Source organism: Pristis pectinata, chromosome 28 (assembly GCF_009764475.1).
Source record: "Pristis pectinata isolate sPriPec2 chromosome 28, sPriPec2.1.pri, whole genome shotgun sequence".
In the NCBI taxonomy this organism is placed as follows: domain Eukaryota; kingdom Metazoa; phylum Chordata; class Chondrichthyes; order Rhinopristiformes; family Pristidae; genus Pristis; species Pristis pectinata.
Window position 1 is genome coordinate 12,696,917 of NC_067432.1, and position 141,648 is coordinate 12,838,564.

At 40.2% G+C, this 141,648-nt stretch overlaps 1 protein-coding gene across 1 annotated transcript; it reads right to left on the bottom strand.

Moving 5' to 3' along the window:
• Positions 1-4,920: 4,920 nt before the first annotated feature.
• On the bottom strand, positions 4,921-100,395 carry igdcc4 (immunoglobulin superfamily, DCC subclass, member 4). Its single transcript, XM_052040277.1, has 19 exons — positions 100,050-100,395; positions 84,059-84,200; positions 72,410-72,543; positions 62,346-62,480; positions 55,682-55,837; positions 54,856-55,266; positions 51,471-51,635; positions 47,435-47,572; positions 46,370-46,540; positions 45,193-45,423; positions 39,712-39,819; positions 39,247-39,421; positions 35,129-35,256; positions 26,738-26,908; positions 22,552-22,689; positions 16,513-16,627; positions 14,904-15,135; positions 14,344-14,508; positions 4,921-10,294 (listed from the first exon to the last, which is right to left on the bottom strand). Exons 1-19 carry the CDS (start codon positions 100,393-100,395, stop codon positions 9,602-9,604), a joined length of 3,954 nt encoding a protein of 1,317 aa, XP_051896237.1. The 3' UTR covers positions 4,921-9,601.
• Between the last annotated feature and the right edge of the window lie 41,253 nt (positions 100,396-141,648).

Here is a 141,648-nt window from a genome sequence, read left to right on the forward strand (position 1 = left end):
AACCTGGAAGTCATTGTGCAGGATAACTGAGCGGGCCATTCAGACACAGGACAAAAAGAATCAACCCAACTCTTCATCTCATTTCTTTGATATATCATCTTTGATTTTACTAACATCAGAAAACTGCTTCTTAAAAAGAGTAATTTTTGGAAAATTCTCCTTACGTCCTGTTAGGAGCTGGAAAAATGCTCCTTGTGTACCCCATTCCCCCATAAGGTGAAATAGGAGCATAACTACAACTAAAAATCTGGTTAGACCACACTTAGAGTACTGTGTCCAGTTCTGGTCACATCATTATGGGAAGGATGTGGAGGCATTGGAAAGGATGCAGAGGATATTTACCAGGATGCTGCCTGGATTAGAGAGTATGGATTATGAGGAGAGACTAAAGGAGCTAGGGCTGTTCTCATTGGAGAGGAGGAGGATGAGGGGAGACATGATAGAGGTATACAAGATATTGAGAGGAATAGATAAAGTGGACAGCCAGCACCTCTTTCCCAGGGCACCAATGCTCAAAACAAGAGGACATGGCTTTAAGGTAATGGGTGGGAAGTTCAAGGGAGATGTCAGAGGGAGGTTTTTCCACCCAGAGAGTGGTTGGTGCATGGAATGCACTGCCTGGGGTGGTGGTGGAGGCTGATACGTTGGACAAGTTCAAGAGATTGTTAGATTAGCATATGGAGGAGTTTAAGATAGAGGGATATGTGGGAGGAAGGGGTTAGATCGGCTTAGGTGTGGTTTGAAGGGCGGCACAACATGGTGGGCCAAAGGGCCTGTAGTGTGCTGTATTGTTCTATGGTTCTAAAACTAAGTCTCATCACTTTTAGACATTGGCTCACTTCTGGTTAATCATTACATCATGGAATAACAATACAAGTTTCCAGGATCATTGTGTGGACAGTTGTAGAAAACACATAAAGAATCCAGTTTTAATTATTTGATTCATTCGGGGAATGTAGGCAATGTTGTCAAAAACAGTATCTATTCCCTATTTCTAATTGTCCTTGAGGTGATGTTCAGTCACCTTCTACCCTCAGTCTTGTAGTCTGTGTGGTGAAGCAACCCACTGTTGTTAGGTAAATTCTAGTATTTTGATGCAATAATAACAGAATGGTGATGTGTTTCCAAGCCATAAATGGTGTGACACTTGGAGGGGGTCTTCAGGTGGTAGTGTTCCCATGTGCCTGCTTCTTTTCCTAAGTGTAGAGATGGATTGAGACTTTTCAAATAGAACTTCCTAACCAGTGGAGATAAAAATTCTTCCCTTTTACAAGGGTCAATAAAGTGATGCTCCTTGCATCAGACCCCAATGGATAAGCAATGCATTAGTTTAATGTGGAAATATCCTTGAATTTGATAACTCTGCCCTTCCAAATTGATCTGGTACAGATGATCAGAAGTGCAATCTTGAGGAGAGCTTTGTGCCCTAGCCTAATAAATAACATCCCCCATAGTAACTCTGGAAATAAAGACAGTTTTGTAACATGCTTATTGATGGAAAGTCCAATCAAGAGATGTTTGTATATATAATGCCTTGAACATTTCAATTTTCAGTATTCATGAATCAAAATGTGAATTGACAGATCCTTGTCAAACACAACTTTTACCTATTCTCAAGATGCATTACTTAAATCATCTACAGGACATTCACAAACTTATGTTTTCATTTGAGGGTGAAGAAATTCAAGACCCAGTGAGTTCAGAGTACATTAAAAAATATTATGGAGGAGAACTCTGAATTTGCTGCTTGAGGGATTCTCACTATTGTCGAATACTTCCCATTTAGATTATTGTACATGAGAATATCCATGGAAATTAACAACAGCTGCCTCTGTAATCAAAAGGCAGCAGAAATTTGCCCTACCCCTTGAGGTGCAAATTCTTGATTATATACAAAAAAAAATCCTCCCAGGAATTTTGGGATCTTTTGTTCATCCCAAGGAAATTGTTTCTTCATTTATGGCTTCTGATTCTATGCACTGAGGGAAATCTAGAAATTGTTGAGCAGAACATTTTTACCCTTACAGAAATTAATGTGTTCCATCCAGGATTTAATCATCTTTCTGCACATTCAAATTCACATACCAAAAGTATTAGATGGAGACACAAGTGACTGCAGATGCTGGAATCTGAAGCAAAAAAAAACTGCTGGAGGAACTCAGTGGGCCAGGCAGCACCTGTAGAGGGAAACGGACAGCCAATGTTTCAGGTTGAGTCCCTTTATCTGGACCCATCAGTCCAGGTGAAGGGTCTCGACCCGAATCGTCAACTGTCCATTTCCCTCCACCAAAGTATTAGATGATTGAAGATCCACAGGAGCTACAGTCTTAACTAATCAAAACAAGCTTTATCCTATATACCATTTTATTTGTCTATCCACTGAGCCATCCACAAATTTTATCTTACTCTCAGTTCCATGGCAGGAGATTGTGCAAACAGAAAAAACAGATGAGAAGAAAAATAACGATCACATTCAAGATTTCCTCTGTACTGAAGCTTTTATTATTAATGCATATCTTATTGTACATTTTCTAATTTAAGATCAGTCATTAGGTTCAGCTTCCTCTTCTCCAAATTGGCATTCTATTCACTCATATACAGCTTCTACCCATAGAACTGTTAAAGGAATTGCTCTAACAACAAAAAAAATAATCATTTTCCCACACCAGGGAGATGAATAGGGAATCATGACATATCATACTGCAGGTGCAAGGTATGGAATTGTTTCCAACTAATAAAGAGCTGGTGTAATAAACTGGCACCCATAGCTAAAATTTTTATGCGTGAAAAAGATAAACAGCTTCTCTCCACAGCTATTAGAACCCGTAAATAGACAATACTCGTGCATTTGCTTTTGTGCAAGTAGTGAATCATAATAAACAGGTTGGAGACACCACAGTCAAAACCAGAGTTAAAAATTAATGGAGTATGAACTACAAAACAGTAGTTTGCTCATTCTACGAGGAAACTTGAAAACACAGTAGTGCATGATTTAACACTGTATAAGTACTTTGAAGATGCTGACAATTAACTCAAATGTTCCAACCTTGAAAAATAGTTTACATACAGCTGTAAGTGTTGCAACATACAATGTATTACATTAATTTGCAACAGCACTGGAAGATAATACAGTTTTCTTAACCTTGAAGAAATGAAATTACCAAAAATGAAACACAGTTCCCACCTAAAATTAATTGAATTAATTTTACAAAATCCTTTCCACACTAAATTTGTAAAACTTAAAATTGCCAAATATTATAATTATTTCATTAGTGGTTCTCACTATTAGTCCTAATATGTGTTAAATAATTTGCAAATTAAGTTTGAAACATAGAAAGTTTGGAGACCTTGATCACAACAGCAGCAATAAATAGTATAGAACTGCATAACAACCATTTTACAATACACTAATCTTAAAAGAAAAAGAAAAATACTTCCATTATCATTACAATGCAACAATACTCTTAGATAACATGTCAGTAACAGATTTTCTACAAATCACAAAACTGATAGACAAAGGAGGGGAGGCAAAGAACCCAAAATACATGAGGCACAATTGTACAATCTGGTGTTATTCACAATTCTAAGTCTATCTGAGTGTTTATATTTATGGTACAGTGAAAGGCAAATACTGCATTTTAGAAATGGAAAATGATGAACAATTTTCAGTCACCTTGCCTCACTATACACTTAAACATTTGCACAACTTAACACTTTTGCACAACTCGCAAGATGGATAAGTGTTAAATTATAACAGGGAACAGATTAGTTTGTGGGGCCTCAGCTAAGTGCGCAATCAACTCAGAATTCCCAGAAAGCACTGCAATAAATGTTTAGTTGGTAAAATAAAAACTATGAAACAGGATCATAGTTTTTCTTTGTTACCACAATTACAGATTTATTGTCTGTCATTTAAAATTTCACATTATTTAATTTTCTAGTTTTAATGTACTAAAGATTGGGGAAAGGACTGGCCTTGAGTGAAAATCTCAAGTAACTTTACACTTATTTCTCCACATCTACCATCATAAAATCGGGAAATTAAGAGTTAAAATGTTTATAGTTTAAAAACTTGCATGTTTTGTTTTTATAACTCAAATGTTATTCTATGCTGATATCCATAAGGCAAATTTAATTTTAACATGTGAACATGAAATATTTTATTGTATCAATATACTGTATTGATCTGAGACTGTATGTGTTTGAGCTGCAGTGATTGGATATACTGGGAATAAATTACCCATTGAGTTTGGTTTAGCTTGGCATGCTCATAATACAGACACTAATGTTATGGCATTTACACATCTAAACATGCACATGTGCTATCTGTGATACAAAGTGGAAAAATTCAAAAAGCGTTATAGTTGAAGTGGAGCTCATTTGTACAATACAAACACCCTTATTCAGCACTGCACTGTCAGAAAAAAATATATGCTTCCAATGTTGGCATTAAGTTTGGAGCTATCTATTGGACAATGAGGGAACCCGGTGAGCTGGGTTGCATCTGGACTCAATCCAGCTAAATCTGTACTAAATGTGAAGAAAGATGAAGATGACACAAAGAGGGTGTTTCATTCTTCTGGTTTTTACTGCTCTGGAAGAAATAGATATCACCACTCCTTAACTATGCATGTTAGAAATAATGGTATGCTAGTACAAAAACAGCAACCACAAGCAAAGCCTACTTTTTTTTTTAAGTTCTGCTTTTTTCTTTATCCTAACCCTATTAATGTAAGTACATACTTCTGTTAAACAGCAAAACCTGATGTCATCAGTTGGGGATTTTTCTTGAAGCACAATAGAATCTTGTATTATGAGGGAACTGAACCAATACTCACAACACTCTGAAGTACCCCTTGGATTAACAATGGCCTATACTAATATTAATGCAATCTATCTCATGCTGTCAGGGTCATTGACTAATCCAAGCCCATGGTTTAATCAGGCCATCAACTCATCATTAAAACAGAAATTCTCTTGATCTTCCTCTTAATGTTGAGAACACACACTAAAAGGACATTAGAAGATATCCGCAACTGACTAATTTGCAAGAATTAAAGATTTTCATTAAAGATTGAACTATTTATATAATTGGTATAAGGGCAAACTTAGCACAAGTAGGACATACTGTACATCAGCAGATTCAGCATGATCTTCTCTACACATTGGTGAGTGAGTGAAACGTGCAACACAAGGCTGCCATCATGAGTATAACTGTTTGAAACTTGGTTATGGCACAGACATAACCAAGTTTCAAACTTAATATGTAACTTGTATAATGTGCAATATACAACATGCACATTTTTTGAAAATGTCCTAAAATCTGTCTATAACATATTGGTCTGAACAAAATCGCTTTCAGGTTTGTAGCCTCAAGTGGAAAAAAGAAACAATAGTCCATATGCATGAAATACAGAAGTTGGCTTCTGAAAGAACAGTGTATTCATCACCTCTTCTAATTTTCGATAGAGCATTGGTGTTCAATTTGCAGTTTCTACGTAAAATCACTATTGCATTTGTAACTTCTAGATGCAGCCTTGAAAGTACTGCCTACATCTGCAACAGTTCATAACTTTCCACCTGCAACTTAATACCAAATGTTTGAACCCAGCATTGTGTGGATGGATATGGGATAACCCCTAATAACTTGCTGCAACTGTCACTAGAGTGGCTGCAAAAGGATTTGTTGTTTTCCAGAGAACAAATCTGTCTGATTTGATAAGGAAGGACGCAGTTCTCCAGGTCAAAAGTGAAGGTTATTTTAATTGGATTATTCATAGGATTTACCTTGTTTTGTTTTCCTTTTGGACTATTTTGAGGTACTTATGCATGGAATGATCTGTCTGGATGGCATGCAAACAAAAGCTTTTCACTGTATCTCGGTATGTGACAATAATAAATCAATTACCATTGTATTAGAGACCAGTATCAATAAATAACTTTTGTATGATAAGACAGGAATCAGCACTCATCTGAAGAGACACAAATTCCATGTTCTAAGTGAGAAATAGACTAAAATAGCATCAGCCAATTTATCCCCTCTACCCAGCTTCCTGGAAGCAACCCATTCATGAGTCATTTGCCAGCTGAATAAGTACTTTTAAGAAGGATTCTAGTCCAAGTTACCTTCCACCAAATGAAAATAGTCAATACACAAAACTCATTTAAGTGCAAGGCAGATTTTCTTGAGACTTCCGTCAGCCCCTCGAAGTAAACATATTATCTGCAATTAAGTTGGGCTATATCTGAGCTTGGGTATAATTTTTGGTTTGCAATCCGAATATCCACGTACAGCACTGCAATTTGGTTTTGAATATCCCAACAGTTATTTCTTCTATGAAATAAAACATCTCTGTAATATTGACCAAAAATAAATGTCTCGGTCATGATCACAGCACTTACACAAGACAAGATGCAAGAAGAGGGGAAATCATAAAATGTAGACACACAGAATACCAAAAAATGTATGAATTTTGACTATACTTTTAAGATAGGACACTATACTACAGTACCAACATTTTAGCCGACACACATGGAAGCATCTATCAGCGCTCAGAGATAGAAATGTGAAATTATGCATCTATCAGGGTTCTAGAAGAATGCTAGAAAATGACTACTTACCTTTGGAGTTCTCATTAATTACTGGTAATGTTCAAAGGTAGTAGCCATCTCAGGAGGACACAATACAGGAGGTGGTCACTAAGTGCACCATAGCTCTTTGGTGGAGTTTTGTATTAATCCCACTTCAGTGCACTTGCCCCCAGCAAATATTTCCCCTTCAGCTGTAACATGTATATAAAGAAAGTTTCTTCTTGTCACCTCTTTTGTTTGCCAGTTACCTTTAATTTGTGACATCTACTCATCAATCCTCCCATCAAGGGAAAGACACTTATTCTATCAAAACCATTCTTGATTTTGTACACCTGTAACTTCTCTTAATTCTGTCCCAAGAACAATCCCAGCTTTTCTAGCCTCTCAGTCCCTCATCTCTGGTACCAGCTCTGTTTAATTATTTCTGCACCACCTCCAAGACCTTAATATTCTTCCTAAACTGTCACCTTGAAGCACCAAAACCCAAAGTTAGGAGGCACAGGAGGCAACAGATGCTGGAATCCGGAGCAAAAACAGTTTTTAGAAGAACTCAGTAGGTCGAAATTCAGCTCAGCCCAATGAGTTCGGTTAGCCTTCCAAAATGGTGACATCAGACTCTTTGGGTGCAATGTGGCCATTACCAATCTTTGGTAGGTCCACTGTGAATGGAACTATTAATGGCTCCTTAATGTATGTAGGAGTTTAAGAGCAAATAAATGTCAGTTAAGTTACAGGATTTTCAGTAATTAATATCTAATGCTATTTCTTTACTTGACCAAATAACCTGCAGTATTACTAGAATCCAAGTTCAAAAGAGATTGGAATTGTCAGCCTTTGATTTCAGCATTGTCAAGATAGAGGGATGCCACATACATCAAGCTGCACCAGCTTTTACTCCACAACAATATATACAGGCACTGGTTCATGTGTCTTGTTCAAAAAGAAACAATAGTTGCAAAGGAGCTAATTGACCAGGGAGCTGTAAAAGAGTTAAGCTGTAAGTAAATCTAAAGCCAAATTCTACCACAAGGGTGGCTATGCCTGTGGCTATAAAAGTCACAGAAGAAGCAGAGTTTAAACACCACAATAATTTCAAGATGGCACTGGCAACATCACAAACATAAGTCCATTGGGAGTGCACAATGTTTGAATTATCACAGATGTATTGTTTATTTGAAATGTTTAGTTAATAGCCATCACCTAGAAGGGGACATGTAATTGTACAGAGTGGCAAACACCATGAAAGATGTGGCGTAACAGATTGCACCATATGACGCCACAAGATCATTTGCAAAATGGAATATCTTGTAAGACTTCAACAATAGGTGATCAGATTATTTGCAAACATGAACACCATTATGCAAGTCAATAAAGCTGCTGGTATCAGTATTCAATGCAGAGAGTCTGGTCTGTCAGTCCTGGGCAATCAATCTATCTCTTGTGCCAAGGCTCATAACATCTCTGTAGTATCCAAGACAGATCCCAAACAGAGGTAAAATAAGATGTATTCCACAATAGAGTAATCATCAAACACACTAGACTATTGATACTTTTTAAATAGGCAGTTGTGCAAGATGCCACATTGCTGGCAATTTCAAGACAAGAGGGAGACAATAATTGAGCTAGAAGTGTCATGTGCCATAATCTACTTTAAAATAATGTATATTAAGCTATGTAGATAAATTTTAATTAAATCAGATGTTCTACAATGCTGCTCTAGTCAAAAATATACTGCTATATGCAATGAATGGAAGTGTGTGCTATACACAAGAAATTTGCTATATAGATGACAACAGAGAATATGTACACAGTAAAACTGTTAATTATGTACAATGTTCCTAAAATTGAGTAACAGTAGTTGATGCACTTTTGAAAGTCATTAAATATGCATTATTTTATCAGTCTTCAACCTCAAAATTGTAAACACAAATGAAGGCTATGTATTTTTATGTAACAAAATATCACTTTGAAGTGGTGATGAATTCTTTTCAATTGCACACAAGGATGTGGCATTGGGTCCTGATAAGGCTTAACCTTCATTTTATAGTTAAGGGATGGTGGTGGGTTCAAAGTAAGGCTTGAGTTTCAAATTTAAATAGGTATCATCCAAAGTACTTTTCTCCCCACATTGTGTTTCCTGCAAATAATTTTTTTCCATTATAAGTTAAAGATCAGCATCATGAATTTCTTCAGTGGCTTCTCCTCATCAACCACCAGCTCTGGTGAAAACCCCATTTACATGTCTTCTCTGTATTTTCTGACAAACTTGTGGAAGACAGGGAGAAACCCAGAAGAAATTTCTCATTTATGTGTCACATATTCTTAAGTTACAAACACACCTTCAAGCCAAATCACTGATCTGTCAGAATAATAAAATACAAACATAACTTGCAATTTGGCACACTTTCCATAGGAAAAAAACTTATTTCCCATCCGTCATGTATATATCCAAAACCTCTCTCAAAGCTACCTGACATCTGTGACATCTGATTTATCTTGAGTATGACAGATGCAGTGGGGTATGGTTGAAAAGGTGCATGTGCATCTGTTTCTTAAAAGTTATTTTTGTTTTAATATTTTATCAGCATGGTTGCTTAAGTACTTTCCAGTTGGAACAAACCCTGTGCAAAGATAATGAAAATAAAACATCTATAAAAACAAGCTACAAAACTAATGGAGTACAATACCACTCAATATTTTAAACAGACTTGAGGTAGTTCTGTTGTATTGAAGGAAGGTGAAAGTATTATAAAGGCTACACTAAAACATACAATTTCACTTTATAATATTAAATAAGAGAAAGTCCTCTCAGAAAATAAAATTAGATCATTCCATCACAGAGGAGCATGTATCTAAAATACTGGGTACAGGAACCTGGTAACTGATCTCAGGTTCTTTACTGACCCAGTGCTGTGCAAGGATCCTTGGTGGATGTGGTAATAGGCACTCGCAGAGTGTGTAATTGCAGAATTCACTCCAGTTTTTGGGAAAGTTGGTAGTGTGTTAACAATTATGGACACAAGTCTTTCTCAGATGCTGAGGTAGTAGTGATACTAGAGGCAATGAAATGACGAGCAGAGACATCCTCGTCTGTAGCCAAAGGCTGCCATCTACCAGGGGGACTATCTATATTTTTTGGGCATGATGATTCAGAGTTTCTGTTTATTAATGTGAAGCCATTAACTGAGCTTTGCCAACCCTCACTGCTCTGAAAACCATTGCTGAGCCCAAGACATTCAACAGTCTTCATTTTGCTTTTAGCTTTAGAATGTAGCGATGAATTGTCTTGTGGCTCTGTGACATCCTTGTGATTTTCTGCATTGACACAGTTCATTACTTCATTTGCAACAGGAGCCAAAGAATTCTTGCAAACCTCAACAGGTTGACTCACTGTAGCAGGCAAAGCAAGGGTAAACTTGGTCTGATAATCTTCTTTCTGGGCATCAGCTGGTGTTCCAGCAGTGCATTCAACCTCGAGGTTTTCCGTACTCTTCCAGTTCTCACTGGGTAATGTAATATCGTCATTGGGAAGGTCTTCTATGGATTCAGCAGTGATGGACTTACTCTGAAGACCTTCCTGACCCTGCCAATCTTGGTCCTCAAGAACAGAATTTCTTTCTGATGCCGATAATTCAGAATGAACAATAACTTCAGCTTCAACTTGATTCAAACCCGAATGAGGATTTTCTTTATTTGTTGAACCCTATATGGGAATTTTAAAAAATACTTTACTATTTGTTTCTTGCAATCCAATCAAAAATGTTTAGATATCATGGTTTTATAATTAGATAAGTGATTTGACAATACAACCTGCGAAAAAAAATTGCCAGAATAGTGCATTATAGTATCCTTGCTACTAAAGTCCCACAGGCAAGGAAAATAGCAGCTCTGTACAATAAATTACTCGCTCTAGATGACCGATAAGTTAAATTGAGCTTAACTTCAAAGGAACATATGAAAATACTGGAGATTTTGTTCACTCACAACCATCTTTGTAATCACAAGATGCTACAATAATGGCATTGTTGACTAATCAGAGCAATCAATCTCAATTAATAAGCTATAACAGTTCCAGATATGAGAAAAACTCCACTACTGGAAACCTTTGAGAGCTACATATCCAAAGTCACCTGTTGTTAATCAAGCATGTTATCTGCTACTTCATCCTTTCACCAAAATATCAAGGCATCTATAATAAATATATGAACATTATGTAACTGGAAGTTTGCCACTGAAATTATGCCAAATCTCCCATGAAAATGCAAGATAAATGTTACGATACTGGCGCAAATCTGAAGGATTGCAAAACAAAAGCACACACAGAATTCATCTGACAGGTTGTAATTTCCAGATTTTCAATGCAACTTGTAATTAGGTATATCCTAAGATATCAGTAATGGACCATGAAAAAAAAATTTAATGGCTAATATCTGATATGTCTTTCAAAGAGTGAAGGATACATACTACTTCTGTGCACTACAGTCTATTCATTTTAATTTAAAGTTGATTAATTCAAACTATTTAGATTTCTTTAAGCACTAAGTTCCCATGTTATTTTAACTCCATTATAGTCATAGAGTCACACAGCATGAAAACTTGAAACTTCAGCCTACCGAATCCACACCAACCATCAAGTCCCCATTTATACTACTCCTACATTAATCCTGTTGTTCTCCCCACATATGTTATTCAAATAACTACATAATTCAAATGAAGTTTAATGTAAAAGTAATTTGGATTGGTAGTTGTAATACAGCTAGTTGACCAGTTCTGCAGTAACCATCTGCTGATCTCATGTGAAAGTGTGACCTTGTTATGTGGCAATCCCACCCTTCTGGTCTCTCTCTGTATAAAGCCTTACAGGCCCACTGCACTGTAGGTGATGTGTGTCCTAAGTGTACAAATTCAAGAGGAAACCTCTAATTGTGACCAACTCCTGGAACCTGGACCAATTGTCTTACAACAGAGTTAAATTACACAGGAGCTTTTAAGTCATTGCATAAAGGTTGCTTCACATGGTGGCTTTGTGTGCTATCTAATGAGACACATGGAATGAAACCGAAAATGTGTCATTTGTCTCTGACGCTACCTCTGGGATTCAGGTAAGATAGACATTGGATGTCATCAGCTGACTATTTTTATGAGACATAGAAAACAAATAGCCGTTCAGACTGGATTGAAGGAGTGATACAATAAATTTAGACTTTACAAATTTAAGTACTGAGGATAATGCTCTAATTTCTATGTGCAATAGGATCAATATCCAAATGAGTTTACAAGCATGGTTGGTTAGAATGTTAAATCATATGCCTGAGTTAGAGAAAGGGCTTGCAGTTCATTAACTCAAATCAAAGATTAATAGCACATTTTTTACATACAGGAAATTCAAGCACATTAGTATGAACTATAATGTTTCTCATTGAATTTGGTGTCTTTGGAAAATATTGATACAATCATACTGATGAATTAAGTGAACCTTGATATTAATATATTGCTGGCAAGTGCCAAAGAAAATAGTATCATGTTTATAGCCCAGTTAAGTACAAAAGATTAACAGTATGTGATTGTACATAGTCTCTTCCATATTATATCTTTTTCCTATGTGATGATATACAGGTACACTATTAATCAGTGGCGTAACTGTACAATCCAAAAAGGCTTTATTGTGTTTTCTTTTTGTTTGCGGCTAAAACAATAGTTAAGTATGTTTTTTAATAAGACTTCCTCTCATCTATACTGATCATATTGATACTTCTGCTTCCAGTAACCTCAAATGCAAACATCTTGGATATGCCAGTCTAAATAACAACAGTTTCCCAATATTATTCAGGAACTTCAGCAAACCAGAGAAATAGCATGGAACATTTCAATAATATTTCTGTGGATTTTCCAAAGATACAGCAGGTGATTACCAAAACGCTTGTGTAAATTGGAAGTTTAACTTTTGTGCTCCTGTTACATTCAATGTTTATTTCAGGGGTTTCTGCTTTAACTGGAACACTATACAACCCAGTATATTTTTATATGATTGGAATGCAATCAGCTAAATCTGCCACTACTTTATTACAGCAATTCTGTTAATGATAGCACAGCCCATATAAAATAGAGGAAAATAATTACTGGAACATTGTATTCATTAAGTGAAGTAAAGCAGTCCAAGCTCGATCTGTATGCAGTTTGAAAAGCAATGTAGAGCAAGAAAAAAAATTTAGACAAGGATGTTCCCTCTTGTGAGGAAGTCTGGACTAGGGGGTCACCACTTAAAAATATGGGGTTGTCCATTTAAAACAGAAATGAGACATAATTTCTTCTTTCAGAGGGGCACGAGTTCTTGTAACTCTCTTCTTCAAAGGACAATGGAAATAGAGTTTTGAATACTTTTAAGACAAAGGTAACTAGATTCTTGAGAAGCACAAGATGAAAGGTTACCGGGACTATATGGAAATGAGTTGAAATTACAATAATATCAAACATGATCTTACTGAATGGCAGATCAGGCACAAGGAGCTGAGTTGCTTACTCCTGCTCTTAATTCATTTGTTGTCCTCGACCCCAATGTATTGCAGAGGAGAAAACCGATGTTCAGGATGGAGCTGAACATGAACGTTGTTGGAGCTGCACTCACCCAGGCAAGTAGGGTGTTTACCGCCAGATTCCTAAATTGCACTTTATAGATGCTGGAGAAACTTTAAGAATTCATGAAGTGAATCACCTACAACTGGATTCCCATCCTCTGACCTGCTCCTGTCGCTACAGTATTTACATGGCGGGTTCAGTTAAGTTTTCAAGACATTAATACAAAGGGGACTCCGTATTAATAATGCCATTGAATGTCAGGGTGGGTGGATAGACTCTCTCATGCTGAAGGTAGTCACTGGCAGGCACTTGTGTGGGAAGAATGTTACTTGCCACTTTTCAGTCCATACCTAAATATTGCTGCATGCAAGTATGGTCAGGTTCATTTTCCTTTGAAATTATTAACAAATATTTCCATTTACTACCTTATAACAGAGAGAAGGACTGTAATACTTTCTTATTTTTAGTCCTTTTGATTTAGGAGCCACCTGTGCAAGATTCAGTTATTAACTAGTCGAGCCATTTCTACAACACAATAGAAACATTTTCCATTTTGGTTGGTTGGAAGGAGTGGTAAATGGGATGAAGGGAACGGTACATGCGTACATGTTCTCAACTATTTCTGCAAGTAGTGTTTATTTTTGGTCATAGCAGCCCAGGGACAATGGAGGGGAGAAATGAATGCTACATACCCCCAACACAACAAATTCTGCAGATGCTGGAATCTGGAGCAATACACAAAAAGTGCTGGAGGAACTCAGCAGGTCAGGCAGCATCTATGGAGGGAAATAAACAGTCGATGCTTCAGGCCAAGACCCTTCATCAGGAATGGAGAGGAAGAGGGCAGAAACCAGAATAAGGTGGTGGGGGGAGGGGGAGGGGGAGAAGCACATGCAGGCAGGTGATAGGTGAGTTCAGGTGATAGGCGAGTCCTGGTGAGAGGGGGAAGGGAGGTGGGTGGGGGAGGGGAAGTAATACACTTTTTGCGTATTACTACATATCTCTCTAGTGTATTTCAATTAATTCAAATGTAAAACTACATACACTTATGCCTGCTCTATTTCCCATACTAATTTTTTTTTGTATATTCACAATGACAACCTTGATTTCAAATGATTAATTTAACTTGTCTAAAGAAACAATAAGGAGTTGACCAAGGAATAATTGATGACATACCATAATACCATCAAAAACAACATTTCCATGTAAATCATCTTCATTGGAACCAGGGTCAAAGCGCAGTGCTTCATTTGTCTTACGGGTAGAATCTGGAAGGATTGCACTGCTGAAGCAAATTGGATCATTCGCCCACTTATGATGAACAGAACCATTCCAGGCAGGCTTATTGAAAAAAAACAGAAAAATCATTCATCAAAAATTAACTAAAGGGAAAAATATATGAAAATATTCCCAAATTAGAAGTGCAAACAAAAACTTCTGGAAGAGAGACCATTTAAACACCTGTGGGAAGGGAAGATTACATCAACAATATTATGGTGACATAAGCATCTAAAAAGGTTTTATTCCCTTGATTCCACATGTTAACCTCTCAAATCAACTCTTCATATGAAATGGGAGATAAGTGAAGCAAGAAAAATGAAAATAATTAATTTCCCCACAATACCTTTCCTCCTTTAGTTGAAAATGAAATGCCATCTCGTAGAGTGCCAAAACGTAAATTGACCCTTGATCTCCAAATCCCACTATATAAGATGATTTAAAGTGACAGAAAATACCTTTAATTTAATCTGAATGTCATCATCTGGAAGACTGGAATCCATGAAGATTTGCACTTCAGTGAGTTCAGTTTTCTCAGTAAGTGGCAGAGATAGATCTTCACCCAGAGTAGACATTAGTGTTTCAAGCTCATGTGCATGGGGAAGGGCAATATTGTGAGTTGAAGAAGCTTTCCTTGCCCTGCGATAGTGTGAATGTTCAGTTGTTGGGTGGGAATCAGGACCTGACTCTCTGCCAATAAAAGGATATCCAACATTATTCATTTATATTTTTCTTCCAGCATCAATCAAACAAGAAAACTAATTGCTGGAAAATTACTTATTAATATTATGCTCAGACAGGTCCTTTTTTCTCCAATGGGACACCAGTTACAATGAAACAAACCCATAAAAAATAGGTTTAACTTTTAAACTTCATACATATAAAAGGTGGCACACTGCAGTCAAATCCTTGTGTGCTATCCTAGAGTAGTACACTTAGGTCAGTTGAGAAAAACAGAAAGGAATCTTAGGGATGCAAAACACTAAGCAAGGGAGGAACAGAAATTCATCTCAGGCCACTCTTATAATTTTCTCATGCTTATTCCATATCAGCCAGGGAACCAGGTTTAAGAACATGTTGCCTACCACATTTCTCAGTCATTTCTAACACACTAGCTGGTAGACTTGGATTGAAAGTGGTGGAGAAAAAGTAATCACATTCAGAATAATCTTCATGGACAAAGTTTATTAGAGCAGAAGAAATAAAATTCTACCAGCATTTAAAAGATTTGCTCAAAGATTTAGCAATGCAATGTTTTACAGCAATGGTCTTTCACCTTTAGAATTCAAATCAGATTAGTGGATTAAAATTCTCTAGCACCTCAGTTCCCAAGTGAAATGTGTCTCAACAGTGTGTCTAATCTCAGCTGCACAGTGCAATACTATTCAGAACTAAAGTGATGCTTTCACTCAGAATCCACAAGAGTGAGCGAGGGAAGAGGCTTGCAGTTTTGTGACTGGAATTGCCACTGGATTCAAGTAGGGGAGTTGGGCTGGATGGGTGTGGGGTGGAGTTTGAAAATGGAAAGATTTTTTTTTCTCCGCTATTTGTAGCAAAATCATAAACTTGGTTTTATACTCACGTTTATAATGTGCTATAAATAGAGAACAAAAGGAAACCTTCTGCAATAATGGAATAGTTGGTCAACTGCATTATATCTGACCTGCATGCTTGATACTGATCTGCAAGCAAAACGCAGGAAACTGTTCATTTACATTCCCCAGGACTGAGATCATGCATCTTAATGAGCATTTACATTGATTTCAAATAAAAATTGGGAAACTATAATCTCACATTTTACACATTTTTTTTCAACATTTTAAATGTAGTCACACAATAACATCAGAATTGTGAAAGCTGTCAGTTGTACAGATCTTCCTTTTTTGTAGAAGGTCTGTGCAATAAATAATCTTTCAAGTTAATTACCTCATTCACACTATCACACTACAAACCTGTCAGAGGAATTGTTAACCAATGCATATTTAACACAATCTGAACGTGTTACTATAGATTGGTTATCCAAAATGAATAAAGTACAAATAAATTAGGCTTGATTAAGCTCTTTACCTTCGCTTATTATTCCAGAAACTGGCACAGATGCAGAAAAGAATGCAAAGCAGTCCAAGACAGACACCCACAATGATGCCCGTTACAGAATGTACATCAAGGAGATCATGCAGTCCTGAAAAGAAAACAGTCAGTAGCCTGTGATTTCTGTAACATGCATTCACAATTATAGAAATCAAGGTGCTTGTTATTAAGAACATATGAACATAAGAAATAGGAGCAGGAGGAGGCCACCTGGCCCATCAAGCCTGCTCCGCCACTCAATAAGATCATGGCTGATCTGGCCGTGAACTCAGATTCACCTACCTGCCTTTTCCCCATAACCCTTAACTGTGTCTTAAACATATTTAATGAGGTAGCCTCCACTGCTTTCCTGGACAGAGAATTCCACAGATTCACTACTCTCTGGGAAAAGCAGTTTCTCCTCATCTCCATCCTAAATCTATTCCCCTGAATCTTGAGGCTATGTCCCCTCGTTCTAGTCTTACCTACCAGTGGAAACAACCTTCCTGCCTCTACCTTATCTATCCCTTTCATAAGCTCATGTTCCTATAATATCCCCTCTCATTCTTCTGAATTCCAGCAAGTATAGTCCCAGGCAACTCAATCTCTCCTCATAGGCTAACCTCTTCATCTCCAGAATCAATCTGGTGAACCTCCTCTGCACCACCTTCAAAGCTAGTATATTCTTCCTCTAGAAATGAGACCAGAACTGCACACAGTACTCCAGGTGCAAACTCACCAGTACGCTGTACAGTTGCAGCATAACCTCCCTGCTCTTAAATTCAATCCCTCCAGTAATGAAGGTCAACATTCCATTTGCCTTCTTGATAACCTGTTGCATCTGCAAACCAACCTTTTGCAATTCATGCACAAGCACTCCCAAGTCCTTCTGCACAAGAGCATGCTGCAATCTTTCACCATTTAAATAATAATCTGATCTATTTTTCCTTCCAAAGTGGATGACCTCACATTTACCAACATTGTACTCATCTGCCAGACCCTTGCCCACTCACTTAACCTATCTACTTCTCTCTGCAGACTCTCCACATCCTCTGCACAATTTGCTTTTCCACTCAATTTAGTGTTATCAGCAAACTTAGATATGCTATACTCGGTCCCTTCTTCCAAATCGTTAATGTATATCGTGAACAGTTGCTGGCCCAGCACTGGCCCCTGCAGCACCTCGCTCACCACTGATTGCCAACCAGAGAAACACCCATTTATCCCAACTGTCTTCTATTGGTTTACCAATTCTCTATCCTTGCTAAATACCTTACCCCCAACTCCATGCATCCTTATTTTATAGGTAAGTCTTTTACGTGGCACCTTATCAAACACCTTCTAGAAATCCAAGTATACAACATCCATCTGCTCCCCTCTATCCATTGCGCTCATTATATCCTCAAAAGAACCCCAGTAAATTTGTCAAACAGGACCTGCTCTTCCTGAATCCATGCTATGTCTGCCTGATGGAACCACTTCTATCCAGATGTCTCGCTATTTCTTCCTTAATGATAGCTTCAAGCATTTTCCCGACTACAGACATTAAGCTAACGGGCCTATAGTTACTGTACCTACCTTTTGCCTACATCCTTTTTTAAACAGTGGCGTGAAATTTGCTATCTTCCAATCTGCCAGGACCTGCCCAGAGTCCAGAGAATTTTGGTAAATTATTACAAACACCTCTACAATAACTTCTGCCATTTCTTTCAGTACCCTGGGATGCATCTCATCAGGACCAGGGGACTTGTCTACCTTTAGGCCCACTAGTTTGCTCATCACTACCTCTTTAGTGACAGCAAATGTGTTGAGGTCCTCACCTCCCATCACATCCATAACATCTCTCTTTGGCATGTTAGACGTGTCCTCCACTGTGAAGACTAACACAAAATAATCATTCAAGGCCTCGGCCATTTCCATATTTCCCAATATTAATTCCCCCTTCTCATCTTCCAAGGGACCTACGTTCACTTTAGCCACCCTTTTCTGCTTTATATAATTATATAACCTTTTACTATCTATTTTTATATTTTGTGCTAGTTTACTTTCATAATCTATCTTCTCTCCCCTTATTGCTTGCTTAGTGGTTCTTCGTTGCTTTTTAAAGTTTTCCCAATCTTACAGTTTCCCACTACCCTTGGCAACTTTGTATGCATGAGCTTTTAGCTTGATGCCTTCTTTTATTTCCTCAGTTATCCAAGACTGGCTCTCCTCACCCTTACTGTCCTTGCTTTTAACTGGAATATACTTTTGTTGAGCACCGTGAAAAATCTCTTTGAAAGTCTTCCACTGTTCCTTAACTGTCCCACCACATAGCCTGTGTTTCCAGGCTATGGTAGCCAATTCCTCCCTCATCCTGTTGTAGTGTCCCTTGTTTAAGCATAGTACACTAGTTTTAAATCGAACTGTTGCACCCTCCATTTGTATGAGAAATTCAGTCATACTACGATCACTCTTTCCAAGAGGATCCCTAACTAAACAGGTAATTTTACCTGTTTCATTACACAGGACCAGTTCTAAGATAGTATTTTCCCTTGTTGGTTCACTAACATGCTGTTCAAGAAAGCTATCACAGATCCATTCTATGAAGTTCTCCCCAAGACTGCCTCGACCAACTTGATTCACCCAATCTACGTGCAAGTTAAAGTCCCCCATGACAACTGCCATTCCATTCTTACGTGCATCAAATATTTCTTGGTTTACTGCCTGTGCCACTGTAATGTTACTATTCGGTGGCATGTAGCCAACTCCCACCAGTGATTTTTTTTCCCTTTACTGTTCCTAATCTCTACCCAGATGGACTCAACATTCTGCTCCTTGGATCTTATATCATCTCTCACTATCCCCGTGATCTCAATCTTAACTAAGAGTGCTACATCGCCTTCCTGCCTATCCTTCCGTATTACCTGATATCCTTGGATATTTAATTCCCACTTATCTCCACCCTGCAACCTCATTTTTGTAATTGCCACTAAATCATACCCCTTTGTACTGATTTGTGCCACAAGTTCACTGACCTTGTTTCGAATACTACGGGCATTCAGATAAAATGCCCTTACACTCATTGTCCCTTTAGAATCTAGTAACCTTTGTGTCCTTTGCATTTGACTTTTCTGTATTCCACTCTTACTTTTCCCTTTTATAAATTTTGCTCTGGTCTCCACTTTGCTTCCCTCTGTCTTTCTGCATGGATTCCCATCCCCCTGCCATATTAGTTTAAACCCTCCCCAAACAGCACAAGCAAACAATCCCCCTAGGACATTGATCCCAGTCCTGCCCAGGTATAGACCTTCCGGTTTGTATTGGTCCCACCTCCCCCAGAACCGGTTCCAATGCCCCAGGAATCTGAAACCCTCCCTCCTGAAGCCACACATTCATCCTAACTGTGCTGCTATTCCTACTCTGACTAGCACGTGGCACAGGTAGTAATCCTGAGATTATTACCTTTGAAGTTCTACTTTTTAATCTATCTCCTAGCTCCCCAAATTCAGCTTGTAGGACTCATCCTGCTTTTTTCCTGTATCGTTGGTGTCTACATGCACCATGACAACTGGCTGTTCACCCTCCCCTTCCCCCTTCCAGAATGCCTTGCAGATGATCCAAGACATCCCTGACCCTTGCACCAGGGAGGCAACACACAACCAGGAGTCCCATTTGTGGCCACAGGAGCTCCTGTCTATTCCCCTTACCATGGAATCCCCTACCTCTACAGCTCTGCCACTTTTTTTTCTTCCCTCCTGTGCAGCAGAGCCATGATCCTGGCTACTGCTGCCTTCTCCTGATGAGCCATCTCCCCCAACAGTATCCAAAACAGTATCTGATTTGGAGGGAGATGACCACAGGGGACTTCTGCACTACCTTCCTAACATGGATCTGTCTGTTGGTCACCCGTTCCCTATCTTTCCCTAGGCCTTTAAACTGTGGTGTGACCAACTCACTAAACGTGCTATCCACAACATTCTTAGCATTGTAGATGCTCCAAAGTGAATCCATGCGCAGCTCCAGCACTGTCATGCAGTCTGTCAGGAGCTGCAGCTGGACACACGTCCTGCACACGTAGTCACTGGGGACACTGGCAGCTTCCTTTGAGTTCCCACATTGCGCAGGAGGAGCATGACACAGGTCTGAGCTCAACTGCCATGACTAAAAAGCTTTGAGGGAAAAATAAAGAGACAGAAAAAATGAATAAGAACCCACCCTCACCTTACCTTAGTGTTGCTCACCCTCTTCACTAAAGCCTGGTATTCACAGATTGGTATCCACTCTCAAAATGGCTGCTCCAAAACGACCACTCCGCTTGACTCTAACTTTTTATTAGTTGCTGATAATTAGCTAATTAGCCAATCACCTATTAAGTAAAAATTAGCTGACTTAGCTCTTAAATTCCTGCAAGTGAAACTCACAAGCAAGCAAGGAGTCTCACTTTTTTAATCTTCCGCTCTTGCTCCAAGTCACCAACTCCTCAGCCTTTGCCTCTTCTCGCCAAAGCCTCAGCTCCCCACTCTAACACTGGCTCACTGTCACAATGGCCGCTCCAAAATTATTACCCCAAGAATGTAATTAACACATAACTGACTCAAGTACTTACTACAGTTTTAAAGCATACTTATCTCCATTAAATTCCATGAAAGGAGCTTTGTTAGGTTTAAAATTCTTCCTCATTTTATTGCAGTGTAATACTTAGTGGAAACACAAACACTTCATCACTTTAGTTAGCAGATTAATGACCTCCACTTTTAATTTGCTGAATGTTCCATCATTCACTCTGCATTGTCAGGTCAGTTTAACGCATAAATAATAAAAGGAGCCCTGAGCAATCATTCAGCAGTGTTTCACCAGGTGAATGGCCATGTGAAATGATTAATATTCATCAACCTAGTTCTCATTTCATTAAAATACTCCCTGGCATTTCTTGTAAGGATTTTTCATTTATAACAACAATTTAAGGTGAAATAATGGCACAGGATTTCCTCTTCGTGCCTCATGAGGATTGAGCTAAACTGAAGCTTTCTTAATCCAGCATTTTCATGGGTAAATAGTCTTTATAGAGCAATTGGCATCATACTGCTCTAACATCAACAGTAAATTCAGTGAATCAAAGCCAAGTAGTTGCTTAAAATGGCTTAAAAAAATCTAATACTTTTTCCAATCAAGTGCCTCAGCTGAGCAGGGAGTTAATGAATGGTAAGACAGATATGAAATAGACTTTGGAACCTTTCAATTGCCACCAAACGGATTAATGCTGGAATGATGGTGAAGAGGTTTTGACTGACACCCTGGTTAACATATTGAAATGTGATGAATGTTCACGGAATGCATCTTAACAAAGAGTCAATGCCTTTGGGAGTTTAGCTGAAGGGGAATATTACTAAAAAATAGAAATATCAAAACCTTAATTTAAATTTGGGGATTAATCATGGTGAATCACAGACATCTCTGGTTGATGTACTGAAGGGTAATTTATGAGTTTGTTTTCTCCCCTTTACAGTTACAGGAATTAACACCTAATGAATGAAAATATTGCACATTATAATGCTTCATAGAGAAATTGTGCTGCATCTCAAAAAGGTCTATTTGATTGACTTTTTCCTTAATTTACATGCACAGAATGCTTGATAGTATACAGGCAACCCCTGCATTACGGGTGGGGCGGGGGGGGGGTGTGGTGGGGGGTAGGTGCATTCTAATGAAACGGTGTGTATCATGATTATCCATAATACAAAGCAGCAGCATCTGCGCATGTCTCAAGAAACACGGTTTGGAAAAAAATAAATTTTGTGTTTATTTATTTACTTTCTTTTCCACATAAATTCCCTGAGAGTGAATTTATTCTCTCTCCAATTTTTGGGTAGTGATTTGTGAATTCTGCAAGGGAAAATTTCCGTTACCTGAACAGCCATAATGCAGGGGTCCCCTGTATATCATGTTTCACACTTGTGATTTAATATTCAATATCTGGCTTATTAATCAGATAACATGTTAGCTGTATTTTAACATATATCAGTAATACCAAATAAATAAGCTCTCAAAATTTACCTAATATTCGTTTAGCTAGAGTTTGCACATCTTTTGTCGTGGAGAATGGTCCCACTCCTACAACTGTCTTTGCACCCATCTTGAAGAAGTACCGAGTGTCACTTTCTAGTCCCTGCACATCAGTGCTGAAAATGTGGCCTAAATATAACAAAAATGATCATTGAAGATACCTGTTGCCAACATCCTAAACCCAATTAACATCTTATTATTTCTGATTTACTGGCAGAAAATCATGATCCCTCTTCAATGAGGCAAAACATGATTTGGTAACATATGAAACGATCTCACTTTGAACTTAAACAATAATATCCCATCCTATGTTAGCAGCTCTTATTGTTTACTCTTTCAGCCTGAATTTTTCAGTCTCCAAGTACAATTATACAAAGATATTGATGCAAATTAATTTCAATGTGCTACTGCAGCTATTGTGTATCTGCATGGCCTAACATGACACCGGATGTGGAATTGACTCCATGGAAAAGGGAGTCTTGATGTGCTGCCGAATTATTTCAGGGTTGTGCATCCAATTAGCAATTAAAGTTCATTACTGAATAATTGCAGTTTTGCCGACACCAAAACTAACCTTGTGCAAAGTGAGTGCAAAATCTATTGATTTGTCCCACATGAGGCCAAGGCAAACAGCAGATACTGTTTTATTTTATCAATGATACAAAAACAAGTCATTTTGTTTCATAACAGATTATGTATCACAATCTTGTTTTGTGAATGTGTCATAAAGTTTTTTATGATTATAAGAGATGATTGCTGTTCACCTGTAGATTTAAAACAAGGCTTTTTTTTTCTTTTACTACTCTTCATAAACAACCTTTAGCACTTGTATCACATTTGTTTCTCTTTCCATTCAGATTTGGCTGCAAACCACCTACCATTTTCTTTATCGACAATTGATTTGTGCTCATATACTTCCCTTCTGATCCATTAAAATCTTTCTACTTTGCTGGTATAATTAAATTTGAATTAGCTACTGTATTGCAATTTTCTTTTCTTTAACTTCCTTTCATTGAACACTGGAAATTGCAATGCAAAGGGGAGAGATTAAAAACACAAAAAAGGGGCTTGGGAATGCAACATTAATTTTGTTATCCACATTTAAAGAAATTTACCGGGCAAGGACATAATAATTCTCAAATCACACAATAACTGAACCAACTGAAATGGAGAGTTTTCATAATTTTTGCTCCATTAAATTCCAGGGATGAGGGATTTCAGTAACAAGAACAGATTAGAGGATCTGTGCTTTTCTCTTTCACAAAAAGCTTGAGAAGAGATTTGATCGAGGTGTTAAAGATAATGACGGAATTAAGGTAAATGTGGAGAAGCTATTCCAATGAAAGCTTGCTCAAGACCAAGACAACAAAGTTTCTAATTGATGGACAAAAAATAAAATGGAAATGTAAGAAAAAACTCCTTATCCTGCAGTGAGTAGTTATTATCTTGAACTCACTGTAATGATGATTGAAACAAAGTCATTCAGGGATTTCAATAGGAAATGTCACTTAAGGGAAAAACATTTCACGGCCTCCAGGAAAATTCAGAGCAAGTGTGGGACTGTGGGCAATTACTCCAGAGAATGTTGGTATGGACTTCATAGGCTGAATGGCTTTCTTCTATGCTAAAATGTCCTAAACTAATTAACAAATGTTACATCAAATGCTATTCACATTTGGAGCACCTTAATAAAGTTAGTTACAGAGATATCATTGGATGACAAGAAATGTTCTACAGCACAATATTAACTGAACAAACCACCAAACTTTGGAGGTAGGAATGGTTTGAAGAAACTTCACTGAATACCAATCATTTCTGCAGTAGGGTTTGATGATAACTTAGTTCACTCCTGAGGGCTGTGGGGTTAAGCTCTAATCCTAGATATCAACATATTACAGTATCTAAATTGAAGCTTTATTAAAGTTGAACTACCAAACCAATGTTCTATTTTTCTGGTTAGGATCCTACAGCATCATTTGAAGGAAAGGTAAGGAGTTCCACTAGTCTCCTGACCAAAAATTATCTTCAGCGAACAACAACAGAGCTGGTCACCTGGGTTTGAAAGTTTTGGTTTTAACCAAAAGAAACAGAAAAATTATCCCTGAAGGCCCACTTGGAAAAATCATTCTTTTTTTAAAAACCAAAATATGTGGTTTAAATGAAAACTGTGCAGGCAAGTATGAAGTGATGCATTTTAGAAAATTAGACCATAGCAGAACATATTCAGCGCATGACAGGGCCCTGGGGAGCGTTGTAGAACAGCGAGACCTAGGGGTACAAGTACATTGTTCCCTGAAAGTGGTGACACAGGTAGACAGGGTAGTGAAGATGGCCTCTGGCATGCTTGCCTTCATCGGACAGGGCAAAGCGTACAAGAGTTGGGACATCACATCACAGCTGTACAAGACGTTAGTGAGACTGCACCTGGAAGATTGTGTGCAGTTCCAGTCACCATACTATAGGAAATATGTAACTAAGATAGTGAGGGTACAGAAAAATTCAAAAAAGTGTTGCCAGGACTGGAGGGCTTAAATTATAAAGCGAGACTGGATAGGCTAGGACTGTTTTCCCAGAGCAAAGGAGGCTGAGGGATAACCTTAGATATTTATAAAATCTTTGGAGGTGGATTGTCACAGTATTTTTTCCAGGATAGGGGAGTCTAAAATTAGAGGGCTTAGGTTTAAAGTGAGGAGGAAAAGATTTTAAAGGGACATGAGGAACAAGTTTTTTCACACAGAAGGAGGTGAGCATATGGAACGAGCTGCCAGTGTAAGTGGCAGAGGAGGATACAATTATGTTTAAAAGATATCTGGACTGGTACATGGATAGGAAAGGTTCAGAGAGGTATGGGCCAAATGGGACCAGCTCAGGAATGGCACACTGGTTGGCATGGATGAATTGGGCTGAAGGGCCTATTTCCATGCTTTATAACTCAATGACTCCAATTACTTTTAAACTGCTGCATGTGGCTAATTCAATTTTCAGTGGGATGTGCAAGTCCCTGATGTAACAGCGAATAAAAAGAATGAAGAGTACAAGGGAAGGTTGAAAAGGGGCAAAAGAAACAAAGTGTGTGCAATTATGAGAAAGAAAATTGAATTTTTGATGAAGTTGTTTAGTCTTATCAACTTCATTCCAGAGACCACCTAACAGATATTTTGTGTACAATCTCCAGTATTCAAGCAAGCAGCTAACAAAAATCATCAATAAGACATTGTGCTAATTTTCAGTGCTATATCCATTTCCTGACAAATTGCAAAGTAGGCTAGTGTCAACTGCCATGCATGTTTGAATAATGCACCAGCATTAATGACGATATCTATTACCTGCTTAAAAACAGAATAAGCCTGTATTTTAAACTGTGACCAATAAGATCAGGCAGATATATTTGTTTAAAATTAGGGTAAGTAGATTTCAAGTTAGCAGCAGTTTCATAATGTTGCTTGCAGAAGTAGGTGTAGATAGATGAGCACTGACATATCACATCACCTCACCACTTTGTTATTTCTATTTAGTTTTTTCTTTATAGCATTCAAAAGAGACAATGTTGATGCATTTTAGTGATTAAAATTATTTTATAACCAAAATTAGCTGATTTTACTGACAACTAGCAAAAAAAAGTCCCAAACTGAATCAAAAGTAAAAACTGAAAACTTTAGGCCCTACTTATCTCACTTGGTACCTGCAATATGAATGTCACATTTCCATCTCAACACCAAGGCATATTTACTTTTGAAGAAACTCTTTTAGAATTTTTAAGCCCTTGTTATCAGGAATGATTTTGATCTTAGTCAACAGGGGAGGTTTATTTGCAACAACAAAGGTTTCTTAGGATACTACTTTTGCCAAAGCATTAAAATAATTTTGCACTTCAATAATAAATGTGAACGCTCTGATATTATCTGATTGACCAAGCTAAGATATTTTCCCTGCAGAGAATGAAAATGTGAGTGCAGCAAAAGATGATAAGCACAAATGTGATGTCAAATGCTCCTGTGTGTTCAGTCAAATAAGATCTTAATACTATCCATAAATTCTTCATGGGTGTAAGCATCACATTTCTTTACCACTCCTAAACCAAAATACTGGATTTAGCATACACCTTATGTGACGGAAGATTAATTAGTAATGGAGAACCAAATCTACAATCATTTTGACCATTTTCCTCAATACCCACCTTCCTTGGACAATGAATTCCAGAGGTCATCTGGTTGTGTGTAGTTGGCATTGTACAAAATAATGTATTCAATTATAATGCCATTTGGTTCAGTTGGAGGTTGCCATCGAACTCTGACCGAGTAGGAATTAATTGGATTTAATTTCAAATCAGATGGAGGGGTGGAAGGTTCTGAAAAAAAAATGATTAGGAAATTAATGCTCTCACTAATGTTTCCATGTTACTTAAAACAATTCATGATTTTTTTTACTCATCTTGCTTGTGCATGCTATAGTGATCTGATACTAAGTAGTGACTGAGAAAGTAAAAAGCACAACCATTGTACAAACAAGGTGCTTCAACATGTCTCACAGACCAGAGACACATTTCAACTGGGTCATTAGAAACTGACAGTAAATACCAAGGAAATCAAGGAGTAAACTAACCTTGTTAGGTAGAATTCCAGGATCTTGAACCAGTGACAATGAAAAAAGTAGAGATAGTTCCAAGTCAGAATATGTCCCTATGCACCTGCCACCATTGTACTTCTAGGTGATAGAGGTTGCAGATTTGGGAGGTACTATTAAAGAAGCTGTGGCAGTTTGCTGCAATGTAGATGGTAGTACTTAGCCATAGAGTACCAGAGCAGAAACAAGCTTTTAAGGTGGTGGATGTAGGACCAAACAAGCAAGCTGCTTTGCCCTGGACAATATGGAGCTTATTGAATGTTCTTGAACTGGCATTTACTAGTTTCTCACCATTTAAAATACCATTGTGAATAACAACAAATTTTCCCACACTTTTCTGTTATCTACAACTTTCTTTATCATCAATTGTACTCCCAACTTTTGACTGACAATTACCAATTATCTCCAAAATTCTTAATTATGCGTCCTACATTTCTAAGTCTAAACCATTGATATCCATCATGATAAGCGTGGAATGTAGCACTGAGCCCTGCAGATTTCCATTGCAGTCAGCCTCATAGGTACTGAAGAATTGTTGATCTTTAAATTTTTACTTCCTGACACAATTGTTAGATGTCTAAACACTTAATGCAGACCAACATTGACCAGTACCTTAAATGGGCCAGTTCGACAATTGCTCTGGGTGCTAGAGCAGTTCAAAGGCCAAATACTGTTTGGCAAGCACTTTGTATTCGCTCTCTCCTTTTGTCATCTCATTTACAGAGCAAAAGTCTGGTGTGTGATAGAGTGATTTTGGAATTCAACACCTCACAGATTAAGTATATACAAGACCGAGATTGAAATTTTTTTGGACACTAAGAGAATGAGGTGGGATAAATTTTGGGGCCTTATTCAGGGGAGAAACAGGATAAAGGGTCAGCCTACTCCTGATTTTTGTTTTACGTCAATGATTGGTTAACTGGGCAGAAAAGTGACTAAAAACAAAATGAAGGCTATGTATATGTCCACAGTTCCCTAAAGAAAGCAGGGCAGGTGCATAAGTAAAGATGACATATAGAATACTTATATTGACTAAAGCACAGAATACAAGACCAGGCTCATACAAAACATTTGCCGTCTCTCAGAGTACCATGTACAGCTTTGGTCACTTCATTACAGGAAGGTTGTAACAGCAGTAAGGAAGGTACAGAAGGGAGATTAATGAGGGTCTTGCCAGGGCTGGAGAGTTTTAGTTATGAAGAATGATTTGTTAGATGAAAATTGTTTTCTTTGAAGCAGAGGTAACTGAAAGCAGTTTTAATGAGAGATATTTTTTAAATGAGATATTGTATAGGTGGAATAGGTATGACCTATTTCCCAAAACTGAGAGATTAATAACCAGAAGGATTAAAGGGAAACTAAGGAAAGTTTTCATTCAGAAGATGGAGAGTTTGGAATTCGCTGCCTTAAGGGGTGATTGATCCAGCAGCTTTTAAGTACTAAGAATAGTACCATAGAACCATAGAACAATACAACACAATACAGGCCCTTCGGCCCTCCACGTTGTGCCGACCTTCAAACCATTCCTAAGACTATCTAACCCCTTCCTCCCACATATCCCTCTATCTTAAATTCCTCCATATGCTTATCTAACAATCTCTTGAACAAGCACTTAATATGCGGTAACCTACAAGGTTTTGAAAGCTGGGATTTGAGGTAATGCTTGAGGCACACTTGCATATTGTTGGTAATAATTGGCTAATTAGCAGCAGCCAATAAATAGAAGTTAGGGTTAAGCAGAATGGCCATTTTGGAGTGGGCCAGTGCTAGAATGGGGGGTGGGTATGACGACGACGATGATGATGATGATGGCGGCTTTGGCTCAAGAGGCTTCAGCAAATACAGGTGGAAGCCTAGGTGAAGTTCTGTTTAAGATGAGGGGCTTAAACTGGTGGGGAGGGGTTTAAACTGGGGGGGTGAGTGGAGTGGGGGGGGTGCGTGGGGAGGAGGGGTTTAAACTGGGGGGAGGGGTTTAAACTAAGGGTGGGGGAGGGGTTTAAACTGGGGGTGCATGGGGAGCAGGGGTTTAAATTGGGGGGAGGGGTTGAAATGGTGGGGGGGAGGGGTTGAAACAGGGTGGGGGGAGGGGTTGAAACAGGGTGGGGGGAGTGGTCTAGGTGGGGGGGGTGGGTTGGGGGAGGGGTCTAAACGGGGGGGTGGGGTTTAAATGGTGGGGGGGTGGGTGGGGGTGAGGGGTTTAAATGGGAGGGGTTTAAACTAGGGGGTGGGGGGCAGGGGTTTAAACAGGGGGTGGGTAGGGGGCAGGGGTTTAAACTTGGGGGGTGGGTGGTGGGAGGGGTTTAAATGGGGTGGTGGGTGGGGTGAGGGGTTTAAACTGAGGGGGTGGGGTTTAAACTGCAGGGGGTGGATGGAGTTTAAATGGGGGGTGGGTGGGGGAGGAGTTTAAATGGGGGGTGGGTGGGGGAGGAGTTTAAATGGGGGGTGGGTGGGGGAGGAGTTTAAATGGGGGGTGGGTGGGGGGAGGAGTTTAAATGGGGGGTGGGTGGGGGGAGGAGTTTAAATGGGGGGTGGGTGGGGGGAGGAGTTTAAATGGGGAGGTGGGGGAGGAGCAGTTTAAACTGGAGGGGTGGGTGGTGGGGAGGGGTTTAAACTGGGGGGGTGGGTGGTGGGGAGGGGTTTAAACTGGGGGGGTGGGTGGTGGGGAGGGGTTTAAACTGGGGGGGTGGGTGGTGGGGAGGGGTTTAAACTGGGGGGGTGGGTGGTGGGGAGGGGTTTAAACTGGGGGGGTGGGTGGTGGGGAGGGGTTTAAACTGGGGGGGTGGGTGGTGGGGAGGGGTTTAAACTGGGGGGGTGGGTGGTGGGGAGGGGTTTAAACTGGGGGGGTGGGTGGTGGGGAGGGGTTTAAACTGGGGGGGTGGGTGGTGGGGAGGGGTTTAAACTGGGGGGGTGGTGGGGAGGGGTTTAAACTGCAGGGGGTTGGGGGGATGGGTTTAAACTGGGGCGTGTGGGTGGGGGGGGAGGGTTTTACACTGGGGTGGGGGGGGGGGGAACCAGAGTGGCAGGGCAGCAAGTGGAGAGGCTGTGGATAACAGTAGATGTTGAGACTACAAGCAAAGATGGAAACTGAAAGAATGAACATGGTGGGACAAATGTTCTGAGTTGCGTCTATTTCAATGCAAGGAATATTGTAGGTAAGGCAGACTAACTTGGAGTATGGATCTGTATGTGAAAATATGATGTTGCAGCCATTAGAGAAACTTGGTTGCAGGAGGGGCAGGTCTGGCAGCTCAGTGTTCTGGGGTTCTGTTGTTTTGGACATGATAGAGGGTGAGGTATTAAAGGGCGAGGGGTGGCATTACTCATCAAGGAAAATGTCACGGCAGTGCTCAGAGAGGATATGCTGGAGGGCTCGACTGCTGAGGCAATTTGGGTGGAACTGAGAAATAAAAAAGGATGATCAAATTAATGGGACTATGTGGCAGACCAATAGTCAGCAGGATTTAGAGGAGCAAATTTGCAGACAGTTAACAGACAGTTGTAGGAAATATAAAGTTGTGATAGTAGGTGATTTTGACTTTCCACATATTGACTGGGACTCCCATACTGTAAAAGGATTGGATGGGATAGAGTTTGTCAAATGTATTCAGGTAAGTTTCCTTGATCAATTTGTAAGAGGTCCCAACTAGAGAGAGCGCGATACTGGATCTCCTCTTAGGGAATGTGACAGGGCAGGTGACAAGTGAGTGTCGGGGAACATGTTGGATCTCGTGATCATAATTCCATTAGATTCAAGATCCTTATGGAGAAGGATAGGACTGGTTCTAGGGTTAAGATTCTAAACTGGAAGAAGGCCAATTTTGAGGGCATCTGAAGGGATCTGGCAGACGTGCATTTGGATAGGTTGTTTTCCAGCAAAGAGATGCTTGGTCTGTGGAAGGTCTTCAAAAGTGAAATATTGAGAGTACAGAATCGGTATGTTCCCATTAGAATAAAAGGCAAGGCTAACAGTTTAAAGAACCTTGGTTATCAAGGGATATTGAGGCCCTGGTAAAGAAAACTGAGGCGGCACATGTCAGGTATAGGCAGTTAGGATCAAATAAGGTGCTTGAGGAGTATAAGAAATGCAAGAGAACACTTAAGAGAGAAATCAAGAGGGCTAAAAGAAGACATGAGGTTGCTCTGGCAGACAAGGTGTAAGAGAATCCCAAGGGTTTCTATAGCTATATTAAGAGCAAAAGGATAGTAAGGGACAAAATTGGTCCTCTTAAAGATTAGCATGGTTATCTATGCATGGAGCTGAAAGATGGGGGAGGTCTTAAATGAATTTTTTCTGTATTTTATGTCTATAGAACTGAGGAAAAAGTAGTGAGGTCATGGACTGTATCCTGATTACAGAAGAGGAGGTGCTTACTGTCTTGAGGTGAATTAGGATGGATAAATCCCCAGGATTTCTCCCTGACGAAGTGTCCCCTTGGACTTTGTGGGAGGCTAGTGCAGAAATTGCAGGGGCCCTGGCAGAGGTATTTAAAACGTCCTTAGCCATGGGTGAGATGCCAGAGGTCTGGAGGATAGGCTAATGTTGTTCCATTGATTAAGAAAGGCTCTAAGAATAAGCCGGGAAATTATAGGCCAGCGAGCCTGACGTCAGTCATGGGTACATTATTGGAAGGTATTCTGAGGGACAGGATGTATAAGTATTTGGATAGACAGGGCCTGATTAGGGAGAGTCAACATGACTTTGTGTGTGGCAGGCCATGTCTAACCAATCTTTTTAGAGGAGGTTACCAGGAAGATTGATCAAGGGAAGGCGGTGTATGTTGTCTACATGGACTTTAGCAAGGCCTTTGACAAAGTCTCACATGGGAGACTGGTCCAGAAGGTTAAGTCACTTGACATTCAGGATGAAGTAGTCAATTGGATTCAATGTTGGCTTAGCAGGAGAAGCCAGAGAGATAGTAGATGATTCTCTCTGATTGGAGGCCTGTGACTAGCAGTGTACTGCAGGGATCAGTGCTGGGTTCATTGTTGTTCATCTATATTAATAATTTAGATGATAATGTGGTAAACTGGATCATCAAATTTGCAGATGACACCAAGATTGGGGGTGTAGTGGACAGCAAGGAAGGCTATCAAAGCTTGCAAAGTGATCTGGACCATCTAGGAAAATGGGCTGAAACATGGCAGGTGGAATTTAATGCAGATAAGAGTGAAGTGATGCATTTTGGGAGTACAAACCAGGGTAAGACTTGCACAGTGACTGGTAGGGCTCTGAGGTGTGCAGTAGAACAAAGGAACCTGGGAATACAGACCCATAATTCCTGGAAAGTAGCAATCACAGGTAGATAGGGTCATAAAGAGCTTTTGGCACATTGGCCTTCATAAATCAGGACATTGAGTACAAGTGTTGGGATGTTATGTTGAAGTTGTATAAGATGTTGGTAAGGCCAACCTGTGTGCAGTTCTGGTCACCTACCTACAGGAAAGAAGATCAATAAGCTTGAAAGAGTGCGGAGGAAATCTGCATGGATGTTGCTGGGACTTGAGTTACAGGGAAAGGTTGACTAGGTTATGACTTTATTCCCTGGAGCAGAAGAGGATGAGGGGAGATGTTATAGAGGTATACAAAATTATGAGGGGTATAGATAGGGTGAAAGCATGCAGGCTTTTTCCCCTCTGGTTCGGTGAGACTAGAACTAGAGGTCATAGGTTTAGGGTAAAAGGTGAAATATTTAAGGAGAATCTGAGGGTGGTGTGAGTATGGAAGGAGTTGCCAGCAGAAGTGGTGGATGCAGGTTCAATTGTAACATTTGAGAAGTTTGCATAGGTTAGGGTTATGCTCAGAATAAGGCTGCACTGTGATCCGGAGGTAAGTGGGCCTAATGAAACCCAATTTTTATCAGTTTCCAAATAACTGACAGTAGACCTGGATGGTCAAGTTGGAATTTTCCTGCGATCATAGTGACAGAATATATTGTGGCAATTTGCCCATTTATCGGGTATATGTCTATGTTGCAATTATACTGGAACAGCTGAGCTAGATGCACAGCTGGTTCTGGAGCACACATCTTCTGCAATACAGATGGGATTTAGGGTTTGGTACCCAAAGTACTCAATTATTTCTTGATATCCCATGATGGTGGGGACCTCTGGAGTAGCAGAGATGGATCACCTACTCATTATTTCTGACTGAGATGGTTGTATGTACTTCAGTCTCAACTTTTGTATTCACATAAAACTTCAGTTAGGGCACACTTGGAGTACTGTGTGCAATTCTGGTCACCCCATTACAGGAAGGATGTGGAGGTTTTGGAAAGGGTGCAGAAGAGGTTTACCGGAATGCTGCCTGGATGAGAGGGTATGAACTATAAGGAGAGGTTGGACAAACTTGGGTTGTTTACTCTGGAGCGTTGTTGGCTGAGAGGAGCCTGCAAGAAGTTTATAAAATTATGAGAGGCATAGATACGGTAGACAATCAGAATCTTTTTCCAAAAGTAGAAATGCCAAATAGTAGAGGACATACACTTAAGGTGAGAGGGAGAAAGTTTAAAGGAGATGTGCAGGGCAAGTTTTTTTTACATGGAGAGTGGTGTGTGGATAGAACAGTCTGCCAGGGGTAGTGGTGGAAGCTGATATGATAGTGGTGTTTAAGAGGCTGTTAGATAGACGCAGACATATGCAGGAAATGGAGGGATATGGATTATGCACAGGTAGAAGAGAGAGAGTTTAATTTGGCATTGTGTTCAGCTTGGACATCATGAACCAAAGGTACTGTTCCTGCTGTATTGTTCTATGTGTATGCTGGTTTCCACCATTGTCAAGGAGCAGGATGGTAATCAAGTCTCCTCCTCCAATTAGCAGTTTTCTAGCACTATTCTCAACTAAATTTGACAGGACCTCAACTTTTATCTGATTTGATGGGTGTTGGTTGGTCACTTCACTCTATCTACAACATTTAGCTTCCTCTGTTCAGCAAGCATATGGTCCTAATTTACACTTATCATGTTGGCATCTCACTTTTTGATATACCTAAGTGTGGCCCTGACAGTTTTCTATACCCCTCGTCAAATCACAGTTGTTCTCCTGGTTTGAAGACAATTATAGAACAAAGAAATACTAGGCCATAAGGTTCCAGTTGTGGTGAAATACAATTCTGTTGCTGCTGCTGTTCACCACAGCATCTCAATGATGCCTAGCTTTGAGATCAACAACCTGTCCTCAATCTATCCCATTCAACATAATGGTACTGCAAAGGGTCTCCCCAGTGTGAAGATTGAACATCTCCACAGACTGCGGAAAAGTTGTTCCTATTAATATTGTCGTGGTCAGTGTGGACAAGGATAAGGCCAAGAAGGTCCTTCTCTCACTTTCATTGAACGATGCAAGTCTAGTCTAGCAGATATGCCTTTGTGGACTCAGCCAGCACTATTAGAAAAGTTGTTATCAATTCACTCTTGGCAGAAGACATTACTGTCTTCATTACCCTCTGCTTTGCCCAAAATGTTTAACATGGAGCAATACATAGTCACATCAGGGAGAACAGTGGGTGATAAGTGGGCCAAAGGGCCTGTTTTGTGCTGTACGGTTCTATAATCAACAGGTTGTTTCCTTAGCACATCTGACCTGATGTCTTGAGATTTCATGGAGTCCCAAAGAAATCTCCTCTTTTAAGACTCTCCAAACATTTTAAGTTGTCTCCAATGGTAACACCCCACTTTAATTGTTCCAATTACTTTAAATTTGACTCTGATACTTATCAGAGAACTGCATGTTATTAGCATGTTATCTTATGATTATGTTCAACAGCTCTTAACTGATTAGAAATGGAGCATCTGAAGATCAAAGTTTGTCCAAAAATCTCCACTGATGTTGGACCAGTAAATCCTAAAGGGTCGTCAAAGGAAATGCAGAAGTACCTATTAATTGACCACTAATCACGATCATGAAACAATTTTTGATACACAATATAACAATAAAATGTACTCACTGTCAGACAGTGTTGATCCCTCTACAATGCCACTGAAAGGACCATCAACACCAAATCCATTGGATTGGACTGCAAATTCATACCTAGTGTATGGCTTCAGGCTAGTAATAGTAATCTCTTCTACAGTGCTGGAAACAGCCCAAAAATTTACATGTAACGTATTCACACTGATTACAACATGTGAAGTATGACTTAAACATAAACACAAAGAATGTTAGATTTAGTGTCAATGCATTGCTTTTACATTCACTTGAGCTTTTATTTATACACAAAATGCTTGCTTTTACAGGTGCAGTTGTATGTAGATGCTGTTCATATTATCAAAATTACATTGACAAGCAACCAATAATTTACTTACTTGACAAGAAATCTGCTTAACTAAAAAAGCTCCATAAACCTTGTACATCTAAAGACATGCCTGAAGTGTACAAACTAGTACTGATAAACTAATTGGCTCCTGGTCTACTACAGAAGACTAGTAAGGTATCTCCAACACTAGCAGCGTAAACTACTCATCTCATCCAATCTTTTAATATTTTTGTCTAAAAGCAAATCATCAATTTACCTACAGGTAACAACAGCTTGAATACTACTGAAAATGTACACAGTGATTCACAACCTTTGTGAATGAAAACCCCATTCATTCATTCTCAATACATGCATCCCCCATAAATAATATCATAGGGCCCCGCTTTTAAAGAATTGTGGCAATCCTACCACCAAAGCAGCTAGAGTATTGCCAGTACTTTTAATGTTTTATTTTGTGAACTTTCTAACCAAATTCTCTCATTATTATTATTAAAGCCTCATAGACCCTTCAGGATATTTGCCATACTTCTTCAGTTTTTGACCTGCACTTCCACAGGGCTCACAGACTCTAAGATGAGAATCTCTAATTTAGATGAATTGACTGCAACATTAGACATGTTGCCATCTACTAAAACCACTGAACCTTTTTCATATTAACAAGCTCCACTTGTTTCTTGGATCATATTGCTGTACACATGGTAAAATAGCAAAGTTAGACATCCAGGATTTTCTAATCTGTTTTTTCTCTTTCTAGATCCTGACTGACCTGAAGTATCTTTCCAATAGAATGTGTTTATTCTAGATTTAGAATATGTTTTACTTTTTATACTTGTGTAGACTTTTATCTTGAAGAAAACAATTTCAGACTGGCTTGCACTTTCTTGCCTGAATGGAAAAAATACATACTCTTTGATAAATCCTGGTAATCATACTCAGGTAATCAAAATCTGTTTTCATCTTCATAGTAATGCACATTAACATAGATCAACCAGCCATTTACACTCAGCACAAGGGTAAGCTTAAATAGTAGCAACAAAAGTCTTAAATGTCTTAATTTACCACTGCTTAAATTCAGGAGACTGTTGAAATGTGAAACAATTTTAGTTAAGATGAATGTGGGGACTTAATAATACCACAATTATCTAAATTGCTTTGATGCCTCATTTTCAAAAGGCATCTTTGTTACGGCAATAAGTAAGAAATAGCACTAAAGATCTCATCATACAGTTGCTGTGAGCTATTCAAAAATGTAAATGGATATAGTGAATTTTAAAAATGTTGAGCACTGGTGAACATCACACTCCTTAGTAAAATGACAGATATTTAAACATATGGCAATGAATAAACTCTTTCAGAAAACTACTCATGCATAATAATGGAAAGCACATCTCATTCCCCACCTGCGATATACTTTGTCATATAAATGAACCAATTTCACCAACATGCAGAAAAATAGCCTGTCTTTAATTTTGTGAGCTCCAGTTTCAGCCCAGTTGGTTAAAGTGGCTATCAAAAGGACAGTCTTCCACAAAAGGATCTCAAAATTTGAGGGAAACAGACTGATCTGCTAGATTGAGATCCCAATTGGGACCAGGAGTGATGATTTTAAAGATTCCATTTCCGGATGATCTTCATGGACCGTGGTGGTGAGCAATCATAATGCAAGAAGATCAATACTGACCAAAACCTCAGCAACATGTAAACAAATGAAGTAGGGTTTCAATATTGAATGTTAAAAATACATAAAGCGGCAGAAGAGTTGAACAAAGAGACATGGCTGAACACCACTAAACAAACTTCTCATTCTATTCATTAGCACTAAATATTGCAGAGATTGCACTATGTCTACTAATAATCTTTTTTTGAAGTGATAAAAGTGGAAGAAATTATTTAACAAAAATTATAGTGGCTAGCAAAATCCATTAATTGAAAACTACAAAGTAAGCATTCTACATGGAATAAACAGGATGTACTCAGGATTATAGGGTAACGTTCCACGCTGAACAACTTATTGCCTTATACCAAATTTTTCCTTCTCCTCAAGAGCATGGGAAGGGACCATCTTGTAGGTACAGTATGCATCAATGACAACTATGAAGTGGCACCAACTACATATTTATCCCAGAGCTGTAGATAAGCAGTCCTTAGATGACAGAAGCTAAATGAAGAAAAGCTAGTCAAGACAAGGTCCTGCATGGTAGGCTGGTCCAGAATGTCAGGGGATCCAAGGCAATATTGGCAAACTGATTTAAAATTGGCTGGATGATAGGGGGCAGAGGGCAGTAGCGGTTGGATTTTGTTTTTTGACTGGAAATCTGTAACAAGTGGTTTACAAGCTGGAACCGTTGTTGCTTGTAATATATGTGAATGACTTGGGGGTATGATTAGTAAGTTTGCAAGCAACATGAAAATTTGTGGAGTCGTAGATCACAAAGAAGGTTGTCTAAGGATATAGCGGGACATATATCAGAAAGAAAGTTGGGTGGAGCGGTGGCAGATGGAATTTAATACAGACAAGTGTGAGGTAATGTACTCTGGGAGATCAAACTCTGGTAGGACATACAGAGTAAATAGCACCATCGATATACAGAAGGACCTTGGAGTGCAAGTCCATATATCCGTGAAAGTATTCACACAGGTGTAAAAGGTAGTGAAAAAGGCATTTGATATGCTTGTCTTCATAGACTGAAGCACTGAATGTAAGATTTGGGATGTCAGGTTGTAGTCGTACAAAACATTGGTTAGACCGCATTTGGAGTGTTATGTATAGTTCTGGTCACCACACTACAGGAGGAATGTGGTAACAACAGAGAGTGCAGAAGAGATTCACCAGGATGTTGCCTGAAATGGAAGGCTGTAGTTATAAGGAGAGATTAGATAGGCTGGGCTTATTCTCACCGGAATGTAGGAGGCTGAGGGGTGACCTTATAGAGGTTAATAAAATTATCAAGGGCATAGATGGTCTTTTTAGCAGAACAGGCAAGTCTGGAACTAGAGGCCACAGGACTAAGGCAAGAGGGAAGAACTTTAAAGGAGATCTGAGGGGTACATTTTTCACAGAGGGTGGTGACTCTCTGGAATGAGCTGCAAGAGGAGGTGGTGACAGGGGCAGATGCAATTACTACATTGAAAAGAAGTTTGAACAGGCAGATAGGAAAGGCATAAGAGGGATATGGGCCTAATGTGGACAAATGGTCATTAGCAAAGATAGGCATCATGATTGGCATGGATGAGGTGGGCTGAAAAGGGCCTTTTCAGTGCTAAACGTTTCTATAAATTTCATCTGATATATACATACAGAATTCACATACATCAAAATCAATACATTATTCAGCTTATATCACAAATAAACAAGTGTAAATTTTCCCAGATTAGCCACCTATCCCATTCTTCAATATAATTGTCAACTGGAACATCAGCTTCTCCAATGCACAAGACTGCCAAGCCACATGGAACTGGTTATATTCTGCAATCACCTTCAGGTGCCACAGGCTCCAAATCACTAAAGGAATCTACAATAACAATGAAAATTAAGTGCACAATACCCTGTCCAATATACCTGATAAAGTTAAATACAAAATGGATTTTTCTTATTTTTACAAGGATCATATTGAAATTCTCAAGCAATGTAAAAAGTCACTAGTATTTTAAAATCATATATCCTAGAATTTTAATTCATAACCAATTTTTCATGGATTTGATCTGGGTGTGTATATTGCTCAAATGAATATTACATATACTCACATAATATGCATATCATTTTACTGAAATTAATTACAGTCAATGAAAAGCTTTATTCTCAAACATACCTGGTAAAGTAAGTCACAAGAGAAGCATTCTTGAGCCCCCAAGGACTGCAGCGCACAGTATAATTTGTGATCTGGACTGTAGTGAATGGTGGTCTGGTCCAATGTAACCAGATTGCTCTGGAGCCATTGGGTTCTGCCCGAAGTTGGGTTGGAGGTGGCAGAATCACAGGAGAATCTAAAGAAATATTCTGAGATGTACTTTATTCTTTTACATCTTGCCTTCAGTTCGAATATTGTTAAAAATTGTTGAATAGAAGCTAATAATTGCACAACTTGCCCAAAATATAAAAAAAACACTTTATCATATAAAAGCTGTCCATTGAAAAATGCCCTTTACCAAGCATGCCTTTCATGCAATGAGAAAATTAAAAGTTTTTGTGTTATTGTTAGGCTGTGCACACTACGATACTTCGGCTTATTTTATATTTTAAATGATTACCATTGCACCCTTTGTATGGTTCTCACCTAATGTTAGGACAGGTGCCTTCTCTGTTTTTCCTTTCCATACAGCTGCATATCCATCATCTTGTTTGTTAAATGCAATCAATTTGATTTCATAAAGTCTGTCTGACACTGAATGAAAAAAAAGTCTATTAAATATTTTTGGAAGAGTACTTTGCCACTGTAACAACTGATATTATTGCCCAGTTCTTTTCAATGAGGACATCATTTAATATTAGTATAGTAGTAATTATGTAGGAATACATGAGGAATACAAGAGCACACTTTAGGTCAGTCTTTAATATTGAAGACAGGCACTTGATCTTTCATGCTACAGAATGGCATACAGAAAGATAATATCTTCATTTCTTACTGAGCTGATAATACTTGTGTTATATCTCCCTCCCATTCTCATCCAAGATCACATGCTTCCATTACCTTTGTTTGCAGCAATGGCTGTGAAAGAGGTGTTGAATACATATTAAAATTAATGTTGCCACTTTATAGCTGTGTTGGGGACTGATAATAGGACAGTGGGTCTTATAATCATAAGAAAAAGATGATGCAAGTCACACAGCCCATTCAACCTACATCAATCTTACTTTCCCACTCTGTAGCCATATCTCTCAGTTCCCTAACTGTTTAAGAATTTATTGACTGCAGCCTTAAATACACTCATCTATTGCCCATTCAGGTGGAGAATTTCAAAGATTTACAACTATGTGTGAATAAATTTCTTATTTTGGTTCAAGATGGGGCCATTTCCTTAACCAGAAATTATGGCTTCTCGCACAAGCCCCAGCCAGGGAAAAGAGTCTAGAGGCATCTACCTTGTCATCGATTCTCCAATTTTATACATTTCTCCCAAAAAGAATACAATCTCTTTGCATTCAAGATCCCTTCCTAAAACAGACCCCATTCCAAGAAGTAATCACAGGCACCTTCATTCTGTTTTTAGATGTATACTTTCTTGAGTAAGGCAACCAAAACTGAACCCAGTACTCCTGTGTGGTATGACCAAAGCCATATATAATCTGTGGCTCCAACACTAGCCTTGTAGCCATCACAGAGCCCACAAAACTAGAGTGGAAGAAAATCATCCTTCATCCTGAGGGACTGCCTAAAAAGATATAATTGCAGCAAGACTTTCTTCCTCTTATACTCCAACAGCCTTGCGCAGAGGCTTCCTGACTGCTTGCCAAATCAACATGCTGACTATATGATTAATATCAAAGAACAACAAAATCCTCTGAATACCAATATTGGTCTCATTGGTAAATTTTTTGGTGTCCATTTTTAAATATCCTGGATGAACTTGTTGAACAAGTATGAAGGCAATATGTATTAGTGTTTGAAAACTGATGATCAGGAAAGGATTCTTCCTGTAGCCTCCAACAAAAGACAATTGTTTGAACTTACTATTCTACAAAACAGCTTCTCATGGACATAGCTTGGTGAGAATGCGGAGAAAGCTTAGCAATCAATGAATTGCTTACTTTAGGGGCTTGTTCTCTCTACTAATTTCATGGAAGAGCAGGACTGCAATCAGCACTCTCTTCTGCTCCAACTATCCCTGGTCCCAGGTCTCATGCAAGGGTCCCTGCTGATGAGGTACATGGCCCAAGCCTGATTTTGTCCATGAAGTGAACCGCCAGTGGACACATTTTGGTGAATACACAAATGAGGACTGAGATTTAATTTCTGTCAATCATTAGGTCTCTTTTCTTTTGGCAGAGTGAGGAGGTGGAAAGGTGGTATGCTGCTTTTATGTTGCCAAGACTAATTTCTATCCATTTACCTCTATTCCATTCATGCTGCTGTTAGTTATAGTTGTATCAGTGTAGTTTTTTTCGCACCATTCTGTTAATGATTCCAGCTTGCTAACTGAAAACTTCCTCTCCAATTTTAACAAGTGGGCTGCAATTTGCACCTCACTGTTAAGTATAACTGACGAAGTATAAAGTACAATTCCTTTTCTAATTCAAGCTCATGTATCCCAGATACTACAGGCTGATGTGAGTTTTGAATAACGTTCATTTGTGCTCTCAGGGAAAATAAAAATCCATTCAAGTGTACTGAAGCAGGGGAAGATGCATAGTTGGAACACTTAGCAACAATTGATGCAATTATTGCTCGGAATTAAAATTCAACAACAGATCGCATTCTTTTGCATAGTTGACTCTGCTGAAAGCATGAAAAACTTCAAATTCAGAAAGACAATCAAGCACTTTGGTTACAGTAGCATGGTATTGCTTATGTATGCTAAATTGGACATCAAATACAATAGTAGCCACACTATCAAAGTCAGGTGTTTCATAAATTTGAACTTGGTGTGTGTTAAAGCATGGAAACTCAAAACAATTTCAAGCACTTCCCTTATGTGATGCACAACTCTGATTCAATAAGCAGTTTTGGGGAAAAACAATGTGTGAAATGAAAATCTGCAAGGAGGAACCATGTCCTCCAAGTGCAGGGGAAACAGACAATTCAAAATGTACTACAGACTGTCCCCGGGTTATGAACGCCTCACTTATGGATATGCCTACATACGAATGAGCTCCTATAATATTATTAATGTTCAAATAAATGTTGTACGTACATGTTTATTTCTAAGAATGGCAGACCTAGTTTCCTCATTCCACTTTTAATTAGCATTTTTTCTTATCAGTCATATGATTTTGATGCCATTCATTACAATACTGTGAAGGTATGGTTACCTTATCAAGTGATTTTTGTGTATTTTCCAATTCATGGACAAAATTGACATATGGCCATCTGCAAAAGACAGAATCCGTTCATTACCCACGGAGGCCTGTACTGCCATTTGATGCCGATGTTTTGGATTAATACAAAATAGAGCAACAGCTGCCTCAGAATTTGTACTCCTAGCATAAACATAAAATTCCAGCTTGCAAATCTTGGGATGATGGTCATAATCTCATAGAAGACCATAGCATGATCATATTTTTCTATGTCAAATATGCTGTTACTGACCACATAATCAACTACCTTGAAGAATTTTAAACTTCACCGATTCCAGGAGGGAAAGAAATCTAACTACTTTATTTTAAATAGAACTAAATAAGTTTATAACAGATTGAGCACAGCTCCAAATTCTAGGTTAAATTTGCCAACAACACTGGTTAGGTTTGAAAGTAGTAGATCATTTACAGGAATATGTTCCCTCTATACAGATTAAAGACAAGATGGCCAGTGTCCAAAACAGATCAAGAAACTTTATGGAGAAGATAACTTATAAATTATAAGCTGAGGAGACAGGCATAGTAAAGCATGTTATGCCATGGAAAAGAACATTTTTTAAAAGAATAAGTTACTTGCAATAGTGGGCTTTTCATGAAGTGTGCAATCTTGTACAAGATTTCTTCTTAAGAAATCAGATCCTCAATATATCAGCATGAAAGACAAGGTAAATGTGTAGAATTCTACGATTTAGACAAAGAAGTGTCAAGTTTAGTTAGCATTATTGATTTACTGCAACAGAACCTGTGAAGATATCAACCCTATTTTCCAATACAACACATGAAACAGAGTAAAGTTCTGAAGTGCTTTGGAACAACTTTTAGTTTCATTAGATGAGCAGAATTCTCTGATTTCAGAGATAAAGGCTCCACAAGGAAATTCTTAAATTGCTAGGAAAAAAAAATCATGCTTCACTCCATCACCCATGTTACCACAAAGTTTCTGTGGGTGTTATTTCCTTCATTGGAAATATATTCACTTGCAAGTTTAATAGGCCAAAATATAGCCAATAAGATTTCTATATCCCCCTCCATAATTTAATAGTGATTCAAAACCAGTAAAATTCCAGAGTTGATCTGCCAAAAAAATTTCATCTTCAGCACTGAGCAACCGTAATATCGGAGGAAGTTTGAGATCCTTTTATTAAAAGCATTGTCACAGGTCCACCAAAGTACAAGAAACCTTGTTTCTTTCACCTTACCATTGACAAAATGGAAAATATTAAAGAGGAAATTGGGCTCATTAATTCAAGGCTGTTTAGGCTTGGATGCGACAGATAATATGTACATGGGGATATCGTCACATTTCTAATTAATATACAAGATCTCTGCAGTATATAGTTAAGGTAAATTTAGGGAAATGTTCAGGCACCATCTGGTGGCACAATGGTTTATGTGCAATAACACCCTCTGACCTTGGAGGGTGCTTTCTCTCTAGAATGTACTTCAATGCTCTTCATGAATGGCGTAGGATTTCTGTAAATACAGGGTTTCTATAAATACAGGGTAAATTTCTATGGAATGCATTTCGTTTGTACCTTTACGTATTCAATATTTTTATATTTTCTGGTATTTTATCAAAGTACATGAAGAATAAATGTTAGTACTAACGATATGTTTTCAAAACAAAGTTTTTTTTATTTACTAAAATTAAGTGCTAAGATGGTTTAAGTTTTTGGGTAAACTGACAAATCCCTTAACACAAAGCAATTGAAAATGCTAAAATTGTTTTTTTCTACCTTCCCCTGTCAACACCAAAATACTAAAATGCTGCACATTATATCCAATAATTGATAAATCCCTACCTCAATTTTTAATTCTAGATGAAAGACTGGAATAAAAGCTGAATTCAGACTCAATTCCAACTCTCTGCTCCATCATCTTATTGCTTTAAGACTAGTTACCACATGCAGCATACAGGGATTAATAATTAGTACGTTGTGCTTTCACTCAAAATTTTTGACACACTATTTTTAATATCAAGAGAAGAGTGATAAGTTATAGTGTAAAACATGAAAACTAGAGATGCAAACTTATCACTGCATTTACCATAAAGTGATTTATGAGGGCTGATGATAGTACGATGTATTGCATTCCATGTGCTGCATTACTTTTTTGGTTTGCTTCATTGAGCTTAAAGTCTAAAACAGGACGTACAACTGACAGCTCTGAGGATCTCGAAGTAGATTAGATCTAGCCCCTCATAAATTCTCTAAATTGGGATTTGTAAAAATAATTTAGCTGAAACAGAAGCACAACTCGTATTTATGACATTTGAATGACCTCGCAAGTGGAAATTTAATTTGGAAAATAAGTGAAAATCAAAGATACAAAATGGATTTATAGAGCTACAAAATTATGAGCCATTGGAAGCATTCAACAAGAATTTATCTTAATGTGCAGTTCCTCTCAAAGTTTTGGCTGAGTGCATCCAGGCTGATAAATTAAATAATTGGGGATAGCCAAAAAAACAACAATAATGTTATGGTACTGTGGAACAGATATTGAATGGGTACAAAATTTTAAGCATCAAGGTTGAAGTACATTGGTGATTGAAGCAATGAAGTCAAACAAATGCAAAGGTTACGTAATTAACTTCACTGATGAAGAATCGTAACCAATGCTTCAATCTCCAGTTTTATTTATTTCCTTTTGGAATCAGCACACCTCTCCAAAGGTTACAGTTCAATTAAAAAAAAACTCCCATAACTTGCTATAAAATTCTGGTTAGTTCAGCTTCACTAACCTAATCCAGTAATCTCATATTGCCTAATTTTTCTTCTAAGTCGGATTGGTCCTTTCGTCCAGTGCTCGTCTCCATTAGCTTCACTTAATTCTTTGCTCGAATCGTCTGCATCTGCCTCTCTGTAATAGAGCTTGTAACCCTGGATCTGGACTTGATTTGAGGGTGGTTGCCATGTGACCAGCAGAGAATCTACTTTAGTCTTGACCTTCATTTCTGTAGGAGCAAATGGAACTGGAGCAAAGCAGAGCAGGTCATTATTAGATGAACCATTTGAACCTGATAACAGTAATTAGCTGTAACTGGATACATATGACTTTTTGTGCTCAAGCCAAATAAAGTACTGGAGACTTTTGTTATTGTTATTTTTAATCCCATATATCAGATATTTATGTTTTCAATGCATTGGTCTCAATTTTGTAATCAAACATCTTGGGTTTGTGGTGGCAGCCTTGCTTGTTCCAAATCCACTACTACCTAATAACGAGAAACTTAAAAATGTATTTGTGAGTTTACCTACAATTACTGCAAGTTAATTAAAAAAAATAAAATTAGTTGTCTCTTGTACCAATTGCCAACCTGTGCACATGGGATCAGAACTGGATTCAAAAGAAAGCCGATTATATTCGAGAGAAGGTTGTGGCTCCCCAGAATTAGTGTAGAGCAACTTTAATTAAAACTAATCCCAATAGTTTAAAACTGCTCTCCCAGCAAACACTGGTTGCACAAGTATTCCAAAACCACTGTTTTCTATGATTTGTGATCATTGTAGCTGTCTAAAAATTAGCAGATAAAAATTGCAGTCTTGGCACTGATGCCATAGCTTGAACGTAGTGAAATTTTAAGCAGCAGTAAACCCACTGACAAAAATATATGCAGATGAATCTCAGGGATCACTAACTGAATGAGTTTTCAATCCACACTTCTCTGAAAGTCTAGTTTTTCCATGAAGGTGATAATATTAAAGCCAAAACATTTCCAATGAGATAGTTACTCGATATGCCTGGGAGACAGTATATCATAAATTATCATCACGGACAATAATTCATCTGGAGTGAACTTGAAACAGGAATATTACAATACTGAATATTACAAATTTCCTACCACAATGTTCCATACATGTTTTGTGCTAAACAATGGAGAAAATAATACAGTCATTCTGGAAAGAGAATATTCCTACCCATTATTTGTTTATTTCTGTCAGGTATTAGGTGCTGGGTCCAATCTGATGGTGTGCCATATCCCACACTGGTGCTTGCTGCAATCCGAACTTTGTAAATTTTCTTTGATTGTACTGTAGGAAGTATGACCTGTGTCTCATTTCCATCAACTTCAATTGAATAAATTTGATCTATTGCATAAACAGAAGTAGTACTTATTAACAGTAGTTGAATAAAAGTGGAAGTCTGCAACAGTATGTATGCACCCCAAAAATGTCAGAACTCTTTGCCTATATAATGTCTGTTGTGATCCACTCTCATGTTGAGGGAGAGTCTCAGTATAAGATTTCATTCAGCATTTGATTCATGCTGTGTATTTTAGGTTTATTCCTTCTCCCAGATCAAGATGATAAAGATTTGTGACAATCTCCCATTCAACACTTAGCAATTAAGTATCCATTTTGGATCCTTTGATCAATTGACTTTAAACTCATGGAGTAAATAGCCACATGCCATTACCCCATTGGAAAAGTCTGATGAAGTTATTGCTCCCTGGACAGGCAACATGACAATCATATGTAAACTTCAATGGTACAAATGGAAAAGTAATTAACGCACAAATGTAGCAGAAGAGAACTGAAGAGAAGATACTGAATGATTCAAAGTCCAGTCAACACCCACTATTGCTATATAGTATTCTCAGCATTTTGCCTGCAGTATAAAAGGATGAGAGTAACAGTTCTGGTCCCCAGCAGGGACTGAAGAAGCATGAGGAAATTACCAACACAACAGTCATCAAGCCAGGGTACCAGGATATTGGCTTTTGTAGCAACTAAGAATAATGAGCAATAATGTTACTAAGGGAGACTGCTATTACACACAACTGATAAAATAGACTGCCATTTTCAAAATGGAAGATTACTGCTCCAAAAATAGGTATAATATCAAAGTTCTAAGTCATTGTATTGTGCTTACGTGCCAAAGTTACAAGGAAAATGAAAATCTATACAGTATATTCAAAATAAGTACATTTCCAAAAAGCTCAAGTGACAGAATTCTGACAGACTAGCAGGCTTGATACATACCTTCTTTCAACATGCAGTAATCAATTCGATATTTTGTTACTTTACCATGGCTAAGCTCTGGAGAGAGTGGAAGCCAAGTTACCCGAATATCAGTGAGGGTGGTAATCGACAAGGATGGCTGAGGGCCAGTACTTGGTACTGTTCAGAATGGGAAAAGAGCATTAGAACAATTTCAATGTTGAGGATAAGGATAAATCCACAAAGTAAATTCAGACTAACTTAATGAAACAGAATCCAAATGTAACATTAAGTTAAAGCCAAGGCCTTTTATTGCAAAAAAATTTGCAGAGTTTTCCTTTAATAAGCCAAATTGTGACTAGTGATATAGAAGGGAAGTAATGCTTTCATATAAAACTCAGAATTATGCAGACCCTCTAAGTCTGGGACTTGCCAAAGTACAACTGAGTTTTATTTTGTTAGAATGCACCTGCATAATTTTCTTTTGATAGGGTACAATTAAGAGGAAAAGTTAAGCTGGGAAAAAGGCTCTGCATAATATGTGCATGAACAATTGAGGAAAGTAACTAGATAGAAAGGTATAATAGGGAAAAGAAATTACATTGATATGTCATTGTTACAGCTACATATTAGAGGATGTGCACAGCATGTTATGAAGGTACAGTTATTTCCCACCTGTAATATGGTACAGAAGAATACCACTGAGTCACATTAGGAAATAGATGCATGTGACAGACGTTTGGCACCACAAAACTTGGCAGCAGCAAGTCAAAACATGGCTCATTGAGCATTAACTGTTTAATGTGTCTTTCTTAACATAGAAGAATTTCTAGGCACTCACCTCAAACCTGGATCAAAAGAAATTTAAAACTAGAAAAACAATCTTTGGTTGGGTTTGATCTGGATCTAAATACAGATTGGAGTAGACCAGATGATATACATGCAACATCATGACAATATTTTCATGTATGTGCACAGTGGAATCTTTCAAGTTGGATTAGATTGTGTTCACAGAGCACAAGGAATGAAAAAGAGTAAAGTTTACCACCAGCTGGATAATTTTTAATCTAAAATTTATGCAGTTTTTTTTGCCTTTCACTTCAAAAAGTTTAAATACAATTGCATGAGCTTGGTAGGTAACGGAGACCTTGAGCTTGGTAGGTAACGGAGACCTTCTGTTCTGAAAAATTTCAGAAAATGCTTTACTGAAGTAATAGTGCTTAGTATTTCCTAAATCTCATATTTAGAATACACATAGGCATTATGATCACCAGTTTAAATTGTCAAATTGTAACTTGATAAATGAATTATAGTGTGATTGAAGAAAGTAGACTGATTAACAAGACACAAATCTATTAAATAGATTGATCTTGGCAGTGCTGTGAACTACAGAGGAAGTGTCAAGAATGAAAAATAATTGTCCACAGATTGCCAAAGATGGGGGAAAAGGCAAAAATAGTGAGATTGGTTTCCTAAGTTTTTAATGATAAACTCCTAAATGTTGAAATAATGAACTCTTGCTAAAGATGATTCATGCCAGTTTGATAGGCATAGCCACTTCCATCAAAATACAATTGTGAAGAAATCAAACTTTAAAAATATACTGAGGGCTCAGAAGCAGTAAAGGAAAGACAGTGAGCAAGACTGAAAGAAAGTCGTCTCTGAACATTTTGTTGGCTGTTTCCTAAAAGCATATTATTGTTCTGAGACCTAAATGAGGACTTAGCCACCAATAAGATGAAAGTGCTAAGGGAATTCTTTCAAAATTCTTAAACACATAAAATCCAGACAGGACAATGTAAGCTGTGAATTATGTATGTTTTAATGACAGGGAGTTTGGCTACGTATGTCAGGAAATTAGAACTAAGCTGCCCATGAATTTCTATTCAATAAAATTGCTTTGTTTTGGTTTTAGTAGACTTCCTAGGCTCAATGGACAACCATGTGGTTTGGACAACTCACTAACTTCAAGGAGGCACCAAGAATCCTCTACTAAATTTTCCAATTCATGTATTGGAAAATTTAGTACAGCTTTATGTAGGGAATCGTAGATTTTGATCACCTATAATCCAGATTTTCTCTTTGTACCCAGCTCCCTAAAACACATGGTCATACATTTTTGGATTTATGCTCATTCTACATAGCCAGACTTGCATTCAACCATGATTTCAAATATTTATTCCAGTCTCACCTCAGAGTTACTTTTACTCACAAAGAAAACAAAATATCATGTTAAGTTACGTTTTTTCCTGCAGGCTTCCCTCATGATATTCAGCATGAGAGCCTTAGATCACAATGTAAAAAAGTGTCTTAGTCCCAGTTCTTCAGTTCTATACCCATCTCATCAATTCCATCAATAATTGTCCTGACATCTAGAAAAGCTTTCAGTAATTTTCCAAGCAGTAATGAAATAAAATAACTGTTCCATTAAATATTTTAAATACTAGAGATATCATGTTCATTCAAATCTTTAACAAGTTGTGATATACTTTTTATTTAGAATCAGAGAGATACAGCAAAGAAACAGGCCCTTTGTCCTATACAGATTTATTTTACAAAAAAACAAATAATTAATGATTTAATGAAGATCTTAACAACAGAACTCATATTTAACTCCTCCAAACAAAGTCAGAATCACTGATACATACAGCTATTTGCTTTTATCATAGTGCATCTTGAACTCTTGCTCTCTTCCAAGCAACCCAAACGTTCAAATAGCTACAACCTCTTAAACAGCACTGGAAACATTCACTGGGACTCACCGGATTTGAGTAAGTATCCACTGCATTAAGATATAGTACTCAAATCAATTGTAGCCTGCATTTGTCAGTATCAGCAAACTTCCTCCCTCAGGAAGTGCAGATATCAAACAAACAGAGCATTTATGTCAAATTAAGCTTGGCTGAAGATTCTGGATGCAGATGACTTTCAAACTGCAATGCATAGGATTTGAAGGGACAGCCACCAAACCAAAAGTTTCAAAAATTTTTTTGCACACACCTGCACTTCCATGCCCTTAGTTTGCTAGTTTCATATCCTTATCATGTTGTCCTTAACATTAACATTTTTATTAATATCCTGATTCTATATATACTGTATCTCTTTACAAGATCTCCCAGTATAATGATGCTTTCCCTTCCCATATGTAGTCCAAAAGAATGCATCCATGTGATCATCACCTGTGAGCGATTTTGACAACTGTTAAAATATATCCACAACAATAGCAATTCTCCACTTCCTTTCCACACTCCTTCGCTGCCTTGATCAGTAGTCATTCTAATTGAATATGTGAATTCCCCCATTATCCTTAATTATTTATTTACTGGTTCATTACAGCCCTCACATCATTTCCAAGCAGGTTAATTTTTCTTCCACTGTGTTAGTATTAATCGTCACTTGAGTCCTAGACTGAAGTCCATGAAATACAAGAAACTGGATCAGCAACAAATAATATTGACAATCATTAGTTTTACTCTTTTGATTTATATTACTACAAAAACATTAAATGCAAACATTTTCAAAAATGTTAACTATTTAAAGTATTCTAAATATGCTTTAAGGATACACTATACTACAACATATATGTAAGCCTGGTTGAGGTGTAACAGCTTGACCGAGGAGTCAGAAAATTAGGAGTTTAATTCCCATTCTAGTGACTTGAGAAGAACGGACCTGGATTTAGCAGATAGCAGCAAATAAACTGTGCCAGTCATTCACTACACTTATGTTGTCTACATACTCCAACTGGGCTTATTTCACTAGAACCGGCAGTGATCACAGAGGTTTAAAAAAAAGCTCACTGTCTTCTACATAGTAAGCAATAGTGTACCACTTTAACTAATTTGTATGAATCCATACTTATTTAATTGTGGTGCATTTTAGAATTCTCAGGAAGTGATGTTGATTTGAACATGAGAGCATACATATTCAGACAGTATTTCATTATGAATCAGTCACAGATAATATTTACTCAGCTAATGGACAATGCATATTTTAACACCCTGACAACCAGACTGTTGGATTTCCATAGACATTAATAGTTCTTAAAGAATATTTTAAAAAATTACCCAGTCCTTACCATCTTCCATGGTTTCTACAACAACAGAATGTGAGGTCCTACTGGCACCAAGTTGAGAGTAAGCAACAACATAAAAGGTATAGTTAGTGTCTGGTTGCAAGTCTTTCACTTGAAGCTCTGAAGTGTCATTATTCACTGCAAACTGGTATTCAACATTGTTTGTACCTGCAGAAGAGTATTAGTTAACTAAGAGAAAATCAATGAGGAAAAACGGATATTGTAACACAAATAAGCTGTACTATTGATTTACATTTGAGCCACGCGACAAGGTCAGATTATGACTAAATTTAGCATAAACGTGAACCATACAAAGCCTATATGAAGGATTAAGCACACTCAGCCACAATGGGAGGATTCCTTGAAAGGGAATCTGTGAAATTTTTCACAATTGTTCAGTATATGAACCCTACTGATGACTGGTTCCATCATAACACCTCTAGCCTTCTTAACTTTCCAAAAGCATACACTGGGCTAGAAGATGTAATCAGCAGAGAGCTGCCTACATGCATACTAAGCGGTATCATATCCACCAACATTGATTTGGTGCTAGAGGCTGTCCCAAACCAAAATGGCAAAGCTCTGTTTGAGTACAGGCAAAGCATAATGAAATTCCTGTCCATAAAACAATGGCAAAAATTGATAGCCTGCTAAACCTTGAAAGCCCATGACATTCAAACATACTATAACTATTAAAGATCAATTAATCAAAAACACATTAAAAAAAATAAATCATTTAAAAACACTTAAATAAATTAACATTAAAGCAAAATCAAGTAGTTCAAAAGAAAATGTAATCTCTCCCATACACATTATTCTTTCACATAGCCATTCCTTTCCATTTACAGTGTTCTTATGCCAGGTCTAATCTTTTATTGGTTCACGGAGCAGATTTTCCACTCTAATTGTTGGGAATTGCAGCAAGTTTGTCTTCCACCTCTGGACTTTGCTTGGAGTCCAAAACTGGAGCAAAACCAGGAAATTGCCACAGAAAACCGGAGGAGTTTAATCCTCATAAATGTGAGTGATGCATTTTGGGGAGTACTAATGAGATCTAGGACATGTACCATGAATGGTTGGGTTCTATGGTGTATGAGGAACAGATGGACCTTGGCATGCAAGTCCAAAGATCCTTGAAGATGGCAGTGCAGGTAAATAACATGGGTTAAGGAGGCATATGGGATACTGGCCTTCATTAGTTGGGGTACGGAATACAAGGGAAGGGAGGTTAACTTTATTAAACATTGGCCAGACCTCATCTGGAGTACTGTGTACTGTTCTGGTCACCATATTGTGGGAAAGATGTGATAGAATTAGAGAAGATGCAGATGAGACTCACCAGAATGTTGCCTGGGATGGGGCATTTCAGTTATGACGAGAGACCGGAGAGGGTAGGTCTGGGTTCCCTGGAGCGGAGGACGTTAAGAGGGGACATGATTGAAGTAAAATTATGAGGGGTATAGATGGGGTAGACTGCTACAAACTTTTCCACTTATCAGAGGTGAGTAAAACTAGAGGACATAGGGTTAAGGGGCAAGAGATTTACAGAGGATCTGAGGTGGATCTTTTTTCACTCAGAGAGTGGCGAGTACCTGGAAATCACTGCCAGAGAGTGGTAGAAGCAGAGTCATTGACAGTGTTTAAGAAATGTTTAAAGCACCTAAATTACCAAGGCACAGAAGGCTATAGACCAAGTTCTAGAAGATGGGATTAATACGGATGGATGCCCACTGGTCGGCATAGACATGGTGGGCCAAATGGCCTACTTCCATGCTGTATGATGCTATGAACTTGACCAATAAGTTCAGGATTTCTGAGTTCACACACATTCTGAACTTCCTGACATTTACAGGAAGTAAATGCTGCCAGGTCAGCGTGAAATTGCCAGCAATTCCCAAGAAGTTCCAGTCCATCATCTTTCAACACTATTTTAAATGTATCAACAAACACTTAAAGATTTCAGTCACATCATCGTAATATTAAAGTCATGAGGTTTTTGGCTTCAAGCCAACATCAGTTTGACATACCAAAGTTCCATGACAGCGAGAGCAAATAGATTTGCTGCTATAATACATGTATGAAACTTGAATGTGGCTAGCTAGACGCCAAATGGCCCTTTAATGTTAACGTACTTAACTAAAAATTCCCTCACTCCAGATGTGGTGGAGGAAGAATGATCAGGGTCAGGGTCTTGAGAATCAGGTTACAGTCATAAATAACTATGGAGGAGGAAGAGGTAGCATTTGGTGACACAGGGGCCTCAAGGGAGATCTGATTAATTAGAAAACCTGGTCAGACAGGTCTCCTTTAGGTTATGCTGAAGCATACCAACTGAAGACCTCCTTCTGTGTGAATGTGTTCACATCAAATTTATGGAAATATCATTAAAACAGACTTTGAATGCAGCTTGATGCTACAGTGCTTGTTCATATGTAAACACATCTGCATGTAAATGCATCATACGCACCGTGGGCCCAGAAACAATTTGGCCACAAACACCCAATTATATTTTGAACAGGTTTTTGATAAAATTCTACCATGTAGTGCACAAAAAAGTTGTGCCATGCAGTAACATTTCTGGTCCATGTTGCTGTAATAACATCTCTTTTATTAGTTTTGTTTTTGCCAGGTATATTTTGGACAGAGGAAATGGAGTATTTGATTATTTCTTCACCAATATGAGTGCTTACTTATATATATTATTCATTGCTCTGAGGAGAGATGGAAACTCTCCAAGAGTTTAGAAGAATGAGAGATCTCATTGAGACAAACAATATTCTGGAGATTGACAGGATAGATGCAGAGTCTAGTTGGGGGAACATCGTTTCAGGATACAAGGTCAGCCATTTAGAACAGAAGAGAAAAATTTCTTCATTCAAAGGATTGTAAATATTTGGAATCCTCTACCCTTGAGTGGTGTGGATGCCTGGTCTTTGTGAGATATTTAAAGCCTAGAGAATCAGATTTGTGCATTCTAAGGAAAGCAGAGGATATTGGGACTGGTTGTGAACGTGGACGGGATCAGTTATGAACTTTACATATGATGAAGCAGGGGGACGTATGTCCTACTCCTGTTTCTATTTCTTATGCTTTTATTCAAAATACCACTTCAGTTTAAAATGATGAAGTTTGCCTAGTGGATCATCCCAAGGTTTTATAACTTATTCTATCTCCTTCTTGCAGCATCCAATAATTTATTGTGAGCATGGCTTGGATGCCAAATGGACTACTGAAATTGATTTCTACCAGCCATCCTCAAAATCAGCCAGAAAAGTGTCTGTTGAATCATCGCCTGCCTGGTGTCTAAGAAGAGTTAGCTCTATAGCCTGCATTGTTTTATGCATGGAGGAACTCATTCACAAACATAAAGCAAATACAGAACACCTACCCACTGCCTTTTGATAGTGAAGGGAGAATCCAATAATTTGCTCACTGTTGTACTCTGGACGCTCCCAGGATACTAATACTGCTGTACTCGATAAAGGAGTGGCATACACACTTTTGGGAGCACTGGGCAAACCCTCCCGAACTGTTACAGTTAGTTTGGCTGTAGTACAAGCCATTCCAAGACTATTCTCGGCAATACACTGGTAGTAAGCAGCATCTTCCAGTCCAATCTGATTAATTACTAAACTGCCACTGCTCTGGATCTTTACTCGGCCATTAGACATGATGTCCTCTCCATTTTTCAGCCAGCGAATTCTAGGGGTAGGTTCCCCTTTGGCTTTGCAGACAAACCTTGCAGTGCTTGCACGTATCCGGGAGATTGTCTCAGGAAATTGTGTAATCATTGGTGGGGCTGGAAAAGAAGATTGGAACTTCAGAAACTTGAAGTAACAAACACTGCTCCATCCAAGACATACAAAAATGGTTCTTAAAATTTCTAATGTCAAAAGAATTATAAAGCAAAGCAAAAGCGAAACTACCACTAATATGAAGAATCACTGAAGAAAATGGAAATAACGTTTATCATGCTAGAGAAAATGCGATGATAACTTTTAGTATTTATTATAACAAGGTCTACTCCTTATAAGTTAAACAATTCATTTTTATATCTTTAATATGTAGCCTATTTTGAAAACCAAACTATTAAATAGAACATATAAAATGGTGTTCAATCTTATAAATAACTTGAGATTGCTCTTTCATTTTATGTTACTGAAATAGTACATGACAATAGATGTTCTAGCAAATAAAGGCAAAGCCACACAAACCTAGCACTCGCAACTCAGCAGCAGCAGTGGCAAACTGTCGGGTTCGTGGTTTATTGGCACGACAGACATACACACCAGAGTGGTGTGGTTGGGTGTGAGCAATCATTAGGTTTGTTCTTCCAACCACAATGACATCAGTAGCAATTGGTTTACCATCTGCAAGTAAAGCATGAGATGGAGAAAAAAATTTGAAAAGAAGCAACTCATTGAACAGTTTACTTTGGAATACCATTCAACACCTGATAGCAGTCAATATGCTCAATTGTGTTAGTTATTCATTTTTTGGGATCCATGACACAATGGTAAGTATATATTGCTCAACCCAAAATACCCTTGAGAATTTGGTGGTGAACTGTCTTCTTAAACAATTACAGTCCTTTTCGTGAAGGTACTCCCAGACTGCTGGTGGATATAGAGTTTCAGGAGTTAAATCCAACAATTAAGCAACAGTGATATAGTTCCAAGCGAGAATGGTGTGCGTCTTGGAGGAGAAGGTGCATAAGGTGGTGTTTTACAGGCTCAAAGCCCTCGTTCATTTTGGTAGTAGAGGTGGAGTTCAAAAAATGCTGGTAAATTGACCAAAAGCAAGTAATTGCAGTGCACTTTACAGATGGTACACATTGCTGCCACAATGCAGAGCAGGAAATGAATGGTGCTCAGTGTACTAATAGAACATAGCACATCACAGAACAGGCCCTTCGGCCCACAATGTTCAAAAACTACCAACCTGTACAAAAACTAATCAAAGAGGCTGCCTTGTCCTAAATGGAGTTGAGCTTGAATGTTTTTTTGAGCTGCACTCATGCAGGTAAGTATAGAACATTCCATCATACTCCTGCACCACTACCACCACTGTACCCCATCTCCCCAATTCTCCTTATCTCCAAACATCTGGGATTTGTGCAGGGCTGAGGTCTGCAGTCAATTGATGCACATTATAGTTCTATCAATTTCTATCAAAACACCTCAAAAAGTAGCAGTTTACCCAGAGAAGCCCCTGCTCATTGTTGGCAATTGAGGGAATTTTCCATCTCCTCCCCCCCACCCCCTTGAAATGAAAAAGGAAAAAGGTGAAGATTTATTTATGCTAACCCTACTTAAATAGCATCTTATAGTATATTGAGAAAGCCATACAATACATTCTTTCTGGATGTCATACACAGGGACAGAGTCACTTAGCATGGAAAGGCGCACTTTGGCCCACTGAGTCAGCACCAACCACCAAGTATCGTTTACACTAATCCTCTTTTATTCACACCACATTCCCAACATTGCTGCTAAGAGTCTAACAATCACCTACACACTACAGACAATTTACAGTGGCAGATTAACCTACCAAACCATTTGTCTTTGGGACATGGTTATAGGAAGAATGTAAGAACTCCACACAGCACCAGACATCTAGATTGAACCTGGGCTGCTAGAGCTGTGAGGCAGCAGCTCTACTAGCTGTGCCATTGTGCTCCCTCTAAATGTTTGCAGCCAATAAAAAAAACATTGATAATTGGCCCAGCAAATACAGAATTCTTTACAATTGCCAGCAGTCTCAAAATATCTAATCAAGAGTTACTCTTACAGCTTTACTTGTAAAAGACATCTCGACTCATGCTTATTGCCAGACTTCTCTTTTGGGGTCAAGGATGAGTTAATTTGACTGTAGTTCTTGAATTGTGAGGTGAATTATGAGTCCTATGTAGGATCAGCACATTCTACAACAAGTGAGACAGATGGAGCTTCACAGGGCAGCGGGGTGGGGTCATAGGATTCTTGCACGTGTATCCCGGTGGTTGTGCTTGGCCTCCCCATGCTCCACTTGGAGGCTATCAGCTGCCCAATGTCTTTGTGGATGCTCCTCCATAAATTTATGTTGGTCAAAGGATTCTCATCATTCAAGGAAGATGCCACATTATTTCAAGAAGGCTTTGAAAACATCCTTAAATCATTTTTTCTGTCCTCCTGGAGATGAGAGTATAGTACTTGTTTGGGAGTCTGGTGTCAGGCAAGCAGAAAAGATGGCCTACCCATCAAAGTTGATTGAATGCAATCAGTGTCTTGATGCTTGAGATTTTAACCTGGGAATAGACGTTGCCATTGGTTTGCTTTTCATGCCAGTGGATTTAGAGGATTTTGCAGAGACAATACTGATAAATTGAAGTTCTTATTATTAAGTTGTCCAGCAGACCATTAGCTTGGTGCACAGCAACGGGTATGAGCCATCAAAAGTTCATTTTCACAGACAGCCAAAGGCTGTGTTCACAAATTGGAGGCAATGGTGGATTTTGTTATCAATGTCTGCTTTCACTGAAGGTGGCTTTGAGATATAGGAAGTGATTCCTATTTATTAGGATATCATGGACCTTGATTGCCTGGAGGTGGTGCTCTGCCACCAAAGTAGAATGACAAAGGACCTTGGTAACCCAGATGTTTAGTGTGAGTCCTCTAGCATGCTTCAGTGAATGACTTGATGAATATTTTGAGCTCAGCCTCCGAATGGGTACATTTGGAATCCATGACTGTGTATTGAGACAATGACTAAAAGTGCTGTGACTTAATCGTAAGTTAAGACAGCAAAGGTTGAATAGTTTTCTATTCATCCTGTAGATTAGCTCTATTCTACTGGAAAGTTTGTTGAACGTGAGGTGAAGTATTGTAGCGAGGAAGAATGAGAAGTCGGTGCGATGACACAGCCTTGACCCCTGTCTGCACAGGGATTGGATCAGTGGTGGATTTAATCTTGCACAGCATTGAATCTTGCACAGCATTGAAGAGCAGACAGAGAATGGTGACAAATTTTTCAGGACCAGCAAATATGACAAGGATTCTTCATAGTTTATTTTAACATTGAAGACTTTTGTAGCAAGTTTCTCCACAAGATTTCATGTTATGTGCACAATTAAATAAAACATTAAAATTGAAAGCAGAGGGCTCTAATTGTATATCTTGCACGGGGCATGAATAGGTTCCACAAAACATTAACTATCTGAAAGCTATTAATAAATTTACCCTTTGGATTACTCTTATTGGGGGTTTATGAAATATAAAAATTGATCAGCACTCTTTGCACATGTAACATTCATCACCATTCTCTGTCTCTTTTGTATGACATATTCTTCACCAGTAGATCCACCACAGATCCAATCCCCATGTAGACTGAGGTCAAGAACTGACTTACTCAGATGTTCAAAATCATTATCTTCACTGACAGATGGCTTTGAGATGATGCAGTTAGCCTTCAGGCAAGTGAAGTTAAATGAAAGCACGTTTCTACCTGCAAAATGTGTAAAGAAATTTTTTTTCTCTTTTTTTTATTTACATAATAAATCTTTTTCTTTCCTTTCTTTTATGTTATATTCATTTACTAAGAGATCGTTGGATCTACAGATTTTTTATATTTTATTGTTCTTTATGATTGTCTAGGCCATGATTGTTCTCCTGATCGCTTTGTATTACATGTACAAACATTGATGTTATATATTAATCTGTATTAATTTGAAAACTAATAAAAAGATTGAAAAAGAAAGAAATTTTCCAGTACTGTGACAAAACCCAAATCTGTCCAGTGCTACGCATTATTTAAACAAAACACAGTTTCTGCCACTGGAGGTCCCAAGAGAGTATTCCACAGCTGGTAGGGAAAAACAGCTGCGCAGGCCCTCCCCAGATTACAAATGCCCAACTTGTGGACATCCCACACATACGAACAAGCTCCCATAAATGTCATGAAATTCAATCGAGAACCAATCTTGAAAAAAAACTGTTTACATGTAACCCTATCGCAGCAATCAGACACCATTGTCTCTTAAGAACACAGGCTGTCAGGTACACCGCAGGAGGCCACTTAAGAGAGTGGATTTGGAAAATGACAAGTATTCACTTTGATTAATACTTGTGCAAAGATATTCTATTAAATAATGTAACATACACTGATACTTCAAGCCCACCAAAACCAACTATTGAGCGTGAGACATCCTGATTCTGTACCATTGTAGCTAGACAGGGGAAGACAATAAATAAATGTTCACATTAATTGGCCCTCATCAACACTATTCATTACAATACTGTGGAGGTTAGGGTTACCATATTAAGATATTTTCTGAATTATGGACAAAATCGACTTATGGACTTCTGTAAAAATGGAACCTGTTTGTAAACATATGTTCTGCTAAACATAGGTGCATGACAAGAAGCTTATCCTGCTTCACTTTTTGTAAAGTACTATCCCCTTTCCAGTTAAAGTTTTTCTACTATATTTGGAATAGTCTGCATTAACTAATTTGGGACACTGACATAATTGTATTCGGTTTCCTAAGAATTTGCTATTAACTTTAGAAGCTTCAGGAACAAAGGTTCTTATAAAAACACAAAAGAGTAACCTTGGGACTTTTGTGGTGCCAGACCAGCAGATTTTCCTGGCTACTGGATGTTTCTCCTATTAATAATGAATACACTTTCATTTCACTTTTTTTAAAACATGTTACACAGTAAAATAATAAATTTTCCAATGAACCAGGTGAATTTAAAGAGAGCAGGAAATTTACAAGCATTCCAGACCCCTACTCCAGCCCCAACCCAACCACGTTCCTGACCCCTGGGTGTTCCGGACACCAACACCAGTTCCAGCTGCTCATCCCACTTACACCCTGGACCTCCTGCTCACACTCCAGACTAACGAGTGAGCCAGATACCAGGATTTCTGAACATCTGGATGTCAGATTATCAGAGTTTTACTTTAGTGCAGACATAATGATGGGCATGCAAGCTGTACAGATGATTTGAACAGGTTAAATAGGAAGATTCTACCTCAACTTTTGAAAGCAGTTGTCTTCCATATATTAGAAAATTCAGCCTTAGGGTCTCTTTTTTATTTGCTAAGTACAACTACAATGTCAAATCTGCTAGACAGTATAGAAGTGACAGGCATACTTTTTTTTTTTACACATGAGGTACAAATGCACTAGAAATTAGAAAAACAGTTAGAGTATTTCTAAGTCATAATGCAGGCTTGGTTAATTTTTATTTTCAGTACGATTTTTAGAAGACAAATACCACTGATTACATAAATGGTGCACGATGAAACTAAAGGTCATTGCTTAGCTGGAGGAAAGTTTTCAATTTATTTGATCTCATCTCTTCAAAATCCCATTCCTACAGTTCTTTCATCTCAGATCAACATGCTCCTGAACTGTCCTGAGTTTTGGCTTCAATCATGTACCCTGGCATTCAACAACATTGACTGTCTCTGTGAAGAGAAATATTTTCTGATGTTCATTACAGATTCTTCCTTCACCCCACTATTTGTGGTCTCTTGCCCAGGTGCCCAGCTGCATTATTCTAGAATTACTCTCTTTTTCCCCCATTAAGATCCAACCTGAAAACTTTGTGCTTGAAATGCTCTGCCTTATTAAGTTGTTCTTTTCTGATGATTCTTTTATCACCCTGTCAAGATAAATGTTCCTCTCTAAACTGTCTTGATAATCTGGTGGTCCTGCTGGCCACCAGGTCAGTACATAAAACTCCACGTGCGATTTGAATGTGGTAGAATTTCTGTAAGCCATAAAGGAAGCTAGCTTTAAAAAGCTACCCAAGTGTTAGTAATGAATACAAATTTGCATTTATAAATTACCTTTCACACCTTTGAGATGCCTCAAAGCCATTCACTGTCAAATAATTACTTGGGAAGTATAATCATTTTCATTATTAAACAAGCACAGCAATCCACTTAAATATGAGAAGAACAATATATAGCAAGGAAATGAAAGGTTAAATATTCAGTTTTGGTGGGATATTGGTCCGAGCACCACAAAGATGACTCTGCACTTTTCTTTGTCCATCTGCACACAAAAAGGCTTTGATTGAAGCCTACTACAAAACACAGTGCTCCCGAGTGCAGCAATCTGTGTGTTATACTGAGAAATGGGATGTTCCTGCATTGCAGTTCTGCATTCAAAAATGGTAGATAAAGTTCTTAGAAATCAAGAAGGCGGTTTTAATTATTAATTGAAAACAAATAGAACTTCAGATGCTGGAATGTGAAACAAAAGCAGGCATGCCAGAAGAACTCACCCAGTCAAGCAGCATCTGTGGATAAAGAAAACAGTTAACGTATCAGGTCAAAGACTCTTCATCAGAGCCAAGAAAGAGAGAACGCAAGTTGGTCGAAGTAGCAAAGAAGTTGGGGAAGAGCAATGGGTAGAACAAAGAGAATATCTGCTATCAGGTGAAATGATTGCCCTCCACCCCCCTTTTCTACTACTTAGACCAACTTGCTTTCTCTCTTTCTCAGTTCTGATGTAGGGTCTTCAATCCAAAATGTTAACTGGTGTTTCTTTCCACAGATACTGTTTGTCTGGTTGAGTTCTTTGAGCATTTCTGTTCTTGTTAATTGTTAATAGCTTTTATTGTAAAGTGGTCTGTATGAAATAGATATTACAACTATAAATCAGTTACTGAACAATATCTAAACAGCCATTATTCCTGCAAGGAATAAAATGGAGAAATCTTTAACTGGCAACAGAAGGGTAATGGGTTGTAAAATCAAAGATGTAGGGAAATAAATGAAGCCTACCCTTCTCCTCATTGTAAGATTTACTGTATCTTTGAAAACAGTTGTCTCTGAAAAAGGCTCACTCACATCAGAGCAGATTTTACTTTTACCTTAACTTACCTTGCCGAATCCAAGAAACAAATGGTGTTGGATCAGCATACGCCATGCACTCCATAATGGCTGTTTGACCAGCTATAACAGTAACATTCTTTGGTTGAGCAATGATGACTACATCTCCAGGTATTGATTTAAATCCTAAAACAGATAAATGGACACAAGAAAAAGGAAAAAAATAATTTTCTCCATCAAGTTCATTGTCCTTTAGCCAAAACAAATTGCAACAATCTCTCTTTCAAAGAGTGGGAAGTAATAGAGTAAAAACATTTCATCAAAATTCACATAATGCATTACTAGCATCAAAACATTTAAAATGTATTTTGGCAAGCACTCAAAATACTTACGGCCCAATGTTTGTTTATATATTGCTGGTAATTTCCAGGTAGCAATAAACTTCCCCAAAATATTATGTTTAAAACTCTACCAAATAGATATTTGTGCAATATAACTGCATTTCTAAGAAAAAGCTTCTTAATTGAAATTGGGTACTTATTGCATAGTTCCCGACCAGGTTTTCAGTCCCAGCCCATGGATTCAGTGCTAAGAACTGACTTTAGGTAGTTGACCTACTCATCTACTCTTTCTTGGGCCCCTCAACAGCTCCAGTCTCATTCACCACCACCACCCGAACACCCCACCCTCATTCCCACACCCACAGCAGTAGCTGATGAAATCCCCAGCACACTGATGCCTGACCCAACCCACAAGGCAAATGCCCCCAGCTCCACTGGATATCTCTTCCATGCATCCGACAACCTGAACCCGTGACCTACCCTATTATCCTTCCTTCACTCTGTCAAAGATATTCTAATATGTCAAATGCACGAGGCCTAATCAGTTGTACATGTCGTGAACCTCACACACATTAAAACTTTGTAGTAGACCCCAGATCGTGATGAACAAGCCCTCATCATCTTCTCTTAGCTAGCTCAACCAGTCTTTGTGTCATTCAGTCTTAATGCTGTCATGGACATTCCCTTTGCACTCTCCACCCTTTCTCTTAACTGAAAACATTTGATTTCTATCTTTTCTTAGTTCTGTCCATCAACCTGAAATGTTAACTCTCTCTCTTTCCATGGTTGTTGCCCATCCTGCTGAGTATTCCCAGCATTTTCTGATTTTTTTTAAATGGAAAAAGCAATTTTCTCTGCTCATTATCATAATTTCTTAAAGACCATTTATTTCCATCATCATAACCTTCAGTAGAAAATGTGTGACAAATACAGTTTTCAATGCAAACAAAGCAGAGAATTACATAGATCTTTCAATGCACCCACATTGCTGTACATCAACAAAACATGAGATAACAATATCAGTACATTTACTGTAAATCCACTAGATTGTTACAACAGTTTTCAAAATAATTGCTGAAATGTGGTGAAATCTGAGTAATACGGAATATGTAAAGACTTTTTCTGTAAAATACTACTCTGTAATATATTGATCAGAAACCAACTGATCTTTCCAGTTTACAAATGTAATGTGTTATGCAAGAATGGGATTAAGAATGAGGAAAGATTTGAAAGTCAGAGGAGATAATACCTGAAAACAGAGAATTTATAAGGGGACGGAATAGAAGTCAAGTTGTCAATTCAGTATAAAAAGGGTTGAAATAACCATAAGGAGATATAATGGACAAATTGAGATTGGAGAGGACATTGGAGACTGGAAAGGAAAGGACAAAGATGCAAGTTGAGATTGGGTAGACGGAACATTAGACATCTGGTGTGGTTGGCAAGGGGAAAGGAGGATTCCTGCAGCAGAGGCAGTTAATCATTAATCTCAATTCAAGTGACAAAGAAGGCAGAAGGGGAGATGATTAGGTAGTAAATAAAGGAGACCAGGGATTATATTTGTGTTCCTAGAAATATCTGTGGCAGCAAACAGTTTTAGCAGAGAGCAGCAAAGCTCACAAAACCAGTTAAGCCATAAATGTACAAACTGGTTTTTGTTAGGCTTAAGGCACTAAAGAAACAGAGTAACCATTCCTTACGAGCTGTTTTATTAAAATAAGGAAAATGTAACAGTACGCCTGGGCAAAGCACTGCGTGCCAAGAGTGCCAACCCAGTGGGACCTTGCACATTTTGCCAAGTGTCAAATTTCAGCTTAGCCTCTTGTCTGCAGAGAAAAATTCTTTGTTTACAATCTCTAACTAGTAATCCAAGCTGTGCTAAATTGTTTACTGTTATATAACCTACAGGTCCAATCTCTGCTTTTGAATGCTCACCCTGAAAGCAACATCCTTGTTTTCACCAGTACTAAGAAGTTCTGTCCAAGATACTTGGCCTTGGCTGGGAATTAATAAAGTGGCATGAAAGCGAAGATGTTGAAGCAATGATATAATTATCATTTGTAACATCATGTTTTCACAAGCATGCAGTTTCTGGCTTTTCCAGAAACTAATAAGCTACTGTGAAGGATATGAAACAAAGAATTTACTCTGTCATAATCTGTTTCTCTCCTTCTATTACAATGTGAGTACTACACATATACATGTTGCTTATTCTCAGCAGCCAACAATGTAACCCAGTAAGAATTTACTCTTTATGCCAGATTACCAGTAATTAAAATACAAATTTAGTACAGTGTTATCAAACAATATCAACAGCTAATTATTCTAATAGTGGAAACCATCCAATAATAATGACTTTCTTCCAATAAAAAGAGATGTTAAATTGATGTTAGTAACATTAATACTTGCACAGCCTTACATATCACTACAAAGTATTTTTTAGACTGCAATTTGGGGAAAAAAATAATCTAAACTACTGAAGGACAATGTACTGAAATGGTTGGTGGAGAATCTTGATCTGAGCTATTTCCTCTTCCTCATTCGTTCCATCTTGCATTTATTTGAACTCTTTTTTTTGCACTGCATCATACTCTTTCTTTCATTTGATATCTGCCTATTTCTTTCTACTTTAAACCTTTCCCGTCCAACCAAGCTCATAGCTTGTATGCTGCAAAGTTTGTAAAGAAATGGATTCAAATGCCAAGCCTGATGTGGCCAAATGAGAAAATGGGGTAGATATTCTATGGCTATTTTTGAGCAAAGATTGAGACTGAGATTGCGTCCTAGGATGTTAATGAAGTTCTTCTACCACTATTCTTATTTAGCCACACCATTGGTGCTGATGTTTAAAAACTGTTTAAGTTAGGAAATACATATCTTCCTGAATTTTTGTCAACAATTTCACATTTTAAATAGGAGCAGTCACAATCAGGCTGCAGCCAATCAACGAGCTGTGTTGCATGTGTTATTTATCCAAACAGACAGAATTATGCTATCAGAATACTTTTACATTCTAGCAACTAAATTAAGGAAAATGACAATTACCTCAGGTGACAACTTAATCATCCATTTTCAAAATTTTGTTCTGAGGTTTTGAACAAAGCTGCCAAACCACTTACTGAACCCTCTGTCTTGCTCTTAGGCACATGAGACTCAATCAGGCAGCACAGAACCAGCTTTAGCCAGACAAGATAGGCATAGCAGGCTCCCTTTCTTGAAGGATATTATTAAGTCATTGCTTATTTCTAGATAATAGTCAGTGTTCAGGACTCACAAAGAATAAGATATTTGGGGGAGATGATTTGCCACTGGTGAGCATTCAGGTTGATGTGAATGTTAAGGAGGATATCTGAGGCTCATGTAAATGTGTTAGATGTAGTACCACGATGGATGCCACAGATAATAGGCAACAAGCACAATGGTGCTTGGTTAAGCAGTGTGCAAAAAAAAAATCAAGGAATATCAGAGGCACAAGAACAGTAGATGAAACAAAATGTTACAGGATACTCAACTGATTATACAGAAGACTTTAGGAAATTGACTACTGTGTATGGGAAATAAATGCAAATCATTTAAGGAGTTACAAACATTTAGGAATAATTCTTTTTAACAAATCTGTCACTTAGCTTCATATGGAACTGGCATTAATGGACACTATCCTTACTTAATTTAATTTCTCTTGCTAGGAACATATAATTAGATCTACAGCTGGCAAAGAGTGAATTTGGGTGAATTCCCAATGAAGTTCATAAAATAAGCTAGATAATCTAATCTATTGATCAATGACAGTCTTTAGACTACATTCAATTATATGATGGTTCTAAAATTTGTTCAGGATTATTTGGTCCAATAGCAACGAGGTATTGTTTTACATTTAAAAAACATACATACAAAACTGAAGTAATTTATATCTAAATGTTGTTTGAAAGTAACATCAAATGCATATAACATTAATTATAAAGTGAGCAATGGTACAAAGGAACTGAAAAATGGCAAGCAGCTCTTCACAGAGTAAATTAGTATAGTTTCCATTGTAGTAGAAGTTTAAAGGCTATATTAAAGTGATATTTGAAAAGGATATATTCAAGAAATATTTTCAAGTCATATCGCTTTGTAAGTACTGGACACAAGTTTCTAAAAGGACATGATTCAAACTGTACCTACTTGGCTTAGAGCAGTTTTAGCTTTCCTACATTTTGAGACAATTATGAAAATAGGTTCTGGTTGCAGAAATGCATGGTCATTGTGTCTCAACCCCTTGAGAGAGCAGTCTAGAACAGCGAGAAAAAAGCAAGAGATCTCACTCTGCAGTCAGAAAAGCTAAGACGTGAGTGCACAGACAATAAAAGGTTGAATAAAGATGACTAGTTTAAAAAACATTAATTTGTAAATGAGTCACAATAAGGAAAATTGTGTTAAGCATCACAAAATCACTGTAAAATATATTCAATTTTTTCCATGTACAAGAAATATTATTCTTTTGCAACTGGCTTCAGCTTATCACTGGTCTATGAGGTTTAAGCAGCTTGGAGCCATCACAACAAAGACAAAATTCCACATCCATTGTTACAAGTATATCTGCATGAATTCACCCCCTCTCACCTGGATCCACCCCATTACCCGCCAGCTCTTGCTCCACCCCTTCCCCCCACCTTTTTATACTGGCTATCTTCCCTCTTTCTTTCCAGTCCCGATGAAGGATCTTGACCCGAAACATCAACTGTACATTTCCCTCCATAGATGTTACCTGACACGCTGAGTTCCTCCAGCATTTTGTGTGTTGTTCCAGATTTCCAGCATCGGCAGTCTCTCTTGTGACTTAATACCATATACATTATCTGATTAAGTCGTCAAGATCAACATGCTTCAGGAATAAATGAGTATATTTCTTAAACTAAAAACAAACTTTAAGTACAATAGCAGGCTACAAAATAAAGCGTGTCACTACAAAAGCTTCACTTTTTAATCAAACAAGTAAGATTCACAAATTTCTCAAGAAATTTAAATGTGTACATTATTTAAAAGAAAAGTACCTTGGGCTGGGCATTGCATATGCATCAATTTTGCTAGCTTAGGCTGTAAAGTCTCCTTAAGTTGTACATTGATTTCAACAGCTCAGATCTGAGATATGCTTTTAAAATCTCTAAGCAGCTCCTTGATAAATTTTGTATGATTAAGGTCTTTTGAGCATCCAGAAACTATAGAATGTTTAAAGTGTTATAAAAATTGTTTTTATTGAAATTTAGTTAGTGAAAGATGACATTTAACCTGATATGGTGGTATGCATTAAATTAATAATTATGAATTATTGTTTCAAGCCTTTAAGGCCAAACTATCCACTGAATGACACAAAGTGATTTGTTCTAATTTTGACCAGGTAAAATATTTTCTCAATTTCACAAGCTAAATTATTTGTTTTGAACTTGATAATCAGCTAATATAATTGAGAAATTACATCATGGTTTCCATGACCTTTGATAAGGAAGTCAGCAAGAAGCTGAGACAGACTGGCTCCCAAGCATTTTGTTTTTAGTATGAGACATCTGCTGTCACTTGGTCAAACCAATGGTTCACAGGAGAACCCAGAATATGTCAATGAAATAAAAGGTCACAAGGTTTTTTTTAGTTGCTCTTGAAAATTCCTCACCCTTCTTTGAACAGTGCCAAGAAATGTTGGCATAACATTTAATGAAAAGATAGCACCTTGCCAATAATACAATACTGGCTTAATACAGCACTGCAGCTTCAGCCTAGATCAAGGTGTTCTGATCTTTTGTATTTAGGGTTCCAAGCTCTTAATGGTTATCCAGTCAGAGTCATAGTGAGATACAGCACGTAAACAGGTCCTTTGGCCAACCAAGTCCACAATGACCATCAACCATTAATCCTATGTGAATCCCTTTTTTTTATTATCCTTACCTTCTCATCAACTCCCTCCAAATTCTACCACACACCTACACACTAGGGGCAAAATATGAAGCATTAGGAGATTAGCAACCAAAAGTACATTGGAATAATTGGATATGGAGCCATCAATAACATTGATTTGGATTTTGGTCACAGATGGATTGATGCAAAGACAGGTGATGCTACAAGAAGATGGCATGATTTTTGTTTTGGTCCCCAACACAAACTCTGTTCCACACTTCTACCAACTTCATCCCTCTCCCTGGTCACTCTCTAAAAATGAATCACCCCATAATCAATACCAATATCTTATCTGACAAATTAAACTTCCAGCATTCCATTATTTCCAACGATGACCACCCACGAGAATGTCTGAAACCCTGCTCATCTCCGCCTTGCTTTAGTTTGCATTACTAAAACCCTTACCTGTTTTTATCGATTCTGTGTAACTATTCCAATGTTCTGAAAATGACATGCCACTGTTCATACCACATGAGTTTGAGTACTAATAAACTTTTATTGCCTGCATCCTCACCCAGGTGCCCATCGTTCATCATCCCAATGCACACTGGTTGAGACTCTGAACATCATGATTTCAGAATTATTATCCTTGATTTTAAGTTCCTCCTTGGCCTTGGTTCTCCCTACCCCAGTGACACTTCTAGATTTACAATTGTGGCCTGATACTCCAACCATGGAAACCATGCCTTCAGCTGCCGAATCCTAAACTGTCTATTTCCCCCCTTCCCTTCCAAATCTCTTCACAATTTTCACCTCCTTTAAGATACTCTTTAAAATTAACCTGATTGAACAGGTGTTTGCCTTCTGTTCTTAGATGGCTCTGTAACATATTTTGTTTGATAACACTTCTTTGAAACACCCTGGAACATCTCACAATATTAAAGGAGACATAAAAACACAAATTGTTCTGGTGGGGGCAGGGGGGCGGTTAAAGACAAACACATTTTTCTTTCCGATGTTATGACTGTGACTGAGTCACTGGAGACTGGAAGCTGGTAAATATAAAAAGCCTTTATTCATCACAAGCAGGTCCACTGGAGAATCTACTTCCTAACACTCAACTGTACAGTAGCATTTTATATGTTTTAAACACAAAGACAACAAGAGTTGTCTATAGTTTCAATGGCTACAACTACCTACTAAACTTTAAGATTTTGAGTGTAGACAGGTAACTTTTGCAGAATTACATATCTACAATGGCAGAACTTCTTTGAATATTCAAATACTGGTGGCTGTTCCAAGGGTTCTGAGCACAAAACAACAGACAACCAAAAATGCTCTTGTTACAGCATTGAGGGATGGCTCCCTGGATACACAAACAGAAGAATATTAAGCAACAAAACAAACATGTCCTGAACTGTGTATTAAGTGGCAGGGATATGTCTTTAATGTTGTATTTCAATGAGGGCCAATTAACATGAACATTCATCCACTGTCTTCCCCCACGTAGTTACAAAAGTACAGAATCAGAATGTTCCAAACCTAACAACTGGTTTTGATGGCCTTAAGTATCAGCGGAAGTTAAATCGTGAACAGTTTTTGTTTTGAAAACTGGTTCTCGTTTTAATTAATGCCTGCTATCCACATAATTCCTTAACTCCTGAATAATCTCTAACACCATTATTTTTATCATTCAAGATTAGATAGTAGAAAAATAACTGTCAGACTCAAATCTAGTTCCCAGCTGCATCAGAGAGAGAGAAAATCTGGCACCCAAAAATTTCCCTATCCTGTTGTGTTACAACAGATCCTGCTTCCCTTAACCTAGATCTGCATATCATAACACCAAGTGTACACCTGCTCTCAGTCAAGCCTGGCTTTAGGGAACTCGTAGGAGACTCCATTCTTGGCTCTACTCTCTGACATTTACCATCTAAGTACTGGGCAGATGCTTCACCCATTACAAACTCTTGATGGAAACTTCTACCAGGGATTATAACACAAAACTACAAAAGCTCTGTAGGTCTTTGAGTCATATTATAGTTTATTGTGTCTTCTTAGAACAGATAATGTGCTCATAACATAGAAGTCTGCCTTGCAGGAGTTATATTCGAGTAAATATAGCTTTTTTCTCTCTCCTCACCCATTAACATTCATTTATTGGGGGGGGGGGGGGGTGAGGTTTCTCAATTTTACATTGGGATCTGCAAAATTCTGTACTAGCTCCATGAAATAATCAAATAAGAAATCAGAACAGAAAAATGGTATTTCTGGTGTTTTTGGAGGATAAAGAATATTTCATATGCTATTAATTAGGTGAAATATAGAACAGTTAGACTAAAGCAGGGTATTTCAAATGTAACCTGGCAGCCAATGAATTAAGAAATAAACTATGATTTAGGAGGGTCAATCCCATTAGTTGAAGTTTAATAGGAATAAGGAAATGAAGATAAATGTTAATGTACTACCGAATATTCACACAATAGATTATTAGAGGAAGAATGAATAAAGAGACTGACAATACCTGGGGTGGTATATGGACTGTTTTAATAAAATTATTCAGAGAGAAGAGGAGGGTCTGAATGGTACAAGAAGCAAATGTACACATCTTTCTCCTTGTTCTCAAAGGAAATGGCTATTGGGAAATGAAAGCTCATTTGCAGTGAATTTTTGCCCATAAAAATTGTAACTAAAGCTAATTTTCTTTGTAAATATTTGAATGTATACAATACAAAAGAAGGATTTGATGAAACAAGTCAATTTAAATAAGGTATTCTTTAAAAAAAAACACACAGCAATGAGAGGTTTTAAATCTAATTGACCTAAAAATTATAAAGGCTAACAACTATTATTTTTGTTCTATTATAAATATATCAATGTATTACTTAGAATTTCTAGTCAATGTTGCTTAAATGCATGAGCTAAGTACATATGCATCAGTTTTCCTAATAATCATATGTGTTTATTAGACAGCAAAGGAGAAACATTCATTTATCTTACATTTTATTAAATTATTCTACAAAGCCAGGTTTTCGGTTAAGTGGTATATAACAAATATGGATTATAAAAAGCTACAAAAGAAACTCCTAAAGTAACATCCTACTTCTCAGAGATTAATCATATAAATCTACATATATAACACATCCTACATATGATAAAAATGGACAGAAAAGTGCAGAATGTAAAATTTGTTGTGAAAGTATACCCATCACATTGACCAAGTAGCAGATACACCCTACATAAATATCCCTAGGTGGCATCTACAAATAGCGACTTTTCATTTTTATTTTTTTCTGTACAGCAATTGGCTTTGTGTAATGTACATTGATAATAATTATATTTGAAGCACTTCTCCATAATGATTCAAAAAATCTCTATCAATATAGCTTAAATTGACAGGTACAACATAAAATAAATCTAATGGTACTTTGCATATAAAGCACAAGCATCCAGAATTTACATATTGTGAAATAGACTTAAAAACCTAAAGCTTAATTTGCTGATGATTCTACAGTGTTCAGTTCTATTCATGACTTCCCACATAATAAAGGAGCATATGCATGAAAATGTTCAACCATCACTGATCTTGAACAGCATAAACAATAGCCAATTCCACAAATGTCAATACCTGAGGATCTACCATTTCCTAAGAGTTTAACTAGACCAGCCATATCAACAACATGGTTACAGAACCACATGGAAGCTAGATATTCCAGGAGCAATCACATTGCTTGGCTGGAAATGTTTACTTATTCAACTCAATCTTATAAAATTCAATTCTGATATTTACACAGCAATGAAAAAAATGACTTTTATCTTCTCCAGGAGAAATTATTGTTCATAACCAGCTTTGATTCAGGTTTATTTTAAATTGATTCCCTTGTAATAATCTATGTATCATATTACCTTGTAATACAGTGAGAGTGGCATCCTGACTGTAGTGCGTCTGAACTACATTTGTGGCCACACAACGGAATACTCCAGCATCACCTGCTTGCACATCTACAATTTGCAGAATTCCATTTGGGAGGACGATATATCTGAAAAATAAATCCAATGTTGCTTTGTCATCCAAGTTCCAAATGAATGAATTTTATAATGTATCCATTGCATTTTATGCACTTCACATTTAAATGCCCAAGATACCTAGGAGATGATCTTAATTATCTTGTTAGTATAATTTAAATATACCTTTATTTCTGCCCAATAGGTCATTTTAAAATTGAAGTGTTAATAAATTTACTGATATTGAAAATAAGCAAAAGGTGCAAAATCTGTCTTGCAGTTGCCACTAGCCACAGAACCCACAATGATACCATGTATACTGGATGCAAGTAGAATGCAAAAAACTGAGAAATCAGTTTTTTTGCTGAGTCTACTGTCCATTGATAAAGCTGGAAAATAAGAAACTGCTCATTTAAGCATCAAGATAAACAAAAACAATGGTCAAAAGCAAAAGAAAAATACTAGAATTAATCACAAGGGCATCTGATCCGCTAAAACATCTACTTAAGCCTTTCTGGAAGAAAGCCAATGTGGATAACTCTGCATTTCTTGGTGTTTTTGCTTTCAAAGGGCCAGAATAGTAAAAGAGAATGTAACCATGACTTGGGATTTGACAGCAAACATATAAAAACTCAGATGTTCCCATTAATAATATCCAAATGCAAATACTGAATAATAATTATAAGCAAATTATCTAAATTATGATCACAAGACATGACCACAAAGTAGACATACAGTCTCAAAAGCAGAGGCATCAGGTTACAAAGGTACAATGGAATAGGTAATTAGAGGTTTAAGAATAGCTCTGGGTTACTTACTGAATACTGTAAGTTTCCCATATGGGAGAAAAATGCAAAAATTAAATATAGCAAGTAAGTTACATCTACCACCACATAATAACACTCAAGAATTGTGCATTTCAAAAGCTAAAATTTGACCTCCATGTAACATTGAGCATGACCTCTTACAACTAGATTATTTTTTGTACATGGAAAATCTAATTTAAAAAGCATCCACAATCTCTATGAAAATGCTGCAATTCTTCCCCAAATATTTCCAAAAAGAAAATTTCAATTTTATTTAAAACTCAGTTCAAACATTATTGTAACAATTCCATGAATGGTGTGTTCATCAATGAGTGAACAGGAGAAAGGACCTTTGAAACTTTCAGCAAGGTTACAGATTCTACAATGCTTTCCTTTTATACAAACACAGCAGGATTTTCATCCATTTTAAAATTATTGATACATATAACACCACCACTTATATAACTGTATTGGCCAATTTCAGTTATAACTGTGAGCTTTCAATGACACTTATTCATTGCACATTGTGGGGTAGAAGCTGTCCTTAAGTCTGGTGGTACGTGTCCTCAGGCTCCTGTATCTTCTACCTGATGGGAGAGGAGAGAAGAGAAGAGAGAATGACCCAGGTGGGTGGGGTCTTTGATTATGCTGGCTGCTTCACCAAGACAGCGAGAGGTAAAGACAGAGTCCGAGTTCATGGACACTGCACTCAGAGGAAGCTGTACTGAAAACATGCTAATCTTGCACATGTGAATGGGATTTGAATTTGGTACATCATTAACTTTTTTCCTAAGTTTTCAACCAATACATTCTTGTGACCCCAAAAAAAGGTCAATGACAAGGTATACCCATACATAGTGAACTAAAAGTAATCCACTATCAATGTAAAAGCAGCTCATTCCTGGCAAGATAGCAGTGAGATTGCTACAATTTCCCTCTAGAACAAAGAGAGGGAAATGAAATTTCCACATCCAACTGGTACCCAGCAACGACCACTGGAAGTCTATTTGAATGCTGCATTAGTGCAACATAAGAGCTCAAATCTGACATATACTAGCCAAATAATCTATGTTAAGGGTTTCACATATAATGATCAGTGAGGCAAAAATTAGGAAGCCCCTGAAAATGCCTCTCAATGGAGATGAACAACAACTTGCATTTAAAACTAATATGCATGCACACAAAGTTTAGCAATTGGCTTTCCTAGAAATTCATGAAATTGCACATACGATAGAACTTCTTAACAGCAAGATGTTAATAGGCGGATTATCCTGACTTTTGCTTGGAGATAAGAAAAGCTAGAATACAGCTAAGAAACACAATAGCACTTCATAAATTTACAGAATTCTATCAATGCAAGGCTTGATGTTTTGATCTTCACACTGAAATTTGTACTTTGCTCCCAATTTATGAAGCCATGGATTAAAAATGGAATAATTTCCTGCTACTAATTAAAATTTTATGTTAAGATAGAAACTCAAAGTAAGGACAAAGAATTGTCTTATTTTGATATCAGATTAGCAATGATTGATGTACAGAACATTAATTTCTCAAAGAAAAGTCTAGATTTTTAAGAAGTTAAACTCTAATTCATATAAATTCAGCTCACAAGAATGTATTGGTTAAAAACTTAGGAACAAAGTTAACGATATACCAAATTCAAATCCCATTCACATGTGCAAGATTAGCAAATTTTTACAATAGCTTCCTCTGAGTGCAGTGGCCATGGAGTGTGGACTTTGACAAATAAGCAAATCTGAGGTACAGGTGATGGTAAAAGAATTAAATAAATTGAAACGATTAAATAAATGTTTTAAGATCGATATGGCACAGCACATTAGGTATTGTAGGTGTAGTATGTAGAAGTTGATGAAATCTATTGGGATCCATGGAGACATCTGCAGTAGACACCTGAAGCCAGAGGGACTTCGGCTCAGAGCTTCAGCATTGCAAAGGAGAAGTTACCTGGATACCTCTTTCCTAGAGCTAGTCACACCCTTTCAGTTAAGTAATGCAGAAATGATTAACAGGGACAGAAAGGTATAACTGCAAGTAAGTTAGTTATGGAAGTCCAGAATGCAAATTTGCAGGAGCCTCAGCCTTTGCACATCCAATAGGTGCAAGGTTCTGGCAGTCTGTATGGATGACAGCAGAGACTGCAGGGAGACTGAGCAAACTGACCACAGCAGTGTGATACAGGGGGCCATTCAAGTTGGGGGTGTGAAAAGGAATGCTGTGACAGCAAGGAGCAGTATAGTTAGGGGAAAAGATAATGTTCTCTGCAGCTAGGAGATTGACACTCAAAGACTGTGTTAATTGTTCATTTCCAGGGTTAAGGGCATCTCCTCAAGGCTAGACAGGAATTTGAAGTGAGAGTGGAAAGATCCAGTTCCACCGTCCACAATTCCACATGGGAACCAATGGTACAGATCAGATAAAGGTGATAGTTCAGCTGAAGAAAAACATGCAGTTAGGATCCAAGCTAAAAAGCAAAATCACAAAGCTAATCTCTGGATTACAACCTGAGTCTCTTGCACATTAGCTTAGGGTAAATCAAAGAACTGAATGCATGACTCAAAGATTGGTATGGGAAAATGGGTTTGAATTTATAGGGCACCAGTACTAGTAATGGCAAAAGATAGAGCTGCTCCGTTGTTACAGGCTTCACTTGAATCAGGCTGGGACCAGTGCCCTTGGAAATTGAATAACTAGGGCTATAAACTTAAAAGCAGGGGTTGAAGGGAAATTTAGAAAGTTAAAGGGAATGAATGAAACAATAATGCAAGGTAGGAAAATGAGTAATAATAACCTGAGTCTATCAGGAAGGGACAGTGTCTATAACATAAGTGTATACCTCCAATTAGAGTCAGAACCATGAAAGTTGGTCAAAAGACAAATTAAACACTCTTTATCTGTATGCACACAGCATTTGTAACATAATATATGAATTAATGGCACAAATAAAAAGAAATTGCAATGATCTAATGGCTGCAAAGTGGGGATTAAATATTCCAGGAAACATAGCTTTCAGCCCTGATATTAAAGGATGCAATAATGGCAGTGAAGAGGGAGGAAAGTCAAGAAATAGAATCAGCTTGGGTAGAGATAGGAAAAGGCAAGGGTTAGATAATCTATTGGCCTGCTAATAGGAGTGGTAGGGTGCATGGCACAGAATAAATCAGGAAATTAGAGTGTATGCAACAAGGGCAATACAGCAACCATGGAGGACTTCAACCTACAAACAGAATGGGGCAGCCAATAAGAAGTAATAGTGTGGAGGACGAATTCATAAAGTGTATAAGAGATAGTATTCTGGATTGGTACATGAAGGAAGCAATGAGGAAACTGGCTATTTTACATCCTGTGTTGTGTAATAAGAAAGGGTTAATTGACAATCTGGTAATTATGGGGCCTTTATGCAACAGTAATCATAAACGGTCAAGAGCTTTAATGTAAACATTGAAAGTGATCAAGTTCAGTCTTAAATTAGGATCTCAAATTAGTTAAAGCAAACCTCGAAGGCTCAATTTGGCTTTGGTAGATTAGGAAACTATATTAAAAAGTAGAGAGGAAATGCTGAATGGCTAACATTTAAGGAGTTAACACATAGTTCACAAGTAATATATATTTGTCTAAGGCAAAAAATACCAGCTGGCTGAGAAGTGATAGATGGCATTTGATGAAAACAAAAGGCAAGCAACATTGCCAAAAAAAGAATACCGACAACCTTGAGGATTCAGAAAATTTCAGAATTTAGCAAAGATGGGCCAAAGCATTAGTAAAAGTAGAATACAGAGTAGGCTACCTAGAAACATTAAATTAGATCATAAAACTTCTACAGTTTAGTGAAAGTTACTGTATTCAGGTTTGCTGATGATACTAAGGTGGGTAGTGTGGGCTGTGAGGAGGATGCAGAGAGGCATCAAGGGAAACTGACAGATTAAGCAAATGAGCAAGGGCATGGTAGAGGGAATATAATGTGTTAAAAAAGTGAGGTCATCTCCTTTAGTAGCAAAAATAGAAAGGCAGAATATCGTTTCAAATGGTGATAGGCTAAAAGATGTGGTGTTCAGAAGGACCTGGATGTCCTTGTACACGAATTACTGGAAGTTAACATATAGGTTCAGCAAACAATCAAGGCGGCAAACAATAGGTTTCCTTTATTGCAAGATCTGAACACAAGAGTAGAATTGTTTTATTCTAATGCTGTAGAGCACAGGTGAGACCAAATCTGGAATATTGTGTACAGGTTTTGCTTCCCTAGCCAAGAAAGGGAAAACTCATAACACAGTGAGTGCAGCACAGGTTCACTAAAATAATTTCTGGAATGTCAGGTTTGTCAAGCGAGGAAAAATTAAGCAAACTAGATCTATGTACTTGGGTTTTGAAGAATTAGATGCGACTCATTGAAATATACAAAATTCTTCCAGGATTGAATAGGGTAAAGACAGTGTTGCCCCCGCCTAAACAAAAAGGGGTCACTGTGCCAAAATCAGGACTCCAGCCATTCAGAACAGAGACATCTTCACCCAAAGGCTATAGACCTTTTTCAGTTATCTACCAAAGAAGGTTGTGAAGGCATAGTCTCCCTCTCTCTCTCCACATATATATATATATTCAAGACAGGAATCAATAGATTTTGGGATATTAAGGGAACAAGGAAATATGGAGTTCATTTAAGAAAATGGCTATGAACTTAATGAATGGCAGTGTTGCATGAGGGGCCAAATGGCTTACGCTTACTTCTGTTCTTAGGTTCATATATTACAAATCCTGCTATAAAGTTAAAGGGACATTTGCTAAGCAATATTTCTTTCAAATGGAAAAATCAATAGATTTTGTATCATTCATTGTAACACGATCAGTAACAGGTTAAGTAATTTAAGTTAAGCAGGGTTTGGTAACCCTCTAGAATCAGAATGACCTGAAAGGGAGGAGGAAAACAGAATTTCTGCACAAAAGAGATATTATTTTAAATTAGCAATTTAATGCACATGTTTCTCTGGGGTTGTGAAGGTTAACCCATTTTTAGCTGCTTCATCAATAACTTTCTTTCCATCATGAAAAAGGAATGTTTGCTGATCATTGGACAATGTTTAATTCCATTTGTAGTTCCTCAGCAGCATTTTAAGATGGTGGCTCACCACCACCTTCTCAACAGCAATCGAGGATGAGCAATAAATGCTGGCCTTGTCACTGATATTCAAAACCAGAAAACTGAATTAAAACGCAAAATGGATTTCAAGTTACATCCTCAGTTGGAGATGTTCTTGTGTTCTCATTTATTCTCAATGTTGGAGCTCCCTCATAATATCAATGTCTATGTTCCTTCATGGCAAACAACAGTGGGGTAAAGGCAGCACCTCAGCAACTTTAATAGTACAGAAGAATGATCAACAAATGTCGCAACTCCCAGCAAAGTCCAATGATTAACACAGATAAAGTCAAGTCCCTTGGTGAGACATTCCCCACATGGCCATCTCACATTACTGAGCACATTGGTCTTCCAATCCAGTATAAATTATGAAAATCAGAAGCATGCAAAAAATGTTTGATGTGCTGATTTGCAAGTATCATTAAACTTCTTGCAGCTCTACTGCCAGGTACTCGTGCTGTCAGTGTGGGCACTGCACTCTCTCTCTTTCGATACCTCCCACATTTTGACCTGTAGTGGTTTCCTTTGTGCAGGATCTCTCTCAAGATGTTCACCACCTACGCTAAGAACTCAAGGTTAGCAACATTGTAAAAGGTGACCAGTTCCATGCCACCACTGCTCCCCAAACTAATTTCCAACAGTAATTAGATTCAGTAGTTACTTCCCCTTTAAGATATGCAATACAGCCACAAATACAATTTTGCACTGGTTAGTTTTAGCAGGTACATGAGACTCAAAATCTCTTGTATTCAACAGACACTTCTGACAAAACATCACTATTAGCACCTATGTACGGATATCCTTATGTGCATGTATGAAGATCATCCATTAATAGCAAGGAGACAGACTGGCACAGGTTCCCTGTGCAGGGTCATTCTGCACATTTTTCAGTGAATGAATTTCTAAAAGTAACATAATGCAACCAATTTGCTGGCTCAGTTACAAGCTGGCTGACAAATTGCTGAGTACGTTTCATGTTCTACCTGTTCTTTCACATTTCCCCATCTGTGTGCTATTCCCTCCCCAGCACCCATCCCGCATACCATCAACATAATCACCCGACGACCAAGGTTAGCAGCCTATACCTACAGTTGTCTGGGTATATTATTATCAATATGAAGGAAGATCATTATTCGTAAGGTCCAAAACTGGACAACTGAAACTGCAAATCAGGAAAATATACGAGGACCTGAAACAAAAAAGCACTTAAGATGATTAATAGCTTTATTGCTTCAAATGACATTGGCACTATAATGCACACTGAAAAGAATAAATAACTTGCATTTATTTACCAACTTACACTCAGTACATCCTGGAGTGCTTTACAAATGATAAATTATTTATTGAATTTTTAATTACTTATGGAAAACCAGGAGTCAACTTTGTAGATCACAACGCATTTTTACAGTAGTGTTAAAGGTGGAATGTTCAACAGGACATGTGGAAGAAGAAAATCTTTTGAAAAATATACGAAAAGCCAGATGGAGACAGTTTGTGGAAGAGAAATATAATAATTACTAATAGCTGCAAACAAACAGAAATCAGCAATGCATAAATTGCATTATTGAATAATTAGAGAACATTGAACTGACAGCTAGAAACAAAGATTTGATCTGCCATTTGAATGTGTACCTTAATGTCTATGGATCAAGAGAGCCATAAAATAGCCTCTTCAATATAAAAATACATATTCAAGCTTAAAAATAAATAAAGATTTTACATTTAAGTATGATCTTAATTGTGGAATTAAGATTTTCAGTTGTTATATTCTTGCATAGGTTATTGTGGTTAGTTTTATTATTGAGGAAGGATATTAATCAAGGCTGCTCCCAATTCCAGAGCCAAAATTGAGAACAAAAATTCTGTTTGTTTAATGTGATAGCAATTATTTTTAGATGTGAAATATAATCACTCGAGGACCAAATATCACATTAGTGCTTTACATAAGATACTGAAACAGGAGAAGACCATTAAGCCCCTCATGCCTGCTCCACCATTCAATAAGATCATGAGTGATTTTTTACCTTAGTGCCACTTGATCTAAAAATCTATTGGTCTGTCTTGAACACGCTTATCAACTGAAACTCCAAAGTCCTCTTCATTTGTACATTCCAAAGATTCGCCACCACTTGCCCAGGTAAATGCAATTCTAAAGAAACTTGACACCATCTGGGACAATGCAATCTGCTTCATAGGCATCCCATCAACCACCCAAAACATTCATTCCCTCCACAAGCAACATAAATTGGCTGCAGTATGTATTATCTGCCAAATGCACTGCAATTACTCAGCCAGGCCATTCTTTCAGCACCGCTCAAATCCATATTTCCATCACCAAGGGCAGGAGGTGCATGGGAACATAACAGCTACAAATTCCCATAAAGTCTGCACAGTGGGAGTATCTTCACTCGAAGCATTGCAGTGATTCAAGAAAGCTGCTCCCCATGATCTTCCCAAGGGTAAATAGGGCAAGAAATGCTGGCTTTGCCAGCAATGCCCAGATCCTGAAAATAAATTAACTTGGAGCGGAACCTGGAGACAAAGTATTCTCATGAACCCTGTCCTCCTATGTGGTGGAGGCCATTGATTTGAAATGTGCATCCCAAAGGTAGGATACTACATTCACAGCATGAAAATGGTCAAGGGAATGCTGATCATGTAGCCTGTTTTTCTGGATGATCTCAAGTTTAGCCAGTTACACCCACACTCATTCAGGCAAGGGATAGGTGGTGAATCCCCTTAATAAATCAGGAGAGGAGCCAGTTGTCATTGAATACACTGCCTCTGACCTATTACAGCAACAATGAATTTATGGTCATTGGTGACCACCAGAATAATAATACAAAAGGAAGTTGGAAATAACACCAATGAATTTCAGTATTAAGGAAGGTGGATAAGTTCTTGTTGGAGAATGGAGATGACACATGAAATCAATATTATTTGTCACTTATCAGTCCAGGCTCGCATCCTGTCGAAGTCTTATTATATGCAACATTGACTGCATTACTACCTGAGAAATGTCAATAAAACTCAAGACACTGTCATTATCAATGAATAATGAAGCTTCTGACCACGCTGCACCTCAAGGAAGATAGGCAAGTCTTTAATAGTTTTGGGATTGTCTCAAAACTTGGAGAAGACTTAAGACTACTTAGGCTCTAACCACTTATACATTAAGCAAACTAAATAACAGAATGACCATCTAGGTAAGTTAAAGGATTGAAGACTCATTAGCCTTTGGCACTGGTTCCAAAATCCCTTCTCCATCCCATTTTTGGTTCCATCTTTATGTAGATTCAAGTATCTTGGTAAATGCTCAGGTCTGAATCATAAAATTCCTTGCCAAAAATCCAATCAGCATCCTTGCATTAAAAATTCTGACTAGAAGTTGTATATCGAAAGATAATTCCTCTCACAAAATTGTTCTTTCAGACATTGGACTTCAAATGAGAAAGGCCACTTTTCCAAAAACATAATCAACTGCCAAAAACATAATGAATTGGAAAAATGTCCAATGAACAGTACTTTGCATTCAGGATAGATACTATAAACAATCAACTACAAGAAAGAAATTTCTTTCTCCTGTGAATATGTTCAAATCAACCCTCAGCTAATGATAGTGTTACATAAGCCATCATGAACAGGTAAGGGATGGAGGGATATAATCCATGTGCAGGCAGATTGGATTATTTTAAATTGGCATCATGGTCGGCACAGACATTGTGAGCCAAAGTACCGTTCCTGTGCTGTACTGTTCTATGTTCTATCATGAGGTGTCAAAAATGCATTCAGTCTAATATTTATAGCCACATGAGCTAAAAGCTTTCAGAACAGATTTTGGGTAATTGCTTCTCAGTAGGAGGAAATGAAATCTTTTTATCCCCTCAGTAGCAGATGAACTACCAATGAAGAATGTTTATCACAAGCATTAGTTCAACCAGATTGCAATCACCAGTTTCCCTTTATGCAACCATGCTGGAAGATGGCCAGCAAATTCTGTAATTAGTGAGGTTAGTATTTCACACTTCAAAATGGGAGAGCATTAACACCTAGAACAAGGTTACCCTCTAGGTTGTAAATGTTCAAAGGCAGGGGAATTCTGGAAGAGAAGACTAAAGAATTGGTAACAATAAATGTTGCAAGTTGGCATGAAACTTCCAGCGCACTATTGCTGAAAACAAGAGCAAATGGTCTAATCTATTTTAACTGCTTCCTTTTCAATTCAATTTTGAACAGAGAGAAAACTCAATCGGGCATTAAGCTTATCTGCCCTATTTCCAGATCAGAAAACAATATAAAAAATCATTTCTAAAAATAAATGCAGCTCAGTGGCACAGCTAGGAGAGCTGCTGCTTCACAACTCCAGCTCCTGCGGTGCTGTCTGTGTGGAGTTTGCACACTCTCTCTATGTGTGGACTTCCCTCTGGTGCTCCTGTTTCCTCCCAAAGCCATGCAGGTTGGTAGGTTAACTGGCCATGTATATTGACCCTGTGTGTAGGTGAATGGCAAAATCTTCAAAAGGGAGTGGGTAGAAATGTGGGGCAAATAAAATGAGATTAGTGTAGAATTACTGTAAATGGGTGCTTAGTATGGATGTTGGGGCCGAAGGGCCTGTTTCAGTGCTGCCTGATTCCATGACTCTGATGCAATGAAAAAATGAAAATAAAAATCACAAATATGCTTTAACCTGCCACAATATAAATAGAACAAAGGCTTAGTGCGGATGAGTATTGCAACTATTTGAGACGGTTCTGATACGAGAAAAGAAAATGTCATGATATTGCCCAATGTGTGGCTTTTTAGTCATATAATGGCCAATGCAGCTCACATTTTCTGATTATAGCTCAATTTGCAATCCTTTTTATTTTTATAATACTGGTGGCAGTTTTTGGTGCTTTTCCATTTTTCATCATGTTCCAATCAATCTCATAGCATTGTTCAAGGACAACTTCTTTTTAGAAATTATCTCATTCTGCAACTTCCCTACTTTTTTTTACTCTTCATTATGTATCTTTTTCTGTCACAAGTTTTAACTCTCCTCTATAACAGAAATTTTTGCAGTACTTGAGTTGAATACAGAATTCCAGCTATCTCATGACGATTAAAATGGTCTCGAATCTCCAAAGGGATAGAGGGCTGCTTTGTGTGAGAGAAGCAGAGCAAATAGTAAGTGAGCATGGTGGGCAGAGGAGAAGTTTTTTTCTTGTGCTGGTACCAGTACTTCATTCATATTGGAGAAGAAAGAGAAGGAATGTTTACTCCATTCTGCCTATGTCCTCGGAGTCTTAATCTGATCTTTCTTAGTCAGAAGGAAATAGTGGTGACATCCAAGGAATGTTAGATCCATGGTCAGGATCAAGAGAAAGCAATGCAATCCTGGTCTGTGGCAAAGAAAAGTTAAGAGACCACACAGAGGTAGGCACAAGGGCAGAGGGACTGATCACTAGTAAACCTATAACTTAAATAAATCAATTGCTACTATTCTACATCAGTGCAATGATATATTAAATGGATATGCAAGGTGACTTTCTAACAGATAAATTCATATCAACGACACTGTGAACATCAGTGTTAATTATGAAAGCTTACCTTAAGTGATTTGGAATAGTTGACTGGTTCTTCTCCCATGTGATAACTGGAAATGGGAGTCCATTAATTCTACACTCAAAGCGGGCAATTCCATTCTCCTCCACTATCTGTGACTGTGGCTGCTGATGAAATCCTGACAAAGCTGTAAAAAAACATAAATTTCCTTTGAGTGTAACTGGATAAAAATTAAAGTCAGCTACTGCAACAACCACATTCTAAATATCTACTTCAGGTATTATAATAAAGCCTTTTCAAACATTTATGACAGCTGCATTAATGTTACAATTAAGAATGTATCATCATAGTCTGGTTTTTAAATGGGACTCGCTGCCTTACACAAAACTCAAAACTGGGAACATTTGCATTATAAATATAATGACATGCTTCAATTGGTATGCTGCTGTAGGAATTTAAATTAATCCTATTCGGTAACACACCAAACAACCTTAAAAAAATGGAGTCATAGAGTAATACAGCACGGAAACAGGCCCTTCAGCCCAACTGGTCCATGCTTCCTTGCTGGTCCCAGTTGCCCCTGTTTGGCCCATAACCCTCCAAGCCCGTCCCTTCCATATACCTATCCAAATGCCTCTTAAATATTGCAATTGTACTGGCCTTGACCACTTCCTCTGGCAGCTCATTCCAGGTACTCAATACGTTGTTACCTCTCAGGTCTCTTTAAAATCTCTCCCTTATCATCTTGTATCTGTGCCCTCTAGTTATGGACTCCCCAACCCTGAGGAAAAGACTATGACTGTCTAGCTTATCCATACCCCTCGTGATTTAATAAACTTCTATGAGGTCACCCCTCATTCTCCTATGCTCCAAGGAATAAAGATCCAGCGTGGCCAACTTCTCCCTATAACTCAGGCCCTCTAATCCAGGAAGCATCCTCGTAAATCTCTTCTGCACCCTCTCCAGCTTGGGAATGTCTCTTCTATAACAGGGTGACCAAAACTGCACACAATACTCCAAGTGCAGCCTCACCAATGACTTATATAACTGCAACATAACATCCTTACTCCTAAACTCAATGCCCTGACTGATTAAGGCCAGCACGCTAAATGGCTTCTTAATCACCCCATTTACATGCACGGCCGCTTTCAGCAAGCTGTACACTTGTACTCCCAGGTCCCTCTGTTCCACGGCACTCATCAGTGCCCTGCCATTCACTGTACAAGTCCTACCATGGTTTGACCATCCAAAATCCATCGCCTCACACTTATCCAAGTTGAAATCCATTTGCCATTCCTCAGCCTTAAATGTTTTTAAAAATAGAAAACAATCCATTCTAAATTCAAGGGTTTATAAATCAGGAAATGATGGAAACATTGAGCAGCATCTGTGAAAACAAAAAAGCATGGTTAATGTTTCAGGTCAGAGACCCTTCATTATTGCGCTTTTTCTTCCCCACAGATGCTGTCTAACCTGAGTTTCCAGACTTTTCTAATTTTATTTCAGATTTTGAATATTGTGAAGGTTTTTTTTATTTTCACTTAATCAAAGGTTCTTGCATAAAAATGACGCAAATGAGAATAAGCCATGTCCACATCCTCTAAACTAAGAGGCAAGTTATTCAAAATTGATCTTTTAAGAAGTTAACTGTGGTTTTCTTTGTTTATATTGCTGGAACTGCTCTGTAGCTTCAAACCATGTAGTTGAAAGAAGCTTATAATGGAGTCATATAGGTCATCTCTCTCTTAGATTACACCAGGCATAGTCATATATCAAAACTAGCCACATTAAGAGTCAACCATTTTCAGTTGATAGCACTGTCACCTCTGGGTCAAAAGCTTGTGAGTTTAAGTCCTGCTCAGGAAACTCGAGCACAATAATCTAAGCAGTTTCTTTAGCGCAGGGCTGAGGAATGCTGCACTAGGAGTGTCATCTTTTGGATGACAGATTTAAGTAATACCAATCTGCCCTATCAGGTGGCAATATTTCATAGAAAGATAGCGAAATACTCTCAGCTACCTAAGATCCATATTTGTCCCACAACTGGTATAACAAAAGCAGATCACAACACTGCTGTTTGCGAAAACATTATGTGTACTAAATGTATATAAAACATTTACAGACAACCCAAGACTTTGCAAGGCTATATTATGCAAATCTGTGTTTTTTAATGATCATTTCAGTAAGTGTGCTGCTTAAACGTGATAGTTCTGTGTCGAGGTTCGATTAATTGTAGCTTATTTCTACATTTACAGAATAAAAAAATAAAATTATTAATGTTAACAAACCCAACAGGACCTGGCAGTTTCCAACCAAAGCCCTATATCCAAATTTTATTAACATAAATATTAAATGTAACATCGCATTTATAATATAACATAAATTTTGCACTCTCAAATCTGGTCTCTCAAACACTATGAGATATTTATTAAGTTTGACTGCCAACAGTATTTTACGTATTGATTGAACAAAATTTGGAGCAATCATACAGCTTTGCTAGACCCCACTGGGATTGGGCCTGTGGTGGACCCATGGATTTGAATAGCAGCCGTAGAATGAAGACTAATTTCCAAAAGCAGAAAAATTCTCCACAGTCCATCTTGACTGGACATGTATAATGGTTAATGCTGTGCCCAATAGCGCTTTCCCCGATCTTTCTTGCTACAATATTACACCTCACCTCTGACAAACTTATTGGCCAGAAATGGAACTACTCTACAGTATTGGTGAGAAAATATTCAATCTTCATCAACTAAATTCTAGAAATAAGATCATTCCAACCCCAGTCATCAAAATATAGTCAACATGAAGTTTATGTATGCACAAATCTGACCTTGCTGCACAACACCAACCCCTGACAATAAAGGTGTATGACTAGGCACTGGAAAATGTGGACTACTTACCATGCATTACCTTTTAGTAAAGGTAGATGTTGATAATGAAATTCACTACCATTTTTAGTGCACAAGCACAGCCTATGGTCATCTGAATAAAAATGTGCTTGAAGGTCTAGACCTACCCAGCAGAAGGATCATGGTCTACAGGGCACCATTGATCTCTGTCCTCTTGTACATATAGGGAACACGAGCTACCTATAGGAAATACCTTAAAGCAGTGGAGAAGTAACTGCAAAGCCATCTCCACAAAATCCTCCAAATCCACTAGCAGGATAAGCAATCCAATGTCAGTATGCTCTTCCAGGGCCAAAAACCCCGAATCAAGAGCTTACTACACTCAGTTGGCCATTTGGGTGGGCCACATTATTTTCACGCCAGATACAAGGCTCCCAAAATAGCCACTCTACTCCAAGCTCAGTCATTGCAAAAGGAGGACTAAGGAAACAATTTAAGGGTGTTGTCAAAGCCTCGAAAATTGTAACATTCTCAGTACTCATGGGAAGATCCTGGCACACGATTAATTCAAAATGAAAAGGAAGCAACTGAGACAGCAATGAGAAACACAAATCTCTTCATCAAGAGCATAAGGAAACCCAGACAAAAAAATAGAAAGAATATTCCACCTCATGCCACCCACCACCTTCCCCTTGAAGCGTCTCCCTGCCGCACCTGTAGCAGAGTTTGCACAATCTACTGCTAGTTACAAAAAAAACAGAAAACTCTGGAAACACTTAGCAGATTAGACATCACATATAGAAAAAGGAGTTAAGGTTGAAGGGTCTTCGACCAAAAACATCAATTTTTTTTGCCACGTCTGCTGCCTGACCTACTAAGCATTTCCAGCATTTTCTGTTTTTGTTTCAGATTTCCAACATATGCAATTTTTAAATTCCACTCTTAGTTACAAGTCTGGCATTATTAGCAAAGAATTTATGATAAGCTAACAGCAAACAAGAAACTTATTGGTGAAAACTTTACCTTGAGTGGGTTTTTCCTGTAGCATATTAGAAATGGATAACTAGACAACATGTTGAAGTCATCAAGATGATGGAGCAATTTGCAGAACAGATATGGACAATGGCACAAACGACTCTTGTGTTCAGGAATAAATGATAATTAACCAGGGGCAGCACAGTGGTGCACTAGAGCCACTGCCTCATAGCACCAGCGATGCAGGTTCACTCCTAACCGCAAGTGCTATCTGTGTGGAGTTTGCACATTCTCCCAAGACCACATGGGTTTCCTCTGGGTACCCCAGTCTCTTCACAAATCCCAAAGATATACCAATTGGTAGGTTAATTGGCATTGTAAATTGTCTAAGTGTGTGGCAAAACCTGGAGGGAGCTGATGGGAATGTGGGGGATAAATTGGGATTGGTGTAAATAGGTGCTTGATAGTGCAGATTAGGTGAGCTGAAGGGCCTGTATTCATGCTGTATGACTTTATGAACTAAACTATTCACAGTTAATACAAAATTTAACTGTTGTGTAAATGAAAATTTTAAATATAACTGAACAAAAGTAAAAACAGAAGTAGAATTTTCTGTTATTGGAGGGGATTCTGAGGGACAGGATCTACCTGCATTTGGAAAGGCAAGGACTGATTAGGGATAAATCAGCATGGCTTTGCATGTGGGAAATCACTTCTCATGAATTTGAGTTTTTTTATTTGAAGAGGTGACCAAGAGGATTTGCAAAGGCAGGGCAGTAGACATTTTTTATACGAATTTGGCAAGGCCTTTGTCAATGTCCTGCAAGGTAGTTGGTCTGGAAGGTTAAATCACATGGGATCCAGTAAGATAGCCAATTGGATACAAAATTGGCTTAGTGGAAGGAGTCAGAGGGTGGTAGAGGAGGGTTGATTTTCAGATTGGAGGCTTGTGGCCAGTGGTATTCCACAGAGATCAGTTCTGGGTAAACTGTTGTTTGTCATCTATATTAATGATCTGGATGAGAATATTGATGGAATGATTAGTAAGTCTGCAGATGACACCAAAATTGGTGGTATAGTGAACAGAGAAGGTTATCTAATATTACAGCAGGATCCAGATCAACTGTGAAAGTGGGCCAAGGAATAGCAGATGCAATTTAACTCAGACAAGTGGTAACTGTTGCATTTTGGCAAGTTAAACCTGGGCAGGACTTACAGAGTAAATAGCAAGGCCCTGGGGAGTGCTGTAGAAGAGAGAGACCTTGCGGTACAAGTATATAGTTCTCTGAAAGTGGTGACACAGATAGACAGGGTGGTGAAGAAGGCATTTAGTATGCTTGCCTTCATCGGTCACGGCACTGAGTACAAGAGATGGGGCATCACGTTGCAACTCTACAAGACGTTAGTGAGCCCACACTTGGAGGATTGTGTGCAGTTCTGGTCGCCTAGCTATAGGAAGGATATCATTAAGCTGAAAGGGTGCAGAAAAGATTTACGAGTATGTTACTGGGTTTGAAGGAACTGAGTTATAAACAAGATTCTGGATGGCCTGGGACTTCTTTTCCTGGAGCATAGGAGGCTGAGGGTGACCTTATAGAGGTATATAAAATGATGAGGGACATAGATAAGGTGAATGGTCACAGTTTTTTTCCCAGGGTAGGGGAGTCTAAAACTAGAGTGCACAGACTTAGAGTGAGAGGGGAAAGATTTAAAGAGGACATGAGGCACAACTTTTTCCACACAGTGGGTGGTGGCTGCCAAAGGAAGTGGTAGAGGCGGCATACAATTACAATGTTTAAAAGGCATTTGGATAGGTACAAGGGGCTAGCAAAATGGGACTAGCTCAGGTAGGCAAATTGGTTGACATGGACAAGTTGAACCGGAAAGCCTGGTTCCATATTGTATAACTCCATAACTCTAAAATTCCTTGTTTTGTGTTGAATGTTTTCCTTCCTTCTAATATCTCCCATGACAATAATTTCCTACCAACTTAACCTCAACCTGGTCAAAATACTTTCCAAAGTTCTTTGCCTAATACAAAATCACATAAAAAAAACCTTGGCCTAAAAGTGACAACCATAGCATAACAGAAAATGAAACAGATGAAGACAATTTCTCAACCAACCTGACCCCTTTCAGACATTGGAACCAAAATGACCATGTTGTGTAGTGCAAGAAAACTGGCACTGATGTAGAAGATCAGCTTTGATCTTGTTGAATGGCAGAGCAGATGCAAGGGGCTGAATGACCGATTTCTGCTCCTACTTCTTCTGTCCTTACCACAAAGAGGGTCAGCTGATCTAAGAGGCAAATTACCACTACACCACAAAGAGGGTCACCTAATCTAAGAGGCAAAGCACTGCTCTCCAGAAGGTTGATTTTCAGAGCTAGTAAAAATATTAATGCAGATGCGTTCTAATCATATTTACATGTTCAATTTTTATAGACAGAGCTAATATGCCACTTCAAATAAACCAACAATTACATTAAAATGATGGACTAAAGTGATACAAATATGTTAATGAGTTGTTCAATAACATTGTCAGCAGAGATTTCTAACCCAAGCCAGTTACTCCCTTCACTTTTTACACCACTTGTCAAGTCTCAAGCTTGATTATGCTAGTAGAACAATCACTGTTTTGAGAAATCAAAGTCAATCCTAACTAAGTGACACATACACATTCAAATAGTTAGCCTTTTGATTAGAAAATATGTTAAGTGTGGAAACTGTTAAGCACTAGCTAGTTCCTGCATGCTTACAGAACAGATCATTGCACAGTAGTTAGCAAGCTTGTGCTTTTCAATGGCCATTTCACATTATCCCACAGCTTTACTTAACTGATGTTGACCTCATGACTAACCAACTAAAAAGTCAGCTGCAACAAGAAAAGCATTCACAATATGCTTTCACTAGAACAACAACAACATTAGAACAGACAAATGGTTTGTTTGAGAAAAGAAAATACATCAGTTTTCTTTTGGATTTATGAAAAATAAATCAGCAATTCCTCTTTGAATTACATGGCACATTTTTGTATGGATTATTAAATTCCTGAAAAGATGTAAAATCTATATTGAATACAATGGCTTGTTTAGTATTTTACTGTATTTCCTGTATTATAAGTGTCTGCAGATCAAAACTACTTCATTGGCTGGAGAACACTCTGGGATGTCCTGAAATTATTAATACACCTTTTTTCATTACTCCATGCTGCATTTTTAAATATTTTCCAGAACTATGTATTTATTTTGTTGCTGGAAACCACGTCATAATGTCACAAACACACGACTGTGCAGAAAATACAGAAGATATTTTTGGGATCACAAGCACAGTGTGGTTAATGCCAAGCCATCTTAAACAAAAATAAAACTGCAACAAAGTTATTGATGGGTGCATCGAAAGTTTAAAATGAATAGTTAGCATCTTAAAACTCCAAAATCTGGAAAAGTCATCTATCCACATCAGGAATATTGGTAGTTGCTCATGAAGCTTCTGCAACTGCTGTATTTATATTGCCACAGTACATGAATCTTCTATATCTACAGTATTCAGACAACATGCATAACTGTTTTGGATTTTGGATATCTTTATTAGTCACATGTACATCTAAACACACAGTGAAATACATTTTTTGCGTAGAGTGCTCTGGGGGCAGCCCACAAGTGTCGCCATGCTTCTGGCGCCAAAATAGCATGCCCCTCCTAACCTGCACATCTTTTGGTACGTGGGAGGAAACTGGAGCACACGGAGGAAACCCACACAGGCACTGGGAGAACGTAAAAACTCCTTACAGACGGTGGCCGGAATTAATGCATCACATGCATATTTTTTCTGACCATACAGCTATAAAAATAAATTCACATTCACTTTTAGGACAAATTTGTTACCCTTTCGATTTTTTTTCCACTCAATACCTGCTGATGTGGTCCAAAGTCAAATGTTCTTCGTGAACTGATCCCACAGCAGCAGCTCCAGACAACATCTTTTGTGTTTGCTTCTACTTGAAAAAGTACATGGCTTCTGCAGTTACTCAGTATCATAGCAAAGGAACTCATAATATTGACAACAATGTGTTCCACATCACTGCACAGCAATCATGAGCAATCAACTAGTCAGTATTCAGTCTGGGTTCCACTAGGACCACTCATCTCCAGACCTCACTAAAGTCTTGGTCCACATCAGACAAAGGAGCTGAATTTCACAGGTGAAATGAGGAATCAATGGCTAGTGTCAAAGCTAGTACAAAGGAAATGACTATAGTTCTTAGAAGTCAATCTCCTTGGCCCAAGGACACTGCTGTACGAGTTCAACAAGGCAGTGTTCTAGACTCAATCATCACCAACTACTTCATCAGTACTCATCCACTTTACAAGGTGAACAGTGGGACATTTGCAGATGGTTACAAATGTTCCATTCCATTATAACTTGTGTGAACTTGGCAATGTGTTTCAGTGGGTAGCATTTGCTGACAGTTGCAGGCTATAGGTTCAATTCTCACTACACTTAGGCTCAAAAATCTAGCCTGATGCTCCAATATAGTACTGAAGGAATGTTGTCCTGTCAGGTGAGGCCTTCAGGGAAAAGTAGTTAAATCACCGAACTACTATCGAGAGGCTGCATGTCCAGCAAAATGATTTTGCATCACACCATAGTGGCTGGGTAAATAGAATATAATAAAATCTGGATCAGTAATGACAACCAGCCAGATAGTTGTAAAATCCCACCAGGTACATGAATGTCCTTCAAGGAAACTGTTACCCAGTCTAGCCACATATAACTCCAGACTCTGAAATATCACTTAAGGACAAGCAATAGGTATCTGTTTCACCAGTGACTGCCAGAGCCCTGTATATTCAAGGCCGAGATTGATAAATTTTAAGATATTAAACGAATCAAGAGATGTAGGATTAGTACAGACAAGTGCTACTGAGGTCAAAGTTCATCTGTGATCTTACATAACCATTTTCTGCTTTTATTTCTCATATTTTACAAATAATGAAATAGTCTTTGACTGAATGCAGCATAACCTGGACAACATTCAGGGCCAGACTTGTGAGGCAAGCAACAACAAACTTCAACAAGAGAGACACATACTCTTGTAATTCAATAGCGTTACTATCACTGAGTCCCTCATCATCAATGTCCTGGGGTCACTAAACTAGAACAACCATGTCAATACTGTGACTATAGCAGCAAGTCAGAGAATGGAGACTCTTCAGCAAGTGGTACACCCCCCAACAGGATAGATAGCATTCCATCAATCACCCTAAATATTCACTCCCTCCACCTCCAGTGCATAGTGGCTGCGGTGAGTGTCATCTATAAAATGCAATGAAGTTACTTGTCCAGGCTACTCCAACAACACCCCTCAAACTTGCAACTTCTACCAAGGAGAACAAGAACAGGTGCATGGGAATACCACTTACTGCAGGTTCCCCTCCAGGTCACACCATCCTGACTTGGAAGTATCTTGCCAGCCTTTCACTGTCTTCACTGGGCCTAAATCCTGAAACTCCTTGCACAGCACCACTGAAAGACTATAGCAGTTCAAGAAGGCAGCTGCCGACCACCTGCTCAAGGACAACTAGGGACAGTCAATAAATGCTGGCCCTGCCAGCGATGCCCAAATTGCAAATATAAAAAGTACTTCAGTGATTTTAAAAAGCTTATTTTTGGCCTTACACAGCATTCATCTGTATTAATGAAACTGAACCAGATCACCACTCAATTACATCAAGAAATATTTTGTAACTCTAAATAAAACAATTGCAATTCAATATGCTGCCTGATTTTAACATTGTGATTAGGCAAATGAATTTTAGCAGAAAATTGACAGACATCTTACTAGCGCAATTTCAGGCATGTTTTTGGATACAATTTCCAGATGTTGCTGAGAAATGACATGGGTGAGTTTAACAACTTGTTCATTTTACTTTATTCTCTTGGAGCTTCATGGCCAACGTACACAGGAATGACGTGGCAGAAAGCAGATGAGTTTAGGCTTCCAAAGAAGTACTCTGTACACTTGGGAAGGAGAAGTTGTTGAGATATGCAAGTTCTCTCTTCTTCAATGAAAGTACACAAAGTGTACTGCAAATAGTTTAGAACAGTTACAAAAACCATCGAGTGACAACACATTTTTTTTTCTCACTTTCTCTGTAGCTTTGATAGAGTAAACCAAATAATCCTCCTCCTCCAATGCCCCTTATTGGCTGTTCAGAGTAGTAGAAGTGGTTTTGCTTGGCTGGACTCCTAACTATCCAGCTGTGGTTCTCTTCTCACCCTGCAGTCCCTGCTAAGTTTCCCCAACCTTCTATCATTGACCTACACTTCTTGTTGATCTATGTGTTGCCTCTTGGTAGCATCATTTTAGATGATGTCAGATTAAATACACAATGTTTTACCCATTTTTTGACATCCAAAAGCAATAGTCAATAATATAGTGACTGATGTAGAGAATCACAAGAGCCATATATATATATGTGTGTATATATATATATATATATATATATATATACACACACACACACACAAGGTACCATGAAGAAAAATTAGTTGATGACCGTACAATCTATTTTAGATGTGATGACTGAGCAATAAATAAAAATTAAAAGAAACTGTACATGCTGGAAATCCAAAACAAGAACAGAAAATGTTGGAAACATTCAGCAGGTAAGCAGAAAGAGAAGCAGTGTTAACACTCCAGGTCATAGACATTTCATCAGAACTGAGGAAAAAAAGTTAGTTTTAAGTTGCAGAGAAACTCAGGAGATGGATGGATAGGACAAATGAAACATCTGTGATAGGGTGAAACCAGGGTTGCCAGGGCAATACATTTGTAGAGGCCCTCCAGCCAATGGATTATTGGGGAAAATTAGAGGGTGATAATACAAAGGAGCCCTAAACAGAGTGAAATGCAGGGTAGTGGGACATGCCCAGCAGATTAAGCTGTGCTAATGAAAAGCCAATGTCACAGATGGATGGCTTACAGCAGTAATGGCCATTTCTAATACAGGCAGAGAAAGCAAATTAGCTGAAGTTGTAGAATTCAATACTGAATACAGAAAGCTGCAGCCTGCCCAGAAAGATGATGAAATGCTGCTCCTCAAGCTTGTATTGGGCCTCATTATAATAGTGCAGAACACCTCAGACAGATACTGTGGGTCAGAGTGGGAGTGGGATGGAGAATTAAAATGGGAAGCTCAGGGAGTCTAATGTAGGGGAGACCATATTATAAACACCGATTATAGTACTCTAGACTGCAAGTGGAAGTGAATTTCTGCTTCACTTGGAAAGACTGTTTGGATTGCTGGGTGGTGGGAAAGGAAGAGGTGAAATGATAGGTATGGGAAAGTGCTGTAAGAAGGGGAGTGGTTGATGAGCATGGAAGAGTAGACCAGGGATTTATGAAGAGACTGCTGCAAGGGATGGGCGTGGTAATGGATTCTTGTTGAAGTTGGTGGAAATTACAAAGTAAGATCCATTGAAATGATGAGGTTAGTAGGGTAGAAGGAAAGTACCAGGGGGACTCTTTCTTCGATTTGTCCAGGAGAAAAGGGAATAATATGCAGTCAGGGGCTGTATCCACTGTGGTGGAGGAAAAGCCATGGTTCAGAACAAAGAAAGACATTTCAGAGGCACCTGTGTGGAAAGCGTCATCATCACAACAAATACAATACGGAAGGAGGAAATGGAAAAATGGCGTGGATTTCTAATAGGAGGCAGGGTAAGGGAAAGCATAATCCAAGGTAGCTGTGGGAGTCTTTAAGCCTATAATAAATGTTTGTGGCTAACCCATCTCCTGAGATAGAGATGGAAAGATCCAGAAAGGGAATGGAAGATCAGAGATGGACTACGTTAAGGTGGCATTACCCAATCATAGATTTTCCCTTTGTCCTAGTCATCCCACCTTTTCTACAACTTATAACTTGTTTTTCTCTCTGTCCCTATTCTAAGGTTCTTTGACCTGAAACATTAATGGGTTCTACTTCCACGGATGCTACCTGACCTGCTGTTTCCAGTGTGTTCTGTTTTTATATCACAAATCCAGCATCTTCAGTTCTTTTGATTTTCATTTATCCCTCAGTCATTCATTTCTATTTATGGAATCTTGATGCATGTATATTTGGCAGTTGTGGTTCTCTACATCAGTCACGAAATTTCATAGGAGATAACATGCTTTTGGATGTCATGAAATGTGTACAGCATTACACACATCTACGTTTGCAGTTCTGACAGAGGGATAAATATTGGCTCGAGATACCACAGAATCCCCACTCTTCATTCAGATCTTTTAAATCCAAACGAAAAGGCAGGGATTCCGTTTAATACCTCACTCTGAAACAGCACCTCAGTCAGTGTGGGCCTTCCTCAGTCCTGCACTAATCAGCCAAGATTATTTGCTCAATTAACCAGAGAGGGACTTGAACTCAGATGGTCAAACCTGAGCCAAGAGATAGAGAAATGAGAAATATTAAATATCTAGGCTTGTGTGAAACCTATTCACTTTCTACCCTCACATTCCAAATTTTGTAGCTGATCAAACCACATTTGGGAACCAAAGCTTTGTCACTGATTTCTCAGTCCTCCCAGCAACCCTAATAATATCCTTGAACCCAACATTAGCCATTGTATTAGACTTACAAACTGCCTTTTTTTTTGGAGGGAAGTTTTGCAGCTCTGTGCATTTTGCAGCTCTGGCTGAATTTCACATCCAAATCACCTTTCTGCATCAAACCAAGATAGCTATTATTCCTATTTTCTGTCACCCAGGTATTAAGTGCATGTAAGTATGGGTGTGAAATTACATTAGAATAGACAATACTGTACTAAGTGGGAAAAAGACAAAGAAACAAGCTTTGAATACATGTTGTGTAAGAACAAAAAGCATGGTGAATAAAGTTTGTGAACTGCAGGCACAAATATAGTGCAATGGTATTAAGACATGATCCTAATTCCTGCCTCAACATCACCCCTTCCCTTCCACCCCCTGCCAACAAAGACTGGCCACTTAATATTCTTGGACAGAGTATACCAGAAAGGTCAAGGAAGAGAAAAAAAAGGGCAGTATGACAGTACCAATTAAAGAAGATATTAAAGTACTGGAGAGAGATGTCCTTAAGGGATCAATGACAGAAACCATTTCAGTTACTTAAGCAAGAAAGCTGCATTACAGAATATCTCAAGTAGTGTGAGGGAGATGGAGGAGCAAACCTGTGGGGAATTTACAGTGATGTGCAACGGTTAGGAGGAGCTTCAACTACCCAGTATCGATTCCGACAGTGATTGAATAATGCATAGCAGGTGAAAATAAATAGGAAGTTGGCTGAATATTGTGAGCTGAAAGGAGAAGTGAAGGAGAAAATACGACAGGGAAAGAAAAAAAAGATGAAAATAGATGCCAGTTAACATAGATGGGAGCCCAAAACTCTTCTACAGGCATATACAGTATCATAAGAACATAAGTAAATAGGACCAGGAGTAAGCCATTAAGTCCATTAAGCCTGCCTAACCATTCAATAAGATTACGCTCCATGCTTTATTTCCTCATCTGTGCCAGTTCCCCATATCCCTCAATCATCTTTCAAAAATATATCTACTTCTCCTTTAAATATCCTGAATGATTTCACCTCTACAATCTTCTGGGGGTAGAGAATTCCAGTCATTCACCAACATCTGCAAAATGTTCCTATGCACCTGTTTTGATCACTCTTCATTCTTCTAAACTCCAAAGAATATAGACCTAATTTCTTTACTGCCAATGACAGGACAATCCTCTCAACTGAGGAATTAGCCCAGTGAACATAAATAGTAAGCAGGTGGTAAGGAAAAGGCTATGTCTAGTTAGGGGCCAACACAGTCAATTAAGCATAGGATAAAGAGGGTGTGGCGAAAATATTAAATGATAATTTCATATTAGTTTGACAGCAAGAATAAAGGGTTCTGCCAATATTTCAGTGGAAAAGAGGGTAGTAGAGATAATGAATGATATAAAAATTGATGAAGAGGTCAGGCTATAACTGCATCCAATTCCCATGACCACATTTTGGGAAGAATGTACATGTCCTTAAGATGCCACAGAAAATATTTATCTGAGTCATTCCAGGGATGAGGAATTTCAGTCAAAAAATGGATTGATGAAGCTGCAGTTGTTCACTTCAGCGTAAAGCTGTTTTAGAACAAATCTGATCGAGGTGTACAAAAGCATGACCAATTTAGAAGACGGAAGCTGTTAAAATTAGTAGATTCTTCAAGGGACCAATGGGAACAGATTTGAAGATATGGGCAAAAAATTCAGGAGGGAGAGAGGGAATGGATGTGGGGAAAAGCTGTAATGTTTTGCACAGCATGGTCATGAACCAGAACCACTTCCTATAAGAGCTGCAGAAACAGCCACTAAGTGATTTTAAAAGGGAATTGGAAAGGTGCTGAGGAAAAGTAATCAGCAGGTCTACAGGGTGAAAGTGGCAGAAATGGGATGGATTGTAACAACTGACATGACTCTGACTCACTGATCAGTTCCTATGCCATAATGATTCTATTCTGTAGTCCAACTCAATTTTCCACCCCATTGCAACCTAGAGCCAGCAAGAAACTTAACAATCAAAGAAAAGTTAATGGGTAATCAAGGGATTTAATGAAATGAAAGCAAAACAAAAATGATGGAAACACTCAGCAGGGCAGGAAGAGTGTTGTGTGATATGCTGAATGCTTCCAGTATTTTGTGTTTTTATTTCAGGTTTCCAGTGTCTTCAGTTTTTTTGAATTTCAAGGGATTCAATGAATTATTTTAAAAATGGAGTTAAAGTCCTATCTTTAAAATGAACAAAAGATTGATATACCCAGACTATGACAGTTTATGTCATTCCTACATGAAACAGAAATGAAGAACTGATGTAAAACTGAAAATCTAATCTTATTAGAAATGCAGGAGATAGCCTCACAGCTAAGAAATTCTTTGCTTGCCAATAGTAGTCTAAAGTATTTTTTTTCATGTAGCTTTTCGATGAGGGATGAATCAGCATGACTAGAGGATCAAGTGGTCATGCCTGGATAAGAAAAAAATGGTAGTAAGGCATGCTTAAAAAACCCAGAAGTATGAGGAGCAGACATAAGGACAACCTGCCATGAAGATACTCTGACAGATGATGTTCACTTGAATGCAAGTCATGCTTTCCCCACAATCATTCCTCTCATTCGCCTCTAAAATATCATCCCACATTGCTGAATTTACTCATTCCCTACTGTAGGAAGCAGGACTCTGAATTTATCAAAGTCAATACTGCCAGAAGTTTGCAAAATATTTCAAAGGATTGAAAAGTTTGGGTTCTGTTGAGTTTGCTAGAAGTCTTATAGGAACTGTCTAGAAGGGATTTGGAAAAGGACAGTGAAATTATGCGCCAAATAGGAGCTCAAGATGAACTTAAAAACATAATGGAGTTTTTGCCAAAACTGTAACGTAATCAGCATTTGGTCCCTTCCAGAACAGAGGCTGAACAGTGAGTCACACAAGTCAAATTCATACAAGCAACCCCTGCATTACGACGGGGTTACATTCCTAGGAAACAGTCCATATTGTGATTTTCTGCAGTGCAAAGCTATGTCTTCTGTGCATATGTCAAGAAATTTTGTGTTCATTTATTTACTTTTTTTGCCCACAGAAATTCTGTGAGAGCAAATGTTATTCCATATCTCAAATTTTTGGGTAGTGATTTGTGAATTCCAAAAAGGCGATTTTCTGCAATCCGAAAGGCCGTAACGCAGGGGTCATCTGTATTACAAATAACAAAATAGCTTCTTATAAGTATGTACCAATGGTAGAGTGTGGCCATGAAGACTCAAATTTAAATTAAAGCAGTATAGCCAACAGAGACTTTTCATCCTCCTGGGGCATATGAAGCAGAATTCTCAAGATAAAAAGAAAAACTAGATAACCTACAACAGCACAAACTGTCCAAAATACTTCGAATCTTGATTTTTTGAAAGCTGTTTTCCAAATGTTAATAATACTTTTTCATGTGATTGCTATAACGTAGTAAATGTCTCATTTTGCAGTGGACATCCCCAACAATATATGCACATCATATACTGTACATCAGTTCAACAGAAGCATGGCCCAATTAGTGGTTAAACTTATACAACTCATTTATACAGAAAATCATAATGGAGAATGTTCCCTTAAACATCATTAAAATTCCCAAACACTTACTGGAGAATCTGATCAAGGCAGTCCTACTAGTTATGGCCCCAAATGAATTTTCCGACATGCAGGTGTAACTCCTATCACTGCTGCCTCCATCTTGATTTGCAGAGGACCTTGATACTTCTGAGATGTATAGTGATCCATTGGGAATCACACGATGGTGTTCTTGATCCACAATAGGAATTCCCTCTTCCTTCCACGTTATATTGGCAGGCTGATCAACAGCAGGCAGGTTGCAATCCAACACCACAGATTGGTTAGGTTGCAGTACCACCTCTACAGGGCCAACACTGCAGCTTAGCTCCAGAGAATCCACTTTGTCTAGATTAAAAAAGTAAAAAGGTAACCACATTAGATAGTGAAAACAACCCTACTTATTGTAGTTCAGAATTAACAGAATCCAGCTAATAGTTAATTTAGTGGAAATCAAATTCACGTTCTTTGGTATAATTCAATATTCCCCCTTATATATAAAAAAATCCATCAGGCAAGTCGAAGCCAAAATTTTGCAGAATTAAACTAGTTATAACTTGCTGTATATTTGAATAAGGTTAATAACATAACTGATTGCTAGTTATTTAACCTGCAATTTGGTTGGAAAAAAATGGAATTAGACTACATTTGCTGGTTTCTATAAAATTCAGAGTGCTGCAGCAAACAATTAATAGGAAAGTGTCAATATATTACCTGCCTGCCTTCCCCACCAAAACTATGTTTAAAGTTTATCAATCTTAAACTTTCTCTCTCTCCACTGAATATTTCCAAAATTTCCTGTTTTCAGATTTCCAGCATCTGCAGTACTTTACTTTTGTATTATGTATTATAAAATTTAAAAATAGTTTAGACTGTAAGTGAACACAATCTAGTATTTTCTTCTCAATCGTCCTCACCTTTTTCCAATGTCACAAACTATCCCAGGTTCACAACACACTTCCGCAGTATCAGCTTTTATTCATTTGCCGTAAGGTCCAAAACAAGCCCACCTCTCTCCACATTTCATTTTCCATCCATGGTACACAGAGCCAATTGGTCACTACTTAGCTCCTCCTTCATTATTAAGATCAGATACTCATAAAATGGCAAAAAGCCTGCCAATACTGTCAAATCGGAGACTAAATTCCAATGCACTAATGTTGTCCTGCTTCACAGCACATTTTCATTAATACATTCCCTAAACCATACTCTAAACGCAATGGTTCTCATAAATTAAATATTGCATGTAAGATTTGATCTTGAAATTGTTGAAGAACAGATTTGCAATTTGCAGACGTGCAATTTTCCCTTAAATGCAGACAAAATCAAACTTCTATAGAAACTGCATCCTTCAGGCTACCCTCCCCACGAGTTCTGAAATGTAGTTCAGTATAATTAGCTAAATGATTAATTATCCAATGGCTGTTTGACTAACTGAAGTTTAAATGTAAAGCAGGACATTGGCCGAACTCTCCTGCTCTTTGTCAAGTAGTGCCATGATTGCATGCAACCAAATTGAAAAACAAATTAAACAGATAGCCAGTTACTGTTCCATTCATAAAAATGGTATCTCACACTACACAGTTCTACAACAGTTAAGCAACAAAGCAATCATCTGCAACCAGATTTCAGCCAATTGTGCAAGAACTTCAGGTCTTAGACTGAAATCATCAGATGATTCTACTCTATAATAAATCTGGTGGTTTCAGCATTTGGCGTACTATTTACCAAATGTAAATTGGGTTAATGTGACATCATTTTGTGAACTATTAATATGTGGAATAACATTCTGGCAGTGGTGTGCAGTTTGCTGTTGCTGTGGTGAACGGTTGTGTTCTTTCAACGCATAAAAATTTGATCTAAAGCACAAAGAAATTATCCCTTGCAAGCTAAGTCTTTTGACCTTTTTAATGTACAATTACTACTCAGCAAATAGAATTAGTGCACAAGTTTCATGATAACAACTGACTTATTTGGCAAAAAAACATTTTTGTCATAAATCTGTGATGATGATTTCAATTTCAACAACTTACAAAGGGTTGGTAGTAGATTAATTTAAATATTTCATTAGAAAAATACAGAATGTATATGTTCCAATGCATACTTTTCAAATTTCGGTCCTCTTTGTCTGAAGTATTCACTAAGAATATAGTCTGTTACAGAGCCCATCAGCTCTTGCCAATACTGTAAAGCAGCAATCCATTTATTCTTTCTTTTCATCCATTTCAATCTCTGAGAGTTTCTTAATAAGAGCATTACCAAAAACCAACAAACATTATGAAGACTACAGAATAAAGATCTAAAACTGAAGCCCGATTAAATCAGATTCAGCAAATTCTTTACCAGCAATGGTACAACGAAGCCTGCTTTGAAAGACATCTGACACACCCAAAAAAATTAACGTGCCTGATAGGTTATGAACTACAAAGAATAGGTTTCATTCAACTGAATTGAAAAACAAATAAAAACACATTTAAGGGATTAAAAAAAAGATAAAATATGCCAATCAAATATGATCCTAAAAACAAAACATGGAAGAAAGCTGAAATAACAAACAAGATATCTTTAAAACAATGTTCATCTCATATTTAGTCCCACTATTTAAATGCAGGAATTAAAATAATTCATGTAATACAAGGCAAGGTAAATGTGATACACTAAATATAAGAATCAAGCACATGTAGTCTATACATGCTATATATGGCATATACAAGAAATGTTTTTAAAAAAAAAGGCAAATAATTCGTGCAGTTGCTCTCAATATGTTCCATCTTCCTTAAAATGAAAGGAAGGAAAATGTTTCAAGATGGCTGACCCTGCTCATTCAGGGGCGAATTGCCAATAAAGAGTGATACCAAGTAATTAAATATAAAAGATGTGCATTTCATCACCAGGCCTGGTTAAGTTGGCTCTCTCAGATGAGACAGCAAAGATGAAGGAAGAAAAATGAAAAGTCTGCCATGGCTTCTCTCAGCAGGTGCAATGTCTACTTGGGATAAACAGAAAATGAAAAACCGTGGTTACCCTTTGGAACAGAACAGTTTGCTAATACACTCCAGATCCAAAATGTGAAATGATACACCTTGATAAAATAACAGTGATAATTATACTCAATAGAAGCAGACTTAGTGATGCAGAAGAACAGGGATATTTAGAGAACATGGTGATTAAACATTAAAAGGCTTCAGCTTTGAGACAGTTACAAATTTTTAAAAATCGAAATCGAGGTTCTCTCTTGAGATGTACAAAATATAAAAAAGAGATAATGATGAGCCAAAGTAAGACCAGCTAATGTGTATGGTCCACATTAACACAATCCAGCTAATAGTTAGTCAGTCAGTCTTTAAAAGACAGTCTTCAAAATTGAGAGATATAATAATACAAGCATTTAAAATATTGAAAGAATGCAAAGAGGTGGACAAAATTATTCTGTTAAGAATGGGTGGTCACGGGCTAATGCAGGAGATTTTGATCTGAAGGCAAGGGCATCTTCTGTACAAGAGTGTTTACAGGCTGTGGAGTTCACAGTGGCTAGAAATATGTCCATATTCAAGTTCAGAGCGAGTGGGTGGATACCAGAGAAGCAATTTAAAGAATATGGAAACTGGGTAGATAAATATAATTAGAACTATTCCATTAGTGTGTCTAATCTTTAACCCCTATTACTATAAAAAATGTCCACTTGAGTAAGATACTTGCTGCAGAAAGCATATCTCAAGCAGTTTCAATGAACTGAGGGTTGAAAACAGTTGGTGAAGAAGCATGAAACAACTGGAAAATTTTATTTTTTACTTGGACAGAAAGTAAGTTAATCTCATTGGAATAACCAAACCAATTTGACAAATATTATGAACTTCATGGAAAGATGGCTGCTGGTTAAACCACTTCAATTTCAATGTACACTTACAGTATATTAACAACAAATGAAAAGCATGTTTCTAAAGCACATTGGTGTGTTACAGATTTCATGCTGAGCAACTTTCTGACAACTCAAAAGCAATGACCTACATACCATTTTTAAAACAACTGATTGCTGAAGCATGATCAGTAAAGCAATGAAATGATTTAGTGAAAAGCATACACTAACCAACACTGAATCTGAAAGCAGTTAAACAAACACGGGAGAATGGTTAAATGTGACATAATTCTGTTATGTAAATATCTCACAGTAGCAACAATGGAGCTCAAATGCAAATGTAGCACAAATTCCTTCAGTCTTCAGATTTGGTAGTAAATGCAGAATATAAAACCACACACCACAAAATTTCACAGTTGGCAGCAAAAGTATGCCACCTTGAACATACAGTTCAGGAATACAGCCAAGAACATACATCATGGGTAAATGTAATATATTCATATTCAATTAATATACAAATGGTCTAAAAGATGTTTCAGTATGAAGAACTTGCTGCAAATATTGGAAAACCTCCCACCATATAATTTTACTAACAGGTAAATGAGGCTGTTCTGATCACCAGCTAACAAGTGCTGGATGTCAAATGAAAATGCATATACTTGAAGTTCTGATAAAGTGCTTAAGGACTGAACATCTAACACTGCATTGGCTAGTAATTATATTACAGAAATCTAAATGAATACATGTCATTTCAGTTCTTCTTAATCAGTGAGTAGACATCAGCAAATCATCCATCAGTGAAGGGGGAAATTTGTTTGTTGTTTGAGTCAGAGGCTTCCCTTGAATTTTGGGGTGAACCATTCCACATCCCCTACCGAAGACAATGGCCATTGGTTCCATCTGTGAAAATAGTGAAGCATTCATCTTGTAGGCCATCCCCAAGCAACAAAGAAGGTTCTATTAGTCAATTTTGTCCATAAATTGGAAAATACACTAACATCACTCGGTATGGTAAACATACCTCCACAGTACTGTCATAAAAAGCACACAAGGTTGAGAAGAACAATTACTAAAAGTGGAGAGACAAAGGAAACCAGTTCTGCTGTTCATAGGAATGTATGTATGTACGTATGTCAGACTTTTGAATTTAATAATATTATGGGAGCTCGTTCGAACATAGGGGTGTCCATAAGTTGGGCATTCATAACCTGGAGAGGGCCTGTATATATATTGAACCCTAAAGTCAATAGAGCCTAACTGCATTGACTGACCCACTCAATACATGATATAAAATGGATCCAACATTGGCTAGGTAATTGGAGGCAGAGAGTAATGATTAAGTGTTGTTTTTGCAATTGGAAGCATATGACCAGTTGTGTAAAACAGAGACCAGTGCTGGAACTGTTGCTGAATATATTCTATATATATCTGAACGTGAATGTAGGAGATATGACTAGTAAGTTTGCAGATTGTGTAACAATTATGTTGTTGTGCACAGTAAGGAGAGTAGTTTCGAACTTCTGAATGATATTGATCAGTTGGTAAGATGGGCAGAAAAATGGCAGATGGAATTTAATCCTGAAAAAATGTGAGGTATTACATTTTGGGAGCACTAATACGGCCAAGATATGCACAAAGAATGGGAGGATCCCTGGAAGTACTGAGGAACAGAGTGATCTTATATACGTGTCCAAGGATCTATAGGGAAATAAGATTGTTGAGAAGGTGTAAGGAATATTTGCCTTCATTTGCCGGAGCATAGAATACAAGAGCAGGAAGGTTACGGCGTATACGTATAAAACATTAGTTAGGCAGAGCTGGAATATCATGTGCAATTCTGGCTTCCACACTACAAAAAGGATGTGATTGCACTGGAGAGAGTGTAGGGAAGATTTACCAGGATGTTGCCTGGGATGGAGCAGTTTACAAATGTGGAAAGAATGGATAGGCTAGGTTGTTTTCCTTGGAGTGGAGAAGGTTGAATGGTGAAGGGCGATTTGATTGAGGTCAACAAAATTATGAAGGACATTGATAATGTGGATAATAAAAATTATTTTCCCTTAGCAGAAGTGTCTTTGATCAGAGGGCATAGGGTTAAGGTAAGGGATAGGAGATTTAGAGGGGATTTGAGAAAAATCTTATTCCACTCAGAGGGTGGTTAAAACTGAGAACTCACTGCCCGAGGCAATGGTGGAAGCAGATACTTTCACATTTAAGTGTTTACATGAGTACTTGAAAGACCACAGTAAAGGCAGTTACAGGCCAACTGCTGGAATGTAGCATTAGCACAGATAGAAACTTGATGGCTGGCACAGACACACTGGGCCAAAAGGGCCGGTTTCTGTACGGTATAACTCAATGAATGTCATAAGTTATCTTTGCACAGTGCAAATGGAATTTATTCCATTATCTTTGTCAACATTTCTTATTATTATTTTGTCTTCTTAGTTAACTTACTCTGTATTCTGGCAGAAAAATCAAAATTAGAAAGGGCTTTCCACCAACTATATTCAAAGCACTAAACCAAATATTTCTGATCACCAGCTTGCGTATTATAAAGAATTCCAAATATAATAAAGGGATACTCAAGCATGTGGTTCTACAATGGCACTGACTTAAAGCATCTAATTATTCAGTTATTACACCTAAAACCTGAATAATTAGCTGCTTGATGGCAAGAATCTAAAATAATTGTTATTGGTATCGTTCAAAATGAAGGTAACCACAGAAAAAAATTCTTCACCTTAGTTTCAAGTACTAGCAGCCCCTCCAATACCGATCACTTTCAACTGATGAATCTGAGCAAGACAAAATAGTGCTACGCAAAAGACCATACAGCACATCACAAATTCATAATTCTTTTGTTTTTTAACCCCAACATCACCTTGTTAGGCAGACCACTGAAATTGAGGATGATTTGTTTCCAGTCTGATTAATTTTAAAATGACTGCCCAATGTGGGAATTGCAGACATTTGCACAAATGGGGTAAAGACACGGTAGTGTACGGTACGGTAGTGTAGCGGTTAGCATAACGCTATTACAGTGCCAGCGACCTGGAGTCAATTCCCGCCACTGTCTGTAAGGAGTTTGTACGTTCTCCCCGTGTCTGTGTGGGTTTCCTCCAGGTGCTCCAGTTTCCTCCCACATTCCAAAGAGGTACAGGTTAGGAAGTTGTGGGTATGCTATGTTGGCGCCAGAAGCGTGGCGACACTTGCAGGCTACCCCCAGAACACTCTACGCAAAGGTGTATTTCACTGTGTGTTTCGATGTACATGTGACTAATAAAGATCTTATCTTATCTGAAGAGATGTTCAATGGGATAGGTAGGTAGGTGGTCTGTTAAGTGATGCACTCCTTGCGCCAATTCAGCTAGGTTTCTGTGTACTCCCAATTCACAGACTCAATGCTTTCAATGCCATCACAAGTGCTCCTTCTCCACCTTAAGCAGTGCACTCCAAGGGTCTCAACCCAAAACCCTCCATAGATGCTGCCTGATCTGCTGAGCTCTTCCAGCATTTTGTGTGTATCACTCCTAGGAGTCAGTGAGGACATTGTATTTTTCAAGGAGGCTTTGAAGACAGTTTTAAGTTTCTTTTCCCTGTTGGACTGGTAATCTCCTCTCATGTCAGTTGCAGGAGTCTAATGTTTGGCAAGCAAGCAAAGTGGCCTGCCCAATGGAACTGACCATGTGTAATAGGGTCTCAGTGCTGGGGACATTGGCCTGAGATAGGAGACTAATGTTGGTTTGCTTATCTTTGTATTTGGAGGATTTTGCAAAGACAGCATTGGTGATGTAACTCTCCAACTTTTCATCATAAAAGCATCATGGAATCTTTTACTTCCACCCGAGAGTGCTTGCAGGACCTTGGTTTAATGCCCTAATCTAGAAAAAAAGGAACCTCAAAATGGTGCAGCATGCCATCAGTAATGCACTGGAGTGACAGTCTAGATTTTTGATCAAGCCTTGAACCCTGACCTGATTCAGATGTGAGTATCACCAACTGAGCCACAATGCACAGGGAAGAAAGGTTTTAAAAAGGTAAAGTTGATACTCTGGAAAGTGAAGCAAATTTTAAATTATGTTTAAATTTACAAAGACAGGAAATTGGGAATATGGAGGTATTGGTTATGGTTGGAGAAGAGGAAAAAGTCTAGGACATAGTTGCAAAAGGAATACTATCACCACCTTGCATTTATATAAAACTAACACAGCAACTAGGAGCAACTGAAATAAAATCAGTATGTTTTATAGCTTCCATTTTTCTTTCTGCAGCTAATTAGATTTTTGAAGTAGTGCTGAGCTACAGAATCCTCTAACTCTGGTAATAAGACCTGCAATTCCAAAAGCCACATTACACAGTTAACTTTATTTACTGCTGCAATTTAGCATGATAGCCTAATTATCATGGTTGATAACCAAGAAGTAACATCTTCAAACACGTGGCAATATCAACAGAAGCCACTTACATTCAAGGCCTTTACACCAAGCCGTGATTAATGATCACAATGTTATGAAGTTTTTATATTTATTTTGTGCCTTCATCAAAGTTGTATTTCAGAATTATTCCATCAAAGTCCTGTAAGCACAAAATAGCTGCAGCTATTTAAAAATAGTTTGATTAATTAGACTATTAATGGCAATTTATAGAAAAACTGAGTACTTGGTTTTGTATTTACTACTGTTTGGGAGCTTTGTCTAGCTGACTAGGAAATAGAACATGGATTGAAATTGGCATTTCAACCAAATGATTATATTGTACTCCAATCACAACTAATAAGTTACTTGAATCAATATTACATTGTAAATGGCAACAAAGATCTGATGTTACAGAATTACCTCTAGATACAAAATATTTTAATGACATGGAACATATCAAACCAAGTTACAAAAATAGAAAGACAAAAACAATAGAAAAAAATGTACACAGATTAAGGAGTCATACCAGTTTAAAAGTCTTATCTTGTTCTTTTTAAAAAAAATATTAACTTACACAGCAAAGATATAATAATTAAATCAAGTTTATAATTTAAATGAATCACCTTAAAAAATTGCTAAACCCAAGGATGATTCAACATCAACAGCTGGGTTATAATTCAATTAATTTATAGTTCACTTCAGTACTCAGTGGTCATAGTGGTAATTTGTTTAAAGGTATTCAAACCAGAAACAATCAAGTCCATCATAGTTTATTGCAAATGCTTTACTTTAAAAAATCATTTAGTCAAACTTCCTTTTACACAACAAGCTCAGGAACAGTTTAGAACATAGAACATAACAGCATAGTACAGGGCTTTCGGCCCATGATGTCGTGCCAATGTTTTAACCTACTCTAAGATCAATCTAACCATTCCCTCCCACATACCCCTCCATTTCTCTATCATTCATGTGCCTATCTAAGAGTCTCTTAAATGTCTCTAATATATCTGCCTCTACCAGCACCCCTGGCAGCACATTCCACACACCTACCACTCTGTGTAAAAAAAACTTACCTCTGATATCCCCCATGTACTTTCCTCCAATCACCTTAAAATTATGCCCCTTCACGTTAGCCATTTCCATCCTGGGAAAAAGGCTCTGGCTGTCCACTTGATCTATGTCTCTTATCATCTTGTACACCTCTATCAGGTCACCTCTCATCTTCCTTCACTCCAAAGAGAAAAGCCCTAGCTCGCTCAACCTATCCTCGTAAGACATGCTCTCTAATCCAAGTAGCATCCTGGTAAATCTCCTCTGCACCGTTTCTAAAGCTTCCACATCCTTCCTATAGTGAAGCAACCAGAACTGAACAAATACTCCAAGCGTGGTCTAACTAGGGTTTTATAGAACTGCAATATTCTAACTGCAACTTGCGGCTCCTGAATTCAATCCCCCGACTAATGAAGGCCAACACTCCGTATGCCTTCTTAACAACCCTATCAACTTGCTCAGCAGCTTTGAGGGATCTATGGACATGGACCCCAAGATCCCCCTGTTCCTCCACTCTGCTAAGAATCCTGCCTTTGCCTTCAAATTTGACCTGGCAAAGTGAATCACTTCACACTTTTCTGGGTTGAACTCCATCTGCCACTTCTCAGCCCAGCTTTGCATCCTATCAACAATCCCATTGTAATTCTCGACAACCTTCTACACTATCCACAACACCACCAAACTTCATCTCATCTGCAAACTTTCCACTTCCACTTCCCCACCTTTCCACTTCCTCATCCAAGTCACTTATAAAAAAATCACAAAGAGCAGGGGTCCCAGAACAGATCCCTGCAGAACACCACTGGTCACCAACCTCCAGGCAGAATATGCTCCAGCGACAACCACCCTCAGCCTTCTATGGGCAAGCCAATTCCAAATCTACACAGCCAAGTTTCCCTGGATCCCATGCCTCCTGACCTGAATGAGCCTATCAAGGGGAACCTTACTAAAGTCCATATACACTACAAAGTCCATTCGCTGCCCTACCCTCAATGTGTTTTGTCACATCCTCAAAGAATTCAATCAGGCTCATGAGGCATGACCTGCCCCTCACAAAGCTATGCTGACTATCCCTAATCAGACCATGCTTCTCCAAATGCTCATAAATCCTGTCCCTAATAATTCTTTTCCAATAATTTGCCTACCACTGAAGTAAGACTCACTGGTCTATAATTCCCAGGGTTATCCCTACTCCCTCTCTTGAACAAAGGAGTAACATTTGCCACCCTCCCATCTGGTACTACTCCTGTGGCCAGTGAGGATGCAAAGATCATCGCCAAGGGCTCAGAAATCTCTTCCCTTGCTTCTCATAGTATCCTGGGATATATCCCGTCCAGCCCCAGGGACTTACCTATCTTAATATTTTTCAAAAGTTCCAACATGTCCTCCTTCTTAACATCTACATGTTCTAGCTTATCAGCCTGTTTTACACTGTCTTCACAAACGTCAAACTCCCTCTCACAGGTGAATACTGAAGCAAAGTATTCATTAAGGACCTCCCCCACCTCTTCCGACTACAGGCACGTTTCCTCCTCTATCCCCAATCAGTCCTACCTTCACTCTAGTCATCCTCCTGTTCTTCACATACAGGTAGACACCTTGGGGTTTTCCTTAATCCTACTTGCCAAGGCCTTCTCATGTCCCCTTCTCGCTCTCTAGATCCATTCTTAAACTCCTTCCTCACTCAGGTTCCCATCCCCCTGCTAGTTTAAACCCTCCTCAACAGCTCTAGTAAACCTGCCCACAAGGATATTGGTCCCCTCCAGCTCAGGTGTAACCCATCCCTTTTGTACAGGTCATACCTTCCCCAGAAGAGATCCCAATGATCAACAAATCTGAAACCCTGCCCCCTGCACCAATTTCTCAGCCACACATTCATCTGCCAAATCAACCTATTCTTACCCTCACTGGCTCATGGTACAGGCAGCAATCCAGAGATTACTACCCTTGAGGTCCTGCTTTTCAGCTTCCTACCTAGTTCCCCACATTCACTTTTCAGGACCTCATCCTTTTTCCTACCTACATCATTGGTACCAATGTGTACCGCGACTTCTGGCTGCTCACCCTCCCCCTTTAGAATGCTGTGGACCCGATCCGAGACGTCCCTGACCCTGAAGCCTGGGAAGCAACATACAATGCGGGAGTCTCTTTCATGTCCACAGAATCTCCTGTCTGGTCCCCTAACTATACAGTCCCCTGTCACTATTGCTCTCCTCTTCTTCCCCCTTCCCTTCTGAGCCACAGAGCCAGACTCAGTGCCATCGACCTGACTGCTGCGGCTTTCCCCTGGTAGGTCGTCCCTCCCAACACAATCCAAAGTGGTATACCTGTTACTCAGGGGAATGGCCACAGGGGTACTCTGCACTATCTGCCTATTCCCTTCCCCTCCCCTGACAGTCACCCAGCTACCTGCCTCCTGCAATTTGGGTGTGGCTACCTCCCTGTAGCTTTTATCTATCACCTCCTCATTCTTGGTACTGGTACTTGGTACTTTTAAGGCACCATGAAAAGTACAGTTGTTTTTGATAAATGCATGTTGAACAAAAGGATTCAGAAAGTAAATGAAAAAATATTTAATTTCAACACTTAAGCACCCCAATGGATTCCTGATGTGGGCATTGATGGCAAGGCTGGCATTTAATACCATCCCTAACTGGCCTCGATAAGATCTTGGTAAGCTACCTTCTGCAGCCACTACAGTTCTTCTGGTGAAGTTACTTGCAAAATCCTGTTGGGCAAGGAATTTCAAGATTTAGACAGCAACAATAACGGCATGAGAATATATTTCAAAGTCATAATGGTGTGTGATTAGATGGTGTATGACTGTGGGGTACCTGTCATCGTGGTCTTTTGTGGTGGCCGAGGTCACGAATTTGAAAGGTGCCATTAGAGAAACCTTTGTAAATGTAGGCCCCATTGTCCTGATTGGTGTAGACCATCTTGAGCAATGCAGAAGCTGTACTCATCTAAATACATAGTTCTGTGTTGCAACTTCACCAGGTTGGCACCTGATGTTTTAGGTATACCGATGCTGTTCTTGGCATGCCTTTCTGCATTCTTCACTGAGCCAGGGTTAATCCACTGGCTTGATCGTAACTGTGGAATGAACCATATGCCAGGCCATGAGATTACAGATTGTGGTGGTATATAAATTTCTGCTGTTGCCAATAGCCCCCATGCCTCAAATATACAGTTCTGAACTGCCAGACATGTTCTGTATCCGCTTCATTTAGCAAAACTGTAGTGCCACATAACATACAGTATTCAACTTTCTTTTTGCATGTATTGTGTTTTAAGGATATATCAAACCCACAACAAATCACTAGCTCTGCCGTATTTGAAATACTGTAATCAATTTTGATTTCTCTACGTTCACAGTAGAAAGGATTCAGTAAAGAATGAAAAGGATCATTTTTGTAATCTGGATTGTTATAATGTTGCAAGAAACATAAAATCCAAACCTAAATAGATTTATAAGTTTATAGTAGAGGACATGCATTGTATATCTAAACATGCCTAAAGATTAGTGATCACTAAAACTATCTTACCCCTTCCAATAAAGTTAGCAACATTGAAACTGGGAGTTCAAAAAAATGTTAAGTGTGGGCAAATAAACTGGTTAAAGTAAATTCATCTGAGCCATGAATTCCAATTATAGATTTTGTCTTTTCAAATCTTTGTTTGGCCCGAAAAGGCCCTTTTTTTAAGCTACAACACCAAGGTAAATTACCACCCATGGTTTCTTGTGAAAAGGGAATGATGCTTTGAAACAATGATCTAACAATTTTGCAGTCACAATTTTGTATGCGAACATGAACCAGTATGCCAAAAACCTCTTCATGAAGTAGCAAATGGCTAAGTACAGAGACTCATTAAAGAATGCCACTTTATATTGATATAAGAGATTACACAATATGACATAAGTAAATATATTACTGATAAAACACCTTGTGCTTGTACAATGAGAAAGTCAGTGATAAAACGCAGCCATTTGGCATTGATTAATACCAACTGACTTTAGTTGCACGCCATGAAAGAAAATCTGCAATACTTATCCAACCTAACTTGTATGTGAATCCAGATCTACAGCAATATGGTTGATTTTTAACTGCCCTAGCAAGCCATTCAGTTAGAAAACAATTAAGGTTGGAAAATAAATGCAGGTGTTCACCCCTGAAGAATATTTTTGTAACAAGGTATTATTTCTCACATACACAATATTAAAAAACCTTAATGAACATAAAATATAGTTTGATGCTGTTACACAGCTTCAGGCTCACAATTGGAATTGGTTTATTATTGTCATTTATACAGAGGTACAGTGAAAAACTTGTCTTGCATACCGTTCATACAGATCAATTCATTACACAGAGCACTGAGGTAGTACAAGGTAAAGCAATACAGAAGGCACAATAAAGTGTCACAGCTACAGAGAAAGTGCATTGCAGTAGACAATAAGGTGCAAAGTCAAATGAGGTAGATTGTGAGGTCAAGAGTCCGTCTTTGTCATACTAAGGAATCATTCAATAGTCTTATAACAGCAGGATAGAAGCTGTCCTTGAGCCTGGTGGTACATGCTTTCAGGCTTTTGTATCTTCTGCCCGATGGGAGAGAGGAGAAGAGAGAATGTCCAGCGTGGGTGGGGTCTTTGATTATGCTGGCTGCTTTACTGAGGCAGCAAAAAGTACATACAGAGTCCATGGAGAGGAGGCTGGTTTCCATGATGTGCTGAATTGTGTCCACAATTCTCTGCAGTTTCTTGCAGTCCCAGGCAAAGCAGTTGCCATACTGAGCCGTAATGCATCCAGATAGGATGCTTGCTATGGTGCATCAATAATAATTGGTGAACGTCAAAGGGAACATGCCTCCTGAGGAAGTAGAGACACTGGTGAGCTTTCTTGGCTGTGACACCTGAGGTTGGACCAGGACAGGCTATTGGTGATGTTCACTCCAAGGAACTTGAAACTCTCAACTCTCTCGAATTTAGCACTATTGATGGAGACAGGAGCATGTGCAGCACCCCCCTTCCTGAAGTCAATTACCAGCTCTTTTGTTTTGCTGACATTGAGGGAAAGGTTGTTGTCATGACACCATGTCACTAAGCTCTCTTTCTCCTTCTTGTACTCCGACTCATTGTTATTTGAGATACAGTCCACTACTGTGGTATCATCTGCAAACTTGTAGATGGAGTTAAAGCAGAATCTGGCCATGCAGTCATGAGTGTATGGGGAGTAGAGTTAGGGGCTGAGGACGCAGCCTGTTGGGGCATCAGTGTTGCGAATATTCATGTCAGAGGTGTTGCTGCCTATCTTTACTGATTGTGGTCTGTTAGTCAGGAAGTCAAGGATCCAGTTGCAAAGGGAGGAGTTGAGTCCCAGGTCTCAAAGTTTGGTGATGAGTTTGCTTGTAATTATAGTACTGAAAGCGAAGCTGTAGTCAATAAACAATCGTCTAACGTAGGTGTCTTTACTCTCCATATGCTCCAGAGATGAGTGTAGGGCCAGGGAGATGGCATCTGCCATAAACCTATTTCAGCAGTAGACAAATTGCAGTGGATCGAGGTTTTCTGAGAGGCTGGAGTTAATGCATGCCACGACCAGCCTCTCAAAGCACTTCATGATGGTGGATGTCAGAGCCACCAGGTGGTAGTAATTAAGGCACATGTAATTCCCTACCTATCAGTTGTCAATAAAGCTAAATGCTTAGGGGAAAGCCAGGGCAAAAATCACAGAATTAACATGGGGAATAACCACCAACCTCCAGAAAAAAGCTGGGGTCATTTTTTGGCTTGATGTTGGTAACATATAGTGGTTTGTTTTCCAAGAAAATGTTTTATTTTTCCCATCTGTGCATAGGCTACAAGTCAATAATAGGTAAAAGCAATTTTAAGAAAAGACAAACATATGGCTTCAGTGCTTATCGTCTAATGACATTTGCAAATATTTGTTCTGGAACAATACTTCCTCACAGGCATTAGCTGAGCCTATCAAAACCAGTAGGGGGCATGTTCAGGGTGATTACGATACCATAATCTATACCAAGGGCTTAAAATTCTACCACCACACGTTTATGTGCACTGCTTGAATGAATTTGCTGAAAAAATTTTCTTTAAGAAATTAATTGAGAGCATACTCCACAGACAATAAAAGTTTGAGAAGCCCTAATTTAAGCCATGTTTAAGTTGTATATTTCCAACAAAATAATTAGAGTTTTTTTTACACATGCCAAATGGAAATTGAAAATGCAAAAAACAAGCTCAGCAACTGGCAATGTAACAAGTCACAGCAGCCTCTGTGCCATAGAAATTGGGGTGGCATTAGCCTGGTTTTTAAACAAAAAAAACACTGTAGAAAATGTTTTGTCTTGTAACTAAATCAATTACATGTCATATAGATGCTACTACTAGCACACCAATAGATGCTAAAATAACTGCAATTGCAATTGTGAAATCTTGGAAATCAATTGTTTTGTTTTTATATAAAAATAATCAAAATACACAACCATTATTTAAAAAATCTGTTTTGTTCTTTAAACATTTTCATTCACTCCTTACTTCCTACTTTTAGCATTTAGATCTACAACTCATGATGCTGTCAGGATAAAAACACAGATCAAAGGAAAGTTTTCTTTTGTTGAAAAGCTCTAACAGTCCTCATTACAAACTATTTAGCAGTTAAGTTCCCTGCATTTGACAGAACAGGGCAACATAGCCCAAGACCAATCAATAAACCTTTATCTAAACATGCGAAACATTTGATCTGGGTAACAGATCTGCCTGCATAATAATTTTTAATACCTGAAAGCTATCAAAACTGTCAACATATAACACTCTTACAGAAAGCCAACGCATGGACTGCAGTCACAGCACAAAGTGAAAATAATGATCTGCATGTGACTTCTGTAAAAACAAATTTAAAACTGCAATGGAACACGAGTACATTGTTATGCTGATTTTTTCCCACTGAAATTCACAGAAACATAGTATTGATTCCAGTGGAATTGAAACATTAACACTAGGATGATATTACACAAAAATCATTCTGATTATTTAAAAGATTTATTAAATTTATTGATACACTAGTACCTCCTTTAGTACTCAGGATTTGCTTCGAGGAATGAGAGCACTAATGGGATCAGTGCTAAAAGAGGTCATTATAATCATACTGGCAACACTGCTGCTGGGAGCCTGGTGTGAACACCTGCCTTTCCCCCCCACTGCATGCTGTGCCTGGAACCCATTCACTGTGTCAGCCAGGGTGCATCCCTTAGCTCCAAATCTCAGCACTGACATCCACACCACCTGCCCAAGCCCACCCAAAATGAGCCCCTTTGCACTGCCTCAGTGGTTCGCTCCACACTATGTGGCAGAGAGATCACTGGTTCAGTGCAGTGGGTAGCCCAGGTTGTTAAGAGTACGGGGGCAGGGTGGTGGGGGGGTGGTGGGTTGTTATATTACTGTGACTGTTAAGACTCCAGGACCAAGAGGGCTACAATAAATCAACATGCTGAAGGGTAATATTAAGCAGCATATCAGTGTATAAATCAATATTATTAAGTACATGGAAATGCTTGCAGTACATATTAGAAAATATTACAGAGATAGTAATTCTTTAACTATTTAAATAATTTATCAACCTTTATGCAGAGCAGACAAAATATTACATCAAAAGAAAAGTACTGCAGATGCTAGAAATCAGAAAACAGAAATTGCTGGAAACACTCAGTGGGTAAGGCAACATCTGTGGAGAGAGAAAAACAGAGCTCATGCTTCAGGTCAGTGACCCTGCATCACAGCAAGTTAGAAATAGAACAAATTCAAAGTCTCTATTGTTTGTAATGTATGTAAATGACTTCGATGAAAACATAGATGGGTGGGTTAGGAAGTTTGCAGACGACAAAGAGATTGGTGGATTTGTGGACGGTGTAGAGGGCTATCAAAGGATACAACAGTATATAGATCAGTTACAGATATGGGCAGAGAAATAGCAGATGGAACTTAACCCAAGCAAGTGTGGGGTGTTACACTTTAGGAGGTCCAATTCATGGCAGGACCCTTAACAGCATTGACGTACAGAGGGATCTTGAGGTCCATGTCCATAGCTCACTGAAAGTGACCACACAAGTAGATAGTGTGGTAAAGGAGGCCTATGGCATGCTTGCCTTTATTGGTCAGGGCATTGAGTATAAGAGTTAAGAAGTCACGTTGTAGTTGAATAAAACTTTGGTTACGACGCACTTGGAGTATTGCGTCGCCCCATTACAGGAAGGACATGGAGGCTTTGGAAAGGGTGTAGATGAGGTTTACCAGGATACTGCCTGGATTAGAAGGTATGAGCTATAAGGAAAGGTTGGACAGATTTGGATTGTTTTCTCTGGAACATTGGAGAACTTCTATCAGAAGTTTATAAGATTACGAGAGGCATAGATAGGGTAGACAGTCAGAATCTTTTTACCTGGATAAAAATGACAAATACTAGAGGACATGAATTTAAGGTGAGAGGAGGCAAGTTTAAAGGAGACCTGTGGAGCAAGTTTTTCTTTCCCCCCACAGAGAGATCAGTAGGTGTCTGGAATGGACTGCTGGGGGGGGGGGGGAGGTGGGGAGTGGTGGAAGCAGAGACGATAGTGGCATTTAAGAGGCTGTTAGATAGACATATGAATATGCAGGGAATGGAGGGATATGGATCATGTACAAGCAGCAGAGAATTAGTTTAATTTGGCATCATGTTAGGTACAGATATTGTGGGCTGAAGGGCCTATCCCAGTGTTGTACTGTTCTCTGTACGAAATTTGCAACTTTAGATGATTGCATTTGTTATGGACGCCAAAGCTGGCCAAATCCTATGCAAATTGCTGCCTTCAGTCCTGTCTTTCCAAACATGACAAATCCTAAGAGGAATTTTTTGAAAAGTGCAATTCCAAGGTTTCTGATTTAGCAAGATCACTGCCTACTTCACAGCCCCAATCAAGACTTCTTATCACTGACTCTCATTTTGAAGTCTTCACTCACATTTTCATGTACTTACACATAGGTCTATTCAGTTGATATCTTTGTCACTGTGACTGCAGCCTCCAGTATCATACTCGAGTGCTTTCAGCAAATGCTCTTCAATAACAAAGTATACATACCTGACCTTCTATCGTTCCCAATGTGTACATTATCACTGCAGAACCTTTGTTTCAAAAGAAAGCTGTCAATGATTTGTTCAAGTTGTTTCATCCAGATTTTCAATGAGCTTCGCTCATGTTTTCCATCTGCAACATTTTTGTTTTTGCCCTTATACTTTTATTGACTGGCTGCTTGTGGCCCTCACATTCTACTAGTATTTGCAATCCTGCCTTCAAGTTGTGTAGCAACTTGGACATCATCTGCTTTGTTTATCACCTTGCCCCCCCCCCCCCCCCCCACCACTCCCTCAAATATGTCTGTGCAGGGCCCCTTTTCCACAGCCACATCTTTTTATGGTGTTCACACAATGTCACTTCTGATCCTCCTGGACACACTACTTTCTCCATTTCACTGTGCCAAATCAGAAGTGGAGCAAAGGATTCTGGAGGGAAAGAACATATTCAATATGTTAGCTCCTTGTCTTCTAGCATAGAACTCATACAAAATGTGCTAGCCCCAAGTGAGGTAATCCAGTCCCTGCCCAGCAATTTCGGTTTTAGGATGTAGTGTGCCTCAAATGTCAGCAGATCAATTTCCGTCACCTTAGCAAAAGTGTACCTCATCTCTCCCAGTGTACCATGGGTGTTCTGCAAAGTACATTTTCTGAGGTCATTGACCTTAGTTAGTTGGCTTGGGTAAAGTTGTACTGGTACATGTCTCAACCCATTACCGAACTGTAACAATATTCATTTCAATAACCTGATCATTTACCTTAACACTAGTTGTAAATTCTCTGCAATCTTCTATTCTGGCACCATCTCTGGTGTAAACAACATGTTTTCCACATCTTCATCTGCCTCTATGGCATTCAAGGCACCCCTCTGCATATTTGTTTACCTGCCAGTCAGATATGCAAGGGATGCAGATTATCAAAATTTGCCATACTTTGCTAATTTATGCAAGATGGGCAATATTATTTCATTTTTAGAGCAGCTAGTTGTTCTGAATAGACAATGAAAATCTGGGTGATTTCCCTGGCATCAAAAGCAGTACCTCCCATCTTTCACAAAACAACCCATGGGTCTTCTGCCTCTTGGGGTGAAGTAACTAAATGGTTTCTTGTTACAACTGCCTTTGACTCACACATGACTAGGTCCTGAAAGACAGTGAATGTTACTATTGGAACCCTATAGCATACTTCAAAACGTGGATATGGGAGCACTCCCGCAGACCAAAGCTATCTCATGTTATTCAGAGCCATTTCCAACAGAATTGCAATTCTTCTCACCATTCCAAATGCAAAATCTAGCTTATTAAAGAGTTTGGCCTATCTTTGCTCATCAAATTATCTACAGACTAGACTAATTAGTCCCTCAATGCTCAGTTTAAAGACATTCTGAAACTACAAGATTTTGCTCAGTCCCTCAAATTTATAACATAACTATACACTACCTCTTCCGGCATCTTACTGAATGTACCAAAGGTTTAACTTTGACATATCTCAGAAGGTGCTTGATTAAAATGGGACTTTACTGTTTTATTACTTTGTCAATTACACTATATGGTGCCAACACATTAACTCATACCAGGTAAGTGTCCAAACCCATTTTCACTAATAGCATGGTTTCCACTTGCTCATGGATCACCACATTCTGCCCTTAAGAATTTTGTCCATGATGCCTATACTGTTATTGGCTTTAAAGAATATATCCAATCATTCAAAAGGCAAACACCTCTCGTAATCTATTGTAATTAGAGTTTCCATACATACCCCATTTGAGCCTTACGTTCTATCTTGCTGCAAGTCCCTTTTATACATACTAGTATTACTTCAAAATTGAGGGATTTATCCTTCTGTTTTGCCACACTTTAAGACACAGACTCAACAGTTCCATTCTGGCAATACAAACTCTCACAATATGTATCCATCTTCATCATCAGTATAACATATTCAGTTGAACCTGGAGAATCACGGGAACATGTTGTCATTATAGCACTATATTGTAAATGTACTTATTGTATATGGCACTATATGTACTATATTGTGAAGTAAATCACAAGATAGCTTCATTAGGTGCTAGTAACCAACCAACCTTAAAGTTGGTAAACCTTACAGATAACAGCAAGTACACATAGCCACAAACTAATACGCATACACCAGACCTAAAATATATTTCCAAATAAATATGTTCTCCACGGAGAAGACCTTTTCAAATAGCTTAATCTCATTTTGAACCATCACTTTTTAAAATGAGGAAGAAAATAATTTTCAAAGCCTTAAATTAATGTAGACTGCACACTGGACATTCACCATGTGAACTTATCTAAACTTCCACCATATCACGGTGGGGAGCCACTTCCAAACAAGACAAATAAGCAGGCAAACACTAAACTGTTCAAGAAACTCCTTCCAAAACTAAGAATTACATCGATCAGCTCCAGCTAAACTGTAGAATCTGGAAAAGGTGAAGTGGTAAAACACAGAAAAATAAAATTACACTATCCGAGTACATACTAAAAAAAAGTGTTTGACTCTCCATGCTATAAAGTTGATAAAAGTTTTCAGTCCCTTTACAAAAAGTTATTTGCATTGATATAGCATCTTTCACATTCTCAGGAGATCCCGAGTACCTTTCAAGCAATGAATTATGGAAGTGGAAATATAGTCAATTGTGTACAGCAAAAATCACACAAACAGTAAATTACATGCATTTGTTTTTGGTGAAATAATCATGAAGAACATTGGTAAATCTTCCATGTTCCTTTTTGAATAGCAGACCAACATTCATAGGAAGCAGGCATGGTCAACTTTGATTTAATGTTTCATCCGAAAGTCTGCATTAATCTAGAGTCTGGGGCAAAACCATTGACTTACACACACCACCTTCAAATTCAAAGATGAAATGTTACTATATACCACTGGAATCCTTTCTGCAAGCTCTAAATAAACTATCCCCAAATCAGATTTCAACTTTCTGCATCGATTCCCTATGTCATCACAGATTTTGTTCAGAGTTCAAGATAGTGAAAGATAGCAGAAATAGAGAGACAGAGTGGAACATACTGTTGTGGAGCTGTAGTGTTTTCTGGCAACGGTATAAGTTGAAATTGAAGTCCTGGTGAAGGCGGGAGAAAAAATACATTCAAGACAAAGACCATACCCACCTGCAGTCATTTTACAACACAATGTCAATGCTCAATCTGCAGAAAACCCACAAGGAGATCATACTTCACGATCAGAAAGAAGGCATCTTGGTAAGTTTCCTGGTTAAGTACTACTCCTCATTCATTTTGCCTGCAGCACCTTACCTCAGTCATCAGTCTATTGGGTCTATCCCACCCAGGGAACAATTTAACTTTCCAATTAATAAAACATAAAATGAACTATTTCATTTCAAAGACAAATGTACCCTGTATTTATATAGTAACATGGTGAACCATCTTAATTCAACTTCCTGAGTGCCTTACATACTGATTTGATATACATTATATCTCCAAATCCTGTAATTTAATTAAACTGGTCTGCTCAGCACTGCCTATCAACCAATAGATATTGGAACAGGATTTGCTGAAAGATGCTGGCAGTTTTGCACTCAGCTACTGGCATTTAACACACCACCCCACCATTCTTGACCCATTTAAATACAAGAACCACCCCACCACCACCCCCGCCCCCCGCCAATAAAAAAACAACAAATGCTGGAAACATTCAGCAGGTCAGACACTATCCATGAAAAGAGAAACAGAATTCATGCTTCAGGTCAAAGACCCTTCATCAGAATTGGGAAGGAGTGAAAACAAGTTCCCTTCACAACTCCCATTGTACACTTTTCCACGTCAATGCTTCCCTTCACAAGCACTTGCCCATGCAACCACAGGAGAAACAACACCTGTCCCCTTACCTCTTCCCTATCCTCCCACCCCCACATCCTGAAACCCAAACAGCCCATCCAGGTGAAGCAGTGATTCGCTTGCATTTCTAATTTAGTGTATTGCATTTCATGCTCACAATGTGTTTTCCTCTATGTTGAAAAAAAACAAATGCGGATTGGATGACTGCTTTGCAGAGCACCTGTGATCTGTAAAACAGATTCTGATCTTCCTATTGCCGGTCATTTTACTACTCCAACCCACTCCCACACTGAGCTATCTGTCAGTGGCCTCCGGCACTGTTGTAACAAGGCTCAAAGCAAGCATAAGGAGCAACACCTCATCTTCCACCATGGCACAGTGCAATCCTCTGAACACAATATCAAATAGTAAAATTTCAATTTCAAGTAACTGGCTTTCTCTGTTTGTATCAGAACCAGCCAGTTTTACTGCACTGGTTATCCATCAGTAATATTGGCTCATTTTTCTCTCTCCATTAGCACTGCCTGACCTGCTGGGCATTTTGCAGTTTCTACATTCTATTGTTCATTTTCTCTCATTCTCTAACATCTCTCATTAACATAGCAGCCTGATGACTTCATCAACAGCATACCTTTGGCTTTACCCTATCAGAAATATGCCCTTTGTCCTGAGCATCCCTTTCTCACCCTCAAATTAACTTGAATTCTTTCTTTCCCAGTTTTGAGAGTCTTCAACCTGAAACTTTAACTCTGTCTCTTTCCACAGATGACATCTGATCTGCTCAGTGTTTCAGCAATCTTGTTTTTATTCCACTTAAGTGCGAGAAAGCTTGAGACTTTTATGAGATTGCAGAAATCCCTGATGTACTCCTTGTTTTCTCGACCATCCTCTAACAACACTCAGCGTCTCATGGGATCCCCTGGCAAATATGAACCATGCAATTCTCCAGCAGTTACACCAAAGAATCTACCCACTGAACCTCAGCCAAGTTTAACCTGGAACAGGATCAGTGAGTCCATTTATTTCATTGGAAAATAATGACTGTGAAGGAGAAGGGTTTTAGTTGATTTACACTTTGGGTTTAAACTTCCTTAATTGGTCAAGTGTTTAAATTTATATTTAGATTTTTAAATAATTTAAAGTACTTTAATTATTTCACACATTTTAATATTTTAATTTGTTTGTTCAGACTATGTAAAGTCCTTGAAAGCCAGCAAAACCTGGGTGTGACAGCTGGCTGTCAAATTTTTCATCCACTTCTTGGAAGGAACGTAACCTAGGCCACCCACGCGACCACATATGCTTCACTAGGCTTCAGTATTTAGGGCTGAGAACAACTTTGGGCAGAAAGTTGACAGAAGATCCAGAACATACAATTTTGTACAACTCATAGATAAACAGCAAATCTGAGTGACCCATCAAAGCAGCAGGTAGCGAACCATTTGTCAAAGCCCAAAGTCCAATTTCTTCTTGCAATAACAATACCTTTTATGATACAAAGCTGAAAACAACTATAATAAGTGGGCAGGCTGGTCAAATGTCAAGATATTCATTAAGTCTAATATACCAGCAGTTAACCAAAATAGCACCGTGCATTTGAGAATGATAAAATCACATAACATTTCTGACTACAATTCCATCCTGCCTCAATGACATGATCTTAAGTTTTCTACTGTGTGGATGTATCTAGCACAGCAATAAAACACATTATTGTTGAATGGTCTATCTTTCTAATTAAAGAATCTAAAATGTTGCTCTAAATCTACTTGAGAAATATCTTTTCATTTTGGCACATTCTATCACAAGCTAACAGGGTGGAAATCCAACCGGTTCTGATTTTACTCAATATAATTGATCACCACTTGGTGTATGACAACAATCGAGGGCGATACCCAGAAAAGTGCACTGAATCATCATCACTAAGCTATTAAATGTTTTGTCTAATTGCTACAAAGTGTGCACAATTTTAATTTTTATGTTTATACAGTGCCATTCACAACCTTCTGACATATTCCATAGTGCTTTACAATTAATGCAGTACTTCTCAAATGTAACTGAAGAAATGTGGCACAGCAAATAAAATGTTGGGATAATCTGTGATGTTGATTAATATGCAAATATTGGAAAGACATTGAGTGTAATCTCGTTTCCCTTCAAAACAGTGCAATGTGGTCTTTCAAACCCAATGAGACCAATGATAGAGTTACAGTTTAACATCTCAACCAAAACATGATGTCCCCAACAATCCAGCATTTGCTCAGTTCTCCACTGCAGTGTCAGAAGTTTTTGTGTATTCTCACTGGAGTGGAATTCAAACCCACAATTTCTGACTCCAAGGCAAATGAATTACCGTCTGACCCAATTCAAAAGAAACAGCTTTAGCACATTGATGATCACAAGATACACCAATGCATTCTCAAGATAATTAGTGATATGCCAATACCCAACAAACCATGAAAAGGTTTTTTTTAAAATAAGCTTTAGTAGTCATGCAGTTTGTTATTACCCCTCCCTGTCTCAATACAGATTCAGTCACTTTCATGCTAATGCAGCTAGCATTTAACTAAAAGTAAAATCGAGATCTCTCAATATAACTGTAGCTTGCCTACTATATCTGGAAAGAACTTTATATTTTTCAGCTAATGCCAACAACCTCCATCACTAATTCTGCGCTATCACCACGTATTCCAATCCCCGAGCCTCGTCTTAGCTGAACTAGACGATTCAGTGTCAGATTACTCCAAAGCAGTGGTTCTGAGCATTTATCATCTCCACGACCTCCATAACTAGAAGGACTCAACATCTGTCTAATTACAGTGCCTTGTAAACCACCAGCATCCATTTAGGTACTAACCTCTGGAATTTATTCCCCTTTTAAGATCCTCATGAAAACCCATTTCTAACCAACCTTTTGATCACCTGTCCTTGTGTCTGGCTGTCAAATTTTATCTGATAACACTGCAGTGAAATACTTGAATATTTTTACAATTTTAAAGGTTCTAAATAAATGCAAGCTGCTATTGTGGCATGACATGCAATAGAGATGCAAGGGCACATTCAAAATGGGGAAGGCATATGTGCAGTAAGTCAAGAGCAGAGATGTATCTTAGAATAAAATGCATAGAGTTATTAAGAGTAATAAATTGAGACACACAAATGGGGAAAATTGAAACTAAGATTTTTAAGGGGAAGATTAACAAATTTATTTTTCTGAATTAAATCAGATTTATTTTCCTCCCAAGCTACTGAAACATTATTCCATCAGCTGTGTACTGCCAATCATTGTTCACTATAACCATGGAAAGTACCTTGTCCTTAAAAGTTCTGGGGCATCTGAAAATGTTTTTGAGTTTAAAATGCTTCATTCCATCTGCATACCCAAGACTTAAGTAAACACCAACTAAATACTGGATTACACTTTACCAAAAATATGGTGTCTTTTTTGAAGCATGCATGCTTTATATTAAATAATGACTATCAATGGTAACCTGGACCAACACACAAAGGCGTGGGAGGAACTCAGTGGGTCAGGCAGCATCTGTGGAGGGAAATGGACAGTCAACATTTCCCTCCACAGATGCTGCCTGACCCACTGAGTTCCTCCAGCGCCTTTTATTCATCCACAGTCCTGGTCACTTTTTGTACATTTGAGGTTCTTGTTTTTAAATAATTGTTCAGCTTCCCTTTTAAAATTATTAATTGTATCAATTTCCATCATTTCTTGAGTGTTTCGCATCTCTGTAATTCTTTGGGGAGGATGATGTGTTGGAAAGAGGGAAGGGGGGGCATCTGTACAGGGAGTAGGGTGGCTACTCAGCTTTTCACAATTTTTATAATAATAGAGATTTGCTTATAAAAGTTTGTAAATTACAGTAATTTAGCAGACATACCAAATTGGGTAATTAGGAGCAGGAGATTATGAAAAGATGTAGACAGATTAAGCTATGATTTCAGTGGGTAGGTGCAGAAAGTCTACTTCCTCCACTGGGGAATTCAGAACAAGGTTATATAATTTTGAATTAGAGCTCAGTCATTGAGGGGTGAAATCAAATGAACTTTGGTTAGAAATCTGGAACTTTCTTCCTTAAAGGGCTATAGATGCAGTAACATTTGACATTTTAGACATAATGGATTGTTTATTTTGTAAAAAAAAATAAGTTTACCAAGGGTTTATGGAGAAGCTTTAAGAGTTGAAATCTACATAAGCCTTGATTGATTAATTGGTGGAATAGTTTTGAGGGACACAATGGTCTATTCCTGCTTTAACCTCAGTTCTATTGGCACAATCAGAAGTCACGAAAAATATGAACAAGATATGTGCCCTTCACTTCTGCAAAACCTAAAATGGATAGATTAAAATTTGTAGCAAATTTTTGCTCTCGAATCAGTGTTGCAAAACCAAGACTTCCAAAACAGCTTGAAGGAAGTCCACTTTACTCAATAAAATCTCAAACCATCATTTTTGAGATTTACCTAGAGTGTGATGCATACTTTAAGTCTACAGATTTTAGAAGTTGATCATTATTAATTGGATGCAGGAAGTATAATAAAATTGACATAATGAGTTTTATTAAATTGTTTAGCTCCATGTACAGAACTGTTCCAGGATTTTGAAGTTGCAATTGATTGAACCACTAGAGTTAGTTCACCTGAACAAAAAAAATGTCTTTATAACTTGCCTGAAGTAAGCTAGGTTGCCCATATACTTGGTTGTGTCTCCACTGTGAATGAATAGCTCCTCTGTGCCATAGGTTTCTATAAATTCTCACAAATCAGAGAACCCTCCCTTTATTCTTCAATTTCCTATCTGCCAACTGATTATTGACTCATCACAAGATTATCGACTCGTCACAAGATTATCATCAATTCCGTATCTTTGCAAATAATCTTGTGGCACTTTGAACAATATTTTCTGGAAATTTTCACTTCCAGGATCATCCAACTATATACCATGTAGTGGCTGCCTAAAAAATTTAACCTAGATTAGTTAGACATGACCTGCCTTTTACAGATCCACACCGACTCTGTTTGATCAGCTAATGTTCATCCAAGTGCTCAGTCCTTGTCACAATGATATATTTTTTTGACAGTGACTGAACACTTGGACTAGCAAATACCAGTTAGTCCAAACCACACCCCCACCAACTTTGCTCTTATATATTTAAATAGTCTCACTTGAAGGAATGGTATTTAGTTGAACATCTCTACTTTTTTTTCTGCAAACCTGTTAAGTTTCTCATTCTCAAGTCTCATTAGGTACATGGATAGAAAAGGGTTAGAGGGATATGGGCAAAACATGAACAAATGGAACTAGCTTAGATGGACATCTTGGTTGTCATGGACGACTTCGGCCAAAGGGCCTGTTTCCATGCTGTACTAATCTATAACTCCATAACTTTAACTGTCCAACTTCCTTTTATAAGTGCTTAGCACATTAGGTTCCTCCATCTTTCTAAGAAAAATACTTTCAATATCTTCCCTCTAGATTTTTGCCAGTAGTTTTAAATCTGTCACCTCTAATCATTAATCTTTCATGATATGGTCCATGAAACTCCCCATCATCTTGCAAACTTCAACTCTCTCTGTTGCAAGGTTTCGACAGCCGAAGAATATTATCAACCACTGTCTCTTAATTAAAGTCTCTCATCTCTAGTAATATCAGGTAAAACTCTGTACTCTTTCTAGGTCTTAGTAAAGTGTGATGACTCTTTCCAGTTTCCTCACTATTTTTTTCCACTGTGGTTTCTGGCACTTATTGCTCAACCACAAGCTGCAATTGAGATAGTGATAGAGGGTCACCTTCTTGAACCAGTGCAGTACATTTGATAAAGGTACTCCCACAATGCTGTTACACAGGAGTCTGATGCAGAAGCAATGAAAAAAAATTAGCATGTTCTAATTGGGTCGTCTGTGGTTTCAAAATGGAACTTGGAAAAAATAGGTGATGGAGAACGTGTTAAGGAGGTCATGTCATTAGAAGCCCTGTTGACTTGCTGCAGCGTATTCTGTCTACTGTACACACCACAGCCATAATTTTTAAGTGGAAAACTCAAAGGAAAATTCTTATTCTGAGTAATATGAAGAATCGTCAGTATTGTAGGGCAGCCCAAATCTAGACAGATGACCATATCTGACACTTCTTACATGGAGAGTACAGGGGTTTAGAAGAATCAAGAGGAAGCTATTCATTACAAAATACCCAATCACTGAACTGTTCTAGCTGTCCTTGCATTAACACATGTCTGGCCACGTGAACAGTTTCTGGTCAAAGGTGACAATCCCCAAACACACCTTTCCTCAGGTTGTTAATGCTGAGGAGCACAGTCATGCTAACAACACTGAATATCAAGGAGACATGATTAAGTTGTTGGAAATGGTCACTCTGAGAGACTTGTGTAGCACAAATATTTCTCATCACTTATCAAACCAATTCCAGATATTATCCAGATCTCACTGCACGCAGGCCAAAACTGCTTCCCTACTTGGGGAACTGGCATGGAGCCAAACACTACAGAATCACCAGCAAACAGCTACACTGCTGACTTTATAATGAAGACAAGTTCAATTCTGAAGCACCTGCAGGCAACTGGGCCCAGGACACTGCTGAGTTATTCCTGCAACCAGGTCCTGCAGCTAAGCTAATTGCCCTCCAACAACCATCTTCCCTTTCTACAAACTTTGATTCCAGCCATTAGAAAATTTCCCCCTTCAACTTAAGTTTTATGAGGGATCCCAGGTTCCACATTCAGTCAATTATTGTCTTGATAACAAGGGCAGTCACTCTCATCTTACTTAGGGAATTATTTCATTTAAATTGGGTCCAAGACTATAATGAGGTCTGGAGCTTAGTGATATATGTGGGCCAGTGGGTTAGCTCAATGAGCTCTTAACAGAGTATTATCACTCCTAGCAAAACATGCCTCTCTCTTTCTAGATCATTTTGTAGAATTTGAAATGCATGAATACAGTTTGCCATTTGTAGAATGAGGTTGTATGACTATACTTATGTTCATTTCAGACCCCACTTGTATTTTGCTTGTTTTTAACTTCTTGCCCTAGCTCCTCCTCAGAGTTTAGTTAGTTACATTTCTGATTATTTGACTCAGCCAGCTCCATCACAGGCACAACCCTCCCTACCATCGAGGATGTGTTCAAAAGGTGGTGCCTCAAGAAAGTGGCATCCATATCTAAGGATCCTCACCATCCAGGACACACCCTCTTCTTGTTACTACCATCAGGGAGGAGGTACAGGAGCCTGAAGACCCACACTCAACAATTCAGGAACAGCTTCTTCCCCTCCACCATCAGATTTCTGAACAGTCCATGAAGCTATGATCGCTACCTTGTTATTCCTTTCTTTGCACTATTTATGTTTGTAATTTATAGTAATTGTGTCTTTGCACTGTACTGCTGCCTCAAAACAAATTGCATGTCATAATAAATCTGTTTCTGATTGTGAAACCATTCCATATGTATTTGATACAAGTATAAATTGAAATGTATATACCATTGTTTGGTACTAATTCTAACTGTTCTTGGAGTAATACATCCACAGTATGATACCAGATTGATACTTGCTTTGAAAGACCTGCACATATATACTCTAAACATATTTCTGGCTGGAATGGTTTCGCAAGTGTAAATCATACTTTTTACAGAAGTTATTCCATGTCTCCTAACAATGCACCAGATTTCTTTTCTTATGTGAGAGAATAACAAAAAATAAACAAAATGTTTCAAAAACTTCACAGAAGTCCAGAAGAAATAAGTATATAAGGTTATGTGACAATACTCTTCTGGGAGTTTATGAAAACAGATCAACAAGCATTGTATGGTGGTTGCAACAAACCAACAGCACTGGATGTCACAAGCTGCGACTCTGCAGTCAACAGACAGAGCCTGAGGGGATGAACACACGTGACAACCATAATAAAAGGAGCTAGGAATTTATTCTAGAAAAACAAAGGAGGGATTATCAATGACCTAACTGACATTTGCTAACACAATCCAAACTTCCAAACAAAGTAACCGTTAGAAATTACCTGCTCCGGTCTACAGAGCAAAGTGAATCCATGTCACAATTCATACTTGTTTACCCTCCTGGAGCCCCTAAGTCCACACCCCTCTGCAACCCAACCAGCCAGCAGCAGCAAAACAGATTTTAAATAGACTGGGGATTTAGAAGATTGACATTTTTCTTCTCTCTTTACAAGCATCTTTGCAATTAAGGAGTTTACTGCTTAGTGGGAAGGGAGATTGAAGCAGAAACGTGATTAAAAAAATGGATCGGCATATTAATGCCATGATCATTATAAATCACAGGGTGCAACAATTCAATGCCACGAATTCATGTTATGTGGTCCACTGTTGATAAACATAACTGATAACCCTCCAACCCCAACCCTCAGTTCACTTAAAAATTCATCTAGTTATGCAGCATGTAGATTTGAATGAAGGACCTATTTTCACAAGCTCGCTTCAACTTCTTTTTACAAGAAGCTTTATTACATTAATTTAGGTCCCACAACTGAGATTAAAGCTTACCTTTGGCAGTAAAACCAATGCAACTCCAAAACTTGATATCATAATCTTTTTTAACAATGTAATCTTATTAAGATGGGTAAATCAAGCAATCAATTTCCGATTAAGTTTCTTACTCCACCTTTCTTTTTTGTTTACTCGATCTGTATTATGCAGCACTCCTCAACCATCATCCCCAATCATGCAACGATCCCTCCTAACACTATTTCCTCTTTCTTTTTTCCTTCTATCTAGTCAAATCAAGCATTCAGACTTTGTCTGATTTTAGTTATTCTCAGCGTTAACACTTCTATATATGTTTTTCAACACCTCCCCCAACTCCAGCTGCCCCGCAGCTTTACTTGCCGTGATCCAGTCCACCTAATTATAATCACCATGTTCAACCCTACTAATTTATCTGCACCTGTATCTGCTCTGATGCCCCTATGCCCTCCCATCTGACCTGATGCATCCAACTGCAGCGCCTCTCAATATGCCCTAGATCCTGTGCCCCCTCAAGATACACAGCTCTGTATGCTCACTTACGCCATCCCAAACCCACTAACCACACTACCCCCTCGTTAGCCCAGCTGCCCCAAAAGACCAGACCTCACTCCATCAGCCCAGAATCCTCCACCCCACCCTCTTCCTCAGTTGCAGCCAACCCTCCCAAACTGCCTAACTCACCAAGTAAACAAACTGCTGGAGGAGCTCAGCGGGTCAGGCAGCATCCGTGGAAAGAAATGCACAGTGGATGTCCACCCCCCACCCCATAGATGCTGCCTGACCCACCAAACTCCTGCAAGCAGTTTAGTCTATGCTCTAGATTCCAGCATCTGCAGTCTCTTATGTCTGCCTAACCCACCGATATTGAGACCACCCCTCCCTGAACTCCTTATCCTCCCCACTCCTCCTCTGTTCTCTCAACCCCAACCTCCCCCCACAGATGCTGCCCAACTCACTGAGTTCCACCAGCAGCTTGTCTTGTGTTCCAGACTCCAGCATCTGTAATCTGTGCCGACTGACTCGCCAACCCTAAATCCACCCCTTCCTGAATCTTATCCTCCTCATTCCCCCTCCACACCCTCACAACCTCCTCCACTCTCACCCCCATCCTCCTCTAATCCCTCTCACCCCTCCTCCTCCTCTACTCCCTCTCACCCCCCTCTACGAGTTCTCACCACCCCTCCTCGTCCTCTACTCCCTCTCACCCCCCTCCTCCTCCTCTACTCCCTCTCACCCCCTTCCTCCTCCTCTACACCCCTTCCTCCTCCTCCTCTACACCCTCTAACCCCCCTCCTCCTCCTCTACTCCCTCTCACCCATCCTCCTCCTCCTCTACTCCATCTCAACCCTAAATCCACCCCTTCCTGAATCTTATCCTCCTCATTCCCCCTCTACACCCTCACAACCTCCTCCACTCTCACCCCCATCGTCCTCTAATCCCTCTCACCCCTCCTCCTCCTCTACTCCCTCTCACCCCCCCTCTACGAGTTCTCACCACCCCTCCTCGTCCTCTACTCACTCTCACCCCCCTCCTCCTCCTCTACTCCCTCTCACCCCCTTCCTCCTCCTCTACACCCTCTAACCCCCCTCCTCCTCCTCTACTCCCTCTCACCCATCCTCCTCCTCCTCTACTCCATCTCAACCTCGCTCCTCCTCTACTCCCTCTCACCCCCCCTCCTCCTCTTCTACTCCCTCTCACCCCCTTCCTCCTCCTCCTCTGCACCCTCACCACCTCCTCCACTCTCACCCCCGTCCTCCTCTACTCTCACAACACCCGTCCTCCTCTAATCCCTCTCACCCCTCCTCCTCCTCTACTCCCTCTCACCCTCCCTCCTCCTCTACTCCCTGACCCCCCCTCCTCCTCTACACCCTCTCACCCTCGCTCGTCCTCTACTCCCTCTCACCCCCCCTCCTCCTGTTATACTCCCTCACCCCCTTCCTCCTCCTCCTCTACACCCTCTAACCGCCCTCCTCCTCCTCTACTCCCTCTCACCCCTCCTCCTCCTCCTCTACTCCCTCTCACCCATCCTCCTCCTCCTCTACTCCCTCACCCATCCTCCTCCTCCTCTACTGCCTCTCATAGCCCTCCTCCTCCACTCCCTCTCATCCCCCTCCTCCTCTACTCCCTCTCACCCCCCTCCTCCTCTACCTCTCAAACCCCCTCCCTCTCAGCCCCCTCCTCCTCTACTCCCTCTCACCCCCCTCCTCCTCTACTCCCTCTCACCCCCCTCAATTCCCTCTCACCCCCCTCCTCTACTCCCTCTCACCCCCCCTCCTCTACTCCCTCTCACCCCCCCTCCTCCACTACTCCCTCGCACCCCCCCCTCCACTACTCCCTCGCACCCCCTACTCCCTCACACCCCCCCTCCTCCTGCTCCCTCTCACCCCCCTCCTCCTCCTCTACTCCCTCTCATCCCACTCCTCCTCCTATATCTCTCACCCCCCTCCTCCTCTACTCCCTCTCACACCCCTCCTCCTCCCTCTCACCCCCCTCCTCCTCCACTCCCCTCCTCCTCCACTCCCTCTCACCCCCCTCCTCCTCCACTCCCTCTCACCCCCCTCCTCCTCCACTCCCTCTCACCCCCACCTCTACTCCCTCTCACCCCCCCACCTCCTCCTCTACTCCCTCTCACCCCCCTCCTCCTCTACTCCCTCTCACCCCCCTCCTCCTCCTCTACTCCCTCTCACCCCCCCTCCTCCTCCACTCACTCTCACCCCCTCCTCCTCTACTCCCTCTCACCCCCCTCCTCCTCCACTCACTCTCACCCCCTCCTCCTCCTCCACTCCCTCTCACCCCCCTCCTCCTCCTCCACTCCCTCACCCCCCCTCCTCCTCTACTCCCTCTCACCCCCCTCCTCCTCCACTCACTCTCACCCCCTCCTCCTCCTCCACTCCCTCACCCCCCCTCCTCCTCTACTCCCTCTCACCCCCCTCCTCCTCCACTCACTCTCACCCCCTCCTCCTCCTCCACTCCCTCTCACCCCCTCCTCCTCCTCCACTCCCTCTCACCCCCCCTCCTCCTCCACTCCCTCACCCCCCCTCCTCCACTCCCTCACCCCCCCTCCTCCTCTACTCCCTCTCACCCCCCTACTCCTCCACTCACTCTCACCCCCTCCTCCTCCTCCACTCCCTCTCACCCCCCTCCTCCTCCTCCACTCCCTCTCACCCCCCTCCTCCTCCTCCACTCCCTCTCACCCCCCTCCTCCTCTACTGCCTCCCCCCCCCCTCCTCCTCTACTCCCTCTCACCCCCCTCCTCCTGTACTCCCTCACACCCCCCTCCTCCTCCTCTACTCCCTCTCACCCCCCCTCCTCCTCCTCTACTCCCTCTCACCCCCCCTCCTCCTCCTCTACTCCCTCTCACCCCCCCTCCTCCTCCTCTACTCCCTCTCACCCCCCCTCCTCCTCCTCTACTCCCACTCACCCCTCCTCCTCCTCCACTCACTCTCACCCCCTCCTCCTCCTCCACTCCCTCTCACCCCCCTCCTCCTCCTCCACTCCCTCTCACCCCCCTCCTCCTCCTCCACTCCCTCTCACCCCCTCCTCCTCTACTCCCTCACCACCCTCCTCCTCCTCTACTCCCTCTCACCCCCTCTCCTCTCCGTCTCACCACCCTTTTCTACTCCCTCTCACCCCCCCTCCTCCTCCACTCCCTCATCCCCCCTCCTCCTCTACACCCTCTCACCCCCCTCCTCCTCCACTCACTCTCACCCCCTCCTCCATCCTCCACTCCCTCTCAACACCTCCTCCTCCTCCACTCCCTCTCACCCCCCTCCTCCTCCGCTACTCCCTCTCACCCCCCTCCTCCTCCTCTACTTCCTCTCACCCCCCTCCTCCTGCTCTACTCCCTCTCACCCCCCCTCCTCCTCTACTCCATTTCACCCCAACTCCTCCTGCTCTACTCCCTCTCACCCCCCTCCTCCTCTACTCCCTCTCACCCCCTCCTCCTCTACTACCTCTCACCCCCTCCTCCTCTACTACCTCTCACCCCCCTCCTCCTCTACTCCCTCTCACCCCCCTCCTCCTCTACTCCCTCTCACCCCCCTCCTCCTCTACTCCCTCTCACCCCCCCTCCTCCTCTACTCCCTCTCACCCCCCCTCCTCTACTCCCTCTCACCCCCCCTCTACTCCCTCTCACCCCCTCCTCCTCCTCTACTCCATCTCACCCCCCTCCTCATCCTCTACGCCCTCTCACCCCCCTCCTCCTCTACCTCTCACCCCCCTCCTCCTCCTCTACTCCCTCTCACCCCCCTCAATTCCCTCTCACCCCCCTCCTCTACACCCTCTCACCCCCCTCCTCTACTCCCTCTCACCCCCCCTCTTCCACTACTCCCTCGCACCCCCCCCACTACTCCCTCGCACCCCCTACTCCCTCACACCCCCCCTCCTCCTGCTCCCTCTCACCCCCCTCCTACTCCTCTACTCCCTCTCATCCCACTCCTCCTCCTCTATCTCTCACCCCCCTCCTCCTCTACTCCCTCACCCCCCCTCCTCCACTACTCCCTCGCACCCCCTACTCCCTCACACCCCCCCTCCTCCTGCTCCCTCTCACCCCCCTCCTACTCCTCTACTCCCTCTCCTCCCACTGCTCCTCCTCTATCTCTCACCCCCCTCCTTCTCTACTCCCTCTCACCCCCCCTCCTCCACTACTCCCTCTCACCCCCTACTCCCTCTCACCCCCCCACCTCCTCCTCTACTCCCTCTCACCCCCCTCCTCCTCTACTCCCTCTCACCCCCCTCCTCCTCCTCTACACCCTCTAACCCCCCCTCCTCCTCTCCGTCTCACCCCCCTTTTCTACTCCCTCTCACCCCCCTCCTCCTCCACTCCCTCACCCCCCCTGCTCCTCTACTCCCTCTCACCCCCCTCCTCCTCCACTCACTCTCACCCCCTCCTCCTCCTCCACTCCCTCACCCCCCCTCCTCCTCTACTCCCTCTCACCCCCCTCCTCCTCCACTCACTCTCACCCCCTCCTCCTCCTCCACTCCCTCTCACCCCCTCCTCCTCCTCCACTCCCTCTCACCCCCCCTCCTCCTCCACTCCCTCACCCCCCCTCCTCCACTCCCTCACCCCCCCTCCTCCTCTACTCCCTCTCACCCCCCTCCTCCTCCACTCACTCTCACCCCCTCCTCCTCCTCCACTCCCTCTCACCCCCCTCCTCCTCCTCCACTCCCTCTCACCCCCCTCCTCCTCCTCCACTCCCTCTCACCCCCCTCCTCCTCTACTGCCTCACCCCCCCCTCCTCCTCTACTCCCTCTCACCCCCCTCCTCCTGTACTCCCTCACACCCCCCTCCTCCTCCTCTACTCCCTCTCACCCCCCCTCCTCCTCCTCTACTCCCTCTCACCCCCCCTCCTCCTCCTCTACTCCCTCTCACCCCCCCTCCTCCTCCTCTACTCCCTCTCACCCCCCCTCCTCCTCCTCTACTCCCACTCACCCCTCCTCCTCCTCCACTCACTCTCACCCCCTCCTCCTCCTCCACTCCCTCTCACCCCCCTCCTCCTCCTCCACTCCCTCTCACCCCCCTCCTCCTCCTCCACTCCCTCTCACCCCCTCCTCCTCTACTCCCTCACCACCCTCCTCCTCCTCTACTCCCTCTCACCCCCTCTCCTCTCCGTCTCACCACCCTTTTCTACTCCCTCTCACCCCCCCTCCTCCTCCACTCCCTCATCCCCCCTCCTCCTCTACACCCTCTCACCCCCCTCCTCCTCCACTCACTCTCACCCCCTCCTCCTCCTCCACTCCCTCTCAACACCTCCTCCTCCTCCACTCCCTCTCACCCCCCTCCTCCTCCGCTACTCCCTCTCACCCCCCTCCTCCTCCTCTACTTCCTCTCACCCCCCTCCTCCTGCTCTACTCCCTCTCACCCCCCCTCCTCCTCTACTCCATTTCACCCCAACTCCTCCTGCTCTACTCCCTCTCACCCCCCTCCTCCTCTACTCCCTCTCACCCCCTCCTCCTCTACTACCTCTCACCCCCTCCTCCTCTACTACCTCTCACCCCCCTCCTCCTCTACTCCCTCTCACCCCCCTCCTCCTCTACTCCCTCTCACCCCCCTCCTCCTCTACTCCCTCTCACCCCCCCTCCTCCTCTACTCCCTCTCACCCCCCCTCTTCTACTCCCTCTCACCCCCCCTCTACTCCCTCTCACCCCCTCCTCCTCCTCTACTCCATCTCACCCCCCTCCTCATCCTCTACGCCCTCTCACCCCCCTCCTCCTCTACCTCTCACCCCCCTCCTCCTCCTCTACTCCCTCTCACCCCCCTCAATTCCCTCTCACCCCCCTCCTCTACACCCTCTCACCCCCCTCCTCTACTCCCTCTCACCCCCCCTCTTCCACTACTCCCTCGCACCCCCCCCACTACTCCCTCGCACCCCCTACTCCCTCACACCCCCCCTCCTCCTGCTCCCTCTCACCCCCCTCCTACTCCTCTACTCCCTCTCATCCCACTCCTCCTCCTCTATCTCTCACCCCCCTCCTCCTCTACTCCCTCACCCCCCCTCCTCCACTACTCCCTCGCACCCCCTACTCCCTCACACCCCCCCTCCTCCTGCTCCCTCTCACCCCCCTCCTACTCCTCTACTCCCTCTCATCCCACTGCTCCTCCTCTATCTCTCACCCCCCTCCTTCTCTACTCCCTCTCACCCCCCCTCCTCCACTACTCCCTCTCACCCCCTACTCCCTCTCACCCCCCCACCTCCTCCTCTACTCCCTCTCACCCCCCTCCTCCTCTACTCCCTCTCACCCCCCTCCTCCTCCTCTACACCCTCTAACCCCCCCTCCTCCTCTCCGTCTCACCCCCCTTTTCTACTCCCTCTCACCCCCCTCCTCCTCCACTCCCTCACCCCCCCTGCTCCTCTACTCCCTCTCACCCCCCTCCTCCTCCACTCACTCTCACCCCCTCCTCCTCCTCCACTCCCTCTCACCCCTTCCTCCTCCTCCACTCCCTCTCACCCCCTCCTCCTCCTCCACTCCCTCTCACCCCCCTCCTCCTCCTCCACTCCCTCTCACCCCCTCCTCCTCCTCCACTCCCTCACCCCCTCCTCCTCCTCCACTCCCTCTCACCCCCCTCCTCCTCTACTGCCTCACCCCCCCTCCTCCTCTACTCCCTCTCACCCCCCTCCTCCTGTACTCCCTCACACCCCCCTCCTCCTCCTCTACTCCCTCTCACCCCCCCTCCTCCTCTACTCCCTCTCACCCCCCCTCCTCCTCCTCTACTCCCTCTCACCCCCCCTCCTCCTCGACTCCCTCTCACCCCCCATCCTCCTCCTCTACTCCCTCTCACCCCTCCTCCTCCTCCACTCCCTCTCACCCCCTCCTCCTCCTCCACTCCCTCTCACCCCCCTCCTCCTCCTCTACTCCCTCTCACCCCCTCCTCCTCTACTCCCTCTCACCCCCCTCCTCCTCCTCTACTCCCTCTCACCCCCCCTCCTCCTCTCCGTCTCACCCCCCTTTTCTACTCCCTCTCACTCCCCTCCTCCTCCACTCCCTCACCCGCCCTCCTCCTCTACTCCCACTCACCCCCCTCCTCCTCCACTCACTCTCACCCCCTCCTCCTCCTCCACTCCCTCTCACCCCCTCCTCCTCCTCCACTCTCTCTCACCCCCCCCCTCCACTCGCTCTCACCCCCACCTCTACTCCCTCTCACCCCCCCACCTCCTCCTCTACTCCCTCTCACCCCCCTCCTCTACTCCCTCTCACCCCTCTCCTCCTCCTCTACTCCCTCTCACCCCCCCTCCTCCTCTCCGTCTCACCCCCACCTCTACTCCCTCTCACCCCCCTCCTCCACTCCCTCACCCCCCCTCCTCCTCTACTCCCTCTCACCCCCCTCCTCCTCCACTCACTCTCACCCCCCTGCTCCTCCTCCACTCCCTCTCACCCCCTCCTCCTCCTCCACTCACTCTCACCCTCCTCCTCCTCCTCTACTCCCTCTCACCCCCCTCCTCCTCCTCTACTCCCTCTCACCCCCCCTCCTCCTCTCCGTCTCACCCCCCTTTTCTACTCTCTCACCCCCCCCTCCTCCTCCTCCACTCCCTCACCCCCCCTCCTCCTCCACTCCCTCTCACCGCCCTCCTCCTCCACTCACTCTCACCCCCCTCCTCCTCCTCCACTCACTCTCACCCCCTCCTCCTCCTCCACTCCCTCTCACCCCCCCCTCCTCCTCTACTCCCTCTCACCCCCCTCCTCCTCTACTGCCTCACCCCCCCCTCCTCCTCTACTCCCTCTCACCCCACCTCCTCCACTACTCCCTCTCACCCCCCTCCTCCTCTACTCCCTCACCCCCCTCCTCCTCTACTCCCTCTCACCCCCCTCCTCCTCTACTCCCTCTCACCCCCCTCCTCCTCTACTCCCTCTCACCCCCCTCCTCCTCTACTCCCTCTCAACCCCTCCTCCTCCACTCCCTCTCACCCCCTCCTCCTCCTCCACTCCCTCTCACCCCCTCCTCCTCCTCCACTCCCTCTCACCCCCTCCTCCTCCTCCACTCCCTCTCACCCCCTCCTCCTCTACTGCCTCACCCCCCCTCCTCCTCTACTCCCTCTCACCCCACCTCCTCCACTACTCCCTCTCACCCCCCCTCCTCCTCTACTCCCTCTCACCCCCCGCTACTCCTCCTCTACTCCCTCTCACCCCCCTCCTCCTCCAATACTCCCTCTCACCCCCCCTCCTCCTCCACTCTCACCCCCCTCCTCCTCCAATACTCCCTCTCACCTCCACTCCTTCTCCTCTACTCCCTCTCACCCCCCTCCTCCTCTACTCCCTCTCACCCCCCCTCCTCCTGTACTCCCTCACACCCCCCACCTCCTCCTCTACTCCCTCTCACCCCCCCTCCTCCTCCTCTACTCCCTCTCACCCCCCCTCCTCCTCCTCTACTCGCTCTCACCCCCCCCTCCTCCTCTACTCCCTCTCACCCCCCCTCCTCCTCTACTCCCTCTCACCCCCCCTCCTCCTCTACTCCCTCTCACCCCCCCTCCTCCTCCACTCCCTCTGACCCCCTCCTCCTCCCCTACTCCCTCTCACCCCCCTCCTCCTCTACTCCCTCACCCCCCTCCTCCTCCTCTACTCCCTCACCCCCCTCATCCTCTACTCCATTTCACCCCCCCTCCTCCTCCTCTACTCCCTCTCACCCCCACTCCTCTACTCCTTCTCACCCCCCCTCCTCCTCTATTCCCTCTCACCCCCCCTCTTCTACTCCCTCTCACCCCCCCCTCTACTCCAACTCACCCCCTTTCTCCTCCTCTACTCCCTCTCACCCCCCTCCTCATCCTCTACTCCCTCTCACCCCCCTCCTCATCCTCTACTCCCTCTCACCCCCCTCATCCTCTACTCCCTCTCACCCCCCTCCTCATCCTCTACTCCCTCTCACCCCCCTCCTCCTCTACTCCCTCTCACCCCCCTCAATTCCCTCTCACCCCCCTCCTCTACTCCCTCTCATCCCACTCCTCCTCCTCTATCTCTCACCCCCCTCCTCTACTCCCTCTCACCCCCCCTCCTCCACTACTCCCTCTCACCCCCTACTCCCTCTCACCCCCCTCCTCCTCCCTCTCACCCCCCTCCTGCTCCACTCCCTCTCACCCCCCTCCTGCTCCACTCCCTCTCACCACCACCTCTACTCCCTCTCACCCCCCCACCTCCTCCTCTACTCCCTCTCACCCCCCTCCTCCTCTCCGTCTCACCCCCCTTTTCTACTCCCTCTCACCCCCCCTCCTCCTCCAATCCCTCACCCCCCCTCCTCTACTCCCTCTCACCCCCCTCCTCCTCCACTCACTCTCACCCCCTCCTCCTCCTCCACTCCCTCTCACCCCCTCCTCCTCCTCCACTCCCTCTCACCCCCCTCCTCCTCCTCTACTCCCTCTCACCCCCCTCCTCCTCTACTCCCTCTCACCCCCCTCCTCCTCCTCTACTCCCTCTCACCCCCCCTCCTCCTCTCCATCTCACCCCCCTTTTCTACTCCCTCTCACCCCCCCTCCTCCTCAACTCCCTCTCACCCCCCCTCCTCCTCTACTCCCTCTCACCCCCCTCCTCCTCCACTCACTCTCACCCCCTCCTCCTCCTCCACTCCCTCTCACCCCCTCCTCCTCCTCCACTCCCTCTCACCCCCACCTCTACTCCCTCTCACCCCCCCACGTCCTCCTCTACTCCCTCTCACCCCCCTCCTCTACTCCCTCTCACCCCCCTCCTCCTCCTCTACTCCCTCTCACCCCCCCTCCTCCTCTCCGTCTCACCCCCCTTTTCTACTCCCTCTCACCCCCCTCCTCCTCCACTCCCTCACCCCCCCTCCTCCTCTACTCCCTCTCAACCCCCTCCTCCTCCACTCACTCTCACCCCCTCCTCCTCCTCCACTCCCTCTCACCCCCCTCCTCCTCCTCCACTCCCTCTCACCCCCCTCCTCCTCCTCTACTCCCTCTCACCCCCCTCCTCCTCCTCTACTCCCTCTCACCCCCCCTCCTCCTCTCCGTCTCACCCCCCTTTTCTACTCCCTCTCACCCCCCCTCCTCCTCCACTCCCTCAGCCCCCCTCCTCCTCTACTCCCTCTCACCCCCCTCCTCCTCCACTCACTCTCACCCCCTCCTCCTCCTCCACTCCCTCTCACCCCCTCCTCCTCCTCCACTCCCTCTCACCCCCCTCCTCCTCCTCCACTCCCTCTCACCCCCCTCCTCCTCTACTGCCTCACCCTCCCCTCCTCTACTCCCTCTCACCCCACCTCCTCCACTACCTCTCACCCCCCTCCTCCTCTACTCCCTCTCACCCCCCTCCTCCTCCTCTACTCCCTCTCATCCCCCTCCTCCTCTACTCCCTCTCACCCCCCCTCCTCCTCTACTCCCTCTC

What these genes read in the sequence shown, in the direction of transcription:
- igdcc4 (XM_052040277.1), bottom strand. Translation starts at nt 100,395, where the DNA reads ATGTGGTTACCTTTTTACTTTTTTAATCTAGACAAAGTGGATTCTCTG. An exon ending in TGTTTCTTGGATTCGGCAAG is followed by an intron (nt 55,838 to 62,345) that starts GTAAGTTAAGGT and finishes CTTTACTTGCAG; the next exon opens with ATGGTAAACCAATTGCTACT. An exon ending in TTCTGGAATAATAAGCGAAG is followed by an intron (nt 15,136 to 16,512) that starts GTAAAGAGCTTA and finishes TTTTATTGGCAG; the next exon opens with AGAGTCAGGTCCTGATTCCC.